The sequence below is a fragment of the Schistocerca gregaria genome, chromosome 7, assembly GCF_023897955.1.
Source record: "Schistocerca gregaria isolate iqSchGreg1 chromosome 7, iqSchGreg1.2, whole genome shotgun sequence".
NCBI lineage: Eukaryota > Metazoa > Arthropoda > Insecta > Orthoptera > Acrididae > Schistocerca > Schistocerca gregaria.
In genome coordinates this window covers 35,767,444-35,897,320 of record NC_064926.1, presented here as the reverse complement: position 1 = coordinate 35,897,320, position 129,877 = coordinate 35,767,444, and the positions used below count along the sequence as shown (strand labels likewise).

Below are 129,877 nucleotides of genomic sequence, written 5' to 3'. Positions count from 1 at the left end.
CCAGAATGAGACTTTCACTCTGCAGCGGAGTGTGCGCTGATATGAAACTTCCTGGCAGATTGAAACTGTGTGCCCGACCGAGACTCGAGCTCGGGACGTTTGCCTTTCGCGGGCAAGTGCTCTACCATCTGAGCTACCGAAGCACGACTCACGGCCGGTACTCACAGCTTTACTTCTGCGAGGAAGTTTCATATCAGCGCACAGTCCGCTGCAGAGTGAAAACCTCATTCTGGAAACATCCCCCGGGCTGTGGCTAAGCCATGTCTCCGCAATATCATTTCTTTTAGGAGTGCTAGTTCTGCAAGGTTCGCAGGAGAACTTATGTAAAGTTTGGAAGGTAGGAGACGAGGAACTGGCAGAAGTAAAGCTGTGAGTAGCGGGCGGGAGTCGTGCTTCGGTAGCTCAGATGGTAGAGCACTTGCCCGTGAAAGGCAAAGGTCCCGAGTTCGAGTCTCGGTCGGGCACACAGTTTTAATCTACCAGGAAGATTTATATGTACGATTGTTATCGTGAATTGAAGTCCTCAGGACAAAGTGCTCTAGACAGGATGAGTGGTGCCACTAATATAGAATGGAAATCACCTGAATATAAACACATGTTTTGTTTCATTGTGTTGGATTAAATCTTAAAGTAACAGTTTAACGTTAATATTTGTGTCTTAAGGAGTGTGTACCTGAAATCCTGGGGAGATGTTCACGCATAGCTGAGCCAACATATTGGTTCGACACCAGCATATGCCGAGAGGCCGACAGTTTTCGATCACCTCGAGGTAGACGTAATATCTTTGCAACTTCATTGCTGGAGCGATGGCAGCTGGCTGTTATGCGGTAACTCCTCAAGGTCCCAGGTCAATCCTAAACAGCACATTCAAACAACTGGAATCTCTTCCAGCGTACAGTGGGAGCCATCGACTTACAGGGCTGCCAAGCACCCAGCTAACACCACAACGCTTGCCCTGTAGTGCGGCTGGAGGGTCAACCCCTCCGCAACTGACTCACCGCGACGCTACGCCGCCCGTAAGTGGAAAAAGTCAGAGTAAAGGTTAGAAATGGAAAATGTACTGGGCACAGCCAGTGTTAGTTGTGTGTATGTTTATCGGTGGCAGCTAAAGTCGCTTGGTGAAACTAGTGCGAGAACTCTTGTTAAACGCGTTTCAGGGAAAATTATTGAAGTCAGTAACGGCTCGTAACCACAATTTCGCTATTATCTCGTAAAAGGCTCGTTTCCAGACCCATTTCTACTGGAAAATTTCTGCATCTTTTATCCCATATATTCACACTTTTCAGTTTTCGCTATTAATTATAGTTTATTACACATTTGTATACATGTAATTTATAGATTTCATGTCCTTTTGTGGCAAGGCTATGCTGTATGTTTGGATATGAAACTGAATGATCACATGGGCTCCCTCATAGGGAAGTCAAGTAGGAGACATATTGTAAGTAGGTTGTTTAGGTTTTTATATTGGTAACGCCACGTAGCGCTCTGTATGAAAATCACTGGCTGTGCTGTGTGCAGTCTGTGGCTGGTTAGCATTGTTGTAATATTCGCTATTGTAGTGTTGGGCAGTTGGATGTGAACAGCGCGTAGCGTTGCGCAGTTGGAGGTGAGCCGCCAGCAGTGGTGGATGTGGGAAGAGAGAAGGCGGAGTTTTAAGAGCGGATGATCTGGACGTGTGTCCATCAGAGAGAGTCAATTTGTAAGACTGGATGTCAGAAACTAATATATATATTATGACTCTTGAACACTATTAAGGTAAATACATAGTTTGTTCTCTATCAAAATCTTCCATTTGCTAACTATGCCTATCAGTAGTTACTGCCATCAGTAGTTAGAATGTTTTATTCAGCTGGCAGTATTGGTGCACGCTGTATTGCAGTAGTTTGAGTAACGGAGATTTGTGTGAGATATGTGATTCATGAAAGGTATAAGTTATTGTTAGTCAGGGCCATTCTTTTGTAGGGATTTTTGAAGTCAGATTGCGTTGAGCTAACAATATTGTGTGTCAGTTTAAGCACAGTCATGTACAATTTTTGTAAGGGGACGTTTCAATATGCTTGTTGACAGAAACTCAGTCAGATAGGTGGCACTCTCGTGGCAAGCCGCGCTTGTTAACACTAGGGTTTCCGCGCAAGGGAGGCATGTCGGCTCCGGTTCGAATCCGCCCGGCGGAATAACGACAAGGGATCGGTGCTGGATAGCCTTGACGCTATTTTTAGGCGATTTCCCAATCCCGTTAGGTGAATACTGGGATTTTTCGCCTCAGATACACGCCACGAAACTACGTGCAGACATAAGGTCACTGAATAGGAGTGATGACTTAAATGTTTCGTCTCCCTAAACAATAACTCAGCATCAGGATCAGGCTGTGCATTCTGTCTTATGATTTTGCTCAAGTGTCTGCGGCAGTATCAAATTGGATTAAAAGTGGACACTGGTTGTAGACAAAGAAAGGGGTCAATAATAGTAACTTGTGTTTGCATACGGGAGAGAATCAGCGGAATGTAAGAAGCAACTGAAGCTAAACACAAATTACCCCGCTGAAGCATATTCATAAAATTTTGAGAATGAGTATTAAGTGATGCGTACAGATATAAAATTAAGCCATCTGCGTTCTGCGGTGGACAGTGAATAGAAGACTATACCCATTACAGTATTCACAGGGCCATTCAAGGAATCATTTCTCACACCCTTTATACGCAATTGCAGTGGGAAGAAAACACGTGGTACCATCCTAAGGACCGTCTGCCATGAGCTTCACCTTACTGATTTGTGAAACTAATCAAGCAATCTGCTTTGATGTAGCACCGTGTTCTGTATGATTTTCTGCTAGCCTTCCTGGGTGCCTTCACATATTTTTACCATTCAGATTCGTGTATGTTACATGGGATTTTTACATGCCCTGTTACTTGTTGCGTCGACGTGTTCCCAAAATATATACTGGGTGACTGCTTTGTAATGTTGGAAAAGTTTGTTGCACACTTACACTTCTGATGCAGGCTCTTTGTTTTCTGTATTTAAGGAGGACTCAAAGCAAGAAAATATTTTCTAGTGAACATGGACTTAAAATGCATAGTTAGAGGGCAATGAGTGCTTGTTTGGTGTTAGAGATAAGTTTCACAGCAGCAAAGATGGTCAAGTGCTCATAGTTCTTTGATATATACTTCAGAGCCCACATTTAATGCACATTTTTTCTTAATATAGTCCATACTACCTCCTCTCAGTATGTATATCACGGGGAGCTTGCAGTAGAAGAGGTCCACTCTCACAGGTAACAGAACGATTTTCGCTTATAAATTTTTACTTGGTCGTTTCCGGACCAGGGTCCCTTACCTCAGATTGACACATTTACCCGTCTATATCATCCCTGAAAGTTTTTAACCTCATAACGGAGTCTGAATATCGCAAGGTAAGGAATTAACTGAAGCTCGGCAAAATAAGTGAATGCGAAGCAGTAGGCGTATGACGATTACCAACAAGCGACTAGAAAACTTCAATGTAGGTATTCAGCAACTACACAGTGTGAAAATTTCCAGATGTAATAGGATCACAGAATAAATTGCAAGAAGTGTTTCTGGCAAATTATTGTACCGTTTCTGTGGGATCAAAAGGTGCCAAGGAAACCAAAATCAGTGGCGTAAAAGAGATACTTAAAAACCAGTCGTAGTACACGCTATAAAAGCATGCTCCATCACAAAGGTTCATATCGCAACTACGAGTGTCGGTGATGATCTTGAGGTCTACTTCACAGAAAACGAAGTTGGGCAAATTATGACCTGAGGAGACGAGAGAGAGAGAGAGAGAGAGAGAGAGAGAGAGCACTATAGCAAGTCAGAATATCTTTATTCAAGTGCTTTGGGCACACATTAAGGACGGAACGAACGACGAGGGCTCTAGTAAATCTCAGACTGTGAAGGGATTCGACGGGTGAGAACGAAGAACACACTGCATGGTGCGAGAAGACTGTTGACTAGGAATTATGAAGCATCCTCACTCTCTGTACCGGTAAAAAGGAAAAACAGTTGCAGTTGTGAATATCTAGGAAATAACACAGGTGGACACACATTTCTGGATTAGAACACTAGATTATTCCGCATTATACTATGTTTTGTAAGCTACTGACGACTGGAGTATGTGATGACCTCAACCCATAGGAAAAATAATTATCAAAATCTGAACTGTGAAGTCATCTAAAATTCTAGTTGGAAAACCATACTCTTTGTTGTCTCAATTGGTCACGATCCCACTTTATATATTAGAATTCAGTTTATAAAACTGAAATTCTAATATTCACGAGAAACTGCTCTGAAATTAACCTGAACCGACAAAATTGTGTATATATTCTCTGAAACTTAAAAGACATATAAGACAATATCTGAAAGCAATTAGAATAATTGACAAAATTTCGTGAATCACACACAATACTGTTAACAATCGCATGAACACTGAGGGATTTCACCATACATCTACCCCCTTTTGAGTATAACCAGTGTTTCTTAAGACTAAGACTCGTAGCAATACAATATCAAAAACTTTTATTCTGGGTAAACAGTCCCTACGTGATTGACAGCTGACATTTATAATTCCCGCTCACGTTAGGAAATGCACCAATACGGGAATAGCAGCTTTTACGTTATTGGTCAGAACGAAAGCAATTATGGCGGTCGCCGTAATATTCACGCGAAGCCATATTTCGCGACAAAATGCTCTTATTAGTCACTGTCATATATCTAGTCTGATGACAATACATAGAACTACATAAAATAACTACAATAATTTTGACATGCAAGGAGAGGAAGAAGTTTATATAGACTGGTGTTTCAACAATGACTACCAGGCAACTTTTAATTCACTGATTATAATTTTATTTTCGTTAGCAGCAAACAAACATAAACTAAAGAAAGAATTAATTTGAATAGAGTCTGTAATTCTTATACATTTAATAGAAAAGGAAAGTTTCTAGGTCAGGGGATACCGTTCGGTGAAATCTCTTAACTTTTTGTTGCATACGAAGCGTTGCGTTGGGCAGCACGATGTCGGCAAGCTACGCTGATGAGAGCAGGACACAGACAGTTCCGCTGGTTAATCTTCTCCGGCGAAACGCAAATAAAGTTCCGGCACAGCTGTGTCATTATCCCCGTGGTAATTAACAGACCACAAGACGCCAGTATACGATAATTGTTGACATGTCCTCTCTTTCAAAGTACATGAAGTAGACACCGCTCGTTTTTACACTTTATGCACTGTCCGTGACGCTATCGTCCATAATTACACAGTTCGTCACATTCATATAGTCTTAGCCACAAATACACAGTTCACAGAATTGTTCTTGTGTGTGAAGCACACAGTAAACAATGTCTACTCTGTTCTTGCATTTCAAACTTCGACAACGTCACAGAAAGTCATTTATATTGCACAGTTGATTAAAGTCTTCACTTTCACGGCTTGATAGAATGTGACAGACAACAGTTACACCACCCAAACCCAATACCAGCAAAGTTAATTCGCATAAAAGCACTGTTCGTGTCGGCCACAACAAAGTCATGTTAGCGGCACTTTCACAGTCCGGTTTATTTGCTCTTAAAGTTCGCTGACGATGGCATCACATACCGCAGTGGTAAAGAGAATTAACAATCTGATAGTTCGGTATCACTGTCCATACAATTACGTATGCTTTTCATAAAACAAAGTACTATTTCTCCCGCGGACGCTTCACAGGCACACCATCCACCATCCCCTCTACTACACAACAACCTTTCGACTATTGATATCACTATAGCTGTCCCCTGTCTATAGATGTTATATCGTTATCGTAAATTACATAAATCTTTATAAATGTTATTGACTGTGTTTTTCACAATTAATAACATTCCAAAAGAGAACTTTACAATCTTTACCACAAGTACAAAGCAAGAAACGTACTTATCCATTGGCAAACGAAATAATCACAATTACATCCTTACATTTAAAAACCACAGTAGAATGTTACATAATCACAGTTAGAAATTCGCATATGAACCAAAGAAAAAGAATAGAAATGTAAAGAAAATCACGAAAAATTTTTATATGCGTAATTAGCAATGCCTTCACAAGTATCGGAAAAATGTTCACACTGAAGCAGCCATTAGGCAATAAAAAATGCTCAAGTTCGATTATCGGTTGAAGTAACACCTTTCATTTAATCATGTTAAAGTTTTTCGAAGACGTGCAGCCAATGAACTACTTACCCGGCACACGTAGCTCCCTCAGTGACTACGCAACACATAATCTACTCTTCCTCCAGGTACATTCCTAACATTTCCCTAAGATAGGCCTAGAGCGTCCAACGTCATTTTATACCGTGTTACTCGGTACTTGTCACGCACACTAAGCAGTAATCTAGGATGTATCATTCCAGTGCTTTGTAAGTAATCTCCTTCTAATGTCGTCTGCCAATTGCTTTACCTACAGCTGTGCCTATGTCTTCGTCCCTGTTTCTCCAATGTTTATATATTAGTTAATCGATTCGTATTGTGAATCGTGGATACTGCAGGCATTTCCGTTCTGTGAAGTACGGGATTTTACAAGTCTGCACATTAAATCAAGTGGCTAATCATCGCGCCACACTGAAATCTTATAAAGAAAAGACTGAATATTTTTGAATTACTTCAATATAAATAACTGCATCATATGCAAAAAGTTTCAATTTACTATTAACACCGTCTGCAAGATCAATAATATTCAACATGAACAGGAAGGATCCCAACACACTTCCCTGGGGCACATTTGAAGGTTCTTCTCTAACTGTCGGTGGCTTTCCATCCAAGATAACGTGCTGCGTCCTCCCTGCCAAGAAATCCTCAAACCAGCCGCAAACTGCGCTAGAGACCTCATGCAATGGTACTTTATTTATTAAACGTAGGTGTGGTACTGTGTGAAAAGCCTTTAGGAAATCGATAAATATTGAATGAACGTGATAGCCTTGCTCCATCTATTTCAGGATGTCATGTGAGAAGAAATTTTCCGAATTCACACTGGACGACATTAGGGAACTCACTCTGTTCGAAATACCTCATTGTATTTGTGCTCAAAAACGTTCTAAGATTGTACAAATAATTTAAGTTGATGATATTTGGGCGTTAGTTTTGTGGATTACGTCTGCTACACTTCTCGCCCGTACATGCTTTCTTCCAGCAACTGTGCACAGGTTTCTGTTCGAGGGATCTACAGCAGATCATGGTAATGAGACTAACTTAACCATAAACACAGTACAGAATCTGATAGAAATTCTATGTGATCCAGGAGTTTTGTTCAGTTTTTGTATTTTTCAACAACACCGACGTCGATCATTATATCGCACATTTTTACACTGGCGTGAGAATTAAACTGGGCAATTACTCATGGACTGTAATGTCTCAAGTGCATGGTCAACAACCACTCTAAATTTAAGTAACTGTCCATCGTCATGCTCCTCTCCAGAGCTAAATGCTACTCGGGTAACACAGCAGTTGTGGAGTGCAAATAAGGGTCTTTTTAGGCTAAACGGTAATTTGAGGTGCTCTGATGAACACTCGCCAGCCGATACGCAGCAGGAGAAGTCATATGGCGTTCAGCAAAAACAAACAACGACTGTCAAAGTTTTATCAGTAAACAGTCGAAGCATTCGTAGTAAAATTCCTGGATTTACTGCCCTCCACCGAAAGTTCTCGCTCTCAGATCATTCTTGGGACCGGGAGATAGCTGAAACCCCAGGTGGAAAGCTCTGAGATATTTAGCGAGTTATCGAAAATATATCGGGAAGGCAGATTAGAGGCCATATCACGGAAAGTGTTCATTGCAGTTGAGGAAATTATTGTCTCCAATGAGATGGGAGTTGAAAGTGACAGTGCAGTTATGTAGTCACATATAACAGGTGTAGGTGAAATCAAGTTCATTGCCGGACACTTTTACCGGCTACTCGATTCAGCTTTAACAGTTATAGTGTCGTTCAAAGAAAGTCCACGGTTAGTAGCTCGTAAATACCAGATCATGCAATATTAGTTTTAGGCGACTTTAACCTACCCAGTACAGATTGGGATGTCTATGGATTCATTGCTGGGGTACAGGCAGACGGTCTTGTGAAACACTTACTGTTGTGGTTGGCAGGAGAGCCTACCGTGTTAGTAAAGGAGGCCGAAATGCACGCGTTTTAGCTCACGCAGGCTGGCGTGAGGTCTGGAACATGGCAAGGGAATTAGACTTGAGAAAAACGGGCGTAGCTGGTGGAATACTTAACTTTAATCCATTAATGAGTAACGTCGGTCTATACGGTACATGATTCACAATATCAATAATGACTGATAATGGCGCCTTGCTAGGTCGTAGCAAATGACGTAGCTGAAGGCTATGCTAATTATTGTCTCGGCAGATGAGAGCGTAGAAGTCAGTGAACCAACGCTAGCCAAGTCGGCTGTACAACTAGGGCGAGTGCTAGGAAGTCTCTCTAGACCTGCCGTGTGGCGGCGCTCAGTCTGCAATCACTGATAGTGGCGACACGCGGATCCGACATATACTACCGGACCGAGGCCGATTTAAAGGCTACCACCCAGTAAGTGTGGTGTCTGGCGGTGAGCAAATCGACGTACGGTTGTGGCATAAGGCTTTCGCCCGCCGTGGGGAGGACCGCATGTTGACGTATGCGACGAGGTGGGGAGCCAAACAACAGGCGAGGCTGTGCCACCCGCACCCTGCCATTCGGACTGCGGGGAGCTACGAAACGCCTGAAAACCTGCTCCAGGGTGCACGCCAACATGCGTTGTATGCGCCCGTAGAGAGGCAGGAGGGGCCGAAGGGTCGACCTCCATCGGGCCGGGGCACCCGACGGGCGAAGACGACATATTGTCCGGAGAGGGCAAGAGTTCCATGTCGGATGACAACTGGTCACGGGAAGCGATCGGCGGCACGTGACCCAGGAAGGCGCCCGGCGACTGCAGCGGCACGTCCACTACGGGCGTCACCGGCGGGAGAACAGGCGGAGGCGGCGGTGGCGGCGGCGGCGGCGCGACGCCATGGGGCAAAATGGAAGGCAGCGTCGGTAACACCTGAGGCTGAGGCTGAGGCAAGCCAGGAAATGGGTCCCCGGGGCGCTGACCGGACCGCACCGTCGCTGAAAGCAGACGGCGAGCAGCAGATCACGTGCGACAACACAGGCGCAGGTGATTGAGATGCCGGCACACTTCACCAGAGGCCCCCAAAACCAGATACATAGCGCGTCCGAGGCAGCGAAGAATGCGCCCTTCGAGCCAACGCCGTGAACCTCGATAGTGCCGATAGTAGACAACGTCGCCTGGAGCAAAAGCAGGTATCTGCCTCGGCGCAGGAACCTGATGCGGCGGATGTAGCAAAGACATCAAGGTTCGATGATGACGACCGTGGGGCAACTCAGCCGGCGAGCGATCATCTCGGGGCTGAAAGCGATACGAGGACAAAAAGAGTAATAACGCGTCCTCCCGAGAATGCGAGTCTTTCAACTTCAACATCTGTGAATTGAAAGTCCTGACCAATCGTTCAGCGGCACCTTTTGACTGTGGCGAAAACGGCGCGGACGTCAGATGTTGAATACCATTAGCCTTGCAGAATGACTGAAATTCTGGGGACATGAATTGTGGGCCATTGTCAGAAACAATAGTCTGTGGAAGAACTTCAATGCAAAAGATAGCAGATAACGCTTGGATGGTGGCAGATGACGTCGTGGAAGACATCCAGACAACAAAAGGAAAGTTACTGAATGAATCTACCACAACCAACCATCGAGCATTCCAGAATGGACCAGCAAAATCGATGTGTAAGCGTTGCCAAAGGGAAGTGGCTTTTGGCCATTCAAAGAATTTCCGCGGTGGTGCTGATTGTTGTTCGGCACACACCATGCAAAAAGAGCACATATGCGCAATCGCGGCATCGATTCCGAACCAAGTACAATGCTGACGAGCAAGTTGCTTCGTTCTCACTATACCCCAATGTCCTTGGTGGAGAAGCTGTAAGACAGAGGACTGTAATGAACGTGGTACCACGACCCCGGACTGATCATTATCAGAACGCAACAGCGAAACACCACGACGTACAAAAAGTGTCTCCTTGTGAGCAAAAAATCGGCGAACCAACGGGTCCCCGATCCGTGACTTTGACAAGGGCCATTGCGTAGCAACAAAACGCAGAACGGGAGCAAGGACAGGGTCGGCAGCTGAGGCTGTAGCTACACGACGAAAATCAATCGGAAACGATTCGACCACGTCATCAGTTTCCGCATCAACGAACATGCAAGCAAGTTCGGAGGACTCGAATGCCCAATCCTCAGCAACAGGCCAGCGGGACAACGCATCGGCGTTTCCGTGCTTAGCAGTGGACCGATACAAGATATCGTAGCGGTACTGCGAGAGGGAAATAGACCAGCGAATGAATTTCTGCGCTGTACGTGGAGGTACAGGCTTGGTCGGATGAAAAAGCGATGTCAAAGGTTTGTGGTCTGTGATCATGGTAAAGTGACGACCATACAAGGAATCATGAAGCTTTGTAACACAAAATACGAGAGCCTATGCTTCTTTCTCGATCTGTGAAAAATTTCTTTGCGCAGACGAGAGCAATTTGGACGCAAAGGCAATAGAGCGATCGTGCGATCCTTCTTTGTGAGCAAGCACAGCACCGATCCCGAAATCAGATGCATCCACCATCAACAAAAGTGCCTTCCAGGGATCGAATGGCGTAAGGCAAGTATTGGAAAGCAACGCCGATTTCAGCTGGCGAAAGGCGCGTTCGCATTCCGTCGTCCAGACGAACGGAACACCTTTACGGCGTAAGCGATGAAACGGAGCTGAAATGGAAGAGGCGTGTGGAATATATTTATGATAATAGTTGATTTTTCCCAGCACACTCTGCAGAGGCTTCAAATTCTGCGGCGACGGCAAATCTTGTATGGCAAGGAGGTGCGTTGGACTGGGATGTATGCCTTGGGCATTGAGTACATGTCTCAAATATGGCAAGTCCCAAGCAAAAAACACACATTTGTCCTTCCGCAAGCGAAGACAATTTTGCCGCAAGACCTGAAATAATGTTCTGAGATTGGCCAAATGTTCTTCTTCCGCCTTTCCGGAGATCACAATATCGTCCAGATAATTTGTTGCAGTAGGGACCGACGCACAAACAGTTTGTAGATATTGCTGAAACAATGCCGGAGCGGATGCACACCCGAATGACAGTCGTTTGAATCGATACAAACCATGACGCGTGTTAACCACCAAAACGCGCTGGGATTCTTCGTCCAACGGTATTTGCAAGTACACATCTGCTAGGTCCAACTTCGAAAAATAATTACCCAGGCACAGTTTGTCACAAAGATCTTCCGAGCGTGGTAAAGGAAAAGTTGCAAGCACATGTTGTGGATTCACTGTTGCCTTGAAGTCCACACAAAGTCTCAACTTTCCGGAAGGTTTTGGCAAAATCACTAAGGGTGATGCCCTGAGAGAAACTTGCACACGTTCAATTACACCTTGTGATTCCAAAACGTTTAATGTTTTGGCGACCTCATCACGCAATGCGTGGGGAACATTGCGCACTCTGAAAAATTTCGGTTGCGCGTTTACTTTCAGTTTCAAATGCGCTTTATAATTCTTAGTGCAACCGAGGCCAGGTGCAAAAATGTCTGCAAATTCATCACAGACGAGAAACACTGTCTGAAGGCACAGTCTGGTTCACTGAATGGACCTGATTTACTATAGACAAGTTAAACAACTGAAATAAATCGAAACCAAACAAGTTCACTTCAGAAGAAGAACGAAGGACGTAAAATGACACAAGTTTTGTTTCTTCTTTGTATGTTGCCAGAAGGATGCACTGTCCTAACACAGGGATACGTTGCCCTGAATAGCTTGTTAACTGAACATTTGCGGCACGCAACGGAGGTGTTCCCAGTAGTTTGTAAGTGTCTTGAGTGATCATGGAAACTGCAGCTCCGGTATCGAGAAGGAATGGTATCACTTTGCTGTTAATGTCCAAGTCTACAAAAAGTTTATTGTCATGCTGACGACAAGAGCGACTGTCTCGTGCAACGTGAACTGACACTGGTACATAATCACTTGCGACTTGACGGGAGTTCCGGCGATGTCAACGCACACTGTTTTTGGGACGAACACAGTCACTGTTAGAGAGAGTGGCACTGCGCGGAGTGGAATGAACTACATGAACTTCCATGGGCGAAGTTTCGCGCGCCGGAGTATCCCTGGTTCGATTCCGATTCTGGCGCGAAGCAAAGGGCCTGTAACGGTTTTGAGCTTCCAGTCTGAGCTTTTTCTGGAAAACACTCTGAACATATCTTTTTTAATTACAATAAAAGCAAATAGCTTGGCGTGATGGGCAATTCTCACGCGAATGTTTAGTAGGACACCGCGGGCATGATTTGATCACTGTATTTGCGTGCCGGCTCGGCACACGTGGCTGAGAGCCTGGCGGCAACGGCGCGGCCGGGCGCGAGTACTGTTTACTGCTCCGTGGAGCTCGCCCGGCGGGCCGGTTAACCTGACACACTGCTGGCGAAGTTTCAAATGATTCCTGAGTAAAGTCAAGTGTGTCCTGCCGATCCAATATGTCCATCACTTGTTGCAGGGAGGGATTTACTAGTTTCAAAATCTGTTCCCTTATACGAACATCAGAAACGTTCTGTGCAATTGCATCACGTACCATAGTATCTGAATAAGGGAGGCTACATTGACACTCAAAAGCACAATCCCTAGTAAGGCCTTGCAAGGTTGCAACCCACTCCCGATTAGTCTGACGTGCCGTACGTTTTGTACGAAAGATGGTATACCGTTTGGCAACTACATTGACTGATTCTCTGAAATATGCATCTAATGCAGACAAAATTTCTTCGTAGGACAGAGTTGCGACGTCGCGTCGGGGAAATAATTTCACTATCACACGGTACGTGGTCACACCTGCGGAAGAAAGGAGAAAAGGCTGCCGCTCGTTACCTTGAATTCTGTAGGCGTCGAGATGGAATCCAAATTGGCGTGACCACTCCGTCCATCTTTCCAGTGCCGCATGAAAAGGTCGAAAAGTTGGTGCAACAGCGTGTTGTGGCTGCGTTAGCGGTGAAGCGGCTGCTGCGGCATCGTTTTGCATCACACGTTGACTCTGGACGAGCTGTCAAAGGGCATCCAGCAAGGCCTGCGTTTACTGATTCTGTAAGCGATAAAATTCGGACAGTACATCTGGAGGTTGTGGCGAAGCCATTACACAAGTAAATCAGGGTAATGTCGATAAGAACACTTTTACCCCCGTCGCCAATGTTGTGGTTGGCAGGAGAGTCAACCGTGTTAATAAAAGAGGCCGAAATGCACGCGTTTTAGCTCAAAATGTTTCAAATGCCTCTGAGCACTATGGAACTTAACATCTTAGGTCATCAGTCCCGTAGAACGTAGAACTACTTAAACCTATTTAACCTAAGGACATCACACACATCCATGCCCGAGGCAGGATTCGAACCTGCGACCGTAGCAGTCCCGCGGTTCCCGACTGCTGCGCTAGAAACGCATGACTACAGCGGCCGGCGCGTTTTAGCTCACGCAGGCTGGCGTGAGGTCTGGAACAGGGCAAGGGAATTAGACTTGTGAAAAACGGACGTAGCTGCTGGAATACTTAATCCATTAATGACGAACGTCGCTCTTCACATTACATGATTTCACAATATCAATAGTACTAATAATGGCGCCTTGCTAGGTCGTAGCAAATAACGTAGCTGAAGGCTATGCTAACTATCGTCTCGGCAAATGAGAGCGTAGAAGTCAGTGAACCATCGCTAGCAAAGTCGGCTGTACAACTGGGGCGAGTGCTAGGAAGTCTCTCTAGACCTGCCGTGTGGCGGCGCTCGGTCTGCAATCACTGATAGTGGCGACACGCGGGTCCGACGTATACTACCGGACCGCGGCCGATTTAAAGGCTACCACCTAGCAAGTGTGGTGTCTGGCGGTGACACCACATTTTCAACATGCTTTCTTAAAACTGTATTGAGCAACTGGCCTGGCAGCCCACACGCTATAGAAAAATCTCAGATACTGTAGCTACAAATCGGCTGGACCTTATTGACAATGTCGTTATAGGAATGGGGATTAGCGATCATGATTTCATTATAGCAACTATGACAACGAAAGCTAATAAATCGGTGAAGGATGCTAGGAGAGTGTTTCTGCTAGAAAGAGCAGATAATTGGTTGTTAGCATCTCACTTAGACAGTGACATGACATCATAGTTTCAGCAAGCTGGATGTAGAGGAATTGGACAGAGTTTAGGCAGACTGTAAATCGTGTTCTGGAGAATTGTTTGCCTAATAAGTGGATAAAGGATGGAAAAGATCAACCAGGGTTTAAAACCTAACTTCGGAAGATGCTCAGGAATCAGAGGCTGTTGCAGTCTCGGTTCAAGAGAGGAAGCACAAATTAACAAGTGGAAGTTAGCACAGGTTCGTGCATCTCTCTAATGATCTTTGCGCGAAACATACAACGCTAAGCGGTTCTAAGGCTGCCGTTCAGTCCTTGTTGAGAAGTATGGCATGGCAGTTAAAGATATCAAAACGAAAGCCGAAGTTTTTAATTTCACGTTCAACGAATCGTTCACACAGGAGAATCGTGCACACGTACCGACTTTTGACAGAAGGACCGACTCCCGTATGGACTCCATATGCATCCTTGGTGTACAGAAGCAACTGAAAGATTTGAAAGTAAATAAAATCACCAAGTCCAAATGAAATGAAAATTCGGTTTTACAGAGGGTACTCTACTCTGCATTTATCGTGATTATCTAGCCCAGCACAAAGTCCAAAGTTACTTCAAAAAGGCGCAGATTATCTAGTGTATAGGAAGGGTAAAAGAACAGACCCACAAAAATACGGACCAATATCCCTAACATCGGTTTGCTGCAAAATCCTTGAAAATATTGTCAGTTCGGATATACTTATCTTTCTTGAGACTGAGACGCTTATGTCCACGAATCAGGATGGTTTTAGGAAGCATCGCTCCTGTGAAAGCTTTCCTTTTTTCGCATAATATACTGCGAACTATGGATGAAGAGCAACAGGCAGATTCCATATTTCTAGATTTTCCGTAGCATTTGACTCAGTGACCATTGCAGCCTGTTAACGAAGGTATGAGCACGTGGGATAAATTCTCAGATATGTAAGTGGCTCAAAGACTTCTTAAGTAATAAAACCCATTATGTTGTCCTTGACAGACAGCGTTATTCAGAGACAAGGGTAATAGTGGGACAAAGCTGGTATTGCCCCTCTTTGTTAGTGTGGATTGCGTACATTCAGGGTCAAACTTCATTGATGTGTCACCCCCCACCCACCCACACACACACACACACACACACACACCTCTCCTTAACCTGTTAGTCTGTTAATTGATTTATGACCCACTAGGGTTAGTTTATGACCCCCTAGGCATAATCTGCCCTCCTACATCTCTGGAAACCTCCAATCTTCTCCCTTCCCTCGCTGATACACTACACTTTCAGCCCTGAATTATTCAAAATACATTTTATTGACGGATTAATTGAATTAATGAAATAATTAACCTCTCCCCTTCTGGAATATCATCCAGCTACACCCTCTGACGCCCCACCACGCGTGATAACTGGTGGGTCTGTGCTGGACAGGAATTTCAACTACATAGGAAGGGTATATTGCTTAGGTATAAAATCCAAATTTTTAGCTGTTGGATCTGTCTTTCTCGTCACTCTCTGCTGTTTTGGAAGATGCAGGTCTTAGAATTAATTAAATTGATCGATTTTTGTATTCCAAGTGCTCAAGGAATACTGTCACGAAGAACTCATCACACATAATCACAGTGTCAAAAATCTTTCAGTCTCGTAGCATTCACCGTCCGCCATCCTTCGGGCCCCACCACATGCTAACTGCCTTCCATATCCCTAAGACTTCTGTTGTGCACAACACATGCCAGCCACCTCATGCTGCGCACAGGCCAGATGTCGCGCCAACCCCGGGATAATGTCTCGTGTGGCGACAATCTTCGATATTTGACATGTGGAAAATTTGTGTTGAAACACAAACATTTACAGGCATGCCATGTAATAATCACTGCCGATTGGTGAGCTTCATGGGTGCCTGAACACGAATGCAAGGGATTAGGTAGAAAAATGAAGGGGGGTATGGCGGCTGATTCTGGTGTAGGGTGTCACTCGCAGTGTAATAGTTTGCTTGATGCACATGCCGATTGCGCTGAGTTCAGAGCAGTTAGTTCCACAAGGAGGCAAAGCCTCAAAAGTGACGACAGTGCTCGTGAGTAAGTACAGGTGTGGTGCTCACGGCTGTACTCTGCAGCAGTGTGTCAGCCGCCAAGTAGTCGTCCCAGCTGCAAGAGTACATAGATCTGAATATGAAACAGAGACATTGCACGACCTGTGATTTTGAGAACTATTTTTTGCATGAAGTAATAATTCAGTTTTTGGCAAAACAATGGAGTGTTTAAGGGAAAGACGTTAAATTTTCATTAGAAAAGAATGGGATGGGCACTATGGCGTAAGAAACTGCATCGCCAGACCAAATTTTAAGCAGGAATAAGAACTTTGCAGCTGTGGAGATGGCAAAGACTGCAGTAGTGTTTAAAAGTCTATTTATTTGCTGATGTGCTTATTAGACCTATCAAACTCCATGTATACCACATTCATTTTGAGTTTATGAAAACCCACTTTGCAGATTCCAAATCACTTTATATGGATAATCACAGCTTTATCTATTCGTTGAAGAACTACAATCCACGTGAAGTAATGCACTGCGGTAATGAGTTCGACATGCCCTCATACACAACCGATAATCTTCATGGCATTGTTCAAGAAAACAAGAAAAGTTTTGGGCTTATGAAAGACAAGGCGAACGGATTTCTGATTGTGGAGTCTGTAGCTTTGCAGTCAAAAATGTGTGCATGTCGCACATCAGAAGGTGCCAAACATAAATGGGCCAAGGGTGTGCCATATGGCAATGAGAGCTCTCTCTCTCGAAGACCATTCTTGGTGCCTGTCCAGCGGTATTTCTGTGACTACACCACAGCTACCACATGGTATAACAAACTAGAACTCGTTCAAGGTGACACAAGATGTATGCTGTGCTACAGTCTAAAATCGGCCTGTCGCCTCATGAAGATAAAAGGATCATTTGTGATGTTGGGACTGAAACTCTCCCACACTCACAATATCCACTTGTAGCGATGGAAGGGGTGGTGGTCTCTCATTGGGTGAAAGGCACAAAATGAGTGATACACACTGTGTCTGTGTGTCTTCAGAGCAGTATGACACTTTTAACACAGTGTAAGTTATTTTATATATATCATGTGTGAACGAAGTTAAAAAATTTGAACAAAAGTATAAACAAACAAAAATATTTCGATATTATTTATCCATACAAAGTATATGTGTACTGTGTAAATATATATCTACAAACCATGTACATCATTTAAATAGGATAGTTTTTATGTTTCGCTTTCGAAGACTGACTAGTTTTTAAGTGTATATAGTTCACAGTCCATCAGAATTACTGTTCAACCTAATGGGGCTGTGAAATTTAGTTGTAGCAAAAAGGCATCACTACCTTTGCTTTTGGCATAGATTCATAATAGAAGTTGAAGCATTCTGTCTAGTGCTATTGGAAATAATTATAAAACTATTCTCAACCATTGATACTGTCGAGAGTTCCTTTGTTTTCTAGTTATTAGTAACAATGTGTAAGCTGAAAGTATCTCGACATTGAAAAATCAGAGTCAAATTGTATGTCAATAACTGAACTGTATCTCAAGAACCGAATTTCATCTGAAGAACTGGAATATGTCTTAAAAATCAAACTGTATCTTTGTGAATTGAATAAATAAAAAAAATCATTTCCATACGTCTTTGTTGTTACCTACAAAAAAGCTGTATACAAACAACAAGCACGATAGAAATGACATTCCTTTTCGGAAGCTCAGAGCTGTTAAGTAAGTGAATTTTAAGGTTGAAGATGACAAATTATGTAGAATGGTTGCGTGGGACTATGCCTCTCATGCAGCACGAATTGGCTTATGGGAGCTTAAGGCACATACCATGTCCTCTTCCAACGACGCATGTCTATAATTATATCTCATGTGATCGAAGAAAACCAGAGACATCGTATCTGGACAACACTGTAAATTATCAAAGAAGGGACAGGGTGAAATCAGTAAATAAGTAGACATATTGAGAGGTAAAAATTCAATTATTTCTCATTCAACATAAAATTAATTTTACATTTTCATAAGCAGTCAGCGCAATACTGTTTTCACACATCTTCTTCTTAAGTCGATGTAAATCAGGGAACGCGTAGAATTCCAGGTCTTGAATGGCAGCAAACTCAGAGATTCGACGCATCCAAAAGATCTTCTCTTTCCCCTTCACGTAGATGATGTTGTACGTGTTGTCGAATAATCGAAACGACGTCACCGTATCTTTATAGGATACGCCAGGATCACACAAGTGAATTCCGAAAAGTTACTTACCTATGCGCTTAATGTGTCGGCTCTTCCTTGTGCCCGCACCTTGCCACGATACGATTGGTGGCAATCGCCTTTTTAGGCACGTACAGAACGGTGCGAAGGAGGTTTCTTTTTAGTTCAATAAACTTTACCAACAGCCGTACACTTTAAGATATTTTGCTGTCACGCTTTAGTATGAATCAGCTGCACAACGAATGGGATTCAATATATCTAGTTTTATGGCGCTATGCGATAAGTTCGTTCATTTGAAAAAAAAAAAAAAAAAAAAGCGTACGGGGCCTGAAGATGGCAAAATTAACTGCCGAAACTGGTTGCTTTCAAAATAAAACAAAATATCTTAAAAGTGTACGACTGTTGGTAAAGTTATTGAATTGAGAAGTACATACCAGTCGATGTCCCTTGGCCGTAATGCACCAACAGAGGTTCGAAGGAGGGTCGGCGCAGCAGCGAGGCGCGGTGGAAGTGGCGCTGGTTCCGAGAGAGAGCAGTGACCCTGCCAGTCGTCGTCGTTGCAGCAATAGCCGGGCCATGACCAGTGTTTGGCCGTGCGAGCCCCTAGCCTTGTTTTGGCCGAGTATGGAGGCAACGCTCGTGAGTAGGCATTGCAGCGCGACACTTCACGCTAATAGCGCAATTGGTACATAGTAAATAATATGTTGCTGCATATGAAATTTAGCTGTTGTTGTTGTGGTCTTCAGTCCTGAGACTGGTTTGATGCAACTCTCCATGCTACTCTATCCTGTGCAAGCTCTTTCATCTCCCAGTACCTACTGCAACCTACGTCCTTCTGAATCTGTTTAGTGTATTCATCTCTTGGTCCTCCTCTACGATTTTTACCCTCCACGCTGCCCTCCAATGCTAAATTTGTGATCCCTTGATGCCTCTGAACATGTCCTACCAACCGATCCCTTCTTCTGGTCAAGTTGTGCCACAAACTTCTCTTCTCTCCAATCCTTTTCAATACCTCCTCATTAGTTATGTGATCTACCCATCTAATCTTCTGCATTCTTCTGTAGCACCACATTTCGAAAACTCCTATTCTCTTCTTGTCCAAACTATTTATCGTCCATGTTTCACTTCCATACATGGCTACACTCCATACAAATACTTTCCGAAACGACTTCCTGACACTTAAATCTATATTCGATGTTAACAACTTTCTCTTCTTCAGAAACGCTTTTCTTGCCATTGCCAGTCTACATTTTATATCCTCTCTACTTGGACCACCATCAGTCATTTTGCTCCCCAAATAGCAAAACTCCTTTACTACTTTAAGTGTCTCATTTCCTAATCTAATTCCCTCAGCATCACCCGACTTAATTTGACTACATTCAATTATACTCGTTTTGCTTTTGTTGATGTTCATCTTATATCCTCCTTTCAAGACACTGTCCATTCCGTTCAACTGCTCTTCCAAGTCCTTTCCTGTCTCTGACAGAATTACAATATCATCGGCGAACCTCAAAGTTTTTATTTCTTCTCCATGGACTTTAACCCTTTCGCGGCTACGGGCATACATGTATGCCCGGCAGTTAGAAGACCAGACGGCTACGGGCGTAGATGTATGCCCAGCCGGCGGGAAGTCCAGGCGGCTACGGGCATACATCTACGCCCGGCAGGCGGGAATACCAGACGGCTAATGGCATACATATACGCCCGGGCTCGGGAACAGGTAAACGTTCACAATAGAGCGGCTGCTGGCTGTTGTCCACTTTTCAGACAACACTTTCATTGTCTGGTCTTCTTTGTAAAGTGAGAAAGCACTTTAGTTTTCCCCTCCCCTGCACACTTTCTGCTTACGAGTCTAACAATCGGCCAGTCCGTTTTTCGCTTCTGGTGAGACGACAGCGTTCGCGTGTGTAGACTTTGCCATGTCGGGACACAGTTTATCGGACAAGGAAATCATGGATATCCTCATGAATAGCAGTGACGAAGATTGTAGTGATACTTCGGAGCTTTCTTCCGATGAAGAGTTGGATGCTCCTGGACTTATTGCTGAATCCTCGGTATCACGAACAGAAGATTCTTCCTCTGAAGACGGAAAAGAAGATAGAGTAAGTGAAACTTCGTCAGGAAAAAGAAAGTATGACTGGACGGAGAATCATCCTGTGACGAAACGACACCGTTTTGTGAACACATTTAGCGGGTTAAAGGTGGACTTCGAAGAGTCAGCAAGTCATTTAGATTTCTTTTTGTACTTCATGTCCATGGAATTTGTTTCTGCCATTTGTACACAGATCAATAATTATTATAAATTTATTACTGAAAAAATGACGACAGTGCCCAGTAGATTAGCACGCTGGAAGCATATAGAGCCATCAGAATTTTATTGTTTCCTAACATGTTCTCTGCTTATGCCTAGAAGTAAAAAGTTAGAAGTGAATGAATATTGGTCGACAGATTCTTTGCTTCAGACACCAATATTTTCTAACATAATGGCCAGGGACCGGTACAAATTGATTCTGCGTTTATTGCACTTCTGTGACAATTCCACCGCGTCTCAAGATATTCTTGTAAAGATACGTCTCATTGTAGGTCACACAAGAAATAAATTCCGCGAGGTAGTAGTACCCTTTGAAAACCTAGTGATCGACGAAAGTTTGCTACTTTTCAAGGGAAGGCTCCGATTCAAGCAGTACATACCAAATAAACGTAGTCGTTTTGGCATTAAAATTTTCGTCCTTTGTGACGTAGAAACGAATTATATTCTGGATTATATTATCTACACTGGTGCTGCCACGGAAGTAGAATCTGGAAATTCTGATTGGGGAAAATCAGGCGATGTTGTTGTGAGTTTGTTATTGCCATACCTCAACAAAGGTCATACCATTTATTTGGACAATTGGTACTCGAGCCCAGAATTATTTCTATGGCTCCACAAAAAATGTACAAACGCCGTCGGAACAGTACGAAAAAACAGGAAACATCTACCACCGTTACCAGACAAGCTGAAAAAAGGGGAAGTACAGTTCAAATCTTGTGGAACATTAATGGCACTAAAATGGATGGACAAGAAAGAAGTGTGGATGCTTTCGACCGTAAATGGACCAGAGTTTGTGGAGACACAGAAGAAAGAACATAGAACAGGCCAAAACAAATTGAAACCCACCTGTGTCGTCAGCTATAATAAGTCAATGGTGCAGTGGATAAGACAGACATGCTATTATCTTCTGTACAGTGCATCCGAAAGACACTGAAGTGGTACAAGAAAGTATTCTTTCATTTGACTGACTTGTGTGTGCTGAACGCAAAAACTGTTTTTGAAATACAAAAGCAACAGAAGATACCACTAGCGAAATACCACTTGGAGCTAATCCGTCAATTGCTTGACAGATTTCATAGTCAAACGTGTAAAAGTGCGATCCCACGGACAACCAAAGAAGAAAGCCCTTTCCGACTGCAGAATAAAGAGGGACATTATCCAGGGTTCCTCGTAGCAACGGAGAAAAAGGAGATTCCCCAGAGACGCTGTGTAGTATGCACTGCTCATTCACAACGAAAAATGACACGCATAAGATGCAAAAAGTGCGATGTGGCTCTCTGCATGGTGCCATGTTTCGAAAATTACCACACGCTAAAGAAATATTAGCACGTTTTAGTAACTTTGTACGTTTCAAATAGATAAAAGTAAAAAATAAAAAAATAAAAATAAAAAGCAGATGATGATGATGAGTCCCATACTCCGTTTACCGAGCGTAGGGGAGCGACGCGGGAGACCCGCGCCGCCATACTAGGCAAGGTCCTAGTGGAGGTGGTTTGCCATTGCCTTCCTCCGACCGTAATGGGGATGATTGATGATGATGATGAAGACGACACAAACACCCAGTCATCACGAGGCAGGTGAAAAATCCCTGACCCCGCCGGGAATCGAACCCGGGACCCCGTGCTCGGGAAGCGAGAACGCTACCGCGAGACCACGAGCTGCGGACAAAAAAAAGCAGATAAAAGTAAAAAAAATGGTTTTTAACTCAGCCAGCGGCAGTCCAAAGCCTGCGTCGAAAATGAGGATGGGAAACCATTAAAGTAAACCGTACTGAACGTGACGGGCTGAAAAAGAAGACAGCGAGCTAGAAGAAGGTAGGCGTTTACTATCCAATTTCTTACTGTGGAGAATCGACTTTAGGTTTTAATTACAAACGAAGGCAAGGGCCTATCGCAAAATGAGTTATGCAGATATATTCCTTGTTTAACTTTTAGTCCGATTGCATGACAAAATTAGGTTTTAAATTTCTGTAATTATTATCTATTTAAGACCGTAGTAAGAATATTGTTCGAGATTTGGGCGTTTTCGCTACGCACAACTCTATTTAAAACTATATATCTTGAAATACATTCATGTGATGATAGTGGAATTTTAATATGTTTTAGGCACATACATCGACGGTGTAAATCTCTAGTTAGAGGATTTTGGAATTACTATTAAAAAAGTTCCTATCATTTTTCTAAACCAACCATTTTTCAGCCCATAATAAACATATAACTGAAAGTGTTGGCTATTTTCGAAGCTCTCTTTCGTTGTTATCAGAAACTATAACCAAAGTGACCATACAGAGTATAGTGTTTTTTTAAGGCGCTGCTGAACAGTGGTTCTGTGCACGCGGCAACACGCGGGAAGCCTGCGGCGGCCGTAGCCTGCAGCGGCCACAGGGCTGCGACAGCCGCCGGACTTTCATAGCACCAGTCACCTACAAGAAAGTCGTGACGTTTCATCCACCCTGCAGTGATGCTGACAACATCAGGTTTTGGTGTGCAACAGACTTTTATAAAAAATGAACACTTGTAATAGCAATAATAATATTATTATTAATACATGTAGTCACTACAGCACCATCATCTTGCGAAATGAGCTACAATAGCTACACCTTACATTATATAATGACAGGGTAGTGAAAACAACCAATATTTCCCGTTATTACATTTTACTTACATGTCAGTAGTGATACATAGGCTGGGTTAGAACAGCAACAAAACCAACTGATTCAGTTTTTACTATATTTCCTGAATAAATGTTTCGTATGCAGTAAATTCCGCTCGTATTGGGTTATCGTTTAGGTTCTTCTTTTGACACCATATTAATGCACTTTTCTAAATCACCTGCATACTCACTATATTTACAGAGCTAGTTCACAATGTATTTATACAAAGTTTGAAGGCCCACGGTTCAGTCTTTCCAGCACAAGGGGTACCACTCCATAGTCCAAATCTCACCATTGGTGTCACGCCATCGTACAGAGATGTTATAGATAGCGTCAGGACAGCACAGTGAAAATCCAAAGATAGATAATACTCAGAGGTAATCTGTTGGTTGATGTAATGCTCTGCACAATCACAGTTCACCCCATACCAGCTTCATACTTATCGACGCACTTACAATCTCTAACACAACACGCCAGTCAGTGTCCACTGATTCTTCTAAAACAATGTTTAAGCGGTTTGAAGCGCTAGCTGTTAAATTATGAGTTGAAGTCAAAAGTAGTAGAGCATTCGGATTAATCGAGAGCTTCTCATCCACCACATCAACACTCTGTCCTTGCAGTAACAGCAGAATCTTCTGGGACAGTGCATATTTAGGAGCCCAGTTCTGACCTGCACTGCGTGTTGCAGGGCCCCTGCCACAGTTCTTCTCAGAGTTGGGGACTTGCAGGGTGTGGCTCGCTGTCCTGCTCCTAGTCAGGTGGCTACAGTATCCATGGTGCTGCTACCGCTGTTAGTCCTGACAAACCACAGTTTCCTGCAGTCCTGACCAACCGGTGTTAGCTGCTCCTGGTCCAGACTTGCTGGACGACACTGCCACTTTGGAAACACGAAATGATGCTGAAAAAAGAACAAGAAGGAACAATAATCGTCCACAGAGAATGACAAGAGGTGGAGAAAAGAAAGGGAACTTCACAAAGAAGAGGAGGAGGCATCGCTACATGTAGTAATAGTAGCAACGACATGTAACGAGTAGTTACTTTTACATTTTTTCCGCGATGGAGAAGCAAATGACGATCGTTGCTGCTGTTGACGCTTCCTGATCTTCTTCTTCCTGAAACTGACTGCGAGTGAGACTAGCGAGCTGCTGCATTCGTCTTATATCCCTTACATCACTACCACATGACCAGAAATTTATTAATGAATCAGTTAATTAAATTTAGCAGTATTTATTGATCGATTCTCAGTTAGGCATTTGCCTTGGAAGGAATTCTTGCCTTTGTCGGTGTCCCACAGGTGAAGGCTTTCGGGTTTCCCAGGTAAACGCTGCTTTGTTTGTAATTCAGTCCGACGACGACCGACAGCATGTGCAGGCCCAGCAGTGACAAGTGACAGGATGTGGCCACTTGAGAGAGTGAGAGAGAGCGAGCATGTGTTTTGACATGAATTTCTCCAGTATCATACGTCGAATCCACACAAGGTGGTTATGGGAATACACGAGGCGGCTTGTATATGGTGTGGGCTTGGAGATGGCACATGCTTCACAATCGAAAGATTTTTAACCGTGTAATCATGTGTGGTGAGTGTTTCATATCGGTATTTCTTGTGTGATCAGAGTAAAAAAAGCGATCGATTTAAGAATGATGAGCAACGGAGATCCAACACCTACAAAATGAATTTTATAAATAAGCACTACATCTTTTGCTATATAACCGAATTACCTAAACTGTAAATTGTTAGAGTGGTAGGGGGCCATTTGATTTCGGCCTCGAACTGGTATCAGCGAGGGGCAGAGTGAGGGGGAGAGAGAGGGGGAGGTTTGGGGTTTCACAGGAGGACAGATTATCCCTAGAGGGCCATAAAGCAACCACAGGGGGTCATACATTAACTAACAGAACAATAGGTTAAGGGAAGGGGGAGAGGGTCATATATCAATCCAATCTTCCCCTGATGTATAAAACCTGCACTAACAAAGGGAGATGATACTGGCTTTGTTCCACTGTTAAGGACGTCATGAGGCATGCCCCGGGAAAATGTTATAGGAGTACTGTTGTTCTCTATATACATAAATAATTTGACAGATAGTGTGGGCAGTATTCTCTGGTAGTTCGCTGATTATGCTCACATGTTCAGTAAAGGGTTAGATTAGTGACTAAGATGGCTAAGGTTCTACAAGGACATCAGCGCCTACTAGTAAGAAAACAAGTAAGTATACTTAGCAGTCCTATGGTGCAGATCTAAAAAAGTGGCAGCCTAACTTGTCACAGAACCACTGAAGAATCAGGCAACCATGATTAATTCTGGTGACAGTGCTGCAAATTTAGAACTTCGTTTTAACTCCATGGACAAGGCTGATCGTCCTTGTAGTGGCACTGAGTCATTACTTATGCAGATGCCAGATAGATATGCAACCACTCACATGATGACATCAAGAAAGATATCAAGCAACATTATGAGATTTCTTGAGCATCTCTTCCTACCACATCTACGATATCATAGGTCAATTCCGCGATGTATAAAATGGAGGAAAATTCAAAATACAGTGGTAGATACAAAAATAGCGTAATTGTGCTAAGAGTAAAATGCCATGAATTGAAAAGTCCAAGATTGCCTTATGTATGATGGTGTACATTGGCCACTTGTCCTGCTCTTTTCTCCATCTCAATGACACTATTTTTCATGTATTTCACGATGGCGACCCATGAAGTCAGACCAAGCGATACCAGTGTAAGTTGCATGGTTTCAAGGTCACTTAGGCTAAGTATAGTATCCAAGATGGTGAACTAAAAGGGCCACTTGTTCTAGCAGGTTTTCCCAGGCCCCATGGCATCAGAAACTGGGATGTCTACCCGAGCATACTGGTACAGGTTGCATGGTTGCCAGGTCACTTGTGCTAAATACAGAATTAAAGATAGAGATTGAGGATAGGTGTTTGTCCAACCCTAAGGTATCAAAATCCAAAATAGTCATTTTTTGATTACTTGTCCAGCTTGCATGATTGTCAGATCAACTGTGACTAAGAATAGTACCAAGGTGGCGTTCCTGGGGATACTGGTGCAGACTATATAATTTATGGATTACATGTGCCCTAAGAATAACATCAATAAACTCAGCTGAATGGACTGGGAAATTCTAAAACCCACTTGCCTTAAGCTTAAATCAGTGTTTCATAGCATTGTTTGTTTATTTAAACAATTTTCTACATCCTAATTGCCTACCCACTTGTGCTTTTGAAACAGTAGACAACCAAAGTTTAGAATCAGAAGAGATTACTTGCTCCAAGTTTGTAAGTGTGTTCTGTTGAAACATTTAAAGTAGGATAGTATGGGAACAACTACATCCTTATTTAAACAACTTTAGGAGAGCCTCTTCCACAGTCACAAAGTGTTCAAGCCTCTGTGTGGACACAGAACTAGGAAAGAGGTGACCAACATGTGAATGGCACCTGATTCTGCACTGCACCATGTAGTTTAGATACCACATCTAGAGAATAACGCCATATTGTACTACATTATCCAGGTGTTGCGGTATCGTGCTCCTTCCGACAGTTGTCCTGTAGTAAACATTACAGGTATTACTATTCCATACTACCAATTCCAGGTCCTGAAATGTCATACTGTCCCCTAAATATGAGTGGCACTCACTAGAGATTTGTCTACTCCTTCCTTGTACAACTTGCTTGGATTGCCACACATACTCTAGTTTTTTGAGCTGTTACATACTTGGTGTAAGTGCATGCAGTTTGTGATCACCAGTTTCACAGAGCAACTTCAACTCTATGCTAGTTGGAAGTGTCACCATGTCCTGTCCTAATGTTCCCAACATATTTGGTCTTATTGGGAGTTGGACGAGTCTGACTAATGAACAGTTTGTTTTGTGACTATTATTGGTGAACTTGGACAACCTTCTTACTGACACTGGGAGCATGAATTACACTGAAAATATCACAATCCTTAGCCAGAAGAATTTAACTGTGGTTTCACCAATTACAGAAACCTTTATTGACACTATTATGGTTGTTAGAATCAACAATCAAAAGGACTGTCACCATGACCATTAAATATATCCCTGGCAGTGGTCGATGCTGTAGGCAGTTGTAATCATAAAACTATTTGTTTTAATTTTTCTGATTTATATTTCTTTCTGTATTTCACTGCGTTTGGGCTTCATATTACTACGCTGGATTCATCTATACAACAGTCATACATAATATTTCACCACACATTCCAATAGTTTTTGGTAAATACTTGACATGTCTTGAAACTTTCAAGAGTATTGAGTATTGGGCTCAGTAGAACCGATGTTCTTTAAATTCGCCTCATACTTTACTACACACTTGGTTGAAAATATTCATTTGTACCCAAAAAGCCTTGAGTGCTTCAGTTAGATCATCATAGTCTTAGTATTATCATCCTCTTTCTCTTCTCCACTAACATTTCTATTTTCTGCTTTCATAAAAACATTGTTTCTTTGGGCTGTAACACCTTCATCTTCTTGATATTTGTCTGTCTGTCTGTCTGTCTTCTTCATCTTCACCTATATGAATAGCTGTCCTTTATAAATCTAATAGTGTAGAGGTTGGGGCATGAGATTAATTGTTCAGCTTCAGCTTACCTTTTCTGCAGCAACAACTCTATCCAGTGGATATTTCGTTGCAGTTTCAACAAAACTTGAGGAGTTGCTATGTAAGTTTTGGGGAAAGTTAGACTAATTTTGCGAATGAAATGTTATAAAGACACGAAATTTATTCTGCACTTATTTTCTGACTTAGTAAAGCACCGTTAATACTTGTTTCACCATTTCCCTATTTATTTCGGTGAATACGATGCCTCTACCTGCTTTCTTTTTTTAATTTCCTATGTTCCGTTGTGTAAGAAAATATGTAACAAGAAACAGCGTGTGACGCATGTAAATTGTTACACTGTGTCAGCCTGCAAAAGAATGTAACAAATTACCCATGTATTGCCCTTTTGATAGTCGATTACAGTGAAGCATGAAACGAAATTGAGTGAACTTTTCCTTTATGTTACCGTTACTGCAGTAATACTCCAAAAAATTACCCATGGTACAACAAAATTGTAACAAACTGCCGAACATTACATTAAAAGCTGTAACAAAAAACCATAGGGCTACAATAAAATTCTAATAAATGTAACTCTCAACGCTACAATGATTGTGAGAACAAAGTGTAACAGATTACCCTATACTACTACGCAACTGAAACAAATGCCTCTGTTACAGCAAAATTGTAACAATACCCCAAACTACAGCAAAAATTAGAACAAAGTATTTTATGTTGCAGCAAAATTTCTAATAGATCATTTATGATGACCATTCTTTTAATCCCTATTCAGATCATCTGGACAGAAGAAGGATTTAAAGAATATTGTTGGCAGCGAGGTGAAGCCACAACTATGAGAATCACCTGCTGTAATGTACCTGTAAAAATTTTATAGTGGGAAATGATGTAACAGGAGACAAGGCCAAAATTTGTTACCTGTTTGTACTGACTACAATCTTAATCAAACTGACTATAACCTTAATCTAAGTTAGATAAGGAGATCAGTGGCATATGGAACTATCATTATTTGCTGAACATATGCAAGACATCTTGCAGGTATCGTTTGCTATGTGGTTGGTAGATTGCAGGTACTGAAGATATATAACTATATTGTTTCAGTGTCATTGCTGGATTAGGACTTTAATATGCTGAACAGATTCAGATACTCGAGAAAAATAATTACAATCAGTGAAAAACATTTACCTTGGGAACTTAACAAATAATGAATTTAACGTTTTACATCGTTTGTTCGTACAAATTTTTATCTACCATGTAGTCAGATAATTCGAAAGTGCCATTAATCTAATGAGTATTGTGCTTTCAAGAAGATATGAATATTAGGCCTCTACTGAGGAATTTCTCAGCTGACCCAAAAACTTTAATGATTTAAGAAGTGCTCTGGATCGGGAGTATGAATGCAGACAGTATATGAACATTTAATATTAACCCCCAAAAGGCAGAACACCAAATTCGTGACATTTAAACAGAATATCTGGAATAAACTATTATAGTCGTGTAGGTCGTCAGTGCTGAGGAGGATCAATCAACTATGTGGAAGACCGTGAATGTGCTCTGCACACATCTACGTGGAATTGCAGGTCAGCTCATCCTTCAACACATCTGCAGTGATCCATAGCGAGTCTGAAGTGAGCAGCGTGTTTCTTCATAGTGCCATGTGCGACATGGTTGCTGAAATCACAGAGTGGGCTGTGAGCATATTTGACCATTTGCTTTGTAGTGGCAGTTGAAGCGAGTTCCGACTGCATATAGTGAGTCCAGTCCCTACAAGGGACAGATGCTGTATTGTTTATCAATCTCACTAGGGACACACTGCTGCACATCACAGGCAATGGCAATAGACAGCGGTAGCTGTCTCAGCAGTGCATGAGCATGTGGTTCTACTGAGTAGTTGGGACGACAGCTTTAGCATTGTATCTTCGTTGGTAGCGTGTGCATCCTGCCCTGCACCGATTGATCCACAAGCAGCGCTGAATGCTACGCTTGTTATATTTAAAAGAAGATGCTATTTTAAAAAAAAATAAGTACAGAAATATGAAAGATAATGACAATTGAAAGAGGAGGTTGGTAGTTGTACGTGATGAAGCAGATAATTTGAAGGTAGCATTATATAAAGTAGGAAGTGACTGTGGTGTGGTAGTAAGTGGTAAACATCAGTAATACCACACGGGAGGAAACCAGGAGAAAGTGTGACGCTTCTGTGGATGAAGAGGAACCCCATTGTATCTTCGTTGGTAGCGTGAACAACCTGCCATTCACCCATTTATCCACAAGCAGCACTGAATGCTATGCTTGTTATATTTAAAATAAGATGCTATTTTTAAAAAAAATTAAGTACAGAAAGTATGAAAGATAATGACAATTGTAAGAGGAGGTTGGTAGTTGTACGTGATGAAACAGATAGTTTGAAGATAGCATTTTATAAAGTAGGAAGTCACTGTAGTGTAGTAGTAAGTGGTAAACATCAGTAATACCACACAGGAGGAAACCAGGAGAAAGTGTGACTCTTCTGTGGATGAAGAGGAACACAGTTTATATAACATTATGCAAAGCAGGTACAGAGAAATGATAACTAATCAAACTAAATCAGAATCAGTATTTGACTATTAACATCAGAAACGAATTCTACCAAATGAATGAAAAACAAGTGTGAGGTAAGAAGATAAATTAGTTGTTAACCAAACTCCTGGAAATTGAAATAAGAACACCGTGAATTCGTTGTCCCAGGAAGGGCAAACTTTATTGACACATTCCTGGGGTCAGATACATCACATGATCACACTGACAGAACCACAGGCACATAGACACAGGCAACAGAGCATGCACAATGTCGGCACTAGTACAGTGTATATTCACCTTTCGCAGCTATGCAGGCTGCTATTCTCCCATGGAGACGATCGTAGAGATGCTGGATGTAGTCCTGTGGAACGGCTTGCCATGCCATTTCCACCTGGCGCCTCAGTTGGACCAGCGTTCGTGCTGGACGTGCAGACCGCGTGAGACGACGCTTCATCCAGGCCCAAACATGCTCAATGGGGGACAGATCCGGAGATCTTGCTGGCTAGAGTAGTTGACTTACACCTTCTAGAACACGTTGGGTGGCACGGGATACATGCGGACGTGCATTGTCCTGTTGGAACAGCAAGCTCCCTTGCCGGTCTAGGAATGGTAGAACGATGGGTTCGATGAGGGTTTGGATGTACCGTGCACTATTCAGTGTCCCCTCGACGATCACCAGAGGTGTACGGCCAGTGTAGGAGATCGCTCCCCACACCATGATCCCAGGTGTTGGCTCTGTGTGCCTCGGTCGTATGCAGTCCTGATTGTGGCACTCACGTGCACGGCGCCAAACACGCATACGACCATCATTGGCACCAAGGCACAAGCGACTCTCATCGCTGAAGACGACACGTCTCCATTCGTCCCTCCATTCACGCCTGTCGCGACACCACTGGAGGCGAGCTGCACGATGTTGGGGCGTGAATAGAAGACGGCCTAACGGTGTGCGGGACCTTAGCCCAGCTTCATGGAGACGGTTGCGAATGGTCCTCGCCGATACCCCAGGAGCAACAGTGTCCCTAATTTGCTGGGAAGTGGCGGTGCGGTCCCCTACGGCACTGCGTAGGATCCTACGGTCTTGGCGTGCATCCGTGCGTCGCTGCGGTCCGGTTCCAGGTCGACGGGCACGTGCACCTTCCGCCGACCACTGGCGACAACACCGATGTACTGTGGAGACCTCACGCCCCATGTGTTGAGCAATTCGGCGGTACATCCACCCGGCCTCCCGCATGCCTACTATACGCCCTCGTTCAAAGTCCGTCAACTGCATATACGGTTCACGTCCACGCTGTCGCGGCATGCTACCAGTGTTAAAGACTGCGATGGAGCTCCGTATGCCACGGCAAACTGGCTGACACTGACGGCGGCGGTGCACAAATGCTGCGCAGCTAGCGCCATTCGACGGCCAACACCGCGGTTCCTGGTGTGTCCGCTGTGCCGTGCGTGTGATCATTGCTTGTACAGCCCTCTCGCAGTGTCCGGAGCAAGTATGGTGGGTCTGACACCGGTGTCAATGTGTTCTTTTTTCCGTTTCCAGGAGTGTAGAAGGTACTGAAATCAGATTTGCCCAAGTTAGATAGCAATAAAATAACAATAAAATCTGATTTGCAAATTGAAACTAGTGAAATAAGAAGCGAGTTCAAAACGCATCTCATGATTGGTTTAATACAATATGCAGACGAAACGAGTAGGAAGAGAGTATTAAACAGGTGCCATGAGAAGTTTGTAAGGTCTATGGAGGGGATTTCAGAAGAGATGCATGGCTCAATTATGGACTTAAAGAAGGAACAAACGGAGGCTATCCATGAAGTTAAGTATAAAGGTGTAGAACTGAAGACGACATTCGAAACGGCATATAAGAAACAATCTGAAGTGACTTGAAACTCTATCTCATAATTTAAGTCAAGTGAAATCGATGTTACTGAGCAGATTGAGGTTGTGGAAAAGATATGTGCAAAGCAAATTAATGAGCATAATTGTAGTGTAGAAACCTATTTTAATAAAACTCTGAAATTATAGTCAAATCATATACAGAAAATGTGAAAACAAACTGTTGTATCTTTATTACATACATCTTTCTGTCAAATTAATCAAACCATACGCCAGCAATTAGAAGAAACCAAATATCAAGGGTTAAATGGGTTTACAGTTGTCAGGTGAGGAATAAAACTACATAATTTTACGTAATATCATGCTGTTGCGTATCTAAATCCTTTAATTTCTCGAGGTCGTTCCAGAGGATATCCCCAAAGTCATGGATGGAAGACCATAGGATTAGACTTATGCTAGGCAACTTGACATGTGCTGGATCTCAGTGAGTTTTTATGCCTCAGAACCATTTTTAAACATTTGAAGATTTCAAAGTAGACATAAAAAATCGTTTTTGATCAGAAGGAGCACAAGGAAGATTAAGGAGAGTAAACAAATGAATTTGGAGTACTTCAGCCATATGTAGAAATGTACATGCACTGTTCCTTCCAATACCAAAAGACTTGTATGCGCAATTGTGAGTATCCTTCTATACCCACTGAGAGAAAAATTCATTGGGCGGGTCTTCAGTGATAAAACAAAACTTATTTTTTGATAACGATGATGAGTTAGAAACATTATTGTAGTGATGTAGAATATATTATAAAAGGTACTACTGGTTCCACCATCGTTAGTGATACATGGTGAGTTCGTTTACGGAATAGTATGCCAATAACAATTGAATTTATGTTACAAATAATAAGTAATTATTCAAAACTGTGACTACACAACTCGTTACTTCTTTGTTTCATGAGTGGAACAGCAGAACTTTGAGTGGGGAAGGGCGCCTTCGAAACTGCAAGAACTCAAAAACAAAACCAATTAGACAGCTCCGTCTAGTCAGCAGCTACGCGCTGAAAGAAAATACCAGGAGCACCGAGTTCGTTGCGTTGTCGTTATACCTCAACCATAAAAACAAAAGCCTTATGAGTTTATAATTTTGTAAAATTGAGTTTCGTACATACGCCTGACATGTTAACATGTATATATGAAATATGTACCGCGTGTGTGCATACATGATGTATGTGTCTTGTTATTAAAACTGTGCTAAAGCAATGTTTATTTGAAATCTGTTAGTATCAGTATTGTGATTTAGGAAGAATTTTGGGAAGCTCATATCGGAAAACCTTCACTCTACATAGAAACATTGTTCAAACTGCACTGTGAGTGACTGAAAATGTGCATGAAGATCTCTGGCTGCAGAATATTTCGTAGTCTAGTTACTCAATAGCAAGGTTGTTTTACGAAAACGACAGAAAGTTCGTGGGATGCAACTTTAAAGTAAGAAATGGAGAAGAAATGTACTCGCAATAGCTGATAATGTAACTCGATCTGCACAATGTATGCGAAACAATGAACCTAATTTACGCGTTACACTAGCGGTCGGCTCAACCGCGTCGCCCATCCCAGCAGATTTTCCGCAGGCTCGACGCAAACTTCGGTATGTCACAGTGTATCTACCCCCCGTACTCACGCAACTGCTGTGATTCCCGCGCATGGAGAGACGTATGATTGCTGCTGGGCATTTTTCCTGGCAAGAAATACAATATTGCACTGCCTGTGTTCTTACGATGTCGCATGCAATGTACTTTAAGCATTCATATATATCTGATGGATATGCGGTCGACAGCTGCATGAAACATGAGAAATGTATTCGCAGTTGCATTTCATACAGCTGTCGACTTCACATATTACAGAGTACGTCGTAGAAACACAGGTACTGCAGTACAGTAAACGAGAACAGTGAAAACGACTTTTTGCTAAGTCGACATTTTGGTTAGTATCTCAGAGGTGAAAGAATTTACACCCTCTGAAGTGGCGGTTAACTCTGGTGGACTGGATTTAGGACAGTTTTCCATGAAGAAGTTTAAAAGCTTTAAATAGACAGTTCTGTGGTTTGTACTATGCTCAAGATGAACAATCTGATTCAGACATATGTGATTATAAGTTAAAATGGACGTAAAGCAGAAAAGAACCATTTAATTATTTCCTAAACTCTAGTAAAATGAATAAGAAGCTCCGCAGAGACAGCAACTGGCAGCGAGGGTCAGGCTTTAATCTTTGTGATGAAGACAAATTACACCTGCGATAATCCAATTAGTTTTTAGGTGACGGATACTGGCAGAAGTAAAGCTGTGAGTACTGGCTGTGAGTCGTGCTTCGGTAGCTCAGTTGGTAGAGCACTTGCCCGCGAAACGCAAAGGTCCCGAGTTCGAGTCTCGGTCGGGCACACAGTTTTAATCTGCCAGGAAGTTTCATATCAGCGCACACTCCGCTGCAGAGTGAAAATCTCATTCTGGAAACATCCTCCAGGCTGTGGCTAAGCCATGTCTCCACAGTATCCTTACTTTTAGGAGTGTAGTTCTGCATCTTTCGCAGAACAGCTTCTGTAAAGTTTGGAAGGTAGGAGACGGATACTGGTAGAAGTAAAGCTGTGAGTACCGGGCGTGAGTCGTGCTTCGGTAGCTCAGTTGGTAGAGCACTTGCCCGTGAAAGGCAAAGGTCCCGAGTTCGAGTCTCGGTCGGGCACACAGTTTTAATCTGCCAGGAAGTTTCATATCAGCGCACACTCCGCTGCAGAGTGAAAATCTCATTCTGGAAACATCCCCCAGGCTGTGGCTAAGCCATGTCTCCACAGTATCCTTTCTTTCAGGAGTGCTAGTTCTGCATGTTTCGCAGAAGAGCTTCTGTAAAGTTTGGAAGGTAGAAGACGGATACTGGCAGAAGTAAAGCTGTGAGTACCGGGCGTGAGTCGTGCTTCGGTAGCTCAGTTGGTAGAGCACTTGCCCGCGAAAGGCAAAGGTCCCGAGTTCGAGTCTCGGTCGGGCACACAGTTTTAATCTGCCAGGAAGTTTCATATCAGCGCACACTCCGCTGCAGAGTGAAAATCTCATTCTGGAAACATCCTTCAGGCTGTGGCTAAGCCATGTCTCCACAGTATCCTTTCTTTCAGGAGTGCTAGTTCTGCATGTTTCGCAGAAGAGCTTCTGTAAAGTTTGGAAGGTAGGAGACGGATACTGGCAGAAGTAAAGCTGTGAGTACCGGGCGTGAGTCGTGCTTCGGTAGCTCAGTTGGTAGAGCACTTGCCCGCGAAAGGCAAAGGTCCCGAGTTCGAGTCTCGGTCGGGCACACAGTTTTAATCTGCCAGGAAGTTTCATATCAGCGCACACTCCGCTGCAGAGTGAAAATCTCATTCTGGAAACATCACCCAGGCTGTGGCTAAGCCATGTCTCCACAGTATCCTTTCTTTCAGGAGTGCTAGTTCTGCATGTTTCGCAGAAGAGCTTCTGTAAAGTTTGGAAGGTAGGAGACGGATACTGGCAGAAGTAAAGCTGTGAGTACCGGGCGTGAGTCGTGCTTCGGTAGCTCAGTTGTTAGAGCACTTGCCCGCGAAAGGCAAAGGTCCCGAGTTCGAGTCTCGGTCGGGCACACAGTTTTAATCTGCCAGGAAGTTTCATATCAGCGCACACTCCGCTGCAGAGTGAAAATCTCATTCTGGAAACATCCCCCAGGCTGTGGCTAAGCCATGTCTCCACAGTATCCTTTCTTTCAGGAGTGCTAGTTCTGCATGTTTCGCAGAAGAGCTTCTGTAAAGTTTGGAAGGTAGGAGACGGATACTGGCAGAAGTAAAGCTGTGAGTACCGGGCGTGAGTCGTGCTTCGGTAGCTCAGTTGGACACAGTCGGCCTTTGGCTGTGGAGCGGTGCGGTACGTCCCGGCCGCTCCGTGTCGCGTTTCCGGGTGTGTTGTTGTTTACCGCGCCGGCGCGCTAGTGTTACGTATTGCCGTCACGTTCCTGACACACGATGGCTCTTTCGTATCGGAAAGCCACGATCAAGCTGCAGTTCGACACTACGTACTCTAGACTCAAGGCCCACGAAGTAGAGCGTTTTTTACGCGATGTGGTACATGTTGATCCTAACGAGCTGATCGGTATCCACTTATCTATTGTCTCCAGCGTCGTATATCTTAAGTTCACTGACGACGAAGCATGTGACAAACTTCTCAGACGCTCGACGGCAGGTTATCGGTTCTGCCACTCAGACGGAAACGTGGGTGTGGTGACGCTTGAACGTGCTGGATTGGGAATCCAAAATGTGCGCGTGTTTGAGCTTCCTTTTGAAGTTCCAGCGGATTAGGTCACCCTTGCTCTTCGACCCTATGGAACAGTTCTCGGCCACACGGCCTAAAAATGGAAGACCTTCGACACCTACCCTGTCCTTAACGGGGTGCGACAAGTCCGTATTGACCTGCATCGCCATATTCCTTCGTATCTCACGATCGCTGGTTGCAGGGCAATAATTATTTACGACGGTCAGCCGAGAACCTGCTCCGGTTGTGGCCAGGCGGGACACATGCGTACCGAATGCCTGCAACGCCGTCTCGTGCAGACACCCTCGACCGACCAGATTCGTCCGTCGACACCGACCTCTCTGCCGATTACGTATGTTGCGGCAGCGAGACGGGAGACGCCAGCTGTATATGACGACCCCACTGTATTGGTGCGAGCTTTGGAGGACCCTGCAGTAGCTTCCACGGAGCCCGAAGCGTCTTTCAGTGCTGATGCTACTGATGTCCTTTCGTCGGACCCCGGCGCACCGTCACAACGGCTCGCCGACGGTGCGATGGAAGTTGAAGCACAGGATGCAGCGTCCTCCCCTTGCCCTACGTCGGAAACAGAGGCGCGGCAGCGTAAGCAGAAATCACCCAAGCGTCATAAGAAGCGGCGCAAGACAACCGACGACGTAGAACAGCCCGAGGCGACACCGCTGGATGACGAGGTGCCTCAACCGCTCCACCGCGCCGACACAGGCGACCCTACCGTCTCACACGGTTCGACGTCTCCTCCCACTACCGCTGGGTCTGGACCACATGGGGATGCGGGAGATCACCGCAGCTCCGACACCGGGGATGCACTCTTGCCTCCGTCTGCCTCTCGAGATCCAGTGGTGTCAACGTCCCTGGGCAACTGGGCGCAGGAGATGGAGTTGCAGGATGCGTTTCAGGACCAAGACGATACACCGATGCCGATGGCAGCGTCTACGCGGCCGGCGACAGACGCCTAGGGCGGCATGATTACCTCTCGTCGCTGCCTAGCACTTCGCAAGACCGGCGCTCCACGTCACGACTACTGCCCTCCTGTCATACCATGGTCACCTCCCGAGACTTGATGGACCAGGCATACCGCCTCGCCACGATCAACGTCAATGGCATTACATCTGATGTCAAGACCCGTATGCTGAAGGATACGTTACGCGCTGCGGATCTGGACGTTGTTTTCCTTCAAGAAGTCCGATCAGGACTCTGTCTCGACGCCTACGGATATGACGCCTACACTATGCCTGCAGATGTGGGCGGCGGAGGTACGGCGATTCTACTGCGGGAAGGGATAATGCCCACTGATGTCTCCTATTTACCGTCGGCCCGGGGGGTCGCACTCACGATTGGTATAGTACGTCTGGTGAACTTATATGCTCCTTCAGGCACCGGCAAAAGGAGAGAACGGCGCACCTTTTTTGCCGAAGATATAGCCCCGCTCTTCCAGGGCAATACCGACCACTTGGTAGTAGGCGGCGATTTTAATTGTGTGCTCCGCCCATCCGACCAGGAGCCACACTATACCACCTGCCCGGCACTCCAGGCACTTGTACAGGACTTGGCCTTGTTGGACACCTGGATCATCCAACATGGCAACCGTCGAGCACACACCTACTTTACTAGTCACTCCGCGAGCCGTTTGGATCGAGTCTACGTCACCCGCGGCCTACGATCGGCCGTTGTCGACGCTGAGATGTGGCCGGCAGCGTTCACGGATCACCTCGCATATGTGTGTACTCTCACCCTTCCCCGCCAGCGCGTCCGCCGAAGTAGGGGTCCGTGGCGCGTCAATGTGGCCCTTCTTGGTGAGATAAATTGCAGACGCGCAGTCGAGTCCACATGGAGCAATTGCCACCGGCGTTTACCCGCCTACCGTTCTGTACTTCAATGGTGGTTACGGTGTGCAAAACCCGCACTGTGCCGAACATTAGTCAGCTACGGACGCGACCGAGCGCGCTGGTATACTGCGACTACTGATTTTTACTATACTGCGTTCCGCGAACTGGCTGTACAACCGCCGTCGCCAGAGCGACAATCAGCATTACAACGCGTCAAGGCACAATTGCTTCGTATCAACGCCGTACGTCTTGCGGGTGTGCGGGTGCGAGCGAGGACGACTGATGATGTTCGTGGTGAACGACCTTCCCTCCACCATATCATTCAAGAACGCCGAAGACGCAAGAGGCAGCTCATTACCGAGGTTGAGACGGAGGATGGGCGACGCGTTGACGCACAAATGGATATCGTCCGAGCGTTCACACAGTCATATAAACTTCTTTACGAGAGGGAGTCCCACAAGAATGTAGGGGTCGGGGAAGTCCTATCTGACCTACCAGTCTCTCGGAACCTACAAGATGATGCTACGCTCTTGTTGGCGGTGACTTTGGAAGAACTGCGAGAGGCCCTGTTGCGTGGCTCTCCCAACAAAACGCCTGGCCCTGACGGCCTCCCTCTTGAATTTTACAAGCGGTTCTTTGATCTCATGGGCCCAATGTGGGTCAGGATGTACAGTGAACTCCTGGACGCCGATTTTCAGGTACCATCTGACTTTACTGAGGGTCTCTTGATCCCTGTGCCCAAACCCGGCGGAGGCCGTCGCCCTCTTGATTTCCGCCCGTTGACAATGCTAAACACTGACTATAAGCTGTTGACACGCATGCTCCGTGAGAGGCTCAAACCTACGGTAATGGCGGCCATTCACACTGATCAAACCTGCCTCGGGGGCGACACTAATGTGTTTACGACTTTAAGCACCTATAGAGACGTGGTGGCGCTCATGCAAACTTGCCGCCTCCAAGGCGCTCTTGTTGCGCTGGACTTCGACCATGCTTTCGACCGCGTTAACCATGGTTTCCTGCGTGCTGTTATGGAACACATCGGTGTCCCGCGTCTGACGACGTCTGTTGTGCTTCGATTGATCCATGGGGCTGTCACGAGGATTATGATCAACGGCTGTCGGTCCGCCCCCGTCCGTGTCAACAGGTCCGTCCGGCAGGGTTGTCCTCTTTCTGCCATGCTCTTCGCCGTTGCCCTCGAACCAGCTCTTCACGGACTACGGCGACGCTTAGAAGGACTTACCCTCCGTTCCGTAACCTTTCGATGTGGTGCATACGCCGACGATGTGATGTTCTTAGCACGGTCTGGTGACGAAATACACAGGGCGTTTTCCTGGCTCCACCAGTATGGGGCGGTGGCAGGCAGTGTGCTCAACCTTCGGAAATCACGCTACATGGAGGTAGGACGAGGAATGCCTGCAGGTCTGGCCGTACCTCTGACAAAGGTCCCGATGCTCAAGTGTTTAGGGATATCACTCCATCGACAAATACAACGCACGGCGGCCTTTACGTATCGTATGGTCTTACGACGACTCCGTTTAGAGGCTCGTCTCAATAAATTCAGATCATTGAACATTTTGCAACGCGCCCAATACGTCAATGTGTACATGGCTTCTCATCTTAACCATTACGCCCATGTACTGCCGATAACGGACACGATGGCTTCCAGGATACAGGCAGTGTTTGGACACGTGGTGAACGATGGTGCTGTTTTCAAGATCCGTTTTGTTACGCTTACTTTACCCTTCGACAAAGGCGGTGTTGGACTCACTCACGTCAAGCACAGAGCGATGGCACTGTATCTCCGTTCCATGAGGCGACTCTGGCTTTCACCAACAGCCAGTCTCCCTGGCCTACTGATTGAAGAAGTGGCCCCACGTACGCTGTACCCACCGGTACCAGTTGGACATTTATCGCCCTCGCTGTCACATATTAGAACGTTTTTCGTAGAGCATAGCTATGTGTTGCGGGTTATATCGGAGACACGGAATCCGACAGCGAAGACTTATTATAGTGCTCTCCAGCACTGGACTCCGGATAACGACATTGTACGGCGCCACCCTACGGTCGACTGGCCACGGGTATGGCGAGCCATCCACGCGCCGTTCCTGTCTACTTTCGTGCGGTCGACGTGGTATGTGGTCGTTAACGAGAAACTTCCAACCCGACAACGGCTGCATGCCATTCACCTAATTGACGACCCTGTGTGCCCCCGTTGCACGACGTTAGACACGGACGAACATAGACTGAACTGTGGCCCCGCGCGTGAGTGCTGGAAACTGATCCGCCAGATCCTGGCTTTCCTGCTCCGCCGCCCCTACGTTTCGATTTTACCCCAAGAACTCTTTCATCCCGACGCTGTCTGTTTCCCTATGACCCGGATGAATGCGGTTAATTGGGTACGAGGAATGGCGATACACTACATATACCGCAATGGAGACAAAGACGTCCACGATTTATGGTACTATATGATCGACGAGTTTCTGGTCTTAACGAACAGACAGAATTACCGGAACCTTTTTGCGAACTATTTGGGTTCGTCATTCATGGACCCACCACCCAGGTGGGGAGTGCCGGGTGTGAGAAGACATTAACTTGTAGATGTGATCTTTCCACGATTCCCCTATGGTAACAGAAACAGTCTCTGACCGTGCAGCGGCCCCGGGCGATCCAACGATTGGTGACTGGTGATGTCCGATGTAATGACGACCGCCCGTTCCTGGCCGCCCGCCTAGCAATGTGATCGCGGCGAGCAAGATGGTCCTTTTTAGTTCACTTTATTGGCAACTTTTTGCTCATGGCTGTCTTGTTTTTTTATGCATTCTCAAAAAAAAAAGTGGTCAGCGTGACAGACTGTCAATCCTAAAGGCCCAGGTTCGATTCCTCGCTGGGTCGGAAATTTAAAAAAAAACAAAAAAAGTTGGTAGAGCACTTGCCCGCGAAAGGCAAAGGTCCCGAGTTCGAGTCTCGGTCGGGCACACAGTTTTAATCTGCCAGGAAGTTTCATATCAGCGCACACTCCGCTGCAGAGTGAAAATCTCATTCTGGAAACATCCCCCAGGCTGTGGCTAAGCCATGTCTCCACAGTATCCTTTCTTTCAGGAGTGCTAGTTCTGCATGTTTCGCAGAAGAGCTTCTGTAAAGTTTGGAAGGTAGGAGACGGATACTGGCAGAAGTAAAGCTGTGAGTAACGGGCGTGAGTCGTGCTTCGGTAGCTCAGTTGGTAGAGCACTTGCCCGTGAAACGCAAAGGTCCCGAGTTCGAGTCTCGGTCGGGCACACAGTTTTAATCTGCCAGGAAGTTTCATATCAGCGCACACTCCGCTGCAGAGTGAAAATCTCATTCTGGAAACATCCCCCAGGCTGTGGCTAAGCCATGTCTCCACAGTATCCTTTCTTTCAGGAGTGCTAGTTCTGCATGTTTCGCAGAAGAGCTTCTGTAAAGTTTGGAAGGTAGGAGACGGATACTGGCAGAAGTAAAGCTGTGAGTACCGGGCGTGAGTCGTGCTTCGGTAGCTCAGTTGGTAGAGCACTTGCCCGCGAAAGGCAAAGGTCCCGAGTTCGAGTCTCGGTCGGGCACACAGTTTTAATCTGCCAGGAAGTTTCATATCAGCGCACACTCCGCTGCAGAGTGAAAATCTCATTCTGGACATATTTTATACGTCTGGCAATTACAGAGACTCTTCCACACATCCACTACTAAGTATAACATTTCGTCAATAACTGAATGCTGGTGGCACCAAACTATACTGAGCAAAATCCTTGATGGATGAACATGCTCTATTTTATTTTCTTGCTTGGTACCAGTGGATCATAGGAAGAGAGATGTAATCGTCTTATATGCAAAAAGCTGTTAAAAGCACGATCGGAACAACGACGATAATTGCATTTGCGCTAGGTGTTGGTAACTGTACTACATTTACAAACGATTTAGAATATATGGCGAGAAGTCATGTCATGATGCCATGGGAAGAAGCGACATAAAATCGAAAATACTACGGAAACTGAATGGGAAATACGTGTAAACTGATGGAAAATACGCCAAAATGCGTGAAATTATGGGGAGTGGAGGGAGTGAGGCGGGGTTCTTGCATGTCTTCTGCTTGGTGGAGCACAATTATTGTACATAGGAACTATCATGTGGCAACAACAGGAATTCTAGAAGATGTTGACATGGAAGTACTGGGAACCAGGGTGGCAGTGATTTTTCGTGAGCAGCGATAGGATTATAAAACATGGATGGCCACCAAATGTAGAGTAAAATACAGGGTGTATAAGTAAAGTTTAAAGACTAGTCTCACGTCACAAAATTTATTGAAAACTTTCATACATCGGACTAAATTCTTCAAAATAGGTGCCTTGAGAATCCACACACCGCTGCCAACTAGATTTCCGCTACTGGTAAGCTCCCTGGAACTCCTTAACCAGAATGCTTTTGAAAACCCTCGTTGAATCCCTTTGGATCAATGTGACGCTGTCAAACCTCTTCCCTTTCAGGTCTCTCTTCAGCTGAGGGATAAAAAAGAAGTATTGGGGAAGCGAGATTAGGGCCTTAAGGTGGTTGGGGCAGCATTGCCACATTTTACCGCGACAAAACTTCAGTGACGGCGAAGAAGGAGTGAACGGTCTCATTGTCACTGGGGCGTCTTCAAACCCTCTTCACCTGCAAACACTCTGATGCTGAGACGTCAGTCTCTGTCTAAAAGTAGATGCACTTTGGCAATAGTTTCGCCAGTTCTGCTCGTTGAAGGTCTACCAGAGCGTTCATCATCCTCAAAGTCTTTGTGGCCCTTCTGGAAACTCTTGTGCCACATGAAAACCATGACACGTGACATGGCATAATCTTTATAGGTCTCTTGAATCATTTCGAACGTTTTTGTACCGGTCTTGTTCAGATTTGCACAAAATCTGATCGAACACCGCTGCTGCAAGAAGCGCTGCATTTTGGAAGCTCCGATTTCTTGATAACTTGAAATAGACAGTCTATGCACTCGTGATGTTTTCACTCCAGCGTTTCGCCGGCGAATGCCGACGCTTCTCTCGCTTAGCCAGCACCCCGCACCACCTGGATCAGGTGGTGAGGCCGGTCTGTGTGCACACCGCTACTCAGGAAAAAATCGGTCTTGAAACTTTATTTACACACCATGTATTTATATGTGTCGGATCCCAAGCCCAGTTGTGATCCCAAAATTATCGGCAACCACATAATAGATTTTTACGAAGTTTCATTAGCTAAAGAGCATTGTTTTAGTAGTTGGTAGATCACAACTTACAACTACAGAATGGACACCATGTTTCACCCTGTGCAAAACTGTTCAGGTTTTTTTAGCCCTAAAAAACAGTATTTACAGTGTGCTTCTCTGCACTTTTTACCAATCGCAGTGTCAGCTAACAAATACCTTACTTACCTTAGAGAACAACTGTTCCATGGTTTCAAGAACATTTCGTTGTATGTCTATTGAGGTGATAGGGATATATGCAAGTTACTGCTGTCTTTCCTGGGTTCCTGGAAAAGTGAACCATCTGCCTCAAAATTTATAGGTATATGCGTTAAAGGATGATAGAAACTAGGTGGAATGATCGGCTGAGAGGGGTTGTATGATTGAATGGTAGGTTACCAGAATGAGATTTTCACTCTGCAGCGGAGTGTGCGCTGATATGAAACTTCCTGGCAGGTTAAAACTGTGTGCCTGACCGAGACTCGAACTCAGGACCTTTGCCTTTCGCGCACACTCCGCTGCAGAGTGATAATCTCATTCTGGAAACGTCCCCCAGGCTGTGGCTAAGCCATGTCTCCGCAATATCCTTTCTTTCAGGAGTGCTAGTTCTGCAAGGTTCGCAGGAGAGCTTCTGTAAAGTTTGGAATGTAGGAGACGGATACTGGCAGAAGTAAAGCTGTGAGTACGCCAGTGAGTCGTGCTTCGGTAGCTCAGATGGTAGAGCACTTGCCCGCGAAGGGCAAAGGTCCCGACTTCGAGTCTCGGTCAGGCACACAGTTTTAATCTGCCAGGAAGTTTAATGGTAGGTTGTTGCAGCATTCTAGAGAGAGGAAGATGAATCACGCATTTAACCATTTTTTTTGTTGTTCTCTCGGAGTGCATTTGTTGTGTGGTATAAGTTGCATTCGACTCATATACAACTTTGTGTTCTGTGAGTAGCTTAGAGCGTTAGCTACCTACAGTTGTTAACAGCAACCTCTCCATATCGCAGTAAGTGGGAGACTTCCAATGTATATGTGATGAATCATGTCCGTTGATGGAAAACCTATTTCAGGGACCTCCTCTAGGTGAATGAAATTTATGCAAAATATTCCAATTCTCTATGACATCTTGCACATAAATCGAGTCTTTAGTTACATAACTGCAGTGATTCTAAGTTAGTGACAGTGATTTGAGAGGTACTGCAATCCCTGTGTATACCTTTACTTAACAGCTATTGAGTGTGTGTGTGTGTGTGTGTGTGTGTGTGTATGTGTGTGTGTCTGTGTGTGTATGCAAGAGTGTTCTGCTCACAGAGTTAGTGCTGCACAGCATGTAATTTCACATATCAAACAACGCTGCTAAGTGTTTTTGTTTATGCTCTACAGTCATTTCTCTCTTCCTAGCAGCTTCTTGGTATGTAATCAAGGAACAACAACACTTCTGACTGGAGCTCTATCATGCATAACTCAAACATTTCTTCGTTTTCTTCTTCTTCTTACTTGCCTGTTATATCACTATAACACCTCAAATGTACCACGATCGTATCTACTACACACCAATAAGGAGTGCTAAACTCCTCAGTGTGCAAACGTGTAGAGAGATTGTGCTTAAGTGTACATGTTATGTGAGTAAGACTGTGTGGAACAGTCTTCGCAAAATAGCAGTTACAGTATTATAATTAGAAAACTGGTCTGTATCACTAGCTCCGGTCAGTACAGGTTTGGAACAGGTGTTATACTCTTCGCGAAAGCAAAATACTGAAGTGCATTGACTCTGTGGAACCCAGTTCATTCTGTTACTTCATGAGACATCGAATTTAGGGGTATAGTACCCTCCTATTTATAGTCAGTTTCAAATTAATTATATACAGTTTTGCAGGAAGAGTTGGTTAAAGACAGAGGAAGAGTTACGAGATGCATAGAAAGAGGCCATATAGAGTTTTCCTCAGGGTCCTTGATGTATAGGTTCTATGAAGGCGTAGCTCATTTCGAAATAGTTGACTGAGTGCTAGAGCTTTCGATCTCCGACTTTATTCCACGAATTCGAGAAACATTGTGACTCCATCCATATAGGGGGACATGGCAAATTGTAATAAAATCTTACCGAATTTATAATGTGTTTCAGCTAAGAAACATAGTTTCTACAGCAGTGACATTGACTGATAGCATCACGACACAATGAGACAAGTTGTAGACATGATAATTCATAGAGAATGCTGGTTTGGATCTCAAGCGATTGAGTCAAATGCATTGAAATTATGGAATACATGGTAAAAGTAAGAAAATTGTTGGAAAATACTTAAATTGGTGAAAACACATAAAAAATATGGTGGGATAAAGGTACTTACATGCCTGCCTGTGTGTAGGGATATTACTCCATTGCTTCACAAGGGGGTTTGACAACTGATTTGCATACTATCCCTACTTTATGCGTTTAAGTCCTGCAGCATATCCCCTTGTTCCACAGTAGTTATGCACTGTAAGTCATAAAAATGAAAGAAGCTGTATCCAAAGATCTGGAGTTCAGGATGGCTACCAACTAGAAAATCAAAACAGTAATCATAGGCCTAGATGCAATATGCACTCCAGTATGAGGAACCACTGCTTAGGGCCTCTTCGAAAAGCATAACACTGGGACATCTGCTACCCCATCAATGTGTAACATGAGATTAAATTTAGGGATTATCCCATTCATACACCTGTTTGGAAACACACCACAATTCCACAATTTCTTCCAATTTGATATGTTGTGATGTCCTCCACATTTTTGATCATGAGAAATAGCGGCTCTATCTTTTTCGTCAAGCATGCTATGTGTTTTGGGATCGGCATAGTCTACACCAAGCGATGTGCAGCTTTCTGTGAGAGCCAATGCATCAAAACGTATTAATATCGGTTTAGCACTTGACACAGACTTCGAAGTCATGGTGGGAAAACAAAATTCATGGTGGTGTACAAATCTGTAGTCATAAACTGCTTGGAAGTGTTGCAGCTGAAAAACATTCTATCAAACTCGTTATGAAAGAACAACACAGGAACATTCTCTTGTCACTCACAGTATGTGGGATATGATCCTCCTACTAAAAGAACAACAGAACTTTACACTGGTCTATGCAAGCGACTTCAATCACTGGCCACCTGCTTCCGTGGACCTATACCCGTATATTTAATTGGATCACCACATGTAATCTATGTCGATATATCGGAAGAGAAGTTACCAGAGCTTTTATAGTTCGTAGTTTTTCTCTGTTGGATGGTACAAAATAAGGATGATAGAATGTTTGGGTGACAGATGTGAAAGCACCCTGAGGGACACAGATCTACTTTGGACTGTAGTACCTTTATGTAGATTGGAAACGCATTGCAATGCAGTAGCAAAATCCTTGTCTTACTTCCTGCATGATGTGGAGTCTTCCTAATTTTCTCTATAAGAAACATCACTGCAACTGTTGTACTGTCTTTTATACTACCTCGTGTTGCATTACAAAGCTTCGTTTCGGCACTGACCTTACATATTGTACACTGCTGGCGGAGCTTTCACGATATGTTTCCATTTCCACTGGGTGGTCAAATACGATCCTGACGTGTAACTTAGCATGTCCTGTTTCTCCACAGGATGCAGAAGGTGGTAGATATAGAGACTGTCTACAACAACTGGGGTTTTGCTATTTGGAGCCTTAACAGATAGGTTCGAAAAAGATGACTAGTTTTGGAATATGAGAAAGCCACAAGTATGTTGGGCTAATGAGATGTATTCATTAAAAGATGTCTCCATAGGATCCAATGCAAGTGTGTGGTTAAATGGAGAGACTTGATTCCAAATCACCAACAGAATTTCTATCAGAAAGTCTAACACTATATATCTGAAAAGCCAGTGTACTGGTTATTGAATTTTGTACATTACCTGCGACTTCAATATAGCGTTGCATTTTTTTAAATGACTGCTCACATAGCAAACCATCTAATGTATTTGATCATTCTCAATCAACCATCTTACTTCATTTATAGCCCTGTGGATGTATCGAAGAACCTCTGTTACACAGTCTACATGGTATCAAGATAGAATTTATTACAAATACAGTTTGTTAGCCTGGGAAACATCTAACAGCGGCACGAGGAAGTGGCAAATATCGGCTTAATACCGTATTCTGTAGCCAGAACACTTTCTGAAGTCGATGAGAACTGTGAACATATTAAAATATTGCACTGCTGGCGACGTGCCCCCACACTTTTGGTCTGCTAATATACATCAACAGGATTACCAGCTGTATTCAGTATCGCAGTATTTGTGTGGAAGACCACTTAATTTGGAAGCAGTACCATACCCCAGTTTATAAAGCATGTATAGTTTTCGATGTGGATGTCGTTAGCGATACTTGTTTGTGCTTGCAGAATCAAGACCAGTTTTCATGCAGGTCGTCACCATCGTGTTTCAATAGCTGGTCGCTTATAAGAAGGTTAAGTCTCTCTTCCTAAAACTCACATCTGTCCATCGCGAATTTTTTGCTCAGTATTGTTTAGTCTACCACCAATCAGTTATTGACGAGGTGGTATTCTTAGAACGGAATGTGTAATAGATTCTCTGTCATTGGGAAGCTTATAAAGAATGTGTTTCGGTGTAATGTTACTGTGGTCAGTGTACTGGCAAGTGCAACGAAAATGACTATGTCTGGTCATAAGGGAGATGTGGATTTCACGATTTCATGACACAGAGAGCCCTAAGGGTAGTGAAAGATTTATGTGGAAAATTAAGCCCATTCATAAGAACGATATTTTATCTCCACAGCCACAGTCATCAGGAGGAGGTATTTTCGATACTTTGCTCATTGTTAAATGTTATCAGATTGCAGATGCAATCGCAATACTTGATTGTAATTACAGTGATAAATGTGTGGTGGGTCCTACGATGACACCGTTCTTCATGCTAGCGGCGATAGTCAGAGTCCAGATCGAACTGACAGTTCCAGTTTAAGGGCATCGCCAGCAGCAGCTACAAAGAAAAGTTTCGACCGGCCAGCTAGTCAGTTCCTGCCGGCAGCCATTGGGACAAGTCTTGGCGATGGCGTCCTCATGATAGCAGGATAGTGAACTAATACTCAATGTGGATTGGGCTGTCTCCGTGATCACGTGTATCGCATGCATTCTCCACAGATACTTGAGAGATTCAATATCGATCACTGTGACCTCTGAGCGTTGCCACTGTGGATGGGCACTCCACCTCTGGTCATCTGCAAGGTAAGTGAGCTCTAAGTATAAATGTTTTCAATTATATCATGCATCTAGCAATGACAGCTACTAGGATCATAATTTACTGCTTCTCAATACATTGCAATGCACTCTTTCTTGTAGTGGTATTTGTTGTTGTTACTATCTTATCACCAGGCAGCCCCTACCTCCTCCTCCTTTTCCCTGGGGCTGCTGAGAAAAGAAACTAATTCTGTAGTACTTTAAACAATACAGTTAGCAGACTTGTAGTGGATGGGAATTTCACAACCGTGAGGGTATAAATTCACGCCGACATTTGAAATTCCATTTGTCATTTTATACAGCAACGCTCCCAATCGAGACATAAAATTCGCAATCGGCCAATTTATTGTTTGCATTAGTTGCACTGCGAGACGCACAACAACCCAGGCCCCTCTGCAGAATGTTTAAGGACATAGCATGAATTTGGAAATTCTCAGCTACCTCCAACGTAATGGACCTCCTGCCAAATGACTGAAGTTACCAGTATCCGCCAATAGGAAGCAAGGGATAAAAAGTTGAGTAGGGTTTGGAAACCAGGAATCTGTGGGGCTGAATCCCGCCAAATATACCGGTCGTAGTATCCACCAACAAGGTGCAAGGAAAAATTAGCTGAACTCAAAGGATATAGATTTCATTAACGAATCAATCAAGCTGATAAAGTGAGGTAATGTCTCCAGGACATCCAAGCTGGGGATTTACCAGGTATTCATTACGTTGTTCTCGACTAAGGTGGAGTTAATGTCGACACACAGATGCTACATACTTCTTCTCGAATGCCATTGTTCCACCGTGGGAATGGAAGGGAGGAGTAGTGTGGAGGACATCTTCGTCTGTGTGTAATTGCATAGACTGGTTCACACAAACGGGAAGTGGCCACTTGAGAGAGAGACAGGTTTAGTGAGAAGGAGAGGGGAAAGCTTGTGTTTCGACAGGAATTTCTCAGGTATCAATATCAAAGAGTTGCCACCACCTGACGCTTTGCTTGCGGATAAGCGTAACTTCCGGTGTGCGCGCTGCACAAGCCAATGATGTGTGCTTGGTAATACATGAGGGCACCAGCACTGTGGCAGCAGACAGCATCACACGCGTGAGCGTGTGTGGTGTGGCCTCGCAGTCACCGACTGGTGGTGTAGCCCAGCATAAGCAGCAGGTACTTGGGCGTGTAATGTCCTGTCTGCCACTTCTGGCTTGTGGTAAGTGTGAAGGCATAATCGAGAGATTTTTAACTGGTTAATTATGTGTGGTATGATATGTTGACGTCGATTTTATGATGGTATTCCCTGCACAACTAGAATGAAAAAGTTGTTTAAGTACTCCATAGTGCCTTGTCATCCACAAAATGTTTAAATAAACACTAAACCATACACTGCAGTCAATTTCCCTCCAAAAAGCTTAAATAAATAAATAACTTATATTCCAAACGTTAGCTTGTATCTCACAAATTGTTTAAATAAACTGTAAAGTGAAAATAAACAGTCTTTACTCTAAGAAACTTTTTTTTCAGTTTATCAGTTTCCGTGTCCATACCATGATGGAACAAGCTGTATTCTGCATTCATACTACAAGGCTACCATCTCTCTAATACTCAAGAAATCCAGTCTACTGATGTGTGGACAATCAGTCGTTTATGCTGACGACCTGCTTTCAGGCTAAATGAATAAAAGCTTTGAAAAGCAGAGTTAGAGCCATTGTGGCAGTTGGTACTGAGGCACTCAAAGTCACCATCACATATCGTTGCCCTTCTCTTAACTGCTCTTGCGTGTTGCATTAACTGCTTGGCTGAGCACGGCAACGAAGCGATCCAGGTAATGGATGGGGGTCAGGCTCTAAGGTTTGATACAGAGATACTATATTCGGTACTGGTCATAACTTCTAAGCTACATATGGCCAATGGAACTGCGATGGTGAGATACGCTCTTACATGAGTCCCGTAATCAGAACAGGTAGATAAAAGATTGGCTCTGTTCTGTCGCATACAATCCCACTGATTAATAACCCACTTTCCTTACATTCAGCCCGTGAGATTCCTGTGCTTGTAACAACTCGCCAGTATTACCCCGTCTCCTAAGTGGGGTAAGTGCAATGAAAATCTGTTTGCTGGAAATGCAGCCTAGGTTACACGTTATACCTCGGGCAATCTTACCCTTCTGTTTATCTAAGAATAATTGTGCTGTGCGTGTGCGCTCCCAGGTCTGTATTACGCTGGTCAGACACTTTATGACCTTCCTCCATCGACAATGAGACAAATCTCTCTCCATCATTACTGCATGCGTCATATGGTCTTCGGAAACAAATAATATCTCCCGGGTCCAAACCTGCATGAGTTTCCGAGAACACTCCACTTCGTTGGGTATGGATGAATGGCTTATCATTTAAACTGTGCATACCTTCCTTTTGCCGTGAACTGAATGAGAATATACAATCGGTCGACGCCCAACATGTACTTTTGACATTCCTTTTGGTAATTGGAGTCTCATATTGAATGGTGAAGTAGTCTCCACACCTGATAGGGTCGCTGATACGCTTTTCGCGTGTACAGACTGGATAACGTCATCCATTGTGCAACCTTAAACTGTGATAAACTTGCTGAACGTTTCACTGATTTCTCCTGTCTCTCTAACACCTTCATATTTACCTCCGTACTTGTTTAAATTATTCCTGGCTGTTTTTGGAAACTTGGTTAGTGATTCTAGTGCTTTACCTTTCTTTGCCTCTAACAAATCGAATAGCGATGTCATTTTCGGGCAATACACCACCTCGTACTGAGACAACCCAGTATTCATGTCTACTTCTGATTAACATGTTATCATAACATACCTTAGATATGTTTCCTAGTTGCTACGATGTGTGTTCACAGAGGTCCTTAACCTTGTCACAATTGCTCTGTGTACCAGTTCCGTTCCACCATAGGCCTGTGGGTGAAGTTGACTAGTTCTTAACTTCGACTTTCGTTTGACTGCCCCTCATAATTTGGGATCCCCACAAAGGATTACAGTTCCTAATTTGGCTTAGGCACAGGAAACTCTCGTGCAGCTTTTATAGTATCAGGTATGCCCTCGGTCCGTCTTGAAAGAGAAGAGTTCCTAAACAGCCTACCTCTTCTAATGCAAAATGGCTGAGGTGTAACCCTTAATGTCAGCACTCCCTTCAGACGTTGTCTATGATGCTTCATGTATTTGGGGAATATGACGATATGATGTAGATAAACTAGACGCTGATATGATTTTAAACTTCTCAAAACACTTTGTCATCATCATCGTCTTCATGATCAGTCTTCTGCCTAAAAGAAGGCTTTCAAAAGGTAACGTTTTACGGTCTGCTGTCATCATCTAGATATGCATAATTTCCGCTTCCATTTATCCTTTATCTCCTCTTTCCTCTCAGTCTCCTCCCACGAACTAAACATTTCAAAGTGTCTGTTAGTAGGCAATCCCATTTCCACGACTGTCCCATCCAGTTATTCCTTTTTCTTATAACCTGCAGCACTCTCCTCTCTCACTAACACTTTTCAACATTCTTTTGTTACTTAGTGTTTCACCCAGCTTCCATTGAATTTCACCCTATATCTCAGGTGCTTCTAGCTTTTTCTCATCCTTTCAGTTTCCATGTTTCTGCCCCATAGAGTGTCACAGTGTAGACAAAACACTTGCCATGCATTTCCCTCGGACCTTTATCTAGTTTTTCATGTAATAATATCCTTATTAAACGCGTCCTTCACATAGCAGCGGGAATTTTCGCCTCCTGAAGGCCTCTAAAGTCTTCAGAAATCGTACTTTCGAGATACTTAAATGCTCTTACTTGACTGATAATAACTTGCCCTCTATTAATATGCGCCAGTCTCCTTCCTTTGACGATCACCACACTTTTTGTTTTTGCTGTACTGATTCTCACTCATTCTACTTAAGCATCATTCAGATCTTTTACCATTTTATCTACAGTTCGTTCGTTCACTTTCTGCCACCAATACCAAGTCATCCGCAAATCGTATGTGTTCTATTCTCTTTCTACCAACACACACTCTCCTTTTTTCCATCCAAGCCTTTCGCAGTAATCTCTTCTACGAATAAGTTGAACAATAGAGGGGATAACCTTGTCTAACTCCCCTTCCAATGCTGCTACCTTCAGACACTTCACTTCCAGTCCTTATTCTTACTTCCTGTTGTAAATATATGTTCTGTACAAATCGTCTCTCACTCCGATCTACTCCTTTCTTCTTTAAAATATCTATCAGCTTGTACCATTATACTATGTAGAAAACTTTTCCCAAATCAATAAAACAGTAAACATTACTCCGACTTTGTCAATATAAGATGTTCTCAAATCCCCGTTTTCAAATGGTTGTAGCTTGGAAATGGTTCTTTTCTGGGTATGGGTTCAAATTAAAAATATTAGCTACTCACTACCCTGTACAAGTCCGAGAAGTTTGTAACAGGGACCTCCGAACACCCTGTATATTGTTCCCCTATGGTCGTTAACATATTTAGTTTTTCATTTTCCTTTTCCTCTTCTAAATCCGAACTGTTTTTCTCCAATCCATCAACCCAAACTTTCATATAGCCTCGTATTCGGCGCTCTCATAGATACTTTAGCTGCATGAGAGGCTGACGGCCTTGTGATCATCACATTTTTGGCATTTCTCTTTTTCTCATCTGGTATCATTACTGGTCGAATAATGTCTTCAGGTTACTCCTCTTTGTCATATTTGTCAGATAAGTAATAACAGAACTACATTATTTCCTTCTTTCCCCCGTTTCCCAAACCGTTCAACACTTCTCTGGAAAGTTAGTGATTCCACATTTCTTCTGGTTCTTCACCTCCTTCAGAGTCTTTTCTAATTGTATTTCCGAGATTCTGAACCCCTTTCAATCTTCGACACACACTCCTATTCAAACTTGATTGAACTTGGTATTTGATCCATCTTATTCTGACTTTCTATATATTCTGGCCATCTGCGAAAAACCTCTTGTGGTTCTTCAGCTAATGTACCATCCACTCTTCTTATTTCCAGTTTAGTCTTCCTTGTTTTACTTTCAAAACCCATCACCACAGCCAATCAGTATGTCATTTTATACTTTCCCAACTCCCTATATTGCCTATTTCCTCGCATTGATCCTTCAGCGATCTTTCTCTTGCTTCCTTAGTTTCTCTTTTTAACCCTCCGGCAGGCGTGCTAATTGTTGTAACACGAACAGGGATGTGTTCTCAAATTTACAACAAACTATTATTGAAGACAGCAGTTTACATTCACTATCCTCAACATATATAACAAGATTTTTGCTCTTGTAGTTCTTTTAGTAACAATTTAGCCAGTTATTGTGACATATGATCACTTTCGTTCCATCTTTCAGAGGAAACGTTTTTCTTATTATTCTGTTTACAAGCAACGTTAGTACATATATCACATTTAATGTTGTGGATAAATTTTCTGATGTCCACAAAGGGTACATGTCATGGCTTTTTTCGTTGGACGTTGAGGATGCTGAACTCCGGAAGCTGATGCCTCATCACGAAACTGCGTACGAAATACGGCCAGATGGGCTGGTAACAATCTGAGTTGAGCTCTAGATGCGTTTTCTTCTTTCATAAGGCCTTTGCTAGCTTCATGAGATAAATACTTCTTCGTAAAGTTATCTCTGTCTTTGTGAACGAAAAAGTACATGTATATTAATTCCAGCAATGTTCGAGAAATTGAAAAAAGATATTCTGTAACCGTCTTGTTGAAATTCTTGAAAGGAGTGACAGGAGTACCTTTTATTTAAAATGTCAACTCCACCTTTTGGTACACTACAGTCAATTACGATTTCAGGTTTATGTGTTTCTTCATCAACTGTCGCCGTCTCATGAATAGCAGACAAAGTGAGGTATCCTGCTGAAATCCGAACAATACGCATCCAATTTCTCTTGCTTTGTCTTTCTAATTTTTTTTCGGGGGAGGGGGGGGGGGAAGAGATTGTGGAGAAATTTCAAGTCTGTTCTTCTTCATCGTACCAGCGCGTGGTTTTATTCTGCAGAAAATATTCAGAAGGTAGGTAACTAGTGTACCAATTGTTGCAACATTCCTGTTAGAATTTTCATTATATCTCGGTTTGCTGGGCATGTACTAAACCTATCCACAGCAGTATCTGAAAGGGAGAAGCATTTCATCTTATGTGGTGAATGCACTCAGGCTGTAAAAACTTGACAGTTTGCAACAAAATCGTCTAATACTGTACGAACTTTTTTTAAGTGCTTTATCTGAAACGTACCTTGAGCAGTTAAACAGAGAACCGACTCGTGGCGATAACATATTAGACCTTCTGGTGACAAACAGACCCGAACTATTTCAAACAATTTACGCAGAACAGGGAATCAGCGATCATAAAACGGTTACTGCATCGATGATTTCAGCCGTAAACAGAAATATTAAAAAAGGTAGGAAGATTTTTCTGTTTAGCAAAAAAGAAAAAAAGCAGATTACAGAGTACCTGACGGCTCAACACAAAAGTTTTTTCTCAAGTACATTTAGTGTTGAGGATCAGTGGACAAAGTTCAAAACCATCGTACAATATGCGTTAGATGAGTATGTGCCAATGAAGATTGTAAGAGATGGAAAAGAGCCACCGTGGTACAACAACCGAGTTAGGAAACTGCTGCGGAAGGAAAGGGAACTTCACAGCAAACATAAACATAGCCAAAGCCTTGCAGTCAAACAAAAACTACGCGAAGCGAAATGTAGTGTGAGGAGGGCTATGCGAGAGGCGTTCAATGAATTCGAAAGTAAAGTTCTATGTACTGACTTGGCTGAAAATCATAAGAAATTTTCGTCTTATGTCAAAGTGGTAGGTAGCTCAAAACAAAATGTCCAGACACCCTGTGACCAAAATGGTACTGAAACACAGGATGACAGACTAAAGGCCGAAATACTACATGTCTTTTTCCAAAGCTGTTTCACAGAGGAAGACTGCACTGTAGTTCCTTCTCTAGATTGTCACACAGATGACAAAATGGTAGATATCGAAATAGACGACAGAGGGATAGAGAAACAATTAAAATCGCGCAAAAGAGGAAAGGCCGCTGGACCTGATGGGATACCAGTTCGATTTTACACAGATTACGCGAAGGAAGTAGATCCTCTTCTTGCAGCGGTGTACCGTAGGTCTCTAGAAGAGCGTAGCGTTCCAAAGGATTGGAAAAGGGCATAGGTCATCTCCGTTTTCAGGAAGGGCCGTCGAACAGATGTGCAGAACTATAGACCTATATCTCTAACGTCGATCAGTTGTAGAATTTTGGAACACGTATTATGTTCGAGAATAATGACTTTTCTGGAGACTAGAAATCTGCTGTGTAGGAATCAGCATGGGTTTCGAAAAAGATGGTCGTGTGAAACCCAGCTTGCGCTAATCGTTCACGAGACTCAGAGAGCCATAGACACGAGTTCAGAGGTAGATGCAGTGTTTCTTGACTTCCGCAAGGCGTTCGATAGTTCCCCACAGTCGTTTAATGAAGAAAGTAAGAGCATATGGACTATCAGACCAATTGTGTGATTGGATTGAAGAGTTCCTAGGTAACAGAAGGCAGCATGTCATTCTCAATGGAGAGAAGTCTTCCGAAGTAACAGTGATTTCAGGTGTGCCGCAGGGTAGTGTCATAGGAACGTTGATATTCACAATATACATAAATGACCTTGTGGATGACATCAGAAGTTCACTGAGTCTTTTTGCAGATGATGCAGTGGTGTATCGAGATGAAATGCTGGAGGATCTGCAGCGAATTGACGCATGGTGCAGACAATGGCAATTGAATCTCAATGGAGACAAGTGTAATATGCTGCGAATACATAGAAAGATAGTTCCCTTATCATTTAGCTACAAAATAGCAGGTCAGCAACAGGAAGCAGTTAATTCCATAAATTATCTGGAAGTACACATTAGGAGCGATTTAAAATGGAATGATCATATAAAGTTAATGGTCGGTAAAGCAGATGCCAGATGAGATTCATTGGAAGAATCCTAAGGAAATACAATCCGAAAACAAAGGAAGTAGGTTACAGTACGCTTGTTCGCTCACTGCTTGAATACTGCTCAACAGTGTGGGATCCGTACCAGATAGGGTTGATAGAAGAGATAGAGAAGATCCAACAGAGAGCAGCGCGCTTCGTTACAGGATCATTTAGTAACCGCGAAAGCGTTACGGAGATGATAGATAAACTCCAGTGGATGACTCTGCAGGAGAGACGCTCAGTAGCTCGGTACGGGCTTTTGTCCAAGTTTCGAGAACATAATTTCACCGAGGAGTCAAGCAGAATATTGCTCCCTCCTACGTATATCTCGCGAAGAGACCATGAGGATAAAAATCAGGTTATCAGTTTCTCCTGTCGCACATCGTTTCCATATCGTCAAACCATTCACAGCGCAGAAGAAACCTTTGTAACCCTTCGCAACCCTAAGCAGTTCCATATTTGTTCCATCACCAGGCTAGATCTCCCATGCATGAGCATGAAGTTCTTTTCTTGATCCAATAAAAATTATAATCCATTACACAGCTATTATTTCGTGTCTTGATGTCCCTTTATTATCTGTTCTGCGGGGGAATTGTTGTCAGTCTCACTGTCTATTGATAAACACATTTGGATAGTTTACAACATCGCCAATTATCTCAAGGTTAATTACTTTCAGAAAAACGCTAGCTTCATCATTTACATCTATCATATTTCGGTTTGGCTGTCGTAGAATTTGCAAAATGTTTTTATCTAGATTTTAGACGTTTTTTATAGATTGACTCTAATACCAACGTGTAACTTTGTCTTTTCAACAGAAGGAATTCCCACACATCTTATACCTCTTCGAGACCATCACCATCCTCATCTTCAAGTTCAGATTTACTGCCAAGGACCTCATATTTAATATTTTGACCACTCTTTTCGAACAGTTTTAAAATTTCCTAGTCTGATAGGCCTTTGAACTGAAAAGAAACATCAGCAAGAATGAAATAAATAAATAAGTCAGATCATTACACCTACCTCTGCATACTGACTGCTGGCACAAAGCTTGCAACTGTCACACCAGCAGGCACGCAATTACAATATTCTACACCTCGTTGCTTACAATTCGAAAAACAAACTGAGAAAGAAAACCAAAGGAACTGAAGCCGCTTTCATTGTCAAGGACTGATTCATTATTCAGTCTCTTGTATCTCTTTTTGCCTCCTTCATTTCCTACATTTTTGTTTACTTTCTCCTTTCTTCCAACATTTTTCGACATGTTTATCATTATCCATTCCTTCCTGATACTCTTTCCCGCAGTAATTCCTTGTGCATCTTTGGTAGAGTTCGTTAGTCCTTCCCTCATTTTTATTCATTTGTCATATGCACATTCTTCATTTCTACCTCTTTCCCCATTTTCCCATAAAACTGTCTTCCAACTTTGAAGCATTCTCTATCTGCTTGTGTATCTCCAAGTTTAATCTTTATTTTGCTTTAGCTGTCTATGTTCCTGCACCTTCACTTGTATTTCCACCATTACGAAGTTCTGGTTTGAATTTATGCCTGTTCCTGGGTAATCTCTGGCATTCTTCAAACATTTCCTAAGCCTTTCTCGTATGAGGATGTAATCCAATTGATACCTTTCTCTGTGCAAATTTGAAAACCATATATAACGTCTCCTCTTGTGATTTTCAAATAATGTGTTGTCGAATACTAATGCGTTCTCCTTACAGCGGCTAATTAGACGTCCACTTCTCTTATTTCTTATCCCTAATCCAAAATGTCCCACTGTATCTCCTTGTCTTCCTTCACCCATTACTGCATTCCAGTCCTGCAGAATGATAACGCAGGCATTTTGACTTCCTTTCAGGACAAGTTCTTCAATTGTCTTTAAAACTACCCTGCAGTCGCATCATCATCAATCTTCCATCAATATATTGAGCCTTTATTACTTTACCTTTCAGTTTCTATCCTACAGGTATTTCTGATCCGTTTTCACAATGGCATGGCATGGCATGGCATGCACAAAAGATCTGTTCATTTCCATCTTCTGCTTTGCATTGTCTAGTTCTTCTGATACTAGCAGTGTGTGAACATTCCACGTTCCAACCCTTACCTTTCCCAACATCGTGCTTCCCTTCTTCCTTTCATAAATGTTTTCTCTCAATGTGTTCCACTTCCAGAGATCCGCGTAAGGGGAGGATTTAACTCTAGACTCTTTCTCAAGCAGAGACATACCACATACGGCTTGGAAAGTAATTGTAGTAGTGCGCCTTTACTTTCCAAATAGGCGGCACGTTGCCCAATCTGAAGTCTTCACTCAGTAGGACTCAGACACTATCTGATAACCTTTTAAACCTTGAAGGTGTATTTTTCAATCCAAAAGGCTTTCTCGTGCACTGGTAGTGCTCATACGGTACCTAAAATGCTGTATTTGATCGATCTCCTGGAACATTCTAGAATTGATGGTAACCACTCCTCAAATCCATAGTTGAAAATTACAGACACATTCCCAAATTACTTGTGGTCTTTTAATGTTGGGAATGGCGTATCAATCTTTTGCGGTCCTGCTGTTCAGGTTATGGTATTCATAGCAGAACCTATATTGTCAAACTTAATGAAATGAAACACCTGTACCCGTAATGACATCTGCAGGTGTTGTTTCATTTTATTACATAAGTGAATGGCCGAAGTCACGCAGACAATCATTTGCAAGGATGTCATACAAGAACTTCCAATTTCTAGATACATCCGTACACTGTTTTGTTATGAGCATGATACATACGTCCCGAGGACTTCTACTCTATTTTTTTATCCTGTCACCTAACTGCTGATTAATAAATTCTTCCATAATTGGCTACTAATATATGAGAATGGTATATGGTTTCTGAAATACTGGTGCTTCATTCTCCGTTGGTATTTGGAGTAAAGTCAAGAGCATAGCCGGTCATGGATACTGTCGAAAAAGTAAACCAATAAATTCGAAGAATATTTCTTCCATCCCACTCTGTCTCTGCTACCTTCAGATGCTCCACTTTCCTATGTAATGCCATCTTAATGGCGGCTTAAAGTTGCTTGTATTTGACAGTACTCATGCACCACTCATCTTCATCTGAAACGTCCAAACTCAGTAACAACAATCCCTTCCTTCTCTTCCTCAGCCCCCGACATTATCTATAGTTTTGGATGGCACTCTCCCGCCATACTCTTGTACACATACAGCGTGCCTCTTAATAAAGCAACTTGTTGGATCCAGTACATCGCCCTCCACCAGAGGTTTTACAACACGTTACATACCTACAGATAATTACAACTCCACAATCACGTAGAGCGACTTCCTGGTGCCACTTGACACACAGGATGCCCTTCGCGACAGTCCGAGAGTGGCAAGTACTATTTAGTTCAAATGTACAGAGCCGAAAGTCAATTTCAATATAATGTTGACAGAAAACGTCTAATCCCAAGATCGTGTTCTAGCCCTCGTTCACATCCAGTACTGCATCTACATACTGCTGAAGTCGAACAGCTCCTATACGAAAATCTGACAGAGTGAGGTGACGTAGTTGTTAGTACGCTGGACTCGCATTCGGGAGGACGACGGTTCAGTCCCGCTTCCAGCCATCCTGATTTAGGTTTTCCGTGATTTCCGTAAATCGTTCCAGGCAAATGCCGGGCACGGCCGACTTCCTTCCCCGTCCCTCCCGAATCCTATGAGACAGATGACTCTCACTGTTTGTTCTCTTCCCCCAAACAACCTAATCCAACCTGTACGAAAATCTATGGCCATCAACCCCATGACGTCCGACCCCCCATAATCTATAGCTCGGCAGATTCCATTGTCTTCGACCCATAGGCAACCAACACGGGTGCCCTTTATCCAAAAAAAATTCTCCGCATTACTTCTTTCCACACCTATCACTTCACACTCCACATCTGTGTATGCATTACATCGAGAACGTAATAACAGACAGCAGATCATTTGGTTCACTTGTATGCACCCCCTATTGACATGTTCATTATCAATCTACTCAGCTTTCTGCTCATCTCCTTGCTGTATTCCGTGTTTTACGGACTACAATACGTACTTTTTTCTTGCAAAAAATGCTTCCAAAATTCAGGTGAGACTTAGATTTTTTTTTGTCATCAGTCTACTGACTGGTTTGATGCGGCCCCCCACGAATTCCTTTCCTGTGCTAACCTCTTCATCTCAGAGTAGCACTTACAACCTACGTCCTGAATTATTTGCTTGACGTATTCCAATCTCTGTCTTCCTCTACAGTTTTTGCCCTCTACAGCTGCCTCTAGTACCATGGAAGTCATTCCCTCATCTCTTAGCAGATGTTCTATCCTCCTGTCCCTTCTCCTTATCAGTGTTTCCCACATATTCTTTCCTCTCCGATTCTGCGTAGAACCTCCTCATTCCTTACCTTATCAGTCCACCTAATTTTCAACATTCGTCTATAGCACCACATCTCAAATGCTTCGATTCTCTTCTGTTCCGGTTTTCCCACAGTCCATGTTTCACTACCATACAACGCTGTACTCCAGACGTACATCCTCAGAAATTTGTTCCTCAAATTGAGGCCGATATTTGATATTAGTAGACTTCTCTTGGCCAGAAATGCCTTTATTGCCATAGCGAGTCTGCTTTTGATGTCCTCCTTGCTCCGTCCGTCATTGGTTATTTTACTGCCTAGGTAGCAGAATTCCTTAACTTCATTGACTTCGTGACCATCAATACTGATGATAAGTTTGTCGCTGTTCTCGTTTCTACTACTTCCCATTATCTTCGTCTTTTTCCGATTTACTCTCAAACCATACTGTGTACTCATTACACTGTTCATTCCATTCAGCAGATCATTTCATTCTTCTTCACTTTCACTCAGGATAGCAATGTCATCAGCGAATCGTATCATTGATATCCTTTCACCTTGTATTTTAATTCCAATCATGAACCATTCTTTTATTTCCATCATTGCTCCCTCGATGTACAGATTGAAGAGTAGGGGCGAAAGGCTAAAGCCTTGTCTTACTCCCTCCTTAATACGAGCGCTTCGTTCTTGATCGTACACTCTTATTATTCCCTCTTGGTTGTTGTGTATATTGTATATGACCCGTCTCTCCCTATAGCTTACCCCTACTTTTTTCAGAATCTTGAGCAGCTTGCACCATTTTATATTGTCGAACGCTTTTTCCAGGTCGACAAATTCTATGAACGTGTCTTGATTATTCTTTAGCCTTGCTTCCATTATTAGGCGTAATGTCAGAATTGCCTCTCTCGTGCCTTTACTTTTCCTAAACCCGAACTGATCGTCACCTAGCGCATTCTCAATTTTCTTTTCCATTCTTCAGTATATTATTCTTGTAAGCAGCTTCGATGCATGAGCTGTTAAGCTGATTGTGCGATAATTCTCGCACTTGTCAGCTCTTGCCGTCTTCGGAATAGTGTGGATGATGCTTTTCCGAAAGTCAGATGGTATGTCGCCAGACTCATATATTCTACATACCAACGTGAATAGTCGTTTTGTTGCCACTTCCCCTAATGATTTTAGAAATTCTAATGGAATGTTATCTATCCCTTCTGCCTTATTGGACCGTAAGTCCTCCAAAGCTCTTTTAAATTCCGAGTCTATTATTGGATCCCTATCTCTTCTAAGTCGACTTCTGTTTCTTCTTCCATCACATCAGACAATTCTTCACCCTCATAGAGGCTTCCAATGTATTCTTTCCACCTATCTGCTCTCTCCTCTGCATTTAACAGCGGAATTCTCGTTGCACTCTTCATGTTACCACCGTTGCTTTTAATGTCACCAAAGGTTGTTTTGAATTTCCTGTATGCTGAGTCTGTCCTTCCGACAATCATATCTTTTTCGATGTCTTCACATTTTTCGTGGAGTCGTTTCGTCTTAGCTTCCGTGCACTTCCTATTTATTTCATTCCTCAGCGAGTTGTATTTCTGTATTCCTGATTTTCCCAGAACATGTTTGTACTTCCTCGTTTCATCAATTTCTTCTGTTACCTTCTTTGTACCTATGTTTTCCTTCCCAATTTATGTGATGGCCCGTTTTAGAGACATCCATTCCTCTTCAACTGTGTTGCCTACTGCGCTATTCCTTATTGCTGTATCTATAGCGTTAGAGAACTTCAAACGTATCTCGTCATTCCTTAGAACTTCCCACTTCTTAGCGTATTGATTCTTCCTGACTAATGTCTTGAACTTCAGCCTACTCTTCATCACTACTCTATTGGGATCTGAGTCTATACCTGCTCCTGGGTACGCCTTACAATCCAGTATCTGATTTCGGAATCTCTGCCTGACCATGATGTAATCTAATTGAAATCATCCCGTATCTTCCGGCCTTTTCCAAGTATACCTCCTCCTCTTGTGATTCTTGAACAGGGTATTCACTATTACTAGGTGAAACTTGTTACAGAACTCAATTAGTCTTTCTCCTCTTTCATTCCTTGCCCTAAGCCCATATTCTCCTGTAACCTCTTCTTCTACTCCTTCCCCTACAACTGCATTCCAGTCGCCCATGACTATTAGATTTTCGTCCCCCTTTACATACTGCATTACCCTTTCAATATCCTCATACACTTTCTCTATCTGTTCATCTTCAGCTTGCGACGTCGGCATGTATATCTGAACTATCGTTGTCGGTGTTGGTCTGCTGTCGATTCTGATTAGAACAACCCAGTCACTGAACTGTTCACAGTAACAAACCCTCTGCCCTACCTTCCTATTCATAACTAATCCTGCACCTGTTATACCATTTTCTGTTGCTGTTGATATTACTCGATACTCATCTGACCAGAAATCCTTGCCTTCCTTCCACTTCACTTCACTGACCCCTACTATATCTAGATTGAGCCTTTGCATTTCCCTTTTCAGATTTTCTTGTTTCCCTACCACCTTCAAGCTTCTGACATTCCACGCTCCGACTCGTAGAACGTTATCCTTTCGTTTATTATTCAATCTTTTTCTCAAGGTAACCTCCCCCTTGGCAGTCCCCTCCCGGAGATCCGAATGGAGGACTATTCTGGAATCTTTTGCCAAGGAGAGATCATCATGACACTTCTTCAACTTCAGGCCATATGTCCTGTCGATACACGTTACGTGTCTTTAATGCAGTGGTTTCCATTGCCTTCTGTATCCTCATGTCGTTGATCATTGCTGATCCTTCCGTCTTTAGGGGCAATTTCCCACCCCTAGGACAAGAGAGTGCCCTGAAACTCTATCCGCTCCTCCGCCCTCTTTGACAAGGCCGTTGGCAGAATGAGGCTGACTTCTTATGCCGGAAGTCTTCGGTCGCCAATGCCAGTGGCGGGGATCGAACCCGGGACCGAAGAGGTTTTGATTATGAATCAAAGACGCTACCCCTAGACCACCGGTAAAAACCCACTTATACTGTAAATTAATATAAAAGTGTCCGGTATTTGATATGAATAAGTGGCCATATATTCGATGCCGCCCATATCTATTTGGCCTATCTCTATCTGGCAACACTGGATTCAGCTGGCAGCAGTTGTGCACCCATGCGACGGACATGTGTCGTGGAGATTCACAAGCTTGCTAACACTGCCTCCCTCCAGCCCCGCCATCACCAGTCATGAACACTGTATACACGATGATGCGTCAATGCATGCTACCATTGCGGCCTATGGTGCCACTGAATTTGGACTCAAAGCAATATGTGTTATTGGTAAAAGTATAAAATTTTTGTTAGCAGCTAGTTTCGTAATGGAAAAAAATAAAAGAATTCATATGATGCAGGCTATTAATTGAAAGTAATAGTATATGGGGAAGAAGATGTAAACAGAGTAGCTGAGCGACATTTTGGTCCTCCACCAACAGAAAAAACCATTTGAGATTGGCGGGCTAGTAAATAAGGACAGAAGAAAATGAGAAAGACTAAATGTGCAAATAGAGGACTGAATGCAAAATGGCCAAAACTAGAAGATGAGAAATTGAAATGGATTCAAGAACAGTGGAACTAAATATACTTTAAGAGTGGAGTGTGCTACAGGTTTATGGAGCGTCGTGGCTTAGCACGCGAACTGAAACAAAAACTTCTCAGAAAATGACACAAGAGTATGAAGACAAATATTATCGCTTTATTATCCAATCCCGAAAGAAAACCAGTGTGAAACTAAGACAAATAGCGAATATGGAGGAACCTCCTCTGAAATTTGATATGCCGAGTAACTGAATTGTTGCCATGAAAGCTGCTAAAACTGTAACTGTAAAAACAAGTGGACATGAAAAAATGCACTACACTCTTGTCCCTTCATGCTGTACTGACGGCACTAAACCTAACCCATTTTAAAGTGCAAAACAAAGCCAAAAGCTTCTGAAATACCACCAGGCGTTCTGGTTCACGTATATGACAATGATTGGATTGGCGAGGCTGGTACGAATTTTTTGATTAGCAATGTGTGGAAAGAAGGAATTGTACTTTACTGTAAAGGATTTCTCTTCTTGTACTAGATCAGGTAAAGAGTCGTTTGAAAAGTTCTCTGAAAGACTAACTGAGGTAGAGAGACAGAGAATTTGCTGTTACTCCTGGAGGATTGCTTCACAATTACAACATCTTAATGTCTCGATAAATAAACGATTTAAAGTGTATATGACAGATGAATGGTACAAATGGATGATGGATGAAAGCCAACATGCATTCACTCCGAAGGGAGCTTTGAAGCGACCTATACTGAAACAAGTGTGTCAGTGGATCAATCGTGGACTATAGTGAGAGAAGACATTATTGTTAAATGAAGATGTGCGGCATAAGTTACGCTCTCGGTAGCAGTGAAGACCATGTTATACATAAAGAGGACAACGACGACGAAGAGGAAGAAGAAGAAGAAGAAGAAGAAGAGAAAGAAGAAAGTTCAGATGACGATTTTCAGGGACATTAAAAGTGTTTTGTAAACTAAGACATTTTTTATGATGCTTTTGCAATTTAATAATGAAAATGGTAAAAATGGTATTTTTTTAAAAAAGTTGCTTAGAAATTAAGATGTGTCTTATAGTCCGCAAAATACGGTAACTCCGCTCTAGGTCGTACGTCTGCTCATTACATTTCTTTATCCCGTCCACTAAATCTTGTGCCGTTTCCCCATGCCTCTTCACAATACAACTCAACTACTCCTATAAATCCTGCTTTGTTTTTGTATCTTTAGAAAAGCCCCTTGTCCAATCGCAAAAGCTTTTTGTATTCTCTAGTAATACAGCACACCGCATGTGCCTTTTTCGCTTCTCAGTCTAGTCGCCATTTTGCTACCCGCAACAACTGATTAACAGCCCTCACACCTATCTTCCCCGACTTTTTAAGGTCTACTATGAACTAATCCCCATCCTTAGATGATGTTCCAGGAAAGAGAACAATTAACCTCGCGGCATTCGCATGCATCTCATGCTGTGGTACTTCAAGCAATGCCTACAGTTCATCTCCAGCAGTCAACCATCCATGTAGGTGCATATGTATTTCAGTATCTGCACTACCTCTTCCAGCAACATCCATACCGCTTCAGGCTCCGGAAATCCTTGTATCTTTGACTGTATATCTGAAAGACAGACACCACAGGAAGAGGATTGTTCAATGCTGTCAACAAAAGTATTGTGTCTATTGAGGTCGAAATTGATAGTCATTGTGAAGCTACCTGGTAATGTGTACCCGTTATAGGTGCAATCTAGTTAACTGTCGGATGATTCTAGGGGCCACCCGAATCCGCTTTGGCTGTTTTACATCATTGAAACAAAGTCTACGGTGAGTAGGGCGTAAATACTCAGATCATACAGTAATAGCGGGAGGCGACTTTAATCTACCACGTATAGACTGGGACATATATGGACCCGTAGCAGCGGGTACATGTAGACAGTCTAGTGAAATTCTTTTGAACACGTTTCCCGGAAACTATCTTCAGCAGATAGATCGACAGGCCATGCACGTCGGCATAGAAACAGGAATTAGTGACCATAGTGCCCTCATAGTGCCTTTGGTTGCTGAAATTCGGAAGTGAATCAATGAGTTGACATCATTTAGTTCCAGTACCATGAACATAGAGGAGTTATGGGCAAAGTTTAAACTGATTGTATACCATACTCTGGAAAAGCATGGTGCCGAGTAAGCGGATTAAGGACGGAAAAGACTCACTATCTTTAATTAATAAAATTAGGGAAGTGCTGAAGAAGCAAAGACTGTTGCACTTTTGGTTCGAAAGAGAATGTGCAAATAGCAATATGGAAATATTAGTAGAGATTCGTGAGTCTGTAAAAACATCGATTGGCGAAGGCTACCACAACTGCCATTGCCATACCTTACGAAAGCTGTTGCAGAGATCCCGAAAAAATTCTGGTCATCAGTAAAATCGCTAATCGGGTTGAAGGGTTCTCTCCAATCACTTGACAATAGAAGCCAGCAAAAGGAACGCTGAAGTTTTAAATACGGTGTTTAATAATCGCACAAATTCCCGTATTAAAAACATAGTAATAGGAGTCCCTGGCATTGAGAAGCAACTAAAATAGTTGAAATCAAATATGTCACCTGGTCTGGATGGAATCCCAATTTATGTTTGCAGAGAGTACTCTACGGCATTAGGCATTTGCTTAGCTTGCATTCATCTCGAATCTATCGCCCAATGCAAAGTTCCAAGTGACTAGACAAATACGCAGGGAAACCCCGCATATATAAAGAATAGAAGAACAGACCCGCAACATTACAGACCAATATTCTTAATAAGTGCAGTGTGGCTATATAACGACGCGGCCACGGCGTCACTTTAGTCACTCTTACTTGACAATGACCGGGGAGAACCCGGTGAAAAGCACGTAGGATTTTAACCACCTGACCCGGGTGGAAACCCGAGAAAATTTTATTAATTCATATCGCAACGAAACCATGCATTCATACAATATTCTTAACACTGGTTTTCTGAAGAATTCTTGAACATATCCTCAAATCAAATATAATAAATTTCCTTGAGACCGAAAACCTTTTATCCACAAACTACGCGAAACCCAGTCTACCGTATTCTCACATCATATCCTGGGAACCAAGGATGAAGGGTAATAGGTAGATGCTATATTCCTAGAAATCCGAAAAGCGTTGGAAACGGTGTAAAACTTCAGACCGTAAACGAAGTTACGAGTATGCGGAGTAGATTCAGAGAAATGTGAGTGGCTCGAAACTTCTTGACTAATGGAACCCAGCGTGTTGTTATCGACGGGCAGGATTCAGATGATGCTGTTATGTACGGGAAGATATCGAAGATAAATGACATTAGGAGGATACGAGATGATTTGGATAAATTTTAGTTTAAGAGGGCGTTACCACAGCGTATAGGCAACATAGTGCGATTCGATTGAGGGTGTATAAGCACCGATACGCAGACAAGGATTTAATGTGGCATTCGGGTCTTTCCGACATGCGTGATGTTAATACGGAATCGTGAACTGTGACAACGTCATTACCAAATGTGTCTAAGCAGGACGAACCGGCTTTTATTGTTTTCACGATTGGCGAGTGAGAAACACTGGTAGACATACATCGGAGAATAAAGAATGTATATGATGCAGCATGTCCGTTCAAAACCATCATTGTGAAACGGTGCGGCAGGCGCAGCTGCTACTTCGTGATAACGCTCGTACCCATATCGCAAATGCCGTAACACACAAGTTAGGCCAACTCAGTTGGAAGACACTCGATCACTCTCCCCGTCTTAAAAAGACATTGAAGAGTGGGCGTTTAACGTCGGGCGAGGATGTGCAGCGGCCAATAACGGACTTCTTAAAGCAGCACGACGCGGTGTTTTGGCTCTAAGTATTATAGGACTTAATATCTGAGGTCATCAGTCCCCTACAACTTAGAACTACTTAAACCTAACTAACCTAAGGACATCACACACACCCATGCCTGAGACAGGATTTGATCCTGCGACCGTAGCAGGCCCCTTCCAGCTGATGCGATTAATGGCAGTTATATCTAAATGCAGAAAAAAATATGTTAATGCTGATGAGTAGAAGAAACTACCCCTTAATGTTCGAACAGTGTTAGTAATTTGCTGCTTAACACGTCATGTCAATTAAGTATCTACGCGTAACAATACAAAGAGATGTCAAATAGAACGAGGTCACTAACTAGAAATGTTCTTCAGTAGACTACTTTTCACATAAATGCTTTTTACCTTTGAGCACATAAGAATGAATATGGAAAATCACTTTACCTATGGAGATGTCTTATATTTGTATGGAATATGTGAAAATGTATTATTGAGTCCCTGTAATCAATATAGTGGCAGAGATCTCGCAATACAAAAATTAACTTTGTAGTAGGTAAGTGTTTTAATAGTATGTAATAAATTATTCCTGATTTTTGATGTAGGAACACCGTGTTTTATAAATGAAAATTTAGTCTTAAGTATTCTCGGCTCAACTGTGCTCTAATAAAAGGAATCCGTTAAACTTCGGTTACACGATAAATCAGTCAAATATAAAAGCCATAAATTCAACTAAATACACAGGAATTACAATTACGAACAACTTAAATTGGAAGGAACACAAAAGCAAAGCAAAGACTGCATTTTATTGGCAGGACACTTAGAAAATGTAACAGATCTGCTAAGGAGACTGCCTACACTACACTTGTCCATACTCTATTTGAATACTGCTGCGCAGTGTGGGATCCTTACCAGATAGCACTGACAGAGTACATCAAAAAAGTTCAAAGAAGGGAAGCACTTTTGTATTATCGCGAAATATGGGAGAAAGTGTCACTGAAATGATACAGGATTTGGGGAGGACATCATTAAAAGAAAGGCGTTTTTCGTTGCGACAGAATCATTCTCACAATATTCCAATCACCAACTTTCTCCTCCAAATGTGAAAATATTTTGTAGGCACCAACCTATATAGGGAGAAACGATCACCAAGATAAAATAAGAGAAATCAGATCTCGTACAGAAAGATATAGTTGTTCGTTCTTTCTACACGCTGTATGAGATTGGAATATTAGAGAATTGTGAAGGTGGTTCAATGAACCCTCTGCCAGGCACTTAAATGTGATTTGCAGAGTATCCATGTAGAAGTAGAAGTAGAAGAAGATGATTGGTATATCCATTTGGTACTTTACGGCTTTCGAACGGAAACTTTCCGATGGCCCCTTCCAGCTGATGCGATTAATGGCAGTTATATCTAAATGCAGAAAAAAAATATGTTAATGCTGATGAGTAGAAGAAACTACCTCTTAATGTTCGAACAGTGTTAGTAATTTGCTGCTCAACACGTCATGTCAATTAAGTATCTACGAGTAACAATACAAAGAGATGTCAAATAGAACGAGCTTCTAAGGACTGTAGCAGGGAAGGTTGCCGGTTGCCTTCGATTTTTGGGATAATTTCTGGAAATTGCGGGTAATGGAGACCACGTATAGAACACAAGTGTAGTCAATTATTGAGTACTGCTCGAATATTTGGGACCCCACCGAGGTAGTACTGAAGGAAAACATTGAACTAATTCAGACTCCTGGATTTGTTACCGATTGTTTCGACCAACATGCAAGTATTACAGAGATGGTTTGGGAACTCAAATGAGAATACCTAGAGGGAAAGTGACTATCCTTTCAGTGAATGCTGTTAAGAAAATTTAGAGGCTGACATTTGAAACGGACTGCATAACGATTCTGTTCTGACAATTCGCAATTTTTCACAACACAACATTTATTTATGTAAGTTTGCGAGTTCGTTGCCTGAACAACAAAAGAAAGCTGACAATAACGATGCCAGTAAAAGTCTACTAATTAAGGCACACAAAAGTTCACTTCTAATTTTCCACAGAGGTTTATGGTAACACGCACACACTAGTAAAAGTCCAATTCAGAGACGAAGACGTAATCTTCAACGGTCGAAGTCCACGAGGTCGGAATCCGGAGTGAACTGAACTTATGGGCTGGTACTAGTCCCTAAATAGCTGTCTCCACCCAATCAGGTTTTGGTGTAGTGATACTTCCTGGGCGCCGTGGCTCCCACTTCCCCTGCAGGAAGTGGTGCTCGGAATGTCTGTTTCCATTACGTTGATTGTAAATAGCTGGTTTTTACCATGGTGCTTTTGGTACGCCTTGGACATAGACAACCCCGTTCTCTGTGCTGTAATATGGGTTGCCGGCCCTCAGAGGTAGCCTTGGCTCCGGCATAACAGATTCTTCTGCCGCTAAAGTACATTTTGCCTAACAACATCAAAGATAAGATAAAAGAAACCGGGGCTTATACGGAGGCACTTGAACAGTCGTTTCTCCCTTGCTCTGTTTTCGAATGGAACAGGAAAGAAAATGTCTAGTAATAGCCTTAGCCATGCACCATCGGGTGATTTGCTGAGTATGTATGTAGATGTAGACATCAAAAAGTACTATTTACGTGGTGGTAACAGACAACAAGAGAAGTTATGGAGGGTCTATCTAGGCAGTAGGTATCTGTAAACTTGTTTGTTGATATAATGTTATGTTGGGGAGAAGAACTACTGTTAACAGCGTAAAGAGAAGTTATTAAGTCCTTGTACAAGTCAACAAAAGGAAGAAAGAAAAAAAAGCAGAATTGATGAATGTGTTTACTACTGGTAATTTATGTTGTAAGCCATTGCAAAAATGGAGCTGGAATACCACTTTCTCGTTTTGTATGTGTCATGCAGAGGCTTGCCTTACACAAGAGGTGTTCTGTGGTACGTACGTGTACGTCATGTTGACCAGTGATGGGACCATTTATTCATTTCAAAGTTACTCGGTAGTGATAATACATTCATTTAAGTTTAGTTTATTTACATAAGCGCCTATCCATAATTTATTCTATAAACACTTTCTGTTTAATGAAGTTGAGAGAGTTAATGCAGCTATACTATGTAAGGATTGAGACGTATTCAAACATTTATAACTGCTGCTGCAGAGACCTAACTGTGAGTAATTAACTGTTAAACAAATGGTGATTGCCACGATCGCCAGCGGAGAAGCTGCGTGGAAAGGCCTTGTCACCTCTGTCGCCTCTGCGCTGACGGGTTAGGTCGTGGGTTCCAATTACACTTCATTTCTCTCCTGGATGTCGATGTGTTCCTCAAGACACGCTCAGCCACTCCCCCCCCCTCCCCCCTCCGAAATTGCTGCGCCCTGTATAGATAAGAAACTATCATGTGAAGGCCAATCAGCAGTTGACCTTGCTTGTGATCGACTAACCAATCTAAATAGCATTGCGTTGTCTTATTGGGGAAGCGTGTAATTTCGCGCATGCGAGTTCTGTATTAAACGATATTTCTGAGCAGCCACGTGAAACCACAAGCACAGGATTTACTTCGTGCTATTGTGTGTGTAAAATTGTTACAGAACGAGAATCTATAGCGACAGCTCACCGTATTCGGAAGTGCAGGGAAAAATGAAAATACTTGACACAGACTGTGTGAGATATGGCAGCAGCGCTACAGTACTCGGGCATGTATTAGGGCTTGACCAGAAATAGGGCATCCAATTACGTACAGCCATTTGTTGCAATGAACTCTCGGTTGCCTGAGGTGAATTAGTCATATCAAGAGAGGTCAATATTTGGTTCTAATTTCTGTTGCCTTCAGACTCAATCAGAGTAGGATGATGCATGTTGCATAAATGTATTATTGGTTTGCTGAATATATGAAATATGAAAGAGTCTGATGGCAATATTTGTTAAGTAATATATCCTCAGGCTTCCAGGCACATCAAGTAGTTAAAATAACACGAACTTTCGACCAAGCTCGATATGGAAACTGTGAAGTTGTATGACTACCAGTGGGCTGCCGGTATTCTCGCACTGCTCGCCTACGAGATCAAGAAATCTATAAACATAGCCAACTAGGGAGACGCCGTGTTCCTTGACATCTGGAAGTCATTCGATACAGTTCCACATTGCCACTTAATTTACAAAATACGACAATACGGGTTATAATCCAGCTGTGTGATTGGATTAATAAGTTTCTGAAAAATAGACTGTATCATTTTGTTCTGAATGGAGATATGTCTTCAAAGTAACTTAGAGCATACGTCAGAGGAGTATTGTGTGTGTGTGTGTGTGTGTGAGTGTGTGTGTGTGACCTGATAGGTAACTTCAGAAGTCCCCCGAGCCTTTTCGCAGATGATGTTGGTGTATACAGAGAATTCGCGATCCTAGAAATTGTAGCGGAATGCAGGAAGACAAACAGAGAGTCAGTACGTGGTGCAAAGTGTGGTAATTCACCCTCTATATAAAGAAATGTAACTTATTAAACTACCAAGGTAGAAAGACACTTTATTGTATGATTGCACAATTGCAGGACAGTCACTGGGGAGAGTTAATTCCACTAAATATCTAGGATTGTAGGGACAGAGCGATCTGAAGTATAACGGTAACAAGAAAATAATGGTGCGTTAGGTAATATTCTTTGGAGGAATCCTGAGAAAATATAGTCCCTCCACGAAGGAAGTAGTTTACAAGATAATCGCTCGACGAATAATTAAATGCCTCTCATTGGTATGTGATCTGCACCAGATAGGACTGGTACAAGCAATAGGGAAGATCTAAAGAAGAGCAATACGTCTCGTTACAAGTTCACTCAATAACTAAGAAAACGTCACGGAGATGCTCCGCCTTCCCCAGAGGCAGGCATTGAAATATAGGCGTTGTCTATCACTGAATGGTCTACTGTTAGAGATACGGGAGTGTACGTTCATAGGAGAGTCTCCTACCATATGGTTCCCTCCTGCGTAAATCACAAAAAAATATCGTCAAGATAAAATTATTCAGCCACAAACAAAGGCTTATCAATCGTTCTAACGTTCTCCCTGTGAACTATATGCTACTAGAGCCAAAAACCGAAGAAGTGATACTGGTACACAATATATACTACACCTTACACCGTAAAGTGTCTTGCAGGCTCCACATGTAGATTTATACTAGCTACTAACTGTGCTGTCTTGGTGCTCACGTATAGCGTATGCTTTCTCGGTGTTCACTGCTCCTACTTCAACATCAGGATCACTGGATCCCAAGCCATGCTGAACTGCAGGGCTCCATCTCTATTAAAAGTATTATGAGTTACAACACAAGATTATACAGCCCACCGATTGCAAGTAACTATTTGTTTCACACTACGGGTGTCTTCAACAGAATCAACTTTGAGTTGATCGAGGATGGCATCAATCAGAGACAGGGAACAGTCAAATGAAGTGTTCTGAATGGTGATGACTCTTAACAACCAGTACCTGGAGGCTGTCTGGCAACTTCTTTCGGCCTCACTGTAGTCTCTTGGGGCCACAGGAAATATTAATTTATGTAGGTTACCAAGTAATATTAAGGTGGGTACATATGCAGCGTGATATGCCATCCCAGAATGCCTCATCTGGTGCTTGGGCAAAGACGTATGACGATCTACGATCTAGTGGATCCACTATGAATCAGTGAGGGAGACCTTTCCAAGTAATTATGTAAAACGTTGGCTTAAATAATATGTGGGATGATTGAAACCTTCATTAAGAACACTGTACTTAGACCAAGTACTTATTGTTGATACGTGAATTGAGTTACAGTCAAACACTAATAGGTACTACTCCATAGATTTTCAGATAGTGCCCCTATTTAGTAAACTGTGAGATAATTGAATGTTTGCTGAGTTTTTGTATAAGTGACTAGAAAACTCTGAAAGAAACTCTGTTGTGTATATTTGGAAGATTTGTCGACAGTAACGGGATAGTTTGATGCATTGATTGCGTAGAGAATAGACTGGTGGTTTGTATTGAGTTGACTGGACAGGCACTAGCGAATTTCGGAACGTAATTATAGATTGGTTATATAGTGTAGATGACGTGTAATCTCTGAACATGTTCTTCTTAATGGTACCCAGTAACCTACTTGAACCATATGTGGTAGAACGTTAGAGTATTATCATTATTTTCTACTGTGAAGTGGCGACTGACCACAAATGTAGGAAATTAAAGGGGGTTACACTCTGCCAACACCTGAAAAAGCTTAAGTTGGTTTGGATTGTATCACATCAGGGTCAAAGTGGTGATGATGCTCAAGATTTTTGTTTGAATTTTTTTGTGTATGCCAGTTCAATGTACTTGCGGACATAGAATTTCTGGTACTCGTTCAGCTCTGCCAATTTCTGATGTAAACGAAGAAAGCCAATGAAGGTTTCATACACTAAAGAAAGGAGGGCCCCCAATCGTATTTAAGGGAAAATAAAGTTATCCCTGAAACAATTTAAGTAGTTAAAGAAAGAAATAATGAAATCAAACAAAGAAACTAAACCTTTAAATAGGAAGTGTTCTGAAAGAAAGTTGCACAAGCTAAGATAATATTTGTTTGCTGTTAATTACTTGATCGAAAGTGAAAATGTTCAGAGATATAGTTTATTAGTAATAAGTCTGACTCACGATACTATTTGGGTAGAGTTTATAGAATTAAAAGTGAATGAAAGAGGAGAATGTTATCATTATAGGTTCTTGAATTCCAAGAACTATTTTGAAATAAATGTTTTGGAAAAGAATAAGAGAGAAAGAAAGATATACATTTCGTTTATCGAAACGAGTCACAAATGAAACTGACATTATATCACTGACTTGATGGTGAATAATCACTTTTGTAGATAACATTCATTCGCAAATTACAGTGAAGCTACCATAATTTAGAATTAGCAAACATTGTGAGTACGAGATTTAGTCATTCAAAATAGTTAGTGAAATGACTGTGGTTGAGTGCTCAAATCTACATGCTGCATCTTTCGTATATGATACTAAATATCATTTGTAAAATCATTTTAAACTGACCATTAACACTTATTAATTAAATTGAACTTCTTTTACGTTATATCAACATAAGCATTATACATAAATGATCAACTGATCATGATGCTAGTAACTAATACATAATACATGTATCGTCCAATTCCTTATTAAGAAATATACTGATAGCTTTCCAAATACATATACCTTATACATTAAACTGTAGCGAAAGTATTACCAGTTATTTATGATGAAAAACAATATGCAGACACTGAATGATACCTGATGCTTAGGATATATAGAAACAGTTCACGTTCTTCTCAGATCTTATAATTAAATGTGTCCTTTGAGACTCCCGTCTCGTTATTATCTCACGATAATGATCAAATATGACCGAAGCAGACTAAATCAATTAAAATTTGTGCCGCAGCCGGGACTCGAACCCGGGTCTTCTTGCTTACTAGGCAGATATGCTACCACTACACCACCGAGGCACTATGGCAGACATAGCTGCACGAACTACCTACCATGAATTAAAAGTTTGTGTTGGGGAGGGAACTCGTCCTAGGTAGTTCGTGCAGCTATGTCTGCCATAGTGCCTCGGTGGTGTAGTGGTAGCATATCTGCCTAGTAAGCAAGAAGACCCGGGTTCGAGTCCCGGCTGCAGCACAAATTTTAATTGATTTAGTCTGCTTCGGTCATATTAGTTCACGTTCTGTTTTGTACATAGTTGCTGTACATAATAATAATAGATAAAATTTAATGTTGTGCTGGAAAAATATGGCAGTCTTAAGTGCTAGGCACATACATATTTCATCACAGACATATGCAAGACTCAAGCATTGTATCCTGACACAGTTGGTGAAGTATTGGTTTTCTCTAAGATCAACTGTATACCAGTAATCGAAGCTTCACCTGCTGTTTGGAAGTATCTTAGGCTCTGTGCAAAGTGCAAAATCCGTGGCCTGGGACAAGATTCAAATAAAATTACCTTGGTATTACTCTGAAACAGCACATGAAGTTCTAGGTTTCCAGGATGTGCTTAAATACAAGCATGTCATACGGTTTGAATTTTGAGTAGAATGTTCTCAGTGGTGTTTGATAATTGATTAAAGTGATAAACTTTTTTCAGTCGATTGTTAAGATATTGATATTCGTATCAAAGTAATATCATGGACTAGAGTAGAATAAAAACCTTGCACAGTATATATATATATATATATATATATATATATATATATATATATATATACTGTGGAGGATAAATTACATAAAACTCAGATGTGTGTGCATCGTGGAGAAAATGAAACAGGCTGATTTACATATAACAGAAGTTAATCTCTCAGGGGAAAGTGAGCAGAGGATCCAGTACTGGTAATTGATTAACTTCAAGTAGACGCAGTCAAAATGAGGGTAGTCCACATGACACTAGTGGAAATCAGTCGTCTGTGAATAGGTAACTGAACTCCAAACTATATCATGAGCAGAAGGGCCAATTACAAAAATCTAGTAAAAGAACTTAAATTAGGAATTAAGAATACTGGTACTCATTTTCAGTTGTTCAAACCAAGGGGATCTGTATATCCTGTTATCTTCTTAAAGTAATTCCAGGGAGCACTATCGTCATTTTGGTATAATTCTAAGAGCATGAGATTTCCACTCCTGGAAATTGAAATAAGAACACCGTGAATTCATTGTCCCAGGAAGGGGAAACTTTATTGACACATTCCTGGGGTCAGATACATCACATGATCAAACTGACAGAACCACAGGCACATAGACACAGGCAACAGAGCATGCATAACGTCGGCACTAGTACAGTGTATATTCACCTTTCGCAGCTATGCAGACTGCTATTCTCCCATGGAGACGATCGTAGAGATGCTGGATGTAGTCCTGTGGAACGGCTTGCCATGCCATTTCCACCTGGCGCCTCAGTTGGACCAGCGTTCGTGCTGGACATGCAGACCACGTGAGACGACGCTTCATCCAGTCCCAAACATGCTCAAGGGGGGACAGATCCGGAGATCTTGCTGGCCAGGGTAGTTGACTTACACCTTCTAGAGCACGTTGGGTGGCACGGGATACATGCGGACGTGCATTGTCCTGTTGGAACAGCAAGTTCCCTTGCCGGTCTAGGAATGGTAGAACGATGGGTTCGATGACGGTTTGGATGTACCGTGCACTATTCAGTGTCCCCTCGACGATCACCAGAGGTGTACGGCCAGTGTAGGAGATCGCTCCCCACACTATGATGCCGGGTGTTGGCCCTGTGTGCCTCGGTCGCATGCAGTCCTGATTGTGGCGCTCACCTGCACGGCGCCAAACACGCATACGACCATCATTGGCACCAAGGCAGAAGCGACACTCATCGCTGAAGACGACACGTCTCCATTCGTCCCTCCATTCACGCCTGTCGCGACACCACTGGATGCGGGCTGCACGATGTTGGGGCGTGAGCGGAAGACGGCCTAACGGTGTGCGGGATCGTAGCCCAGCTTCATGGAGACGGTTGCGAATGGTCCTCGCCGATACCCCAGGAGCCACAGTGTCCCTAATTTGCTGGGAAGTGGCGGTGCGGTCCCCTACGGCACTGCGTAGGATCCTACGGTCTTGGCGTGCATCCGTGCGTCGCTGCGGTCCGGTCCCAGGTCGACGCGCACGTACACCTTCCGCCGACCACTGGCGACGACATCGATGTACTGTGGAGACCTGACGCCCCACGTGTTGAGAAATTCGGCGGTACGTCCACCCGGCCTCCCGCATGCCCACTATACGCCCTCGGTCAAAGTCCGTCAACTGCACATACGGTTCACGTCCACGCTGTCGCGGCATGCTACCAGTGTTAAAGACTGCGATGGAGCTCCGTATGCCACGGCAAACTGGCTGACACTGACGGCGGCGGTGCACAAATGCTGCGCAGCTAGCGCCATTCGACGGCCAACACCGCGGTTCCTGGTGTGTCCGCTGTGCCGTGCGTGTGATCATTGCTTGTACAGCCCTCTCTCAGTGTCCGGAGCAAGTATGGTGGGTCTGACACACCGGTGTCAATGTGTTCTTTTTTCCATTTCCAGGAGTGTATTTTTAGTCTCTTGCAGGTACATGCCTCACTGTTTGCGATGAGGAATTTGAGTCGTTTTCCCCTTTTGAGGTCATTACTCGTTCGTTTAAAGCTAAATATTGTTCTGAAAACGCACACTCTAAATTGGTGCTTGAGATTTCCTGTCCTCAAAAATACAGTGAAAGTTGGGATGGAGATATAAACTTTGTGGAATACCATTTCAGTCAAGATATTTAGATGAACGTAAATTAATTACACTTAGCAGAAGTACTTGTAACCTACTTACTAGACATAGTAAGCAAAAGACGTTGTGACAGGTTGACACAAGCACAGCTCAACTATTAGATGAATTAGACTATCTTAATAGAGCCAAGGATATATTTGTTACAAGATAATCTAGCTATATGTAATTTAATGGCATCGACTAATGGAAACGCAAGCATCTGAATGGAAAACTGAAATAACCAATATTATCAAGGGCATTTTAATAACTACAGTGATTCTGAACCAAGAAATTAATATTTACTGTCCAGGTTCAAATGCTGACAGTGAGCTTCAGAGTGGTAATGCTATGTTAAGTCATGTTATTGGGGGATTATCACACTCACGTCCACCAGTCAATTAGTGCCACCTGTCATCACAGTCAGATAATCCAATGGATAACTTCAACTTTGCACAGATTTCATGTTAACCATGAACGCACAGTCCGTCGTGGATTTGTACTCTCTCCATCGCCCTGAATGATCAATGGACAGATTACAAGGAGACCTGTTCTTCTCGAACTACAACTATCGTTGGGTGACGCATTGATATCATTCCTTTTAATCAAACCTCAAATCATGCTGCCCCAATATCAGTCTCTCCACTATGGGAGCACTTCTACTCCAGCAATCTCCCAATAGTTTTTGGAGTAAATGATTTCAAATGAGTCCTCCTGTTCCAATCATCGTCGTCTCAAGCAGGGCTCCGATGCAATTTGTAGAAATGTAAATTTTTCTGTACCCAAATGGAATACCTCAGTTAACGCCCATGGTGTTCGTCCCCATATCAAACACTTGGAGGCTATTTAGAAGTACCTTTCCTAGAAAAATATCGCGGAAATTCTAACTGTTCTAGGTAAAATTTAGTATAAATACCTAACGCAGCTCAATTCGCTGCACCAATACATGGTCTCTAGCAAAAAATGTTCCTTTAGTTTCGTCGCATAAGCAAGATATGGCTTTCCAGATCTTCGAAATTTCCACCTTAGCGATTGATTTCTAGTGCACTTTGATCCTGTGAACCCTGTGTCCCTCATAGTGGATACTTTCTCCGATAGCCTTAGGGTGGTGCTGTCCCAAGAACTGTACCATGGACTGTCTAAATGTTTTCGTATGGAAACAGCTGAACAAAGCTAAGGTGAATTACAGTCACCTGGAGAAGAACCCCTTGGCAATCAGCTTCTGCGTTTCCAAATATCCTCAGTCTCTTTATAGTCAGTACTACAGTTCTGATAAATTATCTCATCTTCCTATACTATGCTGAATTTGATTCTTCTGAGGGGGACTGCTTTCACATTGACCAGATCAAGAAAGCCACAGTGGTAACCTCTACAACTGGTCACCATCAAAGCGCCATGACCACGCAGCAAGATGGTACAGCTCTGGCTTCTTCGGCAGTTTACTTAGTCTGCTATCCCTCATATAGGAAGTCACATCCAAATGGGACTCTTTGCCGTTGTTTTTCTCAGCAATATACATTTTCTGTCAAAAGTTTAGTATTGCTTTTACACACATCAAATGAACAAATCAGCATGCTGATCCCAGTACCTTTGCAGCAATATGATGTGGATTTACTTCATAAACGACATTGGGGCATCGTGCATATGAGGCAGTTGGCCAGGCAGCAGAGTAAATCGCTGTGTATGGACAACGACACTGATCACATGAAGTCGCATTGCGAGGGGTACACTATTAACCTGCCTGCTCCTGACTAACAGTTTTTCAACTGAACCTGACCAGATGCCCCTGGCAATGAATTCACATCGATTTTGCAGGGCTGTTTTGAGCTTGCAGTATCTTTCTGTGTTGGACACTTTTCCAAATTTTCTTTTGTGGTTTCCTGAATTCCACAATGTGAACCGGCACGATTCGAACTGTGGAAAAACTATAGTCTGCCAAGAGAGATAACCAGCCATGATCGTATTTTATAGTGGCCCACAATTGACTTCAAGAGTATTGGCACTTTTCAGTAAGTCCAAAGACATCACACACCTCATCTCAGCATCTTTCTTCTGACAGTCTAATGGTGAAGCAGAACGATTCATCGTACCTTCAATACACAAATGTCGCAATTGTGGCAGTCCCACTGCAACCAAAATTCTCTGTAGGACACCTCAGGGAGATAAGATGCCAGCGGAACTTCTACCTGTCAGATCTCAGAGGACAACGCTGCATGTTCTCCATCTGAGTTACCCACATTCTATCCCATCCTCCCCAAAAATCCAGGCCACTAACTAGGTGCCCTTCAAGGTGGTCCTTCATGGGAACCTGGCCTGCAGTCCGACCTGTGGGCAGAGTAAACTATGTTATTTGGCTTGGGCGGGATGCAGTCATAACAGATACCACAATCAGATGCACTCGAGCTCCATTCCCAAACTTACTGTGCATTCTTCATCTTTCTGTTAAAGAAGATGCACTGGCAGATGGTGTGTCCCGTCAGCCATTGTCTTTGGCGTATTTCGTACCAGCTTTATGGCTCTATCAGCAGCATTCGTACATCACAACCAATTTTGCTGCTGCTACAGTCTTGGAAATCTGGGTCACCTCAGTCGTGGGCACCCCCGCAGCTTCAGTCAGCACTGCCCCCGATGTCAGTACCTCCATCATCATATCCAGCAGCACACCTCTCGCTGTGGTACCCCCTCCCCCCTCCAGATGTCACTTCTCCTGCCATCCCATCACAGCTGCTGTCACCTTCCCCTTCACGATGGTCTGCTGAAACGCCCATGGCAGAGGACAGGCCTATGACATCGGTGGAGTGCTCAAACCTGAACGTGCAGAAGATGCAGTCTGCCTCTGGTTTTGAGGACACACACACACACACACACACACACACACACACACACACACACACACACACACACAGGGGATATGGAATGCAGGTCAGCTGTCTCCCGCTCGAAATGCTAGCCTGTCTGCAGCCCAACCTCCATGGTCTCTCCCTGTACACCATCACAATGAGGCATTGTGTGGAGGGGAAGATGGTGCCAGGTGCCATGTAGCCACAGGTTGTTTGTCATAGAGGCCATGGACAGCTGGTCTCAACACATGTGCAGGGCCAGAGAACTAGAAAGCATAGGCGCAGCCCATGCAAATAGCTGCTTCCACAGTAACATAAAAATGCATGATTGTGTACCCATGTCAAGTAGTTGAATGACGGTGGTACACCAATCCCACTATGCCACAGACTTATTGACAGCAGGCATATTTCTTAGCTACCTGGGGACTTCCAGCAGCATACATCACCTCACTCATCAGTTGATCTTGAACTTCACTCTCCCTGATATCATGAAGGCAAACCAATCGTTTCACCATAAACAGGAAATTAACCCCTGGGCTATTCAGGGATTGTGCTTCACAGCACTCCAACCATAGTTTCATCATGAACTCTGCTGATTTCAGTGTTAATTAAAGAACAATATAATCATTATCATAAAGGTATGGTTTCATGCAATAGAAGATGGTGAGTCAAACTATGATGAAATTCACATGTCTGCATATATGGCTATGTGCTTAGATGACTGCACAAAGTCACCCACTGTTTAGTACCCCTCTAGTTCAGACAGAATGTGGCTTGTGCTGCAGCACTGGAATCCTGCCATAGCACCATTAGCCTTTGTGTAGTCCCAAATGCATCGACTACACACCAACACCGCATTTCAGAGTACTATGTTAAAAAGATTTAATAGGCCACCCATCGCTGGTGGGCACATTTCAGTCACAGACTTCGAGAGAATCAGTACTGAGTGTCAGGAAGATGATACTTTGCCTGATTTCTGCGAATGGTAATCGTGGCTAAAGTACATGTAAGAAGTATGCAGAGGAAGCCACTTCATAAAGAGAAGTTATGTTTATTTTCTCTTTAGTAATAAGATCTTCATTTAACATTCAAGTATTATGTACAGATCATTTTGGATTCCTGCCACTGGCCATCACAACTTCTCTTCTCCGTTTGTGTCAGTGCTGTCTGCCAAAGAGCTGACACAACAGCCTCCACATTTTGATAGGCGGGAGATCCACACTTGTGTGATTCTGTGTCTGCGCCCTTGACCCTAGCGATTGACAACAGCTTTGTGGCACCTCAAGTTCCCACATAAGCCTCTAGTAGACCTGGCTGCCGTATGTGATTGTCTCGTGTCGCCACCTGTGAAACCATCAGTGTCACCTTCGGTTGTTAGACTCCCAATTGCCATTACTATGATGTTCTGTGGACCATAGCGTACCACTGATCATAATTTTTTTCTCTTGTGATGTTCCATGCAACTTGGTCACCAACCTAATATTGCATCTATTTATACCCTTTTTGATGGTTGTGAATAGACTTGTCACTCCATATAAAGATGCTTAGCTCTCAAAGATGGTTGAATCATGCTTCGTGCATACAACTTCATTCAGTTTTGGGGTTTGGATGCTGATGAGGCCTGCTTGTTTAATGGCTACCAAGTCTCTCACAAATTAATATCTTGGTGAGATATTTTAAAAATAGTGTTCATAACCCTTTGGCCTCCTATGCCACTGCACAAATTCTCTCTACATAATGAATGTGCTTTTGTGATTTATGAATTTCACTTGAGGAAACTCGAAATTCGCAGCTCTTGGTCATGCGGTAGCTTTCTCGCTTCCCACACCCAGGTTCCCGGGTTCGATTCCCGGCGGGGTCAGGGATTTTCTCGCCTCGTGATGACTGGGTGTTGTGTGATGTGCTTAGGTTAGTTAGGTTTAAGTAGTTCTAAGTTCTAGGGGACTGATGACCATAGATGTTAAGTCCCATCGTGCTCAGAGCCATTTTTTGAAACTCGAAGTAACATTGTGTTGTGGTGGTGTATGTAAGAGTTGGCTGTCAGGTAACTAATGCCATTTTTAACTTAGGACAGATTTAAATTTAGTGACTTTTTTTCAATTTGGGCAAAAGTGTATGTGTGCTTCTGGCATTTTCAAATTTTCCTACCATTTGAGCTAGCTCACATGGGTTCTAGCATCAGAGATGTGTTGCAGGGAACTGCAGCACCATCACCAACAACATGTTATGGTGGAAATATTAGCCACAACACTGGGTATTGAATTTCCCACTATTTATAATATAGTGCCAGTGAACTCTTGGGTTCAAAACTTGGGAATCTATTCCAATGGCCTGTGGTGGCGTGGGATGATTTGTGGGAGCAGCTGAACTGCTGACATGGAGCTCTTTTGAGCACACTGATGGCTTTACTCAAAGTTAACGGTGCCTTTTGCCAGCCAAGTGCTCAGCAGCAGCAAACTAAGCATGGTGTCAAGGCTTGTTCAGTGGCAGCTCGCAGGCGACTGATAACCCTCTCTGGCATAACGCTGCTATAGTGATATTGCAGTCTCCATGGCCACCAAAGAAGCTCTGTTGATTTTTTTTAAAATGAAGACATAACTGTTTCCTTTCTATCCTACTGTAAATGTTTTAACAGAACACAGTTATAAACTTAGGACGAGGCAGCTCTATGGAATCAAAACTTTATGCTGCAAATGATTAAACATCGTAAGTGGGAAAATAACTTGGAAGGGGAAAATTGTATGAACATGCAAGCTCCTTGTATATCTATGCCCAATTGATCTGGCAACCTTCTAGACTCTTCCAGTTTACTGATATTAGTCGTCGTTCATTCAACCATCACAGGGCTAGGGAAAACACAATAGGATTCAGTAGTTAGCACAAGTGACCTGGCAACCATGCATTCCCCGTGTCAGCATATTAGTTTGTGATGTCATAGGGCTAGGGAAAACCCTCTAGGACAAATGACCACCTTGATTCGCCGTCTTGGATTCTATTCTTAGTACAAATGACCTAGAAACCATGAATTCTGCACCATTATCCCATGGTCTTAAATTTTGGATCGTAATCTTGAATTCTGATTCATATTGCTAGAGAAAACCTAGTATGATTAGTGGCCTATGTCCGCCATTTTCGATTTTATACTCAGGAGAATTGACTGTCTGTCATCTTGTGTCTACGAATTTCTCCCTATTTTCTATTTCGGGCAACTGGCCTATTACATCATAGGAGTATGGGGTGAGTGGAGTGAGAAATTTGGCAGTGCTTCATGTCACCAGTGGTTTCATTGTGCATGTCTAACTTGGCCCTGCACCAGTAATGGGCCAGCATTATTACCAATCTCAATCTTCTCTGCCAGTCACAAGAATTATATGGGTGTGACTTTGTACTGGAAGTGCTTGTTCCATCATTTACTAAAATCCGCAATTGGTTGCACTGTTACCTCAGCAGTTGCCAGAATATCATTTTAATCATGAGACCTGATGTTCCTTTCAATTACTAGACCCTAACTGTTCAGCATTTTCTTCCCTTTGACACAAGAGGTTTCCCAACGTCTGAAGTAAATCTCGCTGGCGCAGCTTCGATTTCAGTGGTAGACTGCACCTTGAACATTTTGGTTAGGGGAATGGGAGTAACACTCCGAGCTCTGTCTACCTTGCATTGATACGCCACAAATAGATGGGTAGTAACAGTTCCCATATTTTCTATAGAGGAGATATAACAGACGTTTTTTCTTGAGGTACCTTTGAAATCTCTAGTATATGTCTCTGGGGAGTCCACCTTGATTCTCTTTTTGTTGATTTTTCCATATTTCATAATTCACTTCCATAGACATTCCCTGATATCTTAACACATGTTTCATAATTCTATCACTCCTTCGTCTTGACAGTGTCTTTTATATATTTCTTTCATTGCCGATTCTGCACAGAATCCCTTTAATTCTTTTTTACCAGTCTAATTTTCAACATCTATGCATAGAATCAGATATCAAACGCTTTGAGTTTCCTCTTTTCGATTTTTCCACATTTCCATAATTCACTTCCATAGAATGCTGTAACAGGCTTCTATTAGCCAGGAATACCTCTTTGCCTATGATAGTTTGTTTTCTAGTACTATTTGCTTCATCTGTCAAAGGTTTTATTTCGTACATGGTAGTACAATTCCTTCAGTTTGCTAGACTGTTTTCAGGGTGACACGCAACTACCTACAGACATGCCTTATAGGACCCATACTAAATAGATCAACAGGGGATACTAAATTCATGCTTAGAAGGACGGCAAAAATTGTCTCAGGTTGGTTCGATTCATGGTAGAATGTGACGGAGATGCTAAAGAAAGTGGAGTGATAGACACATCAAGATTGACGCAAACTATTCTGAGGAAGCCTACTTACTGAGTCTCGAGATGCAGCCTTAACTGATAAAGGTCGAAATATACTAACCACGCGTGTATTGCTACTGTAGACATCGTGAGGACAACAGTAAACTAATTACGACATGTACAAAGGTGTTCAAAACCGTCCTTCTTACCAAGCTCCATATGTGAATAGACTGGGAAGGGTCGCAGTAACTGATCCAGTGGGAAGTACTCTGCGTCATTGTTTTTGCAGTGATTTGCAGATATTGTATATAGATATAGATAAAGGTGGACACTGCATTGACAGCAGGATCAAAGGATGACGTCATGAACAATAGTCTTCGTCTTGATAGGAAGATATGGAAGTTGCTGGCAGACAGAGCCCTGGAAACTGGAGCTGTTAATTGATGGATGATGGTAAAAGGATAAACGTGAACAATTAATTAAGGGTTGTTTTCAGTGGTTACAGTGATTCCAAGACCTTTTTGTACCCCCAGACTAGCACTGGTAATCGAAGTGTGAATGTTCAGGTGAAGGACCACACCTGTTCTAGGTTACCATTTTGTGGTATCCAGGGTTGGGTGTGCCGGCTCATACTCGCTGTCAACGGCGACTTGCTCACGAAGGTAACAGTGGGTTGCAGGCTGTAGAAGTGGCGGTGGATCTGCATCGCGGACTGTGCAGCAGCCTGGGTAGAGCTGTGGGTAGTTGTGGGTGGCGAGGACGAGCGCATCAGAGGGCTCCGACACACCGGAAGTTGTACAGGCGGACCTGTAGGTGGCGCCTGTTGCCAGTGGTCCGTAGAATCAGTATCATGAATTTGTGGGGCCATGAGCTGCAACTGGCTGCGTGGCAGGGAACTCTCCTTTGCAGACGACACTGCCGAGTCAGACGACGTTTTCGGCAGCGATGAGGGCACAGAGGGGATAGTGCCGGCAGTGGGTCTTCTGCCGGGTTCTGCGGCTGGTGAGGCGGCGACGTCACAAATCCGCAGTGCGGCCGACCGCAGCAGGCTGACATCGAGCTCCTTAGCGGTGCACAGGAAGCGCGACAGGTCACTGCTCGGCACCTCCGTGCTTCCGGTGTATATGAGGTCCAGCAGGCGGCGCATATCCTCGTGACTGATGCCGTGCAGAATCACAGTCACTGATTCGCCCACGCCGCACGGGTGCTCTATCAGCATGCGCTGCAACACAACCAACACTGGCTGCATCAGCATAAAAAAGTAACAAGTGACACCTTAGTCAACATCCAAGCACTTAGAAAAATACGCAGATGAATTTTTCACAATGAAAGGAAAAACCTACTTACGCCTTTCTCATTATTTTTATATCATAACCTTTCTATGTGCTACTTGTCACTAACTGTAATTCCTCTAAAAGCCACAAGTGTAACATGTGATCATGGGTTAGTAGCTATTTAGCATTGGGCATAGCGACATCTCACTTATTGCCGTGCTGTTTCTTTGACCATGAACTCTTCAGACCTTGCATCTGATGGAAAACAATAAATGCAGCCATTTAAACACAAAAAAGGAACAAATATGTATACTTTCCACAGTGACAGTGTAGCAGCTGGGATCTCTACATTTTTGCTATAGCATCAAGGAGAAAAAAAATACTGAAAACAAAATATAAAATATACGAGCTGTTACTTGACGATCAGTTTGGTTTTTGGTAAACTAAAGGTGCCTGAAAGGCAGTCCAACGTTAGGCTTCATAATATAATCAAGACTTAACATAAAATCAACGGGATTTCATAGAAAATGTAGCTCTAGTAAAAGCAGAGCAAAATTAGCTAGGCGCAAGATGTCTGGAATTCTCATAAACATAGAAGTAATAAACAATATTTAAGAGAACGAAGGATCACCAACAAAAACAGAAAACAAATAGATAAGTGTTCGGATTAAAATGGAGGTAAGGTAAAGATGCATGCTTTCTGCTCTACACTTCAACCTGTAACTCGAAAAACAATGGAGGAAAAGCTCTGAACTCGGATTATGATTCATGGTGTTAAAATTATATTACATTATTAATTGTAATTATAATTACTATCATAAGGCTTTTCAGACAAGTCATTACACAGTACACACATACTCTCAAACAATGTATTTACTGCTAGATCGCAGCCGTGTTGCAAGTCTTTGAGACCCCTTTCTAAATCATTTAATGAGCACTTGTAAGGTCCCACCCTGGTTTTATATTAATGTACTCAAAACTTAAGTTTTCTGTTGTATAGGTTACATATTGGTCTTTGTATTCACAACATCATCTGGTAACTTTACTCCAACATTACGTAACGTTATTTCAGTTTGCACATTGGAAACAAGGAGAATTCACAAAACAGAAACTACAGTCGAATTAACACACAGAAAGATGAAAAACTTCGTCACAGGTGGGAACCCACAGATGACTTCGGTATATCTGTAACCGGAGCTGGGAGCGTTTTGGAGCTATGAGTACCTTTTCATTAGAAGACTATCGAAGATGAGCAAAAGCTCATAACCTTTAAGGTATGAACTTGTTTAGTGGATATTTTTTCTTCTTTTGGCCTACAAAAACTCCTCCCAAAGTAGGAAAAGCAAGGAGTTTGCAGTTGAATAGGTACACTATCAGAGATATCACAACGATTTTCGATTCAAACTTTCGACTCGGTCGATACCGTATCTGGGTCACTTGCCCTCAAATCTACCCTTCTCCATCGTATTTGACATTTCGTAGAGGATGAGTTTTGTTAGCACTGCCAACCTACTGAGATACATACCACTAACGATGGGTGTAGCCCGAATCCCAGTTTCGCAAATAAATAATTAAGTGCAGCTCACCGTGTTCAGCGCATGGTATAAAGAAGCTTCTGAAATATGGTGATAGAGAAGAATGCTGAGCATTAAATGGATAGATCGAATACCAAATGATGGGGTGCCGAATCGATCTGGGCAAAAACGTGATTTATGGCACAACATTACTAAAAGAAAGACTTAGTTGATACAACACATCTTGAGCCATTAAGGAATCATCGATTTCGTAATGGAGGAAAGGTAGGAGGGGACGGGGAGCGGGGGTAAAAATTGTAGAGAGAGATAAATGCTTGAACGTAGGAAGCTAGTTCAATGGATAGATGGCGATAATTATGCAGAAACGAAAAGGCTTCCACAGAATAAACTGGCATCGACAGAAGAGAAGGAGGGGTTTTTAGCTGAAGGGATATGTCAGTTAAGGGGAAACAGAGAAGAAAGAAGACGAAGAGAAGGAGAAGCACATGTGGCAGGGACGAGCAAGAGAGACAAAAGTGGAGAGACTAGTAAGAGCAGAAAATTTAATTTCAGATACACATATCTGAAGATGCAAGACATCACATATTTTCACTGCTGTGTTCGTTGCTGTTTGCGAAATGAAATTGTTTATTAAGAAGAAAGAAGCATTACTAGCATGCGCAAAACTCTTTTATTTGTTAATCACGCTGGAACAATGGTTCAAATGGCTCTGAGCACTATGGGACTTAACATCTTAGGTCATCAGTCCCCTAGAACTACTTAATCCTAACTAACCCAAGGACATCACACACATCCCTGCCCGAGGCAGGATTCGAACCTGCGACCGTAGCAGTCGCACGGTTCCGGACTGTGCGCCTAAAACCGCTAGACCACCGCGGGCGGCAAGCTGGGAGAGGAAGAAGGTCAAAGCATTGCTGAAGTTACCTACTGACAAGCCAAAGTGTCAGCATATGTACTAAAAGACAAATTAATGATTCACTGACTGAACAGGTGAAACCAGTAGGTCGCGGGAAAAAATTAAATAGGGCCCATTAGCAACTAAAATATAATTTATTGAGGGAAGATGATAAGAAGAATGGAAATTACAGCAATATTTTATTGGTTTACGTTTTATGTATTCATATGCTGACAAACTACGGCAATGTTTGCGTGCGAGAGTTGTTACTACTGAGATTGGAGTACAGGCGTAAAATATGGAGAATGTATCTATATTTATGGAACTTCATCCGTAAATCTATTCATTCTATTGTACTTTTGTGTACTAATAGTTAACTGAATGTATGTAATCAAGTATTATGACCGTTAGTTCAAAATTAATGATATGTTTTGTAATTGATGCAGGAGTGGTGATATAGTTGTTGGTGTACAGAAGTTGAAGCAAATATGTTAGTGAAGGGACTGTTATGGATTGAGCAAGGAAAAAAATATTTTGTAGCAATGTATAGACTGTGATTTGTCCAGAAGAATTCGAAAAAAATATTGAAACAGTAGATGATTGAATTTTATTTTGAGAACTGTTCGATGTAATGAAATATGCGCTAGAGACAGAGCATAGATGTCGTGGTAAGATGTATTGGTTAGCTTTTAGTCTCAAATTAAGTGCATAAGGTATTCGGAGGTAGTTGAGGCGGTTCAAGAAAGAAGACAGACGGGTGGACGTATGGGACAAGAAATTGTGTCACATTTATGTAGAAGATCTCAAGAAAAAAGAGAATAACCGAAGAGATCGGGAGTTATTTAATGGAGACCTGTAACTACGTCAAGTTGAAAGTTATTAACTGTTTGGATACTTACTGGAGACAGATGGGCGGAGGGTGAAATGAAAAACTGTCACGGTAAAAGCAGCCAAGAATCTTATGTCAATAAAGTGGATGGTATACATAGACTGTGTCATATGGAGAAACTGTGGCAAATGAAGAAACTGTTTATCTAAATCAGTGACTACTGCGCTGATTTTCTAAGTGAAGGATAATTTAGATTGGTTTTCTCATTTTTAAGGCATAGCAGGCAATTTGTGCCTGAAAAATTTAAGTTTAAGTAGATGCGCCGTCAACATAGTGAGGGCATAGAAGGCAATTTACGTCTGATAAATGGAAGTTATAGTAAGTGTGCAATCAGCATATATAGTTGCGTTATTCACAAAATACCTGATTTAAATCAATCCTGAACTTAACCCTGGTTATTCAAGGTGTTCCCTGTGCATAAAATTACAGTTTGCAGCGGAATCTCACATGTGTTTTCAGTTAAATTTTTAATTTTGGTATTTTGAAATAGAGAAGCCGCCATTTTCACAGCAATCGCAGACCAGAAATGGCAGCGCGATACAACGTGTTTCACATACAATCCTACTATGACCAACTGTCTTCAGACAGTGTTAAGTGCGTCTCAGAAACACAACTGTGACAGCTTATTTACCACAACTATAAGCGCCGCTGACATCACTAAACCCGTTTAGACGAGTGAATGAAGTGAATCTCTAAACATTCATATTCAGTAAAAACAAAATAATGAAAATAAATTAAAATAATGGCCTTGCACTTTAAAAAATAGAATCAAGTAAGCAGTAGGAAGTCTAAGCTTAGTAGAAACACAGACACTATAAATTCTCACACAATATAGTACCATACAACTTACATATATGCAAAGCCAGTTAACTTCATGCAGACGTATTTGAAGATAGCTTGTATATTTTCTAGAGGTCAAGTAACACCGCAGTTTTGTGATTAAACTCTGGCGTTATGTTAAGTTAACCTGCCTGCCCAGTTCCTGAAATAACTAGATTTATATGCATAACAGAAGTTCTTCTGTGGACATGAATACATTAAATTTAGACTTAGTAAGTAACTTATACTCAGGTACATTACAGATAACATATTATTTTATTTATTATTACCATTCTGTATTAGTGATTGGTACACTAGAGACGAAAATACGAGTACATTATTATTACTGTTATCATTAGTATCATTATTCTGTATTAATGATCGCTATACAGAGACAATAATATGAGTATATTGTTATTATTATTATACGTTACTGATTTGTTCTATGGTTTGAGTGTGTGTATACTTGTGTTGTCAATGTAGAAACTGTGAGGCACTACAGTATCAAGTAAGTATATTCACCTGTGTATCATATCATTGACTAGATGGACATGAGCAAACCGTTAACTATGATCTACTAGCTTGGAAATGAGTTCAAAATGAGTAAAATCAAAGAGTAGATTAATTAAAGTACTGTGTGTTGGAAGTTGTGTACTGTAGTGAAATACGTCGGTATGAAGCCTAATGAAGATTACGTCGAAACAAATCGAGATAATAAAGAGATATAGCAACACTTTCTATTTATTTGATTATATGGTAGTAACTTTTAATCGACTGATTACGGACGAGATAAATAAGAGCTACATTTGATACATAGGAACTAAACTCGTATCTTTACCATTACAGCCTTCCTGCACCAAGTATTTTCCACAATGCGAGAACCGAGAATTTGGGAGAGTAACAAAAAGGATCCCTCTGGTACCCAATGTACGTCCTAAAACCTTAACCAAGACTCTCTAAATACAAAAATCCCAAAATAAACTATAATGTTAGATAAAATACAAAATGTGAATGGCATCATCGTCTTAAAGACATTGTAAAGAAAATTTTGGAATTGAAAAAAAAAATAGATTCACACCAACATTCATACGTCCCTGCAGCCAGAGATTTTACAACATTTATTATAATTTCTCACAAGAGACATAAATTATGGAAAAGCACACTGAAATCAAAACTTTACAATATGCTGTGCGTATACATAAATTAAGTGATATTATATCAGTAAAATATGTAGATATTAATCCCATCAAATACATTACACTTTTAATGTTGGAATATTCAATAGGGCACTGGTAGCTGACTAGATGTATTTCTAAAATTTATGTTAAGCACGGCTTTATATGTGTAGGAAGACGCATTTCAGTCATCAACGTGTTAAATACTTGCAAAAACTGCATCTAATGTGAATTTAATACTAACATTATGAAAATTCTTTGAGTTAAATAGCATTTTTAGATGAATTTACTTGTGGAAGTAGCTGAGGTATCACTCTGTTTATACAAAAGAAACTCCGTAATTAGTATAAGATTCTGGAAACATAAAAACGTGTAAGGAACAAAAAAATGTGCAAATTCTGTCTTTAGTAAGAAAAAGTATAAGTTCTTGGAATTTGTTAGTTTGTTGTATAAGGGCTTCAATACAACCGACAGAAACCAGGGAGGATTCCTAAATGGAAATGGAAGGAAAAAGGTCCTATAAACATGCATCTGGAAATGCATCGTTGCACGGTACATGGAACTGACGAATAACACTTCCTCTGACCACGTGCCGTCTGTTCCTTGTGTGTTGCAGGCTATACAATTGACGCTGCATACTGTAAGCAGAAGAATACTCTGGCATTTATGTCGGGATCAAGTCGATGTGGTGTTTGAGTATGTCCACGCAGATGGAAAAGGTCGTGATGCAGGACGGCTATACCAAAACAAGTATCCTCATAGATACCAGCCAGATCACACAGCATCATTGCACAGTTCCTGGGACTGACGAATGACACTTCCTCTGACCACGTGCCGTCTTTTCCTTGTGTGTTGCATGTTATATGTTTGGTGATGCATACGGTAAGCAGAAAAATAGTATGGCATTTATTTCGGGATCAAGTCGATTTGGTGTTTGTGTATGTCAACGCAGATGGAAATGGTCGTGAGGCAGGACGGCTATACCAAAACAAGTATCCTCAGAGACACCAGCCAGATCACACAGCATCATTGCACAGTTCATGGGACTGACGAATGACACTTCCTCTGACATCGTGACGTCTGTTCCTTGTGTGTTGATGGCTATATGATTGGCGATGCGTACTGTAAGCAGAAGAATAGTCCGGCATTTATGTCGGTATCAAGTCGATGTGGTACTTGTGTATGTCCGCACAGATGGAACTGGTCGTGAGGCAGGACGGCAATACCAAAACAAGTATCCTCAGAGACACCAGCCAGAGCACACAGCACTGTTGCACGGTACATGGGACTGCCGAATGACACTTCCTCTGACCACGTGACGTCTGTTCCTTGTGTGTTGCTGGCTATATGATTGGCGATGCGTACTGTAAGCAGAAGAATAGTCCGGCATTTATGTCGGTATCAAGTCGATGTGGTACTTGTGTATGTCCGCGCAGATGGAATTGGTCGTGAGGCAGGACGGCAATACCAAAACAAGTATCCTCAGAGACACCAGCCAGAGCACACAGCACTGTTGCACGGTACATGGGACTGACGAATGACACTTCCTCTGACCACGTGACGTCTGTTCCTTGTGTGTTGCATGTTATATGATTGGCGATGCGTACTGTAAGCAGAAGAATAGTCCGGCATTTATGTCGGTATCAAGTCGATGTGGTACTTGTGTATGTCCGCGCAGATGGAATTGGTCGTGAGGCAGGACGGCAATACCAAAACAAGTATCCTCAGAGACACCAGCCAGAGCACACAGCACTGTTGCACGGTACATGGGACTGACGAATGACACTTCCTCTGACCACGTGACGTCTGTTCCTTGTGTGTTGCATGTTATATGATTGGCGATGCGTACTGTAAGCAGAAGAATAGTCCGGCATTTATGTCGGGATCAAGTCGATGTGGTACTTGTGTATGTCCGCGCAGATGGAACTGGTCGTGAGGCAGGACGGCAATACCAAAACAAGTATCCTCAGAGACACCAGCCAGAGCACACAGCACTGTTGCACGGTACATGGGACTGACGAATGACACTTCCTCTGACCACGTGACGTCTGTTCCTTGTGTGTTGCATGTTATATGATTGGCGATGCGTACTGTAAGCAGAAGAATAGTCCGGCATTTATGTCGGTATCAAGTCGATGTGGTACTTGTGTATGTCCGCGCAGATGGAATTGGTCGTGAGGCAGGACGGCAATACCAAAACAGGTATCCTCAGAGACACCAGCCAGAGCACACAGCACTGTTGCACGGTACATGGGACTGACGAATGACACTTCCTCTGACCACGTGACGTCTGTTCCTTGTGTGTTGCATGTTATATGATTGGCGATGCGTACTGTAAGCAGAAGAATAGTCCGGCATTTATGTCGGTATCAAGTCGATGTGGTACTTGTGTATGTCCGCGCAGATGGAATTGGTCGTGAGGCAGGACGGCAATACCAAAACAAGTATCCTCAGAGACACCAGCCAGAGCACACAGCACTGTTGCACGGTACATGGGACTGACGAATGACACTTCCTCTGACCACGTGACGTCTGTTCCTTGTGTGTTGCATGTTATATGATTGGCGATGCGTACTGTAAGCAGAAGAATAGTCCGGCATTTATGTCGGTATCAAGTCGATGTGGTACTTGTGTATGTCCGCGCAGATGGAACTGGTCGTGAGGCAGGACGGCAATACCAAAACAAGTATCCTCAGAGACACCAGCCAGAGCACACAGCACTGTTGCACGGTACATGGGACTGACGAATGACACTTCCTCTGACCACGTGACGTCTGTTCCTTGTGTGTTGCATGTTATATGATTGGCGATGCGTACTGTAAGCAGAAGAATAGTCCGGCATTTATGTCGGTATCAAGTCGATGTGGTACTTGTGTATGTCCGCGCAGATGGAATTGGTCGTGAGGCAGGACGGCAATACCAAAACAAGTATCCTCAGAGACACCAGCCAGAGCACACAGCACTGTTGCACGGTACATGGGACTGACGAATGACACTTCCTCTGACCACGTGACGTCTGTTCCTTGTGTGTTGCATGTTATGTGATTGGCGATGCGTACTGTAAGCAGAAGAATAGTCCGGCATTTATGTCGGGATCAAGTCGATGTGGTACTTCAGTATGTCCGCGCAGATGGAATTGGTCGTGAGGCAGGTCGGCAATACCAAAACAAGTATCCTCAGAGACACCAGCCAGATCACACAGCACTGTTGCACGGTACATGGGACTGACGAATGACACTTCCTCTGACCACGTGACGTCTGTTTCTTGTGTGTTGTAAGTTATATGATTGGCTATGCGTACTGTAAGCAGAAGAATAGTCCGGCATTTATGTCGGGATCAAGTCGATGTGGTACTTGAGTATGTCCGCGCAGATGGAATTGGTCGTGAGGCAGGACGGCAATACCAAAACAAGTATCCTCAGAGACACCAGCCAGAGCACACAGCACTGTTGCACGGTACATGGGACTGACGAATGACACTTCCTCTGACCACGTGACGTCTGTTCCTTGTGTGTTGCATGTTATATGATTTGCGATGCGTACTGTAAGCAGAAGAATAGTCCGGCATTTATGCTGGGATTAAGTCAATGTAATGGTTGTGTATGTTCACGCTGATGGAAATAGTCTTGAGGCCGGACGGCTATACCATAACAATTATTTTCAAAGACGCAAGCCAGATCAAACAGCATCGTTGCATGGTACATGTGACTGATGAATGACACTTCCTCTGACCACGTGCAGTCTGTTCCTTGTGTGTTGCAGTCTCAATGACTGGCGCTGCGTACTGTAAGCAGAAGAATAGTCTGAAATTAATGTCGAGAGACACCGATCTGGTGATTGTGTATGTCCACGCATATGGAAATGGTCGTGAGGCAGGACGGCTATACCAAAACAAGTATCCTTAGAGACACCAGCCAGAGCACACAGCACTGTTGCACGGTACATGGGACTGACGAATGACACTTCCTCAGACCACGTGCCGTCTTTTCCTTGTGTGTTGCATGTTATATGTTTGGTGATGCATACGGTAAGCAGAAAAATAGTATGGCATTTATTTCGGGATCAAGTCGATTTGGTGTTTGTGTATGTCAACGCAGATGGAAATGGTCGTGAGGCAGGACGGCTATACCAAAACAAGTATCCTCAGAGACACCAGCCAGAGCACACAGCACTGTTGCACGGTACATGGGACTGACGAATGACACTTCCTCAGACCACGTGCCGTCTTTTCCTTGTGTGTTGCATGTTATATGTTTGGTGATGCATACGGTAAGCAGAAAAATAGTATGGCATTTATTTCGGGATCAAGTCGATTTGGTGTTTGTGTATGTCAACGCAGATGGAAATGGTCGTGAGGCAGGACGGCTATACCAAAACAAGTATCCTCAGAGACACCAGCCAGAGCACACAGCACTGTTGCACGGTACATGGGACTGACGAATGACACTTCCTCTGACCACGTGCAGTCTGTTCCTTGTGTGTTGCAGGCTCCATGAGTGGCGCTGTGTACTGTAAGCAGAAGAATATTCTGAAATTTATGTCGGGAAACACCGATCTGGTAATTGTGTGTGTACACGCGGATGGGAATGGTCGTGAGGCAGGACGGCAATACCAAAATAAATATCCTCAAAGATAACAGCCAGACCACACAGCATCGTAGCACGATTCATGCGACTGACGAATGACACTTCCTCTGACCACGTGCCGTCTGTTCCTTCTGTGTTGCACGGTATGTGATTGGCGCTGCGTTCTATAAGCAGAACAATAGTCCGGCATTTATGTCGGGAACAAGTCGATGTGGTGTTTGTGTATGTCCACGCAGATGGAAGTGGTCGTGAGGCAGGTTGGCTATACCAAAATGAGTATCCTCAGAGACAGCAGCCAGATCGCACAGCAACGTAGCACGGTTCATGGGACTGATGTATGACACTTCCTCTGACCACGTGCCGTCTGTTCCTTGTGTGTTGCAGGCTATATGTTTGGCGCTGCGTACTGTAAGCGGAAGAATAGTCCGGCAATTATGTCGGGATTAAGTCGATGTAATGGTTATGTATGTCGACACAGATGGAAATGGTAGTGAGGCCGGACGGCTATACCAAAACAAGTATCCTCAGAGACACCAGCCAGATCACACAGCATCGTTGCACAGTACATGGGACTGACGAATGACACTTCCTCAGACCACGTGCCGTCTTTTCCTTGTGTGTTGCATGTTATATGTTTGGTGATGCATACGGTAAGCAGAAAAATAGTATGGCATTTATTTCGGGATCAAGTCGATTTGGTGTTTGTGTATGTCAACGCAGATGGAAATGGTCGTGAGGCAGGACGGCTATACCAAAACAAGTATCCTCAGAGACACCAGCCAGATCACACAGCATCGTTGCACGGTACATGGGACTGGCGAATTACACTTCCTCTGACCACGAGCAGTCTGTTCCTTGTGTGTTGCAGGCTCAATGATTGGCACTACATACTGTAAGCAAAAGAATACTCTGACATATATGTCGGGAAACACTGATCTGGTGTTTGTGTATGGCCACGCGGATGGGAATGGTCGTGAGGCAGGACGGCTATACCAAAATAAATATCCTCAAAGACATCAGCCAGATCACACAGCATCGTTGCACGGTACATGGGACTGACGAATGACACTTCTTGTGACCACGTGCCGTCTGTTCCCTGTTTGTTGCAGGCTATATGATGGGCGCTGCGTACTGCAAGCAGAAGAATAGTCCGGCATTTATGTCGGGAACAAGTCAATGTGTGGTTTGTGTATGTCCACTCAGATGGAAATTTTCGTGAGGCAGGACGGCTATACCAAAACAAGTATCCTCAGAGACACCAGCTAGATTACACAGCATCGTCATCATTGGCCATTCCTAATTTTCTATTTCCGTAAGTTATGTCTGTAAATGTTGTAGCAGCTAATTTTTCTCCAACTGAAGCATGGATTCTTTCCCTTACAGCTAGTTGACGTTCTTTATCCACTTCATGTCTTTTTTCTAAATTTTTATTATTTCTATAGGCAATATGCCTTTATCACCATGCGCTAATGTTTCATTTAGGATAGTAAAACTTATGCAGTCTGCACAACCTCCTAGATAGAATTCCCATACTGGTAAATTATTTAAACACCAGTTTACTAATTATTCTCCATCCATTTCTTTTTTCAAAATGTAGATAGTAAATTATTCAAATTTCTGATCAAGCATGGAGGTTCTTTTGGATTATTAATAATCAAATCGTTAAATTTATTTGTTTGCATTGCGATTATTCCAATATTCTCAGTAAAAAAGTTGTATTTCTTTCTAATTCTTCCTAATCGATTACTGCTAATCTATCAGTTAATTCAACTGGTTCTTCTGTAATTTTTTTTACTATAACTTCACCTGCTTATTCATCGATACTGGACTCTAAATATGCTATCAATTTATGGAAATAGACAACAACAATTTCTTTTATGATTTTCTCCTATTCAATAAATCTACTTGATTTAATTTTATTTGGATTCTTTTCAGAATATAATGATCCTGTATGGTACAAAATATCTGCATAATTTGATAAATGAACAACAACACATTCTTTATGCATAACTTCCACATTAATCTCTTGTCTGTTATATGACTCACCTCTCTGTTTGCAGCTTTATATGTCCTATTACAAAAATGTTACTCTGTCTCCATTAAATTTTATTCGCAATGTACCTAGAAATTTAAATGCACAAGCAAGTCTTAATAAAAAAAACTTTGTCTTCACTGTGTTTATGTATTGTAGAATTCTTTTGCTTATAGATTATTTTTAACATCACCCTCCTTTATTTTTTCACCTGTTCTATCTTCAACATCTTATTCATGTTTCATCAATACTTCTTGTATTTGTAATTGTAATTGGCATGTTGTCAAGCTGTGGTGATATTTATAAGGAATCAACTCTTTTTTCAATAGTGTTCAAAACTTTATCTCCTATTTCTCTCGTTGTGTCAATAAGAGATTCTTTCTCTTTTAATGTTTTCATACTTTTTGCTAGGATGTTTCTTCCATTTTTTTAAAGTTCGTCTTTTCATGGTTCCTGTATCTTTTTTAAAGTTCTCTGGGTCATATTTTGCAAACGTCTACTGACGATAAAAACAACAACAAAAATTTTTGTTAGTTAAGAAATTTATTCTCCTTTAGGCGTCTTACAAGTGAAACTCCCCATCGCACCCCCTCAGATTTAGTTATAAGTTGGCGCAGTGGATAGGCCTTGAAACCTGAACACAGATCACTCGAGAAAACAGGAAGAAGTTGTGTGGAACTATGAAAAAAAATAAGCAAAATATACAAACTGAGTAGTCCATGTGCAACATAGGCGACACTAAGGACCATGTAAGTGAATGAGCGTAGCGATCCTGTGGTTAGCGTGAGCAGCTGCAGAATGAGAGGTCCTGGGATCAAAACTTCCCTCAAGTGAAAATTTTTGTTATTATTTTTAGACAGTTATTATGCGAAGCTGCACAGGTACACAGAGCAGTATTGTTTATGTGATTGTGTGTCAATTATCAAAGTTAAGGCACTCACACATAATCAACTCTCCAAAATTCCAGGACGTGTTCAGATTTACTTGGACATATGGAGGATTTCACGGTCTACACACAGAAAAATTTGAAAACGTTAAAACCATATGTCTTGACAGAGCACTGTGCGACTATGAAATTGTTGCATTAATTTGTTGCAGTTTATGTGACAAACTCTTATGTTTTCATCACTTTTTTGGGAGTGATTATCATTTCCACAAGAAAACCTAAATCGGGCAAGGTAGAAGAATCTTTTTACCCATTCGCCAAGTGTACAAGTTAGGTGGGTCGACAACATATTCCTGACATGTGATGCGCATGCCGTCACCAGTGTCGTATAGAATACATCAGACGTGTTTTCCTGTGGAGGAATCGGTTGACCTATGACCTTCCGATCAAATGTTTTCGATTCCCGTTGGATAGGCACGTCTTTACGTCTACAAATCGCACGGTTTCGCGGTTCGGTGGCAAAACACAGACACTAAAGTTATCACAGTGAACAGAGACGTCAATGAACGAACGGACAGATCATAATTTCTCTCGAGGGAAGGCTTGAACCAAGGACCTTTCGCTCCACAGCCACCCAAGCTAACCAAGGGACCATGGCGCTCCTGAGCTTGTACTCTCCTTTATGTTGCCTATCTTATGCATGGACTACTCAGTTTGTATATTTTGCTTCTTTTTTTCATAGTTCCACACAACTTCTTCCTGTTGTCTCGATTGATCTGTGTTCAGTTTTTCAAGGCCTGTCCACTGTGCCAACTTATAACTAAATATGAGGGGGTGCGATGGGGAGGTTTCCTTGTTAGTTGTGTCTATTGTAATACTACAAATTTGGTCCTATTTCCAACATGTACTATATTTATCTCTGAAATCATACAACTTTAAATGGCCTCCAACAAATTCATAATGTATATCATTCTCACCAAAAATATTGAACTAATTTTTACTATCACTTACTAATTGTTTTTGTATTTTTAATAAAACTGAACTAAATAGAAACAGTCAATTGCTCATGGCTGCTTCTAGCAAAATATTCTCTAATTACATCTCGATTTTCAAGAACGAAATTGTCAAATATAACAGCTGAACTGTCTTCCCATTCATCTTGTGGTATAGCGTCATCATTATTTTCAATGAAGGTAGGTTTTTCATTAGTTTAGCGTCAATATTTTACATATTTTTATGAATACCAAGAATTTTGGGTGATCTAAGCTTTTTGATTGAACATACTAGTAATTGTTTTTATTCAAGTTCAACCATACTGGAGTTAAAATATAATAAGTGTCTTTTCCCACAACCACTTGGTTCTATTAGTCCATGTTGAATAAAATTTGGTTAGAGATTGCCATATTTATAGTTTGATTATTACTCTGGAATTCTTATCTTAGAATCTGAACCAATTATTAAGAGTGATATTAAATTATATACAGACATAAAAGATAGCATTGGAAGTGTACTTGGATTTGGTGATCGACCTGCTAAAGCTGGTAAACCAAACTATTGTTATACTGAAGATTTTTCTTGAGAAACTCTTATCACTTCATTCAAGCCTAATGCAGAATTTGGTGAACCATTAAATCATGTACACATTATCCTGTATATATTCAAATTTCTGATCCTCTTATGGATTTAGAAATAACTATAACTGACGAAAACGATAATTTAATTGACTTCAATAGTGCTATAGCAACATTTATTTTAGAAATGGCTGAATAAATTTTTACCTTTAATAAATAAGGAAAAATTAAACAGCAATCAATTGCACTCATTCCCTATGAATGAGAAGATTAAAAATAACCTAAATCTTTACAAGACCACAGAGATTAATATAAATATAGCCACCTGTTGAGTTCATCCTAAACATGCTAAGCTGTACATTAACTTAAGTATTAGAGGGGATGATGGTACAAATTATCCAACATATGATAGAAAATCCAATAAAAAGTTGCCTGACAAATACATGACAAAGCCATTCGTGTTTATGACGAGAGAGAAAGGAAACAATATTTTTCCTAGAATGGAACATTCTTTTATTTCTTCATCTGTCATGCATTTGACTTCATTTCATGCCAATGAGTGACAGAGGGTCATACACTCAATAACAGGAAGATAAAATGTAAGAAACGTGAAGTAATTTATCCTTCATAAATATTTGATGGATTTTACAAAGATTATTTGGGAAAAGGATTCAACTGCATTTTTACATGGTCTGCAGGAACTGGCGATTCCGTTTTCTGACAGGTTGACCATAATGAAGCCAATGTTGAATCTGTGACCACACTATATAAGCAAGGTAAAACTGTGTGGAAACCAATGGAAATTTATGACATTGTGGTTATATATGAGCCAGAATATTCACTTGAGATACAGTAAGAAAGACTTATAAATTCGAAGAATCCAATATTTTCACTGAACCACAAACCATAGAGATTTTGGATTTAATCGAAAGAGAAAGTTTAAAATACATACCACCAATAACTACAATCCTGCAGAATTTGATATGCCTTATTTCGTCATATTTGCTTTCCACTCAAAAAAGAAGAATAATCAGTTGATGTTTCCTTGTTTTATCACATCGAATTACAGACTATTTATATAAAGAATGGAAAAGTAACTTTTTCCCTCAATGAATGAGGAATCTAATTCCACCAAATAACTATCTGATAGCATATGATACTTTCCTAGATTTTAAGAGTCACACAATTGACTAGTATTGTCAATGTAAGTCCCTTCAGTTTTATCGAAAATTATCCTATGAGTGTCATAAATATGTCTAGGAGATTGAATGTGTTATATGCCCAGAAAAGAACACTGAAGCTGTTTGTCACATTCAATATTAAAATTCAGAATCGTACACTTGCCTAAATATCATGTATGGTAAGTAAAATTTAACATACAGGACTCTACATAGAGGTGTGAGAGGAAAATTTTTAATCTTAAAAAATTTTAATTTATGTAAATGGAAGATATGATATAGAAGCTCCATAACGAAAACACTTCCAACATGTTTGAAAATATTAGTGAGTTAGAAGTAAATAATTTATATTACACTCCTGGCTGTTTGAAGTGAAAAATAGATACGTTAAAAAATTTGTACAGTGTTTCATAATGAATAGTGTTTGAAACTTTCAATTTTTTGAAGTTGAAATATTAAACTGTGATATCAGGGAATGAAGAAATTTACAAATAATGATAGGGAAATTCATGATCTAGAATTTTTGGTGTAATTCATATTGGCTATTGCTGTCTAGTTCATTATTTTTTTCAGTTATTAGTTTTTTGTGCTATCCATTTTTAACCCTTTCTTTTAATAATTAATCTCTTTATATTTAATTTATACTACACTTAGTAGTTAAAGTGTGGGTATTTTATGAAAAATCAGCAGAATTGTAACAAAACTGAAGATAGCGATGGAAGAAGACTGGTCGATGGACTGCTTGCAGAAAAATCATGTAGCTCAAAACTTTGCCATAGAGTGCATTAAAAAATTGCATAAGACATGATGGCATATGTCATGTGTCCAAAGAGGCAGAAATTGAATGTGAGAAGACTGTCTGCTTGATAGTTAGTCACTAACACTCTGTCTGGTGAAAAGAAAACAACTCAGGAAGCAGTCTGATGTTTGGTGTGGTGGGGAATATTATTAGTTTTGTTCAAGAAATTATTGTAATTAGGATGTAAATTATGACAGGCTTTTCATTAACCAACAAATAATGCTGATAAGAGTGACTGATCACAATAATTACACTTGATATTTTATATGAGACAAAGTGGCTAGACCCTGTGACAGACTTGTAGAAGATAATATGCCTTTGTTCCACAGAGGACTTTGACCACTGGCCTTGAAATGGGACAACTGCGTGAAGACTTCGATCAAGGCAAATAAGAGACCTGAGCTTCAAGGAGGATAACTCCCACAGGACTTCGACCAAGGAACAGCTGACCACTGTCCTTGACGGAGATCTGACACATCAGTACAAAGACTATTTGGTGAGATCTGCCAACACAATAACCTTGAACCTTCACCTTTGAGAGATCTGTCAACAAAACACCCAGTTAGTCGTATTTGTTTCTCATAACCCTACCACTCATTTCTTGCTGGCTGCTTTTTACACACTCTCTCCTGTCTCTGAAACTTGGGTTTGCAACGATCCTGCCTCCCACCAATCATAACGTCTGTGACTGTGTTTGTCGGACTCTCTCTCTCCTCTTTTGTTTCTGTGTTGACTTTGACGATGGCACTTTGGCTGCTGACCTGATACCACCCATCTCCATGTCTGAAGTTCAATCTCTCTGATGCATTCGTGTTGCATTAGCGTCATTGCTGGGGCCATTTTTTATGTTCACCGCTACTCATTATGCATCATGGTAGGTGACCTTATCCAGTCTGTTCACTTTTCTGCGGCTCGTCTTGTTTCACACATAGCTCTGTGTTGCAGTAAATTATTGTAAATATACTGTTTCCCATAGTTTCCTTTTTGATAACTATTTCTTCAAATATATCGACTGTATCTCCCTTGTCCATCGATACCCTTGTCTCTAGCTGATCAAGACGTCTAATTTGTATGTGATTCTGTTGCAATATTGCCGCCAAGGATTGCTTCTGTCCACTGTACCCTTTTAAGCAAACTCTATCTTTCCACAGTCCACTATCAATTACTCCCAGTATCGCTTTTGGTAATTTCCTGCACAATTCCGAAATCTTTCATTCGTCACTGGACCACATGTCTGTATGGGGCCATTTATTAAACATCTTCTGACAATAAAACACTTTCACTGCCATATCCTAGACTCCACACAAATTCTCTCACTGCGTTTGCTTGTATTTCAGGTGACCAAATTTTTCCCATTAATTTATGAACATAATCGTTAGTTACTGATATTTCATTTTAGCGTTAATTTCCCTTATGGTTAAGTTGGCAAAGGCATAAATGGCAGTGGCCTTACATATAGCAGTACTTCGCACGAAATTTCAGTGTTGCCTCATTCACCAGAATCCAGTGAAAGGGTGGTAGCAGGGAAATGGGTGTGAATAATGACCAGGAACTATGATTTCGGATGTGGGAACCTGCTGTACTTACGTCATTAGCGGATTAGGGGAAGAGCATCATGACAGTATTGTTGTCTGTCCAACCGCACTGATACGCAATGATATGCATACAGGGGGAGCCAGGACTTCTTTAGGGAGAACGAATGTGACAAATTGCAAAAGGAAAATCTTTCCCACACTGTGTTACTTCAAGAAGCATTTTCGGTACTTCATCTTCCCACCAGAAACTGTGTTGACAAATGACTATGAAAAGTAGAAACCTGGCAGGCTGAAAATACCACTCACCAGAAATTCTAATTGTGAGGTAGAGGGGAGGGATTTTCGCCTTCCGGCTATATTCACTGGTACCACTGTCATGACATCAATGAGGTATGCGTTTTGTTGGCTGGAACGCTCAATGAGGGTATTATCAACCCAGACTTTAACTTATCTTAACGCCACCCTCAGCCATGAACTTATGCGTTCATTAGACAAAAGTATCGAATCACACCAGGGGAAAATTTAAATGGAGTACGCGTCGAAAATTTTCAAGAAAATCGTCATCAAAAGATTATGTCGATAAGAATTTGAGCTATCAGTGGCGGCACGTCGCTGCTACGTATTTGCATATTTTATTTGCGTAATAAGCACAGACATGCATAGTCCACAGATACACTGGCGCATCACTTTCCAGTTGAGTGATTAGCCGGCAGAAGCCGCGAGAACAGCTGTTGGAAGTAACACCTCTGTATCAAGTAGTATAAACATCAGATTATGGGTTGTATTGTTGTAAGGTTCTGGACACACATTTTGTGAGTAAGCTCATGTTAGTAGAGAGTAAAGGAGAAACACATGTGGGACGGCTAATGGTTGAAGCTGAGATTCTGAGGACTCTCATGATAATACAAAAAACACAGTAGGTTTGTCATTCACAAATAGCATTTGATGTTAGCGAATCTGTCTGAATTTCACATCTGCAGAATCATGGCCTACTGAGAATTTATTATTCCACAATATTGCTGCCTACTTTGGTTAAATGGATACTGATTCAATGGTTTCATGAGAGTCATAGTGAAGGCCATGGAAGGGCTTTAAAGCTCGAAGCGGCTAGCGCTCGAGAGGATAGAGATGTGGTTCACTCAGTTGTACAGTTTCGTACAGTTACATCACCCAAAGAAACGTGGCTAGAAAGTATCCTAATGTACAATATGACTTCATCTGGAGCTGGCGGCATGTCGGGCAGTCCGCCCAATGATTAGATTTGTTGTGCAAGTGGTTCATGGTGTGGGTTCCTGTAGTCATGTCCTAGTTCATGAACCACGGGCAACGCATGAGTGGCCAAGTAAGTGGTCCCGACAGTCGGGATACCAGTTACATTGGAATAAGGCTGGGCATCTCGGACATATTCTGAGTCGTGGTCACCGTTGTGCTCATACGGCAAAGACTGCCTAATCCACCGGATAGTCCCTCAACCGTTAGGGGTAAAACTCAATGGGACTCGGGGCAAGTAAGACTAGAAACCTGCTTCCCTGGTACTTTAAATATGATGCTGGCAACAATCAGAGCAAAATGCCTCGGACCTTTGGAGGTGACGGAGTCCCACCTCTAACTGACAAACCAGGGACTCCTAAGATACGACTCGGCAAACAAATGGTAATGAGATGGTGGGGGGGGGGGGGCTATTAATATCAATGGGGGCTACTCTGGGAAGAAGGTAAAGCTGGCAGAAGCAGCAAGTAAGATGGGGCTGGATGTTTTAGCTGTTAGCGACATTCGGGTAAGGGGTGAGAAAGAAGAGGAAGTGGGGAATACAAGGTCTACCTGCCAGGAGTCAAAGCAGGAATAGCACAATGGGGTGTAGAGCTTTACATCAGGAAAGAAATGGAACCCAGTGTAGTTGCAATAAGGTATGTAAACGAACGACTGATGTGGATGGATTTGACAGTGTCTAGCATGAAAATTAGGATTGTGTCAGTATATTCGCATTGTGAAGGGACAGATCAAGATAAGATAGATAGTTTTTATGATGCACTCAGTGATGTAGTTGTTAGAGTAAGGGACAGGGACAGTATTCTGCTCATGGGTGATTTTAATGCCAAGATTGGAAATCGAACAGAAGGGTATGAAAAGGTTATGGGTAAATTTGGAGAGGATATGGAGGCCAACAGGAACGGGAAACAACTCTTGGATTTCTGTGCCAGTATGGGCTTAGTAATCACAAACTCCTTTTTTAAACATAAGAACATTCACCGGTATACTTGGGAAGGCAGGGAAACCAGATCTGTCATTGACTATATAATAACAGATCAGGAATTCAGGAAGGCTGTGAGGGACACACGCGTATTTAGGGGATTCTTTGATGACATTGATCATTATTTAATCTGCAGCGAAATGGTATTGTGAGGCCGAAAGTGCAGGAGGTCAGATCTATATGTAGGAGGATAAGGGTGGAGAAACTTCAGGATAACGAAATCAGGCACAAGTACATAACAATGATCTCAGAAAGGTACCAGTTAGTTGAATGTAGTCAATTACAGTCATTGGAAAAGGAATGTACAAGGTAGAGGGACACAATACTAGAAGTGGATAAAGAATGTCTTGGAACAGTAGTGTGTAAAGGTAGGATGAAGCAAACAACTTGGTGGAATGATACAGTCAAGACAGCCTGTAAAAAGAAAAAGGCGGCATATAAAAAATGGCTACATACCAGAACTCAGGTACACAGAGAAAGTTATGTTGAAGAAAGAAACAAAGCCAAACAGATAATTACAGCATCCAAGAAGAAATTGTGAGAAGACTTTGGAAACAGGTTGGAGACTTTGGGTCAAGCTGCTGGAAAACCACTTTGGAGTGTAATTAGCAGTCTTCGAAAGGGAGGTAACAAGGAAATGACAAGTATTTTGGACAGGTCAGGAAAACTGCTTGTGAATCCTATGGATTCCTTGGGCAGATGGAGGGAATATTTTGAAGAGTTGCTCAATGTAGGTTAAAATACGATCAGTAATATTTCAGATTTCGATGTACAATGGGATAGGAATAAGGATGGAAATAGGATCACATTTGAGGATGTGGTGAAAATGGTCAATCGATTGCAGTGCCATAAAGCAAATTGGTTGGATGAAATTAAGTCGGAACTCATCAAATACAGTGGAATGTCAGGTCTTAAATGGCTACACAGGATAATTGAAATGCCCTGGGAGTCGGGACAGGTTCCATCAGACTGGACAAAAGCAGTAATCACACCAATCTTTAAACATGGAAACAGAAAAGATTGTAACAACTAGAGAGGTGTCTCTTTAATCAGCGTTGTGGGTAAAATCTTCTCAGGTATTGTTGAACGGAAAGTGCGAGTATTAGTTGAGGACCAATTGGATGAAAATCAGAGTGGGTTTAGGCCTCTTAGAGGTTGTCAGGACCAGATCTTTAGCTTACGGCAAATAATGGAGAAGTGTTATGAATGGAACTGGGAATTGTATCTATGCTTTATAGATCTAGAAAAGGCATATGAGCGGGTTCCTAGGAGGAAGTTATTGCCTAATCTACGAGATTATGGAATAAGAGGCAAACTTTTGCAAGCATTTAAAGGTCTTTACATGGATAGTCAGGCAGCAGTTAGAGTTGACGGTAAATTGAGTTCATGGTTCAGAGTAGTTTGAGGAGTAAGACAAGGCTGCAACCTGTCTCCACTGTTGTTCATATTATATATGGATCATATGTTGAAAACAATAGACTGGCTGGGAGAGGTTAAGATAGCTGAACACAAAATAAGCAGTCTTGCATATGCAGATGACTTAGTTGTGATGGCAGATTCTATTGAATGTCTGCAAAGTAATATTTCAGAGCTAGATCAGAAATGTAAGGACTATGGCATGAAGATTATCATCTCCAAAACGAAAGTAAGGTCAGTGGGAAAGAGATATACAGGGATTGCGTGCCAAATAGGAGGAACTAAGTTAGAACAGGTGGAATGTTTCAAGTACTTAGGATGCATATTGTCACAGGATGGAAACATAGTGAAAGAACTGGAAGCGAGGTGTAGCAAAGCTAATGCAGTGAGTGCTCAGCTACGATCTACTCTGTTTTGCAAGAAGGAAGTCAGTACCAAGACTAAGTTATCTGTGCACCGTTCAATCTTTTGGACCAAGTTTGTTGTATGGGAGCGGAAGCTGGGTGGATTCAGGGTACCTTATCAATAAGGTTGAGGTTACGGATATGAAAGTAGCTAGGATGCTTGCAGGTAATAGTAGATGGGAACAATGCCAGGAGGGTGTCCACAATGAGGAAATGAAAGAAAAACTGGGATGAATATAGATGTAGCAGTCAGGGCGAATAGGCTTAGATGGTGGGGTCATGTTATAAGCATGGGAGAAGCAAGATTACCCAAGAGACTCATGGGTTCAGCAGTGGAGGGTAGGAGGAGTCGGGGCAGACCAAGGAGATGGTACGTGGATTCGATTAAGAATGATTTTGAAGTAATAGGCTTAACATCAGAAGAGGCACCAATGTTAGCACGGAATAGGGGATCATGGAGGAATTTTATAAGGGGGACTATGCTCCAGACTGAACGCTGAAAGGCATAATCAGTCTTAAATGATGATGATGATGATGTGGCACACTTTTAGTTTCTAGTGAGCTACATAAAATCACACAGTGAAGTTTTCCTGTAAAAGGTCAAGAAAAGAGGCAGAGAGAGAGCACTGACCTGTAGGTAGGGGCTGCAGGCGGAGAGGAGCACGCGGTGCGCGCGCAGTCGGTGGCCCTGGCAGCAAAGCGTGACGTCGACGAATGCCTCGGCTGCCAGCAAACGCCGTAGATGCGCCAGCACACCCGACTCGTACCGCTCCCACTGCACCAACAACCGCTTACCACCCATCTGCAGCACACAGGCACGTTACTCTGCATCACCAGCAGCCAGTTACCACTCAGCTGCAGCTCACAGACACAACTCTCTACATCACCAGCAGCCAGTTGCTAGCACTTTGCAAAGCACATGTGTCTCTGCAATACTCTATATCAATGCCTTTCAGAACACATGTGGTAACTGTAATTTCCGTGCAGTATGCATGTCTGTTGGAAATGAGACATTTTACTTTCAAGCTCGAAATTAACAAACTTACTAAGCAACTTACTATCTAAATTTGTAGCAGGCACAAAGTGAACAAAATCATAAGTTAAATGACGTTGTATGTAGTTTTCTTATTTGTCCTTCTTCATTGTCCTGTTAGGACTCATCGTCAGCACAGTGCTGACATCACACATTACAGCGAATGACCATCGAGGAACGGTAATATAGTCTGTGCTGTCTTCTTAGTATCGTTCTTAACGTCATCCCTGTGGAGGCCTCTATGATATTATGTGGTATCGATGTTTTATTTTGTTTTTTAGTCTACATGTGCAGAAATGACACAAAATAGTTCAAATGGCTCTAAGCAAAATGGGACTTAAGCAAAATCGGCTGAGGTCATCAGTCCCCTAGACTTAGAACTACTTAAACCTAACTAACCTAACGACATCACACACATCCATGCCTGAGGCACGATTCGAATATGCGACTGTAAGAGCCGCGCGGTTCTGGACGGTAGCGCCTAGAACCGCAATACCGCAGCTGCCGGTTTGGAAATGACAAATTCTGTAGTATTTCACAGAGTAATTATGTTGTTGTGGCAATTTAGAAGGAAACGTTTTGCTCCCAGCACAGGAATAAGAATACACATCTACAGTTACTGTGCCACAGATGCAGCTGGAGCGAGAACACATGCGGAATTCGACGAGAGATGTTCGCTACCTCTTTGTGTCTTGCATGACAAAGGGTTGCAATCTATTGAGCCTTCAGCTGTGAAGTATGAGTAATCATTTGGTTGCACTGATTGAAGATGAAAATTCCGAACATACATAAGCTGTGACATTTAAAATATTTTGTTTTTAAGAATTATAATAAATTGTGGAGCATTTTGCACTATAAGATAAGGACTGATCTAACATGTATAACCACCGACCAGCTTTTGAAGAATATTGAAATAATAAATAAGAAAAGCGACGACACAAAGTTAGTGAATCATTGGATTGTTGATTTTAATTACCACGAACACTTTTGTACAAAGTGTTCATTCACAAACTGTCACTAATAATCGAGAAATCTTCACACGACTGTCGGGGAAATTGTTGACAATCATCTGTACATTCCCAGTTTGCCTCAATTGCCTCTCCTTCAACGATGTGGACAGATTGTTACCACCACAGTGTTTAGCAAACGACAAGAAGCGTCAAGACGTCGTCGTATCATAATTAAGCATGTTAACAACAGCACTCCACTATGAAGCGATAGAAAAGCTTACCTTTGCTTGAGCAAATGCCTTAATTTTGCAGTAAATTACACTGAATACAGTGGGTGACGCCAATTAGGACTGTTTACATAACAAATTAATAGTCATTTCCCAAGTTTCCATTCTATAACAGTCTTCGACGCTAAGTAAATGTGCCTCACGTAACATTCTCGGCGATTTGTATTGTATGTATTGATTGTTACCCCACTCGAGGTACAAAATTGTTGTATGGCACTGTTGTTGCTACGACTGGAAGCCGATTTGTGACACCAGTGATGATTGGACCAGTCTAACATGGTGTGTGAGATGACACGACTTCATGCCAGGCGTCTGTTCTCATTTTATACCGCTTTCATGCCATATCCCTTGCACCACAATAATCTCTTCCCTGATAGGATTTTCCGGATTCTGTCATTCGGGCTGAGATCTACAGTTGTCTGGTTTGTGCTGGCAAGTGGTCTTTAGTAGTTATGGAAGCCTGGGAGAAATTAAATTACTCTGAGTAGTCTGGGATTTCAAGACAATGATAGAAATATCACATTTTAACGTCCTTAACGTCAGCTAAGTCTTATCAATAGTCTTCTATTCCATTCTGTTTTCAGATGAGAAAGATTAATCAAACCTAAAATATTATTAAACGTTTGGAGTGGCCATGTAACCACTGGATGAGATATTGCTACGGAGATATTTCTTAATGGGAAATTAGTGCTGTATCTTTCCAGTTTTGGATAATGGTTTTACCATGATTTAATGTAATATATATCTGATAGACGTTTTATACAACAAATTCTAAAATGGTTCCCTGTGAATATTTGTTTTGTTGTGTTCTTTGTCGTGTTAGTATACATTGTATATTAATTTTAATTTTATTAATTAACAGCCTCAGTTGCACCGTTTACATAGAATTTACCTATGTTTCAGTCGAGATAAGCTAGACTTCTTCAGATTAACAGTAACTACCGTTTTTCCATAGCTTGACGATGTCCACTATGGACAAACTGTAGTTACCGTTATTCTGAAGAAGGTTAGATAATTTTAATTAGACTTGCATTTGAGTTCAAACATTTAAAAGCCAGAATAATATAAAAGTAAATAATTTTAAAACCCAATAATAATAAGTAATAATAACAAGCCACCATCAAAATGACTGCATTTGTACAGGACCTATTAATGTATGTACACATGAATGTATATGTATCACTGTAATTTTGGCTTCTAAAAAATTTGCATATTTCTGTTACATGAAAATCCACTGTAACGAGATACAAGACAATTTCAGCAAGCTGGGTAACACGAGACGTTGCTGAAGCGCAGAAAGGAAGGAGGTAAGGAATTACTGTTTGCTTTTGTCTTGGTGTGCAAAAGTCAGTTAGGGAGTGATAAATTCCAAACGTTGCTCACAATAGCTTGCAAATCTTTTGGTGAATTTTGCAAAACGAAATGTCGGCAAGATGTCAGCTTTCTAGAAACGACTGAGAATCGTCGCTAGATTGTTTTATCTTCAATTGATATCCGGTAACAGTAATTCCTGTTAAATAAAATTTGCCCTGTTTAACTCGAGCACAATTAACGGTCACTTTCATTAAACTCAGTGAAGTGTAGTTTTTTAAATTCTTGTGCAAAGTTGGTACAAACATTAAAATGGCTACACCGCCCGGAGTAGAGTCAGACACAGATAGTGACGAGCAAGATATGGCGAGTCAGAAAACTCAAAATAATCAATTATCGGCGGCTGAAAATGCACCCAAGGCCGAACATACTGAAAAACCCACCCAGAGTAAATCAGTACCTACTTATTTCGCGGAACTGTTCATGTTTTTCAGAGAACAGATGCAAGGTTTACACCGCACTGTTCATGAACAAAATACACACTTTAAAAATGTTCAGAAACACTTATTTCGCGGAACTGTTCATGTTTTTCAGAGAACAGATGCAAGGTTTACATCGCACTGTTCATGAACAAAATACAAACTTTAAAGATGTTCAGAAAAATGTAACGGACAGTTTAGATGCAAAACTACAAATGTGACTGACAATTTAGATGCAAAACTGCAAACTGCAGCCACTGAAATCAAAAGAAATATGACTCGTAGTTTAGACGCAAAACTTAAAAATATGACTGACATTTTGAATGGAAAATTTCAAACTGCGGTCATTGTAATTCAAAATAATCTAACCACATTAGTAAACGAAAATTTGAAAGCCATAACCCACCAGATACAAGAAAATGTTGCCACATAAAATAGTGACGACCTTGATAGAAAATTGAGTAAAATTTAAAATAACTTCAAAAATATTAGTGAGGAATTTGACGAAATGCGAAACACATACAAGTACTTCCCCGAAGCTGTCAATGTTGTAACCAAGCAGGTCGCGCAAGGTAATGCAGCACAAAGTACATTAGAAAATTCTGTACATCAAATAGCTACACAGGTACAGGCACTCGCTACTGAACAGGAGAAATACTCTTGGCTTTGTAAACTGGTTGAAGATGAAAGACAAGCAATTTCAAGAATGTTTACGGAACGAACGGCCTGTGACCGTAAAGAATGCGACATACGGAGCTTTGTCTGCAGAAAACATGTTAGGTGAAAACACTGAATCGGTTTCTAAACGGAAACAGACACACAAGAAGTAGAGACGTTAAAAAAGGACCATACAGCGATAAAAAACGCAGCAGGCGAGTCTGATTTGCGTGTCAATAAATTGCCAGAGACGCGGACTGTGACATCTCGAGCAGCGACATCAATCAGCTGTTCGGCAAAAATGCCCTGTCCGCAACCGGCTCACGTAGCTTTTGAACAGGGGGCGGCCATTTCTCTTCCTGACATACTTGTGGAAGAGATTTTACAAAAATACAGCAGGTTCCAAAGTTTTACACCAGATCGCGAAATACCACACCCTGCCATTTTCATCAAAAGCTTCCGTTCTATACTACCAAAATCTTTGAAAGATAAACAGAAAATATAGTTTCTCACTACCCATATTAAAGGTGATGGAACCTTATGAGCAAGTGAAGTAATAGAATATTGCCATACTTATGAGGAATTCGAGGAAGCTTTTCTAAGTAAGCATTGGTCAGCATAAACACAAGAACGTTTAAGGTGGGTGGCGTGTAATCCCGACATGAACAATAAGTACAGCAGGTACACTGCGTAAATATTTTGAGAAGTATATAAATAAGTCGACATATTGGGATGAACCAATACCCAAACAAGAAGTCATATGGGTTTTAAAATCAAGATTACCACTCTCAATAAAAGAAAAACCATTTCATGTACCAGATTCAGACGTGGAGATTTCATGTCAGCGCTTGATTCTACTGACCTGTTGCATGAAGAAGCGAAATTTAACGGGGGCAGTAGTGCTGAAGTATCAAACAACAGCACTAATAACTATCACCAAAATGACAATAAAACCGGAAATGGTAACAAAAATGGGAATAATTTGCCTCAGTCTTACAACGCTAATAATCACCAAGGACAAAGGGACGGGACGGGAGAAATTCTCCTCCTTTTGATAAGAGCGTAGGCAAGACAGCAGATATCATCCAGGGTACTGTAATTACAAAAGTAATAACAATAATCAGCCAAACCACAGTAGTGGAATAGTAATTGTCATCCTAACACCGGAACCAATATCCAATAATCTAGCGCTTCTGCACCAACGAATAGTGCCGCTGAACACAACAGTTGTGGACAAAACTAGAGGCAACAGCCACCAGTAAGAATGAGAGAAGTGGTGCGCAACACTTCGCCCAGCACTTCAGAGGCGTTAAACAGCCCTTATGTGGCGGTCGCAGAAGATGCAGGTGGCAAATGTCGTGAGAGCGTGTATTTAATAGGATATAATCAGGGCAAAAATCTGAGCGATGAACTTGGCGAAGAAAACCATCGGTGCAAACTAACAGAAAAGTGAACAATCTAAGCTGCATTTCGCGCAGTAGTAGCTGGAATACCAACCACAGCTACTGTTAACACGCGTGCAGTTACAAATTATATGGCTTCAAAATTCTAAAATGGAATTCGAGAACTTCAGACACAACATACGTTGCTGATACATAATTTTACTATCATTGGTGCGTTTGTAAATACGTCAAAAGGAGTACCTATCCAAAGTAATAGTTGAGGCAGGCAATGGAGCTATAGAGAGCGCATTCCTGGTTTGTGGTGGTTTATCAGTAAGCTGCATATGGGGAGTAGATTTCTTACAAGAAAGAGATGCCGTAATTGACCTTTCTTGTGGCACATGTGTATTAAAAGTGAATGAGAATGGGATAGCGTTACTACTCATTGAAAGCAAGCCGGTACACAGCAAGTTACGTCAAGGAGTCCGAATCAACAACATAAAACCAGAAGTAACTTTATGTGACAGTCAGTTTCCTATTTTGCCAGATCAAACACAGCCCAGTAAACAGAAATTTTATGTACAGTCTTGCAGACGAGAAATACAAAGCAAACTCTATGAATCAGTTTATTTAAACACTGTATAACAAAACAAACTGCTTAACACACACACACATATATAAAGCTCGGTATAGTTAAAGGATATGTGTATACAGTGTAAGTAAAGCCTCAAGAAACCTTTCGCTACTCTACCTATTCTGTCCCGTGGGCTAACAACAGAGAAGCTGTATCAAATGAAGTCCGTCACATGTTCACATATTACAATGGGATATTGTAGAACCATCCATGTCACCATATAGAAGTCCACTACTTGCTGTGGCTAAACCAGTAAGTAGTGAACAACCTACCCCGTATGTCAACAAAATATCCTCCAAATGAGCTTATGTTTAATGCTAAAGAAAATAACGAATGGCTATCACCCTTGCCCTGAATACCAAGAGAAGAATTTAGTTGTAATGAGAAAATAAAAGAAGCTAGAGTTTCTCTAACACATCAGGCAAAACTGAGGAAATGTAGATATGACAAAGAGCTAGCCAAACTACAGACTCTTAACTTAGACGAAAAGGTGGCATTTAGGACTAATGTGAAATCCTCACTACTAAAGAAAAGAAACAATAAGTGGCAGATGTTATTTTCTACTACATTTAAAGTAATAGCAAAGCCACATGGTTCCACCTAGCATATCCAGAATCAAACAAGATCAAAAGTTTATATCTACACCAGGATATAAAGAAATATTTTGCTGAGTAGACATTTCCTAGAGTGGATATACCTATGTAAATATTATGACAATTTGTAAATATGTTAGTATGTAAGACAATTCATAGTGTACATAGTAGTCTTACAACAAATTTATTTTGTGCATCTGCACAGGTAGATCTTAAGTAAGCCGTTTGCTGAACAACAAATTTTCATATTAATAGCAGAAGTTCAGGAATAATCTCCAAAGTAAAGTCACCTCATTAATATTATGAAGACAAAAGTAAACAAGAAACTTGTTTAGATGTAATCGTAGTAGCATTTTTCATGGATTAAATTATTCCATTTATTTTGCTATGCAATTCTAAGTAAAGAAAGTAAGGCAGAGGCCATACAGACGATAAAGCTTGCTAACAATAGATTTTAAGTTTTGTACAGATGCAAGTATATCTAGTGTAAAGTAATTTTTCTGTTTATGCCTAACATGTAGTTTGTAAACATAAACAGCAAGCTATTGTAGGTTGTGTTTTTAAAGTGAATTGATAAAACTACTGAGATTTTAGTGCGATAGTAAGGAAATGGCAACATTGTACCATAAGCAAATTCCACTAGTTCTCGTAAATAATTTTAACGCACACATCAGTTTGTGTAAGGTAAAAACCGTCAGTGACGTTCTTAGCTCCAGTAGTAATGGCTAAACTCGCATTACATACTGGAAAAATAAACGCTGTAACGCTAGGTAGGCTTTACTATCGTAAACACCCACACAACGAAATTAATGTCGGGGAGAATTGTAAGAGGAAAAAGTTAGAAAGTTATACAACATAAACACAATGTAAATCATACAGTTAGTACCTACAACAGAGTATATAAGCTTTGGGATTTTTCTTTGAACATATTTGTAAGATACATGACACATACCGACAGAGTCTGAGTAACAAGTTGTCAATGGCAAACAGTACTGTCAATGGTTAAGTACACGTAAATGTGTATTTTACGGCAGGACTCTTTGTACAAGAGCAAAGAGAAATATGTGTTATCAAGAGACGTTATACGCGTGATAATAACAGTCTCGCCTGATGAAATAAATACAAACACTTTGCACCAGTGTCGAATATGGACAGCACTCTTAGTAGCAATTGAACTTAATATGTGTACTCACCCACTCGACATTCGCAACCTTCACCGCAGTGAGCGAACCATCTCCACTCCAGAAAGGAAACCTGAGTACCACGATTTAATAGGTACTTGTCTACTTCAAGGGACCTACTAATTTCAGACAGAACATAAACCTGACTGTTAAAATAGGCAGTGTGCACATGATCTGAGGTAACATGAGAAATACAAAACATTTGAGTAGTTCTATAAGCGTGAAAAGTATCAAGTAACCAGTCCTGGATTTCTAAACATTGACCCTGCACGGTACGTGCCAACTTCCCGAATTAAAAACTCACGGTACCTTTACATGGAACACTCTAAGACGCCTTTAGAAACAACCAGGACTAGACTAGGCTGCCGTCAGACATACAGCAATGGAGAACGAGATGACTCAATGACGATATCAAACACAGAAAGAAAGGAGACCAAGGGAGGAGGCACAGTGTTTACCACATTGGATTCGAACTCGGGGTGGGGGGGGGGGTGGCGGGAAGGGGGGACGACTGTTCAAATCCCTGTCCGGAAATCCTGATTTAAGGTTCCCGTGATTTACCTAGATCGCCTCAGCCAAAGGCCTGAATGGCACCTGGTACCTTGAAAGGTCTCTGTTAGATTCCTTTCGTGCTACCTCAATTTATTGTTGTTTACGTCATACATTTGCACCTCTAAATTTACTGTGGTATTTCTAAATTTATCTGGGAGGAGACTGAGCATTGGAATTTGTTATATTCACATACAAACAAGAACAACGTGAAATACTACACTTTCAAACTAATTTTTACATGTAATTCTTATCGTACAGTATCCTAGAAAACCCACATCCGCCTCCTTTACGTAGTGTTTATGATGTCTTAAGATAATGTCATCTCCTTCCTTTCTGGTGTGAAAGGATGAATGAGTGTGAGTATTTGTAGTTGCATGCTCGGTGGTAGTAGAGAAGTTCTATCTGCTAGGGAACAGTAGCACCAACATCTGAGTAGGTATATACGATTTCTAAGGCACATAGATTTGTCTTCTTGATGTGGTTCTGTCCGTCCCTTGTCAGGTTGGTAAAGGAAGCTACCTCTCTGGTCACTTCCTATTGCACCTCTGGGACATCCTCGGACGGGGCTCACGCTAGACAGTCAGCAGGCAGTTTCTCAAGTGGTAACATCTCCGGGTAAGCGCGTATTTGGTGAGTCCGACGGACAATGAAATTCTTAAGTTTTCAGCCGAGCTTAAATATTAATTACTTTTCTTACATATCTGCATCGAAAATGTTTTATATATTATTTTAAATCGGGATGCAGTGCGATTTCAGTGTTGGTTCCGGAGTGTATTGCGGTAGTTGCTTTGGTTCCACTCCAATAAAGGAAAGTGGAAGCACGTTGTCATGAGGCGTAATTCCGATTAAAATCATCGCTCTTTAGTGTGAATGTGTTTATAAGTGTTTTCTCCCGCTGAAATTTTTTAAATTGATAGTTTCTCTTTGTGTTCAACCCAAGCGGTGTGTGCTTTGTAGTAGCAGTACAACGTGGTCGTAAAACTGTTTGAGCCATCAGGTCAATAGTATGCCGTTATTAACACAGTTCGGAATGTTCTGTTGGATTCGATTTCGCCACTAAAATCGTTGTGGAATCACACATTTTCTGTAAATGTACTCGTGCACGTGGAACATTAGGTGTACCAACAATACTGGCCCTCAGCTATATTTTTACGTAATATTTCGCGTATTCAAACATAATTAATCGCTATCGCGAGCAGTGTTCCTATTTGAGAATTTCTAGAAAGATTTTTATACAGCATTTTGGTAACATTGTGGATATATCAAACCACGTGATCTTCGTTTAAACTGCCAATACCAGTCTGTGGTTATCCATTGGGAACACGACTATACTAGGAGAGGAATTTCCTTGCCCTAAATAGAATGGCTTGGTTATGGTTCAGTTCCTTTTTCGTGTACCGTTGAACTATCTTTGTCTGCTTGTTTGAATGCGGTATCCCATCCTGTTTCCCATTTTTTTGTTTCCCAATCTTTGTTTCCTATTCCTCGAAAATCACGTATTATGCTAATTGAACCCCCTCTGAGTAACACTTTTCTTAATTAATTCTCAACAGTCAATATGGAACCAGCTTTGAGACAGACTTAGCATGTGTTATACGTTTCATTGAACATTGATGAATTTTAAAATAAATACAAATGTTTAAACTTAATTTCCTTTTCTTTCGTCTAATTTTCTCCATTTACTTAAAAAATAATAAAATTATAAAAAAATGAGCTGATAGTGTGGGAGACTATTCCATAGATTTAAAAATTTATAACAGTAGTAAAAATTTGTCAGTCACCCACGCATACTTTCCACCCTAGGTTCGGAAGGTTTTAAAAGCACTTGACCCATTATAAGCTTTGAAAGGGTATGGTCGACTTTCATCACCATCCTTCCCCAATCCGATGGGACCGATGACCTCTCTGTCTGGTCCCGTTCCCCAAACTAAACAACTGACCAATCAGACAAACAACCAACCAGCAAAGGCGTAAGGTCCGAGGAGCTGCGGCGGAGTGGACGCGTAAACAACAACGCACTCGCTGGGCCCGAGACACGCAGCCAGTCACAGACGACACACTGTTGCATAGCGGCGCGCAATGAAGTCTGTTGAACCGCATCTACCTCCATAAGTATATCCTTATACGTGGTGTTCATTTTGACAGACGGCATTTAAATATCTCCAAAACTACACATACGATCAAAAAAAAAAGTTATAAATTCAGTTAACTTGTCTCGGAGGGGGACATGCAGTGGTGTCACACACAAACCCCAACGCACCCCGTGCGTGGGCGGCGGGGCTCAACGTTAAAATCTTCAATGCGAACCTCCGTTTTTTATAGCAGATTCCTATTCAACGACAAACTCTCCATACGTTTTGTCTGAAGGATTTCCTTCGTATCGTCATCGACGACGCTGTAATCGGAGGAATAGAAATGGGTACACAATAGTTAATTGCAACATGCTAGTCAACAGGCCTTGAATGTCCAGCGGAACGTAGCACCCCACCTCCTTTCTGCCAGCATAGGATATGCCAGCATTTCATAACCTCTTATTGGTAACCCCATTCGCAGCGTTGTATTCCTCCGACTTAACGAACAGCGGACTAATCGACGCGCCATCGTGGCCGTGTAGCAAACTACGCCCTACCATAACACGCAGTTTACTGCGAGCGGAACTCACATATCGTGCAGATGTAGAACAGATAGCGGTTCTAAACATTGCAATACTTGCGCAGTGTATATTGCGTGCACACCTACCTACGATTTGGAGAACAGACGTGTAAATGGACGATGAATGTTGCAAACCACAGAGGGAAAAACTGAAATGATCCTGATTTACTAAGAATGTAGGAAAATGTTGAGTCTGCAGATTCCTTATACACCGAGCGTTTTTCAGAGACAGCTCGAACTGTTCGTTCTTTTGGAAGTTTTGAACGCCTTTATCCATAATGGCAGTGCACAGACCGGCAAAAGAAAATGAAGCAAACGTGTTACAGGATAATGGAATAGCAGTGCACCACAACCCGGGGACAAGCAGCCGGCCCTATCACCGCGGCTGCGATACATCCGTAGGTAGTATTGACACAATAGTGCATCGTCATAAGTATCATCCATATCACCAGTCACTGCATCAAAAAATTAATAGCACCAATTTGCTTAACCAGGCAGAGTTGTATGAATCGGCACGTCAACAAAAGCAAACGACCCCCACTTTCTTTGCCCAGTTACTATTTTCCGATGAATCTACATTCACAAACTATGGTAGCCTTAAAAGGCATAACGTGCATTAGTGGAGTGTAGACAATCCGCACTGGTTACTGCGATTTCACACTCAGCATCCTTAGTAGGTTAACGTATGGTGTGACATCATTGGGAAGAACTTATCGGCCCGTATTTTATCGGCGGCACGTCGAATTGACGCAAATATCGAACGCTTTCGCAACAGGAACTACCGGTCATAGGATTACGAAACGGAAGCACGGAGGTACTACACCGCGTTTACCTTGGTCGGTGCACCGGAAGAAGTGATCCTATTAATTGGCCCGCTAAGTCACCAAATTGGACGTCACATGATTTTTTTTCTGTGGGAATATTTAAATGACATGGTGTACCAGCAACTGACAACATGCCGTGAAGATATGGTGGACCGCATCATAAACGCCTGTGCTGACGTTCCCTCAGAAATACTTCTGTCCTACGTACGGCCATTTGAATATCCACGCGGTCTCAGGCGCCTTACCACGCTTTGCGCGGCTCCTCCCATCCCTCACCCCCCCCCCCCCCCCCCCCGTGTGTTGTCCTTAGAGTCAGTTTGAGTAAGACCTCAGCAGTTTGGTCCCGAAGGAACTTAACACCACCATCACCATTTGAAAAGCGGATCACTAAGCGTATTGAAGTGGGCGGCACTACGTTTGAACATTTACTGCAATTGAAATAGTAATGTAACTTTCGCCCTGAGCCACGGCCACATTGCCACGTCGAGTAGTCCTGTGTTCGATTTGTCGGAGGAATGCAGCGTGCCAATAGAGTTTCCTATTAGAAATTATGAAATACTGGTCTGTTTTACCCTCGCAACATGGAGATGGGCTCCCACGTACGTTTGTACATCCAGGATCCATTGAGTAGCATGTAACAAATTATAATTGGGTAGCCATTTCTATTCCTCCTATTACTGCGCTCTCTTTGACTAAAAGAAGAAATTTCTTTAGATAAAATGTACATAGATTTTGCTGTAGAATTGTAATCTCCAATAAAAAAAGGCGCTTCCACAGAAGATTTCAAAGTTGCCTCCCGCCACTGAAGCACGGTGTGGCAACATTTGATGTCCCCCTCCGAGACAAAGAAATAGGAATTATAAATTTTTTTGATGTCATGTGTAGTTTTCGATATATTGCAAGGTCTTCAATCAAAATGAACACCCTCTATATTTAAAAAGAAACAGCGATATGGACACGCAGTTCGTGAAATTTCATCAATCCGAAAGCGCTTCTAAGCTCTTCAGTCTGGAACCTCGCGACCACTACGGTCGCAGGTTCGAATCATGCCTCGGGCATGGATGTGTGTGATGTCCTTAGGTTAGTTAGGTTTAAGTAGTTCTAAGATCTAGGGGACTGATGACCTCAGAATTTAAGTCCCATAGTCCTCAGAGCCCTTCTGAACCGAGAGATTTTCGCTACCCAAATGCCCACTCAGGCTGGTACACGACGTAGCGTCTTGCTGTGAATGATAGATGCGTAAAGATAGGAAGAGCGTGTTTAAACAGGTAAGACTCATATTTAAATTCCAACAGTATTTGAATAAACAGTTTACCTAAAGGAACGAAAGTTCCTGGCAATGAGACAGGAACCTGAAACCGCTTGTAGCTAATGAGGAGGATGTTTATGACCTCCTAAAGCGGCAGCAATTTTACATAGAGTGTGTTAAGTGTGATGAGAGCTTAAGGTAGCCACGCAACGTCGTAGATCAAAGACAGTCACCGAAACCGGTTCATACATTATTAACGAAACGACCCCAGCTACTGGAGGCGTCTGCCTCTGTGAGGCTGTCGGCTGATCGATCGGTGCATGAGAGCGACACGATAAGCGGGCTGTGGAACTTGCCATCTTTACACTCGTACAGTGCCTTGGACCGCTGCCAGGAAAGCTCACACGCCGGCCAGCCGCCACGAACGCCGATTATTCCACTGCTGGCGGCCTGTAAAAACCTCTGTAGCCGCCGCTATTTTTGTTCTGTTTTTACTGTCGTAGAGGCTCTGAAGTCCGGTGTCATACGAGTTATTTGACAGATGGCAAAGAGCTGTGACTTACCGCCGCTACACCGCGGTGGCCCCAGTGAAGCGTCCAGCGACTAACACTCCTGTTTATCCCATGTAGGCTTTCACGGTCTGCGTCTTCATCAGTAAACACCTCGGAAGATGTTCTCCGTAGTTGAGAACGAAACGTCAGGGAGAAGAAGTTCTACAGAGTGACCACGGCAATTTAGCCCGGAAGTGTTTACTGTTGGTGACTACTACTGGTGTTCGCTGGAGATGCCGGTCGCATATTCCGGTATAACTGGATACAGAATCATAGGCCATACGGCATAGGCATGACAACGAGACTGGCTGGACGCAGAATGCCCAGCGCAGCTTGAAGGAAGGTGCACATTGACACTAGCAAATGGTAAAATTACACTCATGAAGAAAACAAAGAAATAACAGTGCTACCGAAGGCAGTGAAATTCGATGTCTCTCAAGCATATAATTGGAAATAACATTTTACGTGTTAGTGATGACATCGTAAATTGTGTTCCATTATGTGAATAGACGAAAATCAGTGAAATCTCCATGAATTCCCCATAGTTGTTCTCGCCTTCAGTACGAAGACTGGTCTTATGGACCTCTTGCAAGCAACCATAACAGAATCATTTTGGATCCCAATCCTCTTATCAGTGTCATTAATTGCGACATCATATCTCAATCAAATTCATCTCCCTTGCCTGATTTCGGACTATTTGACCTCCTGCTTTCACCGCCGATCACGCTCTCCCGCTGAGACTTAGGACTAAGCGGCTCGATAATATTTTCGGACCCACACAAACTGGCCGACTGCTTAGTATTAGCGACGTCTACAAGGTGGTCCATTGATAGTGACCGGGCCAAATAACTCCCGAAATAAGCATAAAACGAAAAAACTACACAGAACGGAACTCGTATAGCTTGAACGGGGAAACCAGATGGGGCTATGGTTGGGCGCTGAAATAGGTGAAACGGATATCAAGTGCGTTTTTTTTAGATAGGGACCCCCATTTTTTATTACATATTCGTGTAGTACATAAAGAAATATGAAGGTTTTAGTTCTATCACTTTTTTCGCTTTGTGAGAGATGGTGCTGTAATAGTCACAAACGTGTAAGTACGTGGTATCATGTAACATTCCGCCAGTGCGGATGGTATTTGCTTCGTGATACATTACCCGTGTTAAAACGGACGGTTTACCAAGTGCGGAAAAGGTCGATACCGTGTTGATGTATGGCTATTGTGATCAAAATGCCCAACGGGCGTGTGCTGTGTATGGTGCTCGGTATCCTGGACGATATCATCCAAGTGTCCGGACCGTTCGCAGGATAGTACCGTTATTTAAGGAAACAGGGAGTGTTCAGCCAGATGTGAAACGTCAACCACGACCTGCAACAAATGATGATGCCCAAGTAGGTGTTTTAGCTGCTGTTGCGGCTAATACGCACATGAGTAGCAAACAAATTGCGCCAGAATCGGGAATCTAAAAAATGTCGGTGTTGAGAATGCTACATCAACATCGATTGTACCCGTACTATATTTCTATGCCCCAGGAATTGCATAACGACAACTTTGAACGTGGTGTACAGTTTTGTCACTGGGCAAAAGAGAAATTACGGGACGATGACAGATTTTTTGCACGCGTTCTATTTAGCGACGAAGCGACATTCACCAACAGCGGTAACGTAAACCGGCATAATATGCACTAGTGGGTAACGGAAAATCCACGATGGCTGCGACAAGTGGAACATCAGCGACCTTCGCGGGTTAATGCATGGTGCAACATTATGGGAGGAAGGATAATTGGCCCCCATTTTATCGATGGCAATCTAAATGGTGCAATGTATGCAGATTTCATACGTAATGTTCTACCGATGTTACTACAAGATATTTCACTAGATGACAGAATGCCGATGTGCTTCCAATACGATGGATGTCCGGCACATAGCTCGGGTGCGTTTGAAGCGGTATTTAACAGCATATTTCATGACAGGTGGATTGGTCGTCGAAGTGATACCATGGTCCGCAAATTCACCGGATCTAACGTCCCCGGATTTCTTTCTGTTGGGAAAGTTGAAAGATATTTGCTATCGTCATCCACCGAAAACACCTGACAACATGCGTCAGCGCATTGTCAATGCATGTGCGAACATTACGGAAAGCGAACTAATCGCTTTTGAGAGGAATGTCGTTACGCGTATTGCCAAATGCATTGAGAGTGACTCACATGAATTTGAGCATTTATTGCATTAATGTGGTATTTACAGGTAATCACTGTGTAACAGCATGCGTTCTCAGAAATGATAAGTTCACAGAGGTACATGTATCACATTGGAACAACCGAAATAAAATGTTCAAACGTACCTACGTTCTGTGTTGTAATTTAAAAAAAACTTCCTGTTACCAACTGCCGGCCGCGGTGGTCTCGCGGTTCTAGGCGCGCAGTCCGGAACCGTGCGACTGCTACGGTCGCAGGTTCGAATCCTGCCACGGGCATGGATTTGTGTGATGTCCTTAGGTTAGTTAGGTTTAAGTAGTTCTAAGTTCTAGGGGACTAATAACCACAGCAGTTGAGTTCTATAGTGCTCAGAGCCATTTTTTTTTTTTGTTACCAAATGTTCGTCTAAATTTGTAAGCCGTATGTTTGTGACTATCACAGCGCCATATATCACAAAGCGAAAAAATTTGTGTAACTAAAACATTCGTATTTCTTTACGTACTACACGAATATGTAATAAAAAATGGGGGTTCCTATTTTATAAAAATGCAGTTGACATCCGTTTGACCTATGGCAGCGCCATCTAGCGGGCGAACCATAGCGCCATCTGGTTTCCCCCTTCAGCTGTGGAAATATCGACTTCACCACCTCCAAAGAAATTAAAGGCCGTGCACACCAGTTCTGGTAAGGTCATGATGTCCTTATTTTTTTACCGCAAGGGCCTACTGCTTGTCGAGCTTCTGGAACGGGGAACCACCATCTATGCCCAGCGTTATGAAGCTACTTTACGGAACCTTAGAGGAGCCATCAAGCCGAAACGCTAAGGCATGTTGTCAAATGGCGTTATCCTTCTGCATGGTAATGCCCGCCCACACATGGCCAATGCGGTGAAGACGACATTGCAGCAGTTTCGGTGTGAAACGCTGGAACATCCACCGTACAGTCATGACCTTTCACCTTTGACTCTCACGTGTTTGGACCTCTGAAACAAGCTATTCGCGGACATCGATTCGCAACGGACGACGAAGTGCGTGGCTGGGTCCAGGCCTGGGTCCTACAGCAGCCTACTAGCTCCTCCGAGGATGGGATCGACCGACTGGTGTCGCTGTGGGATAAATGTGCCAACAGTTTTGGCGACTATTTCTGAGTATGTATACTGTGTATAACTACATACTTGAGTTAATAAAATTGTTACCGTTACTTTACACTAGTGACAGGGTTTGTTACATCAGTAAAACGATAAATCCCTGTTACAGATACTGGTTTGTCAAACATGTAATATTTATATTAAAATATTAAAACAGTACAATATTTGGTTAAAAGAGAGAGAAATTAAACGACCATTTATGGATATAACTATGCAATGACAAATTGTACAACGAGAATATTCTTGAATAGTACTGTGGATCCAGTGGTAAGTGATACTGAATGAAGTCCTGATTTCTTCTTTGTAACCTAATGCTAGAGAATTTAGTGCTACACAAAGTGATGAATACAGATGAAGTAGATGCGTTTACATCATCATTGTCTTTGGGCGTTTGTCCCACTACTTGGCAATGTTAGTGGCAGAGGGTTGCCGGACGCCCTTCCCGTCGCCACCATGAACCCCCTGGACAGAATTAGTGTACCCCAGCTGTCTGTATCTAGGGTAAGCCATGAAATGGTGCGAATGTGTTTCAGATGTCTGCAAGTCGTGTAACTGAGATAGAACGCAGGGACCAGCCCAGTACTCACATAGCAGGATGTGTAAAAGCGCCTAAAAACCACAGAACCACATCCAGGCTGGCCATCATACCGGCCCTCGTCGTTAATCCACCGGGTGGGTTCCATTCTGGCCGGCGCGCCTACCTGAGTCCAGGAAGCATCTCATCAGCCCCCTCGGTTACCCTGGCGGGTAAGTAGATGAGTTTATATATCTACTGGAACATGCTCTCAGTTTCAGTTATTTTTCGTTCAGCGATAAAATATACTATCGAAAGATGGCCTAGCAACATGCAGTTCCTTAGTCGGTACTATGGATGATATTTTTGTAAATTTTATTGAATATCGATTTTAAATGCATTCTGCAGATTGTAATTAATATTGTGAGTTATGTGTATGACCTGGTAATTTTGTATAATATTCGCAAACAACAATTACATGCCGTTACCAACATTTTTTCCAGTGTCCATCCTTAACTATTATTAACAACTGCACATGACAATAGTGAAAATAATTTCTTCCATTTTACAACCTAAAATTCCCACGGTAAACATTGTTTCACAATTTAGAGAGAGAAGCTGCATTGGATGTGATCATAAATGCTTCATCTTGCCAGTCATTTACGTCCAAAAAGCATTTTTCCGATCTATGATTCATAGAGCATTGTAACATTTATCAAGAAGGGTCGTTTTCTAAAATTCAGAAAAGTGGGTCTCGTAAGGCACACAGCTTCCATAATTACTCGCATGCCTCTGATCCCCTTAATTTGAGGGTGGGGCTGAGGGGGGGGGGGGTCCAATAAGTTCTCAAATACATACAGGATGTATACCAATCTTCGTCTTCCTCTACAGTTTTTACAGTCTACAGCTCCTTCTGGTACCATGGAAGTCATTCCCTGATGGCTTAACAGATGTTCTATCATTCCGTCCCCTTTTCTTGTCAGTGTTTTTCATACGTGTCTTTCCTCGTTGATACTGCGGAGAACCTCTTAATTCCATACTTTATCAGTCCACTTAATTTTCAACATTCCTTGTGGCACCATGCCTTGAAGGATTTTCCTACAATCCGTTCCTCACTGCCACACAATACCGTGCTCCAAACGTACTCAGAACTTTTTTCCCCCAAGACCTATGTTTGTTACGACTAGACTTTTCTGGTCTGGGAACCCTGTTTTGGCAGTCCTAGTCTGCTTTTTATTTCGTCCTTGCTCCGTCCGTCGTGGGTTCTTTTACTCCCTCCGTCTGCTGTGTAATTCTTAATTCCGATGTTAAATTTCTCGATGCTCTTGCTTTCCTTACATCCAGTTACTTTCGTCTTTCCTCGAGTTGCTGTCAACCCATATTCTGTACTCATTACACCGTTTATTCCAATCATCCAGCAACTCTTCTTTACTTTACTGAGGATAGTAATGTCATGAGCATATCGCATCATTGATATACTCTCACCATGAACTTGAACTTTAATCGAACTCTTCAACCTTTCTTTTAGATCCTTCATTGGTTCTTCGATGCTCAGATTAAACAGTAGATGCGAAAGACTACAACCCTGTCTTACTCCCTTTTTAATCCAGCACTTGGTCGTCCAATGTTATTTCTCTCTTTTGCTTCTTGTTCATATTGTAAAGTACACATATTTGTACCGTTTTACACTGTCGAACGCTTTCTCAGGTTCCACAAATCCTATGAACACGTTTAGATCTTTTTCAGTCTTGCTTCCATTATCGACCGCAAAGTCAAACTGATCGACATGTATTACAGCCTCAGTTTTCTTTTGTATTCTTCTATAAATTATTTTATTCGCAGACTGGATGCATGAGCTGTTAACCTGGTCTAATTCTCGCACTTGCTGGCTCTTCCTACCTTCCGAATTGTGTGGATAATGTTCTTCCTGAAAGTCAGACGGTGTATTTCCAATGTCAAACATCTTACACACCAACGTGAATACGCGTTTTGCCGCCAATTTCTTCTGCTAGCATTAGACATTACACTACTGGCCATTAAAATTGCTACACCACGAAGATGACGTGCTACAAATGTGAAATTTAACCGACAGGAAGAAGATGCTGTGATATGCAAATGATTAGCTTTTCAGAACATTCAAACAAGGTTGGCGCCGGTGGTGACACCTACAACGGGCTGACATGAGAAAAGTTTCCTATAGATTTCTCGTACACAAACAGCAGTTGTCTGGCGTTGCCTGGTGAAACGTTGTTGTGATGCCTCGTGTAAGGAGAAGAAATGCGGACCATCACGTTT

General features: G+C 42.3%; 1 protein-coding gene and 3 non-coding genes across 4 annotated transcripts; 2 read left to right on the top strand and 2 right to left on the bottom strand.

The window, feature by feature from the left end:
* Positions 1 to 35,056: 35,056 nt before the first annotated feature.
* Trnas-uga (transfer RNA serine (anticodon UGA)) lies at positions 35,057 to 35,131 on the top strand. The gene has a single exon. It is a non-coding gene; the product is annotated as a tRNA-Ser (tRNA).
* A 40,994-nt stretch (positions 35,132 to 76,125) lies between these two features.
* On the bottom strand, positions 76,126 to 76,197 carry Trnat-agu (transfer RNA threonine (anticodon AGU)). The gene has a single exon. It is a non-coding gene; the product is annotated as a tRNA-Thr (tRNA).
* A 103-nt stretch (positions 76,198 to 76,300) lies between these two features.
* Positions 76,301 to 76,372, top strand: Trnat-agu (transfer RNA threonine (anticodon AGU)). Its single transcript has one exon. It is a non-coding gene; the product is annotated as a tRNA-Thr (tRNA).
* A 10,333-nt stretch (positions 76,373 to 86,705) lies between these two features.
* Positions 86,706 to 110,190, bottom strand: LOC126281778 (protein bric-a-brac 1-like). Its single transcript, XM_049980982.1, has 2 exons — positions 110,020 to 110,190; positions 86,706 to 87,365 (listed from the first exon to the last, which is right to left on the bottom strand). Exons 1-2 carry the CDS (start codon positions 110,188 to 110,190, stop codon positions 86,706 to 86,708), a joined length of 831 nt encoding a protein of 276 aa, XP_049836939.1.
* Positions 110,191 to 129,877: the final 19,687 nt, after the last annotated feature.

Coding starts and splice junctions, on each gene's coding strand:
- LOC126281778 (XM_049980982.1), bottom strand. CDS start 110,190: ATGGGTGGTAAGCGGTTGTTGGTGCAGTGGGAGCGGTACGAGTCGGGT. Junction 87,366..110,019: donor CCTGCAGCCCCTACCTACAG/GTCAGTGCTCTC, acceptor GTTGTGTTGCAG/CGCATGCTGATAGAGCACCC.